At 40.0% G+C, this 123,412-nt stretch overlaps 1 protein-coding gene and 2 pseudogenes across 3 annotated transcripts; 2 read left to right on the plus strand and 1 right to left on the minus strand.

The window, feature by feature from the left end:
• Positions 1-787: 787 nt before the first annotated feature.
• On the plus strand, positions 788-1,589 carry LOC125110670 (actin-related protein 2/3 complex subunit 1A-like; annotated as a pseudogene).
• Positions 1,590-6,048: 4,459 nt separating this feature from the next.
• Positions 6,049-11,560, minus strand: LOC125110673 (uncharacterized; annotated as a pseudogene).
• Positions 11,561-21,754: 10,194 nt separating this feature from the next.
• On the plus strand, positions 21,755-116,672 carry ACP3 (acid phosphatase 3). Of its 3 annotated transcripts, none has more exons than XM_047782676.1 (11): positions 21,755-21,973; positions 34,736-34,831; positions 37,739-37,825; positions 38,281-38,433; positions 43,175-43,273; positions 46,894-46,986; positions 48,926-49,058; positions 53,477-53,559; positions 56,323-56,426; positions 61,304-61,470; positions 79,679-80,536. In XM_047782676.1, exons 1-11 carry the CDS (start codon positions 21,866-21,868, stop codon positions 79,795-79,797), a joined length of 1,242 nt encoding a protein of 413 aa, XP_047638632.1. In that variant the 5' UTR covers positions 21,755-21,865; the 3' UTR covers positions 79,798-80,536. The 3 variants fall into 3 exon arrangements, with proteins under 3 accessions (XP_047638632.1, XP_047638651.1, XP_047638641.1); XM_047782695.1 differs by lacking the exon at positions 79,679-80,536 and adding an exon at positions 60,412-60,450 and having other exon boundaries at positions 21,756-21,973; positions 61,304-61,365; XM_047782685.1 differs by lacking the exon at positions 79,679-80,536 and adding an exon at positions 116,498-116,672 and having other exon boundaries at positions 21,757-21,973.
• Positions 116,673-123,412: the final 6,740 nt, after the last annotated feature.

Consider the following 123,412-nt stretch of genomic DNA (forward strand, 5'->3'; position numbering starts at 1 on the left):
GTGGGTTATATCTATTGATACTTAATGTATTTGAAATTAACACTGAGACATTTTAAGACCATACAGGTACACATTCTACTTGCTATCAGTCAATGATGCCTTTGGAAATGTAGTCTTCAGAAAACTCCAATAGATACTCATGAATGAATGAGAGTGAAAAGGGAAATATCTTCATATTGTAATAAAAATAGTTTTGGCCCCATGGACCCTCAGACTAGAACTTAGGAATCTTCTGAAAGGCTATCAGGGACTCACTGAAAGAGCTCAGAGACCCCACCCCACACCTTAAGAACCACTAGATTATAGTAATTCTTCATCTGAACAAACTTATTTAGACAAAAATACCTCATCCTGGGTTGGGTTCAATAGATTTGATAGAAAGGGATCATGAATTAGATGAAACGTAGCAACTGTGTCCCAGTGGAATCTTTGCGAAGAGGTAAATTCGAACAACCAATTTGATGTGAATCATTGTTTTGTGGATTAAAAAACTGAATTTTTATAAAGCTGTAACATGGTCCTAAATACATTTATCAAATATCCATTTTTGATAAAACTTATCTTAAGCTAAGCTATTTTTATTTTTGCTTTTAGAATGCATCTTTTACAAAACTTATCCAGGGTCCTCCGCCTGTGCCCGCAGGAACCTGTTCGAGTCAACTGACCAAGCGTCTGAGAATTCAATGCTCCAAGCCTGTCCAGATCATCCCAACCCCAGCTTTCTGTCCTTTGAAAACACTAAGAATAATGTCCCTGCATCATTTTTTACTAGAACCAATCACTTGTCATGCCCGGAACAGGGATTGTACCCAGATTGCCCCTAGCCCCAATAATCATGAAGTCCACATATGTAAGAAGAATGGGAGCTAGTGGGTAAAAGCTCATTAACTCAAGGAGCACAACGGACACATTGCAGGTATTGACTGGGCTTCCAAGAGTGACTGCATCGTCACTTGCGGGGCAGACCGCAACACCTATGCCTGGAGTCGGAAAAGATGGTGTCTAGAAGCCAATGCGGGTGATCCTGAGAATTAACCGTGCAGCTACTTTCGTCAAGTGGTCTCCGCTGGAGAACAAATTTGCTGTGGGCAGCAGAGCATGACTCATTTGTTTGTTGCTTGGAGTCTGAAAATGGCTGGTGAGTAAGCAAGCACATTAAAAAGCCGATTTGCTCCACAGTCCTCCTCAGCTTGGATTGGCATCCCAACAATGCCTTGCTGGATGCAGGATCATGTGATTTCAAATGCAGAGTGTTTTCGGCCTACATTAAAGAAGTGGATGAAAGCCAGCCAATATACCCTGGGGCAGCAAGATGCCTTTTGGTCAGCTGATGTCAGAGTTTGGTGGCAGTGGCACTGGTGGCTGGGTACCTGGGGACAGCTTCCCTGCCAGAGGGAGCCACCTGGCCTGGATCAGCCACGACAGCACTATGCGTGCAGCTGATGCATCAAAAAGTGTGCAGATCTCAATTCTGAAAAAAAGAGCTCCTGCCTCTCCCTTCTGTTGTTCCAAGAGGAGACCTTGAAAAAGTAAGGTTGCAACTGCCAAGTGATGCTGCTTTGAAAACAGGCTGGTGGCATCAAGTCTGACAGGGCGCATAAACCTCAAGTTCTTAGTGATATAAGGACTTGTTTAAAATTACTCCCATAATATTATCTAGTATTACCTTGGATGTCTGACCCACAGCTACTCCATTCTGCCTTTTCTCTCTCATGGCCAATGCAGATGCCACTGTTAACTATTTCAGTGCTTTTCTGGATACGAGAAGATGCAAGAACTTGGGACCATAAAAATCTTTATCTGAGATCTAGTCTGAAGGCCTGTTCTGTCAGTTTTTGCCAGAGCACAGAGTGCCCTATTTCTTATTTCCACCCTGAACCTCTTTCAGGGAGTGTTGCGGTGTAGCAGTTTCAGCAGTTCAAGATTTAATCCTTGTAGAAGCAGATGGCACGTGCCAATCTCCAGTTCGCAGGGCTCCCCAGTTTTAAATTCAACCATAGTTTTTGGGAGGCATTTCATGACCATTTAGTCCTACGGTGCTGGGAATGAACATTCTCAGGTCTGGTGAAGATTTAGCTAACAGGCCATTCAATGTGCTATTACTAGACTAGGCCTTATTAACAGTAGCTAAAATTCTGTGAACCCCGTTGTCTTCCTAGTCTCTTATGATCTCTTATGATTCCTATATCTAAAGATCATTGATCTCATATGGAACTGCATATCATTTTATCAGAGACTCAGTTATCACATCATTTTATCAGAGACTCAGTTACACATTTGGCAATGGCAAGAAATAGCAATTCTATTAAAAAAGAGTTAATAAAAAATAATATACAGTATTAGTAAAGTCATAATTAGAATTTAGTTAAGAGCTTTCACCAAGGACAGCCCAGTATATCCCTGTTCAGCTGGCTTATTTTGTTCCTTATCTTTAAAGGAAATTATATAGACTTTGTCCATTCAGCCTAATTTCCTAATGTTATTAGGGCTGGTTATCCCTATGTGGCTTAATTGTTCCCACATAAGGGAGCCTTTAAATTTAAATTACTATAGCCTGAAAAATTTATATCCTTTGGCTGCAGTCTCACTTATTGCCAATTGAGCTTGAGTATCATTAGAAGAAAACATATTTATGGCCTAGGTCAGAGCAGATATTAATTGGCCAGGTGAGGGGATCCCACCTGGTAACATCAATAATAAGAGCCTTGGAGGGACGACCCACCAAGGAAAATCAGAAGTAAACAAATAAGAGGTAGGTATGGCAATCTTGGGATAGTGGTCTAATTCTGATGTTGTCTTCTTTTTGTCCAAGCATTGGCATTTTTCTTACTAGAGGCTTGTTTTAGGGTGAGTTAGAAGTCAGTAGGTCTCTCTATAGACCAGTCCAATGCAGAGGCCCTTCTTAAGTGAGAAACATAAATTTAAGAGTTAATTTTCTTCACTTTCTTTGTGTATATGGCAGTTAAGAATTCCTGATAAGAAATCTTTATCTAGGCAGGAGACAGCCCTTTAAATGATACTTTTTTCAGAATGTTTAGTCCCCTGGTTATCATGGGACATCTGGTATTTGCCTAGAGACAGATTACAACAATCAGCTTCAGAAAAAAGCTTAGAATAGTTTCTTAATAATTCAATCAAACTTTACAATAATGTAATATAGCAGCAAAGAACTATTTGGGAGTTGAGTTTTCCCTTGTAATATACACCCAGGAAGTTTGTAAAAAAAAAATAAGAAAAAGTTTAAAAACACCTGGTCAAACAGAATCGTAGATTATTTTTTAACATTACATATTCATTTAACCAAAGTAACAAAAGATTCCTTTTTTTTTCTTTTGTCTTTTGTCTTTTTACGGCTGCACCAGTGGCATATGGATGTTCCCAGGCTAGGGGTCAAATCAGAGCTGCATCTGCTGGCCTATGCCACAGCCACAGCAATGCAGGATCAGAGCCTCATCTGCAACCCATACCATAGCTCACAGCAACACCGGATCCTTAACCCACTGAGCAAGGCCAGAGATCGAACCCATATCCTCATGGATACTAATTGGTTTCATTAACAACTGAGCTATGATGGGAACTCCAAAAGTAACAAAGCCTTTCAAAAGCAAATACAAATTAAAGGCAAAAAAAGTCACGTAGTCTGTTATCAAAAGTAGCATTTTAAGAAAAACTTCTTTTAAGACACCAAATCCAAATTCAAGTTTTGCACTAGTTTACTTTTAAAATTAGCTCACTCAATTAAATTTAATTCTAAACTTAGTCCCAAACATACACAAAATTCTTTTCTCAATGTCTACTTCCCACAAACCTTCCATCACTTTCCATATCCATATTATTCTGCCCCCTATCTTTCCATTCAAAATAACAAGCTATAAGACAGACATACTATCTTTTCCCTTAATAAAATATAATTCCATTCCTCATTCTTTACCAAAAACACACATCCTTTTCTAGAGCAACCATGGACTGTCTTTTATAATTTTTAAAAACATACACTTTCTTGTAGAGAACATCTCAGGGTGGCACTGAACACATTGATTAATAGTCCTAAATGACTTTGGTTTCTCTGTTTAGAAACTGAAGTCTCAGTATCTCATTTGACTTCAATTTAACCTAGGTACATAAAGTATTTTACTTAGCGTTGATGACTCTAAAGACATGTCTATGTTAATTAGGTCAACAAATTTCAACTTAAATAGTAGATGCTAATTTAATACTGAATATTTTCCAGTTCACATGAACCTAAAATTAATTTACCTTATGTATTTCAAGACTTTATGTGAAGCACTTAATTTCCTTTAAGCCGATTAAGTAGAGCTCTTTCACGAATTAATTTTGGCAATGCCGTACATCCACAACACACATGAAGATATATACAAATAAGCAAAACAGAGACCTCATATTTCCCATTCCAAAGTTTCAGCCATGAATAAGGTACAACTGTAAAACTCATCGGTTGCAAGAGAGACTGGATTCAAATCGGGTTTCTTGCAGATGAACAAATCAAGGTCACCTGTCTAGATGGCTAAACCCCTTTTAACAAATGTTTATGACAAAGATTGAATTCCTATTTGTCCCTGAGAATTCAGCTTCCAACTTGTACCCCTTTTCCTGACATTTGTATTTCAAAAAGATGGTGAGATAAGGATTCCAGAAGACCAGGTAGAACATCTGCATCTCAAAGGCACAGGCAAATTCCTCCTGGGATGACTTTGTTCCTTTAAGACCAGAAAACATTTTCCCTCTGTACTTACAAGCCTCTTCCCTGAGACCTTAAAGGCCATGTCAAATAAGACCAGGAATGAAGTTTGTGGGCCCTGCTCTAATTATTGCAGGTTTTGTCTGTCAGGGGAAGCCTGGCTTATAAAATGGGCTGCAAGAATGGTGTGTCCTTCATTGGTATCAGGGTATGGATTAGTGTATAGATCAGACATGGGAAGGAGACATGGGCCCTGATAGTGCCTAAGACTCCATGAGCAGCTTCCCTCAGGGGGCGTGCATTGGGCTTGACAGAGGTATGTGGATGTATCTTTTAGCTTAATTTGAATGGGAGCATGATGTTGAGCTATGGAAGGGGTGGAGGTGTCCCATACCCTAGGCGAAACAGTGGAGGCTGGGAGAGGTAGCTGATCAGGTTTTGGATGAGTAAGAAGGAGGAGGAGGGAGGGATCTGTGATGGAGGTAGGAGTGAGAAGTGTAAGGGAGGCTCTAAATTTAGATAGAAAATCTCCACTGAGAATTGGGTATGGGCACCTGGGAAATATCAAGAAAGAACAGCTGAAGGATGTTCCTGATGAGGTACAATTTGGAGCAGGTGCCACTAAGGGTTTAGAGATTAGGCCATCAACTCCCTGAATAGAGACTTAAGAAGGGTGCGTGTGGCCTGTAAATTCAGGTAGTGTCAAGTAAGTGGCCCCCATGTCAATAAGAAAAGAGATCGGCTTACCTGCAACCAGCAGTTACTTGGGGCTCTGATGGAGTGTGGGAGACAAGGGGCCCAGGCACCCTCAGTCTTCTGCGGCCAGGCCAAGGAGGCTCAGCAGGTTGAGGTTCGATGATTCCAGTCTCTCCACAGGAAGGGATGTGGCCCTCCCCAGAGGGGGTTGGTCAAGGTTGTTGGGGAAATATCTCAAATCAGAAAATGAGGCACATGAACACAGGGAGATGTCGACAAAGCTCTTTGCTCTGCAGAAGGGTGCGGGTACTCAAAAAGTATGTGCCAAGAAGAAAAGACCCTTCCTATTTATCCCTATCACAGGTGATGTCCCTGTCCCCTTCCCATAGGTCAGGTCAGGGTGCACGGTCTTCTCAGTTGGCCAATTTGAAACAAATTGTTACTGGGAGAAGAGGGAAAGAGGAGGGGGTCGCAGGAGGGCGTTTCAGATGAAACAGGAGCAAAATGGAGTAACCAAGATTCCCTTTGATAGAAAAGACATTATGTTACTTTCCACAAGGTCAACCTTTTTTCTTTTTTTTTTTTTTTTTATTGAATATTCTTTTCTTCAAACTCTTTGAGCATGGTTTGGATCCCATGTTCTATTGTGTCCATCAGGAGCATATTGGCTTAGTGGGTAGGGGGGGTCTCAGTTGCTTTGATAGGGCAGTTTCTATTAATCTTTGAATAAGTCCCCTGGCACAAGAATTATACAACATGTGACTAAGACAAGGACACTAACTATAGTGGTTAGAGGGGTAAAGATTGAAGCTATTAGTCCCTTCCATTTTTTCAAACCAATTTTCTAAAAGGTCTGTGAAGGGGTCATTAATACCAGAATTCTCTGAAAGCTCATCTGCTAAACTTATTAATCCGTGTAGGGCCTTGGTGATGGTGCCGTCTGGAGCGGTGTTGTTGGGAATGAATGTACAGTGCTGGATACCAATCTTTACACAGACTCCACCCTTTTTTGCCAGCATCATGTCTAAAGCAAGTCTGTTTTCCCATGCCATTTGACGAGTTGGCCCCAGCTGTTCAGCTATTCCTTTAATGGGCTCTCTAGTATAATTAGTGAAACTTTATTGATTGTAATAGATGTAGTTTATCCAATCAACGTTTTTGTTTATGGTTGACCACCAAAAGAGAACAGATTCAAACCCAGCAGCTATTTGATTCCTTGCCCTAAATTTCTTTGGAACACCCTGTGGAACACCTATTGAGTCAATACAGACCTGGGAGGGGGGTCAAAGGACACCCCACCCTGGGATGATGTCTCATTCTCTCAGAATTGGCTGAGTTTGATATTGCAGCCTAAATGCCAGGGTGAAAGGTACGGCCAATTGCACCAACGTACAGGAGTTACTTTAACTTTCCGGAAGGATGCCCATTAGTGGACTCCCACAACACCACCAGACATCTGCCCAAGGCATTTGGAACTGGGATTTATTGTGGAGGCTTATGTAGGATGGGCTTTCACTGCACCTGGTCAGGTTGTCTAAGAAAGTCACCTTTGCTTCTTGTCATTTTAGACACAAGGAGAAGTTGATGTTTTCATTTGGCTACTGAACAGTTCTTGGGGGCTGACCCACAGAACTTTTGACCTCAGGGAATAGCAGTGACAAAGTCCAGCTGGACTTTTTTTTTTTTTGCCATTTCTTTTTGCCATTTCTTGGGCCGCTCCTGTGGCATATGGAGGTTCCCAGGCTAGGGGTCTAATCGGAGCTGTAGTTGCCAGCCTACGCCAGAGCCACAACAAAGCAGGATCCAAGCCACGTCTGCAACCTACACCACAGCTCACGGCAAAACCGGATCCTTAACCCACTGACCAAGGCCAGGGATTGAACCTGCAACCTCATGGTTTCTAGTCAGATTTGTTAACCACTGTGCCACAATGGGAACTCTTTTTTTTTTTTTTTGGACTTGTTTTTTTCAAGCTGTTTTGTTCTGGAGGAGGGCCATCACACATTCAAGACCCTGTGGGTCTGATGACCATCCCAGAGAAAAGGGAACCACTTGGGCCTCTGGTCTCCCTGTAGCACAAGCGTAACAGCTGCCTTTGTGTAGTGTGTCCACAGAATATTTTATCCATTTCAACCAGGCATTTGTGTCCCCATATCCTGTTTTTATACTCACAGTCAGCCTTCCTCCAAAGGTGAGTTTTCTGTTTCCTTCAGTTAATAGGGCAGTGGTGGCTACCAACTGTATGTACTCAGCCATCCTCTGGTGACAGGGCCCAGGAGGCAGGAAAGTAAGGCCACCAGGTGGTGACTTCCCCCATGTTTCTGTGTGAGGACCCCTAGAGCCACTCCCTGGCCCATGCTTACCAATAAATGAAAAGGTTTTTCAAAAGGATGGTAGAGCCAGAAGAGGGGCACCTGTCAGTGCTTCTCTTAAATCCCTAAATTGTTGTACCTCCTCCTGGCTCCATAGTAAGGGATCGGTGTCTTCCTCTACAAGCTTGGAAATAGTCCTTTTATATTATATCATTTTTAGTATGCATAGTCCCCTTGTTCCAGGTTTTGGGGCATCTGCTCTTTATCCAAAAATAGATTACTGAGATAAACTTTAGAAACAAGCTTAGAGTGTTCTTTTAGAAGCTCAGTTAAACTTTACAGCAATATAGCATAAGAACTATCTAGGAATTAAGTCTTAGTGATACCACAATTAAAAGAATGAGATTAACAGATTTAGCAATGGTTCATTGAAACCTATCTTTCTCTCTAAAATTACTCTCATTTTTTATCAAATATTAGCTAAACCAAGACTAATTTATTTGCCAGTTAAGTCTGGTGTCAACAACCTTGACCTGATGATTTATGTGAATAAAATTGATCATATAGGGTCTTGTTTTTTAATTGGCTTGGTTAGAACTTTATAAGGAATCTTAGACTAAGCTTTTAAAAGGCATCTCAGGGCTAGGAAAGTCATGCCAATGTTTTGTCTTAAAGATTTTCATCTTAAAGATCTAGGTGAATTCCTTCCCTTTTAAAAACCCAGATACCTTGAGGTTTTTACAGGCTACATACAAGGTTTGCTATGGGCCTTCCTAATTTATCTGATAAAGCTTCTGGGAACCTGAGAGTTTCCATTCTCTGAAGAAATCAGGCAGAGAAGAGAGAAATGTTTCAGTTCTGCTTATGAAGGTATAATTTACCAAATTGCTTGTTGGGGAGAATTTCTTTATATCTGGAAAACACAGATTAAAAGCCAGTATTATTTTAAATGGAAACTGTAAAATTACAACCATATTCACCAGTTCATACAGTCCAATGTAATAAATCCTTTTTAACTATTTATGAAATCATCAGATTCCCATTTAGAATTTTTTTTTTTAATTTCTTACCCAGTTCATCATTAAGGTCTGGAAGTCAGAAACTTGTATTTCTTTTTAAAAGTTATTTCAGTAGATCTTCTAGAAGAGGAAACATTTTTGCAAAGGTATCAGAGTAAAGCCATTAACTAACAGTGACAAAAGGCTTAAGGCACATTTTAAATCTGATTGCAATGTAAATTGACAATGAAACTTGGTAAATGTTGTGACATATAACAATTTGAAATAACTAGAAAAAAAAAGAATTATAACATAGTACCAGTACATATCCAAATTTCAGAAACTGTAAAAGTTCTGAAATATCTATATTAAAAACATCTATTCACCTGTATAATCTGAGGTTTATTACTCTTGATAATGTTCTCTATGTATTTTAACATTCCAAGTAATTCTAGTAAATTTAACATTTTTCTTTGAATGCCTCAAGGGTCCCGTGAAGCATTTTAAAGTTAGCGAAGTTAAAAGCACTTTAATTAGAATTTGATAGTGTTTATAATAAATCTTTGTTTAATTTGGTCAGATAGAATCATAGATCAGATAATACTTTTTTTCTTAAACAAAGTTACGAGATCTCAAAAGCAAATACAGGGAGTTCCCGTCATGGCGCAGTGGTTAACAAATCCGACTGGGAACCATGAGGCTGCTGGTTCGGTCCCTGCCCTTGCTCTGTGGGTCAAGGTTCCGGCAGGCATTGCCGTGAGCTGTGGTGTAGGTTGCAGACGCGGCTCGGATCCCGCCTTGCTGTGGCTCTGGCGTAGGCCAGTGGCTACAGCTCTGATTCGACCCCTAGCCTGGGAACCTCCATATGCCACGGGAGTGGCCCAAAGAAATAGCAAAAAGACCAAAAAAAAAAAAAAAAAAAGCAAACACAGCAGATCACTTAATAGAACATTATATAATCTGTTATCAAAGTAGCATTCCAAGGATATTTTGTTTTCTTAACAAAGAAAAGCCAAGTTCAAGTTTTGCACCAGCTTATTTTAAAATTAATTTACTCAATAAAACTTATTTTAAACTTGGTTCTGACAATGTATAACCCTTCTCTCAATGTCACTTCCCACAAAACTTCCAGCAGTTTCTGTATCCATTAGTTTGTCCCCTATTTTCCTTTTAAAACAACAAGCTATCAGACAGACTTACTCTTCTTTTCCCTTGATAAAATAGAATTCCATTCCTCATTCCTTCTCACATAAACATTTTGTGCCTCTTTTAGTAAGTTCTCTAATGGTTTATCTTTCCAACCCTCTATATTTAAAAAAATTCTTTTGAAATATTTGGCCAACTATGAGTTACAAAATGAAGTTTGAACATGCCCTTTCCTGAAGGGTCAGTGGAATCTATTCCACTGTATCTCGTATCTTTTAATCCAAGCTCTGAATCTTTCCAAAAATTTAGTTGGTCTCACTCCTTTACCTTGCTGTACTTCAAATGCCTTAGATATATTTGAGTCCAAGGTACAGCATCTCTAATTCCCTGAATTATGAGATTTCTCAAGTCCATCATATTCCCCCGGTGGATGGCATTGTAATTGTCCCACGGGGTCCTCATTGGGAAGTTTAGTTTCCTCCCTAACTTCCCCAGCTAGGGAGGGTGGGTTGGCTCCCACGAGGCCATGGCTGCTCTTCAAGTCATCCCCCTTTCTTCCCTGGAAAATAGATTGCTCAAAATAGACATTAATTTAGACCATGTACAGAATTGTGGTCCAAGGAACTGATCTACTTTATCGGTTACCCCCTGTGGGTCCTCCAGCAATGGCTGCAATTTCCTCTTAAAATTTCTGACCTCAGTTCTTAGCGGGTCATTTACATATCCTATTGCTCCCCCACCTAAGGGAACCTCCCATTGCAGGAAGAGTGGGAAGAGCATTTGCCGCTTTTCTTGTCCTTCCCCAGGGGTAGCAGCAGGAAAAGGAAAATTTTGAATATCCTTCTGACATTGTTTTAACTCTTGCCTAAGTCTGGAATAAGGCCCTGCCATAGCCTTTGGTTTTGTTGAGGTGGTGGGCTTTGATCCCGTGGGCCACACAGCACTCTGCGCCTCTCCCCCTCCTGCAGTCCCCTGGCAGCGACAGCGGTGGCACCTGTGGCAGGAGGGGGGCCAGGGCCATTTTGAGGATTGTAAGGTGGTGGCAGCAAGCCAAGGGGGTCCCACGGAGGGGAGGAGGTCCCATTATGTTCTTGGGTTTCCTCCTCATTTTTCTTTTGGTCCTGTGCTCTGAGGGGAAATAAAACAACCCATCCCCAGCACCAACAGAGAGCATAATCAGCTTCCTCCTGAGACCCCAGTGATTTGTCCTGGACAATCTGAATCAACAGCTGACAGACCCAAACCTCATCTGATCTGAACTTTGGCCAGAAGACGGATGGGGAGACAATAGGTGTCTGTCTCCAGATAAAACAATAATATTTAATTATTCTTCACCCCCCCCCCCTTTTTTTTGTCTTTTGTCCATGGATTGTTGCCCCAATACCTTAATCTCAGAGGGCGGTCTGGAGGAATTTGGTTCCCCCAATTCAATCCTCCAAGTGGAGGTACAGATTGGGAAGACTTACTTCCCATTTCCCAAGATTGTGTTTTGATCCTCCAATTTTACCTGAAATTGCCGGTCTCACCCAAAATCTTTTGAGGGTCGTGCTCTGATTTTATGATTTCACCCAAAATCACCTGCCGGTCCCACCTGAGACTCTTTGAGGCTTACCAACCCCCTCCCCAACCACCCACGATCTTTCTCACCTTGGTCCATGCATGAAGTTACCTGGTATCCACGGTTTCCTGTGTTGTTGAGAACCCTCCATGGGTTTGAGGTTCACAGGTGTGGACTTTCCAATTCAGGGCCACTGCAACAGGGCCATGGGATGCATCTCCTCTCCTCGAGAATCCTCACTCCAGTGGACCCCAAATCCTGAATGAGCCCCCAAATCTGTTGGGGAAACGGCTTGAATCGTCAGTGTAGGAAACTGAGACACATGAACACAGGGAGATGTCGACGAGGCTCTTCACTTCTGCAGAAGGGCACGGGTACTCAAAAAGTGTGTGCCAAGAAGAAAAGACACTCCCTATTTATCCCTAGAGCAGGTGATGATGTCCCCGTCCTCTTCCCACTTGTCAGGTCAGGGTGCACATACTTCTCGGTTGGCCAATTTGAAACAAATTGTTACTGGGAGAAGAGGGAAAGAGGAGGGGGTCGCAGGAGGGCGTTTCAGATGAAACAGGAGCAAAATGGAGTAACCAAGATTTCCTTTGATAGAAAAGACATTATGTTACTTTTCACAAGGTCAACCTTCCAGTCCTCTCTTGCTGCATTTAAAACCCAGGCCTGGAGGGGCCTTGGGGAAGTTGCCCTTGTGAGGGAGCCTATATTTTGGGGAGCCCTGAATGGCAGTTGCCAGCATTTGGTTTTAGGCTGATCTCATTTTAATTTTTGGATTTCAGTATCTTCATCCTGATTATAAAGACCTTGAAGGCAAGACTCAAAAGATCCCATCGTGGGATTTGTGGGTCATACTCCAATTTTTGCAGTTTGCCCCTTATGTCAGATGCAGATTGAGAGATGGAGTGGGTATTTAAGAAAAGACTTCCTTCTACTGAGGAAGTGTCTAAATTTGTATATTTTTGGAGAGACTCTGTTAAGCGAGAAAGAAAGAGGGCAGAGTTTTCATCTGGGCCCTGGCTAATATATTTTAGGTTTTTATGGTTAATAGCTCTGCATGCCATTTTCTAGAGTCCTGCTATGAGGCAAGTTACCATGTGACTCTGGTGTCTGTGGCCAGGGACTACCTTATAGTCCCAGTTTAGGGATATTATAAGAATGTTTCAAAACATGTTGGGAATTTTTAAAAAATTTTTATTTATTTTTTCTTTTTACAGCCATACCTGTAGCATATAGAAGTTCCCAGGCTAGGGATAAAATCAGAGCTGCAGCTGAGGCCTATACCACAGCTATGATAACACCGGATCTGAGCCACAGCTATGACCTACCCTGAAGCTTGCAGCAATGCTAGATTCTTAACCCACTGAGCAAGGCCAGAGATTGACCCTGCATCCTCATAGACACAATGTCAGGTCCTTAACCTGCTGAGCCACAAATGGGAACTCTGGGAATATTTCTTTCAAAGGAGTTAATTAATAAGGATTTGTTCATTCATTTATTCACAAACATTTAATGAGCCCCACCATGTTCCTATTGTTCTCTCCAGTGGGGTGTAGTAGTGTCTCTTCTCTTATGGAGATTAAAATTCCAATGAAGGAGATAGACAACAAACAAATAAATAAATAAATAACATAGTGTCTGGTATGAAAAGTGCTATAACAGAAATAAAACAAGATGGTATGATAGGGAATGAGAGGAAGCTGCTGGTTTAACTGGGGCATTCAAGGAAGACCCATCTAAATAAGCAAAGTGAGAGAATCAGCCCATCTGAAGGAAGATGTTAGCACAGAGATGGAGCAAAATGCATGACGTGGAAGTGTATGGCTTGTCTGAGGAACAATGAAGGAAGTGTGACTAGGATAGAGTGAGCAAGGGGAGAGTGAGTGATAGGGATGAGTTGAGGAGGAAGCAGGAGCTAGATCAAGAGGGCCTTGTAGTCCATAGAGGGATTGGGCCTTGTAGTCCATGGGGGTCTTATTCTGTCTGTAGTGGGAAGCCATTTCTGGGCATATAGCCAGAGAAAAATCATAATTTAAAAAAATACATGCACCCCAATGTTTGTTGCCACACTATTTACAATAGCCAAGATATGGAAGCAATCTAAATGTCCATCGAGAGATGAATGGATAAAGAAGATGTGGTATATATATGCAGTGGAATACCACTCAGCCATAAAAAAGAATGAAGTAATGCCCTTTGTAGAAACGTGGATGGACTTAGAGATTATCATACTAAGTGAAGTAATTCAGACAGAGAAAGACAAATACCAAAAGATATCACTTAAATGTGAAATCCGAAATGATACCAATAAATTTATAAATAAAACAGAAACAAACTCATAGATTTTGAAAACAAACTTATGGTTACCAAAGTGGGTAGGGATGGATTGGGGGTTTGTGATTGGCATATATATCTACACTTTGGTATATTAGTATATGGAACGGATGGTCAACAGGAATCTGCTGTGTAGCACAGGGAACTCTATTCAATCTTTTGCAATAACTTATATGGGCATGGTTATGTGTATATGTATAACTGAATCACTTTGCTGTATAGCAGAAATTAACATTGTAAATCAACTATAGTTTAATAAAATTTTTTTTAAAAAATAGAAGTTTCTTCTCAGATTAAAAAAAAAATGACAGTTCCATTATGACACAGTGTATTAAGGATCTGACATTGTTATTGCCACAGCTCAGATCACTGCTATGGCTCAGGTTCAATCCCTTGCCCAGGAATTTCCGTATGCCATATTTGCTGCCAAAAAAAATTATAGTGGGAAGCCAATGAAAGATTTTTTGGCTGTTTGGATTCTGAAAATTCTGAGGGCTAACTGAGGAGTTTGTAAATGAGTATAGTGTTATTCTGGGGTTTCCATGATACTGTAAGAAATTGTGGAAGCTCTTTGATACAAGACACATCAAAGGACAGTGGAGGGAGACAGAGCAGAAATTGAGGCAGGAGAAAGGAAATTTTCTGTCTTCAATACTTTAGGAAATGGCCAGGAATAGGCAAGTGAACTATGCTATAAACTGAATTATAAATTCCCACTGTGGTGCAACGGGATTGGCGACATCTCTGGAGTGCTGGAACACAGGTTCAATCCCTGGCTTGGCACAATGGGTTAAGGATCTTGCCACAGCTGTGGTGTGGATTGAAACTTCAGTTCAGGAACTCCATATGCTGTGGGGTGGCCAAAGAAAGAAAGAAAAAAATAACAGACAATTAATTTACAGATCCACATTTTATAAATCTGAGGGTACCCAATAATCAAGCAAGAAATAACACATACTTAATATTAGACATTTTAAATTTTCTTTTCTGATTTTAATAAAAGTATCTGTTCATTGTAAGATGTTTGGAAAGTAGGGGAAAGCAGAAGAAAGAAAATGAAACCACTTATAATCATATCGCCCAGAAAAAATCACCGTCAAAATATTGTGGATGTCCATTCAGCTTTTATTCAATATACATACGTACAAAATGAGATGGGATAATATTTTTCTAAGTTGTGAGTTCTTTATTTTACCTTTGAAATATAATAGAACCAACATGGTGTCAGTCTATAAGTCTATATTAAAGGTGAAACAGCGGTAGGACAAGTCAAAATGAAAACAGACCCACAGATATAGAAAACAAGTAGGTAGGTTACCAGAGGGGAAGAGGGAGTCAGGGGGTGGGGGGCAAGTTTGGTGAAGGGGATTAAGAAGTACAAACCTTAAGGTATAAAATAAATAAACCATGGGGGTCTAAGGAAGAGCATAAGGAGTATGGTCAATAATATCATAATAACTTTGCATGGGGACAGAGCATTACTAGACTCATCATAGTGATCGTTTCATAATGTATGTAAATATCAAATCCCTATAGTATGTAGTACATTTGAAACTAACATAATATTGTACATCACCTATAGCTCAATTTTAAAACAGAGAATATTAAAGGATAGGAATTAATAACCAGATGAAGAGGTACATATGGCAAGGTATGGGGAAAAGGCATAGCACTTCCATGCCTTCACCAGCCAGGCACGCCACTCTTCCCAATCTTTATGTGCTCACCAACCCAGAAACTCTCTAAACCCTGTCTTTTTAGGGTTCTATGGATGTTTCATTACATAGGCATGCTATGGAATTTCCATAGTGGCTCAGCAGAAACGAATCTGACTAGTACCCATGAGGATGCAGGTTCAATTCCTGGCTTTGCCCAGTGGGTTAAGGATTTGGTGTTGCTGTGAGCTGTGGTGTGGGTTGCAGATGTGGCTCGGATCCTGTGTTGCTGTGGCTGTGGTGTAGGCTGGCAGCTACAGCTCCAATTCAACCCTTAGTCTGGGAACCTCCATATGCCGTGGGTACGACCCTCAAAAGACAAAAAGACAAAAAAAAAAAAAAACAATACATGGGCACAATTGATTACATCACTGACATTTGAGGACTGGCTTGATTTCTAGCCCCTCCCCAGGGGTCAGGTGCTAGGACTGAAAATTCCAACTCTCTAATCACATGGTTGACTCTCCCAGCAATGAAGCACCACCTTTGGATAGGGTCCAAAAATCACCTCCCTTGATTTCAGGAAGTTTCAGGAACTGAGGAGAAGAGACCATTCATCTCACTGCTCTTATCCCTCATAAATTCCAGGTGTTTGGGGAATTGTAAGCCAGGAATTGTGGATGAAGATCAAATATATATAGGAAATATAGATTTGGACATTCAGATCACTAAATACATACTTTTCCTGTAAATTACAATATCACATGCAAGGATATGTGCCCTTTCCCACCAGCACCTGAACAACTGAGACTCCTCCTGGGTGACTTTCAGAAAGACTGGACCCATATCCCTGTTCTTCAGAGGTTCTTCTCAGGTGTGAGTCACTGTCAGCTCTGTCCTCTCAGGTTAGTCAGTCTTCAATGTGAGAAAAGCAGCTTGATGACAAGGGGAAGGTTTATAGGGGGTCTGGCCTTACACAGGTCACCACAGTCCCAGGAGTAGAAATGTCAGCTTTGTTCCATTAATAGTACTTCATTCCATTCAGTTCTCAACATCTCAGTAGAGCCCTCCAAACCTGTTTCCTTATAGAGAGAACCAAGGGAAAGCTAGATCATTTAATTTTGAAAGAAAAAAGTTCTCTCTCATTTTCCAATTCTTAAAGTCACATCTAGGAACCAGGGTAAAGACATTAAGGCACTTGTGATGGACACGTAATTTAAGGGGTGCCCCAAACCTCTATAATCCAGATAAATACTATTTTGACACAATATTTTAAAAAATAAAAATTAATGTAAAACAATCCTTTTTTTTTTTTTTTTTTTGCTTTTTAGGGCCACACCCGTGGCATATGGAGGTTCCTAGGCCAGGAGTCCAATTGGAGCTACAGTTGTCTGCCCACACCACAGCCACAGCAACATCAGATCTGAGCCATGTCTGTGACCTGCACCATAGCTCACAGCAATGCCAAATCTTTAACCCACTGAGCAAGGCTGGGATTGAACCTGTGACCTCATGGTTCCTATTTGGATTTGTTTCCACTGCACCAGGACAGGAACTCCAATCTGAGTTTTTTTAATATCAGAGGTTTAAATAAATATAGGATCAGTATGACTGATTTTTTTCCCTTTTCCCTAAGGAACATCTAATAACATCTGGCAGGGCACTGTTGCTATAATCTTATCTGAACTTACTGAACCCGAGTTTCTAGGAGTGAGCTCCAGGAATTTACATTTTATCAAGCTTTCAAGATGATTCATATGCACCTAGTTTGTGGAGTACAGGAAAGATACTCTGATGATCTCCAAACTTATACCTTACTTGACAACATTCCAATGACAGAGTCATTGGTTACATAAGAGGATATTTATCTAAATATTAGACAATAAAATAATTATTTTATGCCAAGGCCAAGAGATGTACGCACACACAAAACCACAAAATGATCAGCTGAAGGGAGGAAAACTTTTACTCTAAACACATCTTACATAAAATTTTGCCTCAAAGCAGCCAACATTTTTTTTGAAGTACAGATTATTTACAATTTTGTGCTAGTTTTAAATGTACAAAAATGGATTTGGTTATACATACATATATATCCTTTTTTAAAGATTCTTTTCTCTTATAGGTTATTACAAAATATTGAGTATATTTCCCTGTGTTATATATTTCCCTGTGTTATATATAGGTCCTTGTTGGTTGTCTATTTTGTATATAGTAGTGTGTATATGTTTATTCGAAACTTTTAATCTATCCCTTCCCTACCATTTCCCCTTTGGTAATCATAAGTTTCTTTTCATGGTCTGTGGGTCTATTTCTGTTTTGTATATTTTTTAATTTGAATTTTTTTCAAATTTGAATTTTTTCTTAGATTCCACATATAAACAATATATGTCTTCATCTGGCTTGTTTTGATTAGTTTAATAATCTCCAGGCCCATCCATGTTGCTGTAAATGGCATTATTTCATTCTTTTTTATGGCTGAGTAATATTCCATTGTATAAATATACCATGTCTTCTTTATCTATTTGTCTGTTGATGAACTTTAGGTTTCTTCCTTGTCCTAGCTATTGTAAATAGTGCTGCAATGAACATTAGGGTACATGGATATTTTTTAATTATGGTTTTCTACAGATATATGCCCAGGAGTGGGATTGCATATTCATATGGTAGTTCTATTTTTAGTTTTTTAAGGAGTCTCCATGCTGTTATCCACATTGGCTGCACCAATTTACATTCCCACCAACAGTGTAGGTTCTCTTTTCTCCATACCCTCCTCAGCATTTGTTATTTGTAGACTTTTTCTACCAGTACCATACTGTTTTGATAACTGTAGCTTTATAATATAGTCAAATCAGGGAAGCCTGATTCTTCCAGCTCTGTTTTTCTTTCTCAGGATTGCTTTGACTATTTGAGGTCTTCTGAGTTTCTATACAAATTTAAAATTTTTTGTTCTAGCTCTGTGAAAAAAACCATTGGTAATTTGACAATGTAGCTTGCCTTGGGTAGTATGGTCATTTTGAAAATGTTGATTCTGCCAATCCAAGAACATGATATACCTTTCTATCTGTTTGTGTCAACATTGATTTCTTTCATCACTCTCTTATAGTTTTTGGAGTATAGGTCTTTTGCTTCCTGAGGTAGATTTATTCCTATGTATTTTATTCTTTTAGATGTGATGGTAAGTGAGGTTATTTATTTAATTTCTCTTTCTGATTCAAAGCAGCTGACATTTTAACAAAGCTCTGATACAATCATTTGCCTTTATTTTGACATCAATCAATATTATTGTATGCCCACAAGGTCCTTTAGGCACTGATATCCAAATAATAGAATTGTGAACATGTAGCAAGTCAGAGAGTTTAAACACTGCAGTTCTACCTGGGGAATAACCGATATACCTATAACTCCAATCCAGACTCTTTCCAGCCCACTTTGTGATTTTATAGCCCTTGATCTACCAAGGATCGTGATTTTTTTCCCCTATATTTGTTCATTGTCCTGGATTCTGTGTTACACTACCCAGATCTCCCTTCATGTGCTGAAGAATTAATTCCCCCCAGTTCTTGGGAATGTGACATCACTCAGCTGTCAACTCCTTTGAGAACTACCATAGCATAAGAGACCCACTTTAACCCATGGTTACATTCCCTGCCAGGAACAGCCTGCCTCCAATGACTGGCTAATGCAGGGGTAAAGGGCTTGGCTCCCTCCCTCCAATTCAGGACACCTCCAAAAACCCATCTCAGCTTCAGAATTCATAACAGGGTCAGCTGAGGCCCTTTCCCCTCTTTCCAACTCTTTCTTTCTCCTCCCCCTACTGTTTTTGATACTGAGAACACTCCTTACTAAATTTCCTACATGAAAATCTCCACCTGGATGTTTGCCTTCTAAAGAGGCCAACCTGCCCCACTTAAGGAACTTCCAAACACTGGGTCAATTAAGTGTGGAACACTTTGCACATGATGAAAGAAGTACCACAGAGAAATAAAATGATTCAGCCAGTAAGTTCTGCTGATCATTGACAATAAAATAATTGACACCCTTCGTTGGTACATCAATAACGACATCCCACCATTTTTTCAAGTTAACTTTCAAAGCTACCTATTCATATGTTTATTCCAGAATGATTTTTTAGGTCTTTACAAAGACCTTATGAGTTTAAAGTTGAAGACACCAAAGAAGATTCTAAAATGGGAGCCATCTGAATTTAGAGGGCCTTTGAGACTCAATTTCACAATGTTCAGAATTACACTTGTGATCTTCTCTTCCCTTTATAATTTTTTTTTTAGGTCTGCACCTGAGACATATGGAAGTTCCCAGGATAGGGGTTGAATCAGAGCTGCAAGTGCCAGCCTACACCACAACCATAGCAATGCAGGATCCGAGCTGCGCCTGCAAACTACACCGCAGCTCATGGCAACACTGGATCCTTAACCCACTGAACGAGGCCAGGGATTGAACCCACATCCTCATGGATACTAGTCGGATTCATTTCCACTGAGCCATGATGGGAATTCCTTCCACTTATAATTTGATGATTCAAGTAGAAGTTAGAATGATGACTGAGTATAAGCCATCTACTTACTCCAACTTGACTTCAGCTTGAGTTGAGAGGTATTCAATTCAAGTAGCCTTTTCCAGTTCTCTCTATAAAAAGTTGTTGCTGTTGTTGTTATTCAATAAGACATTGAACTGAATCAAATATCTGGCGCATTTCAAGGCCCATTGTTCAGAGCTAAGCCTGGGAATAGTAAGCAGGTGCTGGGGCTTCCTTTCTCAGGTTGCCTGAGATCAACAGGGATCATTGTGGCAACATTGTCTCTGCCTTGGACACTTCTCAGTGTTCATCCCCTTTCCCCACACCCATCTCCACAATAACTCACCCATTAAAGTGCCAGTGGGGACTGGTGGAGAATGTGATGGTAGAGAGAGGGTCACAAGTCCCTTCAAACGTTGAACCCTAACCATACCTGAATTCTCCACGCATATTTCCCCACACCTGAGGGAGCAACAGCTCTCCCACACACCACACTCCTGGGCACCCCAAGATCACATCACAAGAGAACTCTCCCAGAAAACAAGTTGTTCCCTCTTCTGATGGGATGGGAGCATCACGACAGGCAGCTCAGCTCAAAAATTCCATTTTAGGGAGTTCCCGTCGTGGCTCAGTGGTTAACGAATCTGACTAGGAACCATGAGGTTGCAGGTTTGATCCCTGGCCCTGCTCAGTGGGTTAAGGATCCAGTGTTGCCGTGAGCTGTGGTGTAGGTCGCAGACGCAGCTCAGATCCCTTGTTGCTGTGGCTCTGGTGTAGGCTGGCGGCTACAGCTCTGATTCAACCCCTAGCCTGGGAACCTCCATATGCCAAGGGAGCGGCCCTAGAAAAGGCAAAAAGATGAAAGAAAAAAATCCCATTTTAGCCCGCATGGGGCTGACAGGTTGGAGACGGAAAGCTAAATACCTCAGTCAGGTTGTGGCTGGAGGAACAAGGGTATGACTCATCCAGACTGTAAGACTCCTGGCCAGAGCTGGTAACTAACAACATAGAGCCATGGGTTATTTTGTTATTGTTATTTTCAAACTGTGTCAGACTAATCCTATTTTTTTGTTGTCGTTGTTGTTGCCTTTTTGTCTTTTCTAGGGCCACACCTGCGGCATATGGAGGTTCCCAGGCTAGGGGTCTAATTGGAGTGATAGCTGCCAGCCTACGCCAGAGCCAAAGCAACGCCAGATCCAAGCCATGTCTGAGACCTACACCACAGCTCACGGCAATGCCGGATCCTTAACCCACTGAGCAAGGCCAGGGATCGAACCCGCAACCTCATGGTTCCCAGTCGGGTTCATTAACACTGAGCCATGATGGGAACTCCAGTCTAATCCTAATTTTAAGAAACCTCAGATGAGCCCCAAATATCTTAAAGCATGACTGATTAAAAATCCTCAAAGTAATACTGCTCTTACTTTCTTCAACTTAAAAATGCATGAGAGTTTTAGAAAAGGATGTTTGGCCTGGAGAAGAGACCCAAAATATGCCGGTATATGCAGTTCCTTCCATCTAATTCTGGATACCTTCCATATAAATCTCCCTCTAATTCTGGATTACCAAAGAGATTATCAATCACTGGCCTACAGTTTCCAAAATTGGGGTTGATCTTTTTCCCAAGCAACAGCCACATCAAACTTTGGATCATACCACATCTAAAGAAAGGATTAACTACAAAGACATGTTTTCTAATGTGCTCTGTGACCTTGAGCAATGGCTCTCCCTTTCTGGGTCTCAGTGTTTTAACTTAAATCCAGAAGTCCAGCCCAAACTACCTGGAGATTTTACTATTCAGAAGCCTTGGCTCCTCCCAGGTCCTCCTTCCCTTTCAATCCCTTGTTTAAATAGCTTCCCCTCTAATGGCTTTGTGCCCTGGAAGCAGCACCTCCAGGCTCTAGCCAGAAGCACTCTCCCCAACATGAGAGCCACAGCCCTCCGTGTGCCCAGGGCAGCTAGCCTCCTGCTTCTGTTCTCTTTCCGGCTGGACCTCGGTGTGGAACCCAAGGAGCTAAGATTTGTGACATTGGTGAGTAGACTTTTCCTCATTACTTTTCCCTTCAAACTGTTACCAGCAGGGTCTGAAAACCAAGTGTCAGGTTTCATTTTACCCCAGTGTCGTCTCTGGGAGACCAAACTCAGAAAGTGAATAAGCAAGTTTTGCAAGTTCCTTTTAACGAAGATTAAACATGTCCTGACAAAGTGTGTTTGATTATTTTTTCTTTGCCAATGTTATTTATCTATTTTACAACTGTCTTGAGTGTAGATTCATTCTGACAGCCACACAAGTCCAGGAGACGCGTCCTCTAGGGCCGTGTAGCCCCAGAAGCTAAACTGGCTTCATTCAGTTTAACGATTATTTTTCCGCAAGCGAAAAAACTGTCATTTTCTGAATTAAGTAGCTCCTTCCCTTTTTGTTTATCAGGGAACTAGAGAATCTACTTGTATATATAATATATATGTGTGTGTGTATAAAAGACTTTGAAGCATAAAAGTGAAACTAAACAGGAATTTTAGGATGATTTCCTGATACATAATTTGACTGACCATTAAAAACATGTTTTTCTGTGTGGTGAGGTAGAAGAGGGGGTGGGGCAGTTAATGCATGTTTTCAAGGAAAGAAAATATACTGTTGGCCTTGTTTTTAAAAATATGAAGAGTTTGCAAAATAAAGGGGATTTACCACTTTTTACTATCAGTCCTGGGATGAATCCCTTTATATCTCTTGGTTTCTGTCTTAGTCTTTGACTCTCTGTTTCTTTTTTTTTGCGTTTCACTCACTCTCTCTGCCTCTGACTTTCTCCTTGACTTTCACAGGCTCTCTCAATCTCTTCAGCACATTTTTTTTTTTGTATATGATGGAGCATATAAGAAGCAAATTTTCTTTCCGAAAGAATATCCAAAATTTGTTTTTATGATTTTGAGAGATCCCTTTTTACCTACACATGACGTTCTTATTTTTCTTAGCTTGCTATACTCAGAACTTTTTTCTTTCCTTTCTATAGGAAAATTTCATATCCATATGTTCATGCATATCATGATTTTTAGTTCAGTAAATCTTTAGGTCATGAGTCAGCAATGAGAGAGAGAACCAGAGCAATAGACCATTAATTTATTTACAAACGATCCACCAGCTGTCAGGCTTCTGTGTTAAAAAGAAGCAGCAGCAGCTGTATGATATTCTGGAGTTCCCGTCGTGGCTCAGTGGTTAACGAATCCGACTAGGATCCATGAGGTTGCGGGTTCGGTCCCTGCCCTTGCTCAGTGGGTTAACGATCCAGCGTTGCCGTGAGCTGTGGTGTAGGTTGCAGACGCGGCTCGGATCCCTCGTTGCTGTGGCTATGGTGTAGGCTGGCAGCTACAGCTCCGATTAGACCCCTAGCCTGGGAACCTCCATATGCCGCAGGAGCGGCCCAAAGAAATAGCAAAAAGACAAAAAAAAAAAAAAAAGCAGCAGCAGCTGTATGATATTCTGTACATTATATAGGAAAATCCATGTGAGATAGACTTTTACTTATATCTGTGGGTTCCTTGCCAACATGTGCATTAAGTGTAGGGACTCTGAAGAAATTACGCTGTGGACACTGTGAAACGCTGGTCAAGGGATCATCTTTTTTTGAGAGATTACAGTGAACTCTCAGTTAACTGCATGTGGTCCATTTTCTCCTCCATGTTAGACTACAGCCAGACTGACTTCCCTTGGCTACCAAACTGTTGTGGGTTTCTTTTCTCCCTCTCCATTCTTGGTTAATGTGCGTTCAGGGACGCCAAGTTAATTTTTCCCTAAGAAAAACCTTACAAAGTTAGCTCTCTAGGAACTGAAAATTTTAACAATTACAAGACTAATTTAACCAATTTTCCTATCTCAGCTTTCTTCCATTAATGGTAGATTAAGAACAATTTAGTACATCTTTCTTTCTTTTTGTAGGGCCACACCTGCAGCATATGGAAGTTCCCAGGCTAGGGATTGAATTGGAGCTGCAGCTGCCGGCCTACACCACAACTCACACAACGCTGGATCTTTAACCCATTGAGAGAGGCCAGGGATCGAACCCTCATCCTCATGGATAATATTCGGGTTTGTAATGTGCTGAGCCACAATGGGAATTCCCAGGACATCTTTCTTTACCCTTACAAAACTACCTCCATCTAAGGATTTAAGCCAGAGATACCACTGTCTTTTTTTCACTGATTATAGAAAATATCTGATTATAAATCTTTCAATTATATACCCAGGGAATTCTCTAGAAAATTACTAGGAGAATCAGAGTAATAGAAAGGTGCCTCTGATTAAAGTGGTAACATTAATGACAACAACCAACTTAAACGCTGTATTATGTGCCAGACACTGTCCTGAGATTTCAGTATGGATAGTGTTACATTATCCTCCCAACAAACGTATAAAATAGTTACCAGAAAACACAGGATGCCCAATTAAATTTGAATTTCAGATAAATAGCAAATAGTTTTTAGTATATGTATATCTTCCCATGCCATGTTTGGGCATCCTGCATTTTTGATTGATAAATCTGGCAACTGTTCTATAAGGTTTTTGTAAAATCCTTATTAACTTGACCGGCTCCATTTTCAGATGAAGGAATTGAGACACAAAGAGATGAAGCAATTTGTCCAGGGTCACACAGGGTTTAAACTCCAGGCTGTGTCATCCCAGAAACCTGCTCTTAATCACCAGACACATTTTGCACCTGCTATGTGATGTCTAACCCAGCACGTGGAGCCGAGGTCTTTCTTTCCGTGGAGGTTTGTGTATTGGCTTCACTCATCATCAGCTGGTGGTTTCCTTGCTTTTCTGCTGTGATCCAAGAAAAATTGATCTTCCTCAATTCTGAAAAACTATTCTTGCTGGAAAGAGCAGGAAACTGTCCTTATTCTCTCTCAAGGAACAGGATTACCAGATGCTCTTTTAAAACAGGCTCACCAGTGTGCATCCTGGGGAATGCTAAGTTTGACAAGTTGTTAACAGGTGTTGCTTGATTTTAAAAAATGGGTTTCGATAGTCAAATAAGTTTTGGGAAGAAAAATGTGGATTAAACTGTGTTTAACGTCCTCCAAAATGCAGTACTTTTCAGAGTCTTCAATATTCTGATATGTTCTGTGGCTTTCAGGGAAAGGATCTAGTAAATTGCATTTCCTAAATATTGACTACAAAATCCACCTCCTCTTTTTTTCCAGAACATCCAATAAAACACCCTCAGAGAAGAGAATTGCTATTTTTAAATTTATAGAGAGAATAATAAGTATGATGAGTCCCAACATACTCATCAACTAGCTTCAATAATTATTGCTCATGGGCAACCTTGTTTCATCCACATGCTGACATACTCCTAATGGAATTTTGCAAAGTAATCCCACATATCATTATTCCATCCATAAATAGAAAAATGCCATTTTAAAGCATTCTCTCTCCCCAAAGCTAGGGAAAAGCCATAAGTTCAGGTGATCTCAAAGAGAAAACTTCCTTCTCATTCCACTAAGTTTTACAAAGAAAAGGATGGTAAGTCACACAGTAGCTCCTCTCATTCTTTGTGGTTAACCATGTGAAATTTCTACTCAAGTCCTTGATGCAAAAGGCCTCCAAATTTTAAGCGTGTCACAGATTGGGTAACTTCCACACTGTAGTTAGGTAAATTCAAATGGTGCTGGCCATCACGCTTCCAGGGGCCACAGACCTTCAGAGTTCTTCCTCAGTCCTCCTAGGAAGGCAAAAATTTGGCAGGTTACCCCCCAAGCTGGTGGCTGGATGGTGTTGTCGATTTTCTAATGCTATGTGCTAAATGGAAGTTGAAAGCCATACCTAGGAAAACGTTGAACTTTCATTAACTCACTTTCTGGCCTCATTTATCAGATATAGAACCAAGAAGAGGTCACTTAATCCAGCTGAGTCTCAGATTCCCTAAACTCAAAGATGGAAATAATGACCATGACGATAATTTCTATTCACAGACCTGTTTAGGTTTAAATGGCGTGATATACATATGAAAGTGTGAACCATGAACCATAAGGTGTTGCTGTTCATCATCAGTCTAAAACAGAAGCTTTCCAATGTTTTGGATAAAAATCTAGGTGATCCTTAATTCTTTTTTTTTTTAATTGTGGTAAAATACACAGAGCCTAAAAGTTTCCATCCGAACCATTTTTAAGTATACAATTCAATGGCCTTAGGTGTATTCACATTTTTTGCTACCATTGAAACCATCCATCTCCAGAGTTCTCTTCATCTTGCAAAACTGAAACTTTGTTCCCATTAAATAGTAACTCCTCAGCTTCCCCTCCCCTGGCCCCCACAACCACCATTTGACTTCCTGACTCTGTGAATTTGGCTACTCCACATACTTCATGTAAGTGGAATCATACACTACTTGTCTTTTTGTGACTGGCTCATTTTACTTAACATTATGCCTTCAAGGTTCTAGATGATGCTTCATTATTTTTCAGCAAATACAACTTAGGGTGTTAGATATCATGTCAAATAGAACCTATGCTAACTTTGTTTTTTGATTTTTGTTTGTTTGTTTGTTTTATTTTTTTAAGGGCCGCACCTGCAGCACATGGAAGTTCCCAGGCTAGGGGTCAAATCAGAGCTACAGATGCCGGCCACTGCCACTGGCCACAGCCACAGCCACGGCAATGCCAGATCCGAGCCGCTTCTGCAAACTACACCACAGCTCGTGGCAACACCGGATCCTTAACCCACTGACTGAGGCCAGGGATCGAATCTGCCTCCTCATGTATACTTTTTGGGTTTGTTACCGCTGAGCCATGACAGGAACTCCCTTATGCTAACTTTGTGCTCAAGTGCCCCCTACCTGTGAACTCTAACTTATTTTCTCTTGGGAGAGACACAGGTCTGTGTGTACATGTGGCTTGAGGCCGGGAGAAGCTGGAGGGGAGAACACAGAGGGGAAAAGCAGAGCAAAGACCCGAGTTGGAGCAGAAAGCAGCAGACCTGGAAAAGAAAGGATGAGTTTCTTTCAAAAATTGTGAAAGAAGAAGAATCCTCATGGCTTGACTCTGGCTATTAAGGAAGAGCATGGGGTCAAAACGAGCCTGTTTTCTAATTTTGGTTGTTGGAAAGATGATGATGCCATGGAGATGGGGTACATGAAAGGCATCAACCATATGAACTTCCTCAAAAAGAATATGAGCTATAAACACCAACGAAATTATAATATTGTGTGCTACACAATACCATACAGCATAGTGGTTAAAGTGCAGGCTCATGAATCAGACCTCTGGGGTGTGAATACCAGCTCAACCTCTTACAAGCTGTGTAACTATGGATGAGTAGCTTAACCTTCCTTGGGTCTCAGTTTCATCATCAGTAAAGTGGGGATAAGTACTTTGTGGAGTTACTGTGAGGCTTGAGTTAATACCTAAAAGTACTCATAAGTCTATCTGGTAAATGCCTAACTTTAGGTAACTATAGTGTTATAATCACATAATCACAATTACCTCATGTTCACATAACCAGTTAATTAAAATAGCAAATTTTTAATATTTTTTTCTTTTTATTCTCCAAGGATGAAGCAGTTACATGCTTTTCTTTTTCTTTTTCTTTTTCTTTTTTGGCCTCTCCTGGGCCAGGGATCAGATCCGAACCACAGTTGTAACCTATGCCACAGCCACGGCAATGCCCGATCCTTTAACACACTGTGCTGGACTGGGGATCGAACCTGCATCCTGGCACTGCAAGGATGCCGCCTGATTATCTGACACCACAGCAGGAACTCCTGCCTTTTTTAATTTTGATAGGTTTTCTTCTCGGCTTTGAGCCCCTGAACCAACAAAAACTGGAAAAAATATATACATTTAAAATGTAATGAGTTAAACAGTTTTCACTCATTTCAACTTTGACTTAATAATCTACTGAAACACTTGTCCTTTCCTTCAGAAATCTGGCTAGATTAGGTTACTACTTGCCCTTTTCTTTGCTTCATCTTCATTGTTATGTTTGAACAGCACCTTTGAATACATGCAGAAACTTCTCAAGGCCTATAAACCTCTTTTTCACATCAATTGAAATAAGAATTACAGTTCCAGCTACTGTATTGAAAGCATCCACTAGATGCCATGTTCTTTGCATTCTGTTTTTTGAATCCCCAAAATGACCCCATAAGTCATGTAATATTGTCTTGGTATCACATGAGAGTACTGGAAACAGAGTTCCTGTTGTGGCTCAGCGGTCAACAAACCCAACTAGGATCCATGAGGATGCAAGTTCGAGGCTTCACTCAGTGAGTTAAGGACCCTCAGTGGGTTAAGGATCTGGCATTGCCGTGAGCTGCAGTGTAGGTCACGCAGCTCAGATTTTTCATTGCTGTGGCTGCAACATAGGCCAGCAGCTTTAGCTCTGATTTGACCCCTTGCCTGGGAACTTCCATATGCAGGGGGTACAGGCCCTAAAAAAACCCAAAAAAAATAGAGTAGTGGAAAGGGCTGGAACTTTCAGTGGAGTACTGAGTCCTAGGGACTTCAGAGGTAACCATCTGGGGGCACATCTCTAACTTATGGGCTGGCCGATGAAAGATGTACCAGATAAAACTCTACCCTGCAAAAAAAAAAAAAAGAAAGAAAAATCAGCTCATGCCTCAGCTGACAAACAGCATCTCCTCATCTCTCTCCCCTGTGCTGTGGCTCCCTAATTGCCAGGGTCAAGGAGTAGCACAGCCATCTGTGGGGACCTGCAGGCCTTTGAGGCACATTTGCTGGACAGACCACTGTGCACTGAGGGTTGGTGCTGGGACAAGTAGAAGGTCACCTCAGTTAGCATATGCAAAGCTCCTCCCACTTTTATGCCAATGCATCTTGCAAATTTTCAGGGTGTTGCACTCATCAGGAAAATTATATTGGGCTCAAGACATTTCAGTCAGCAGGGTTGCCACCATAGGCACTTGCTTTCAAATTGTCCTAAATCCAAAGGAAGAATTAATTATCCTCAGGGAAATAAAAGTAGGGGAGAGATGATTAGAAATTAATAGAAGTATTTCTCAAAGGAGAAAAAAATATTTCCCTCTGCTCAACGGATAGTTCTCATCTGCCCCAATATGCTGCACACTGTTTGCAACAGGAAAGGAAGTATGAGTGGGGAGCTAAGGTAAAGGCCTGGATAACATAACAATGACCAGGAAAATAATAGTGACAAATATAATAACAAATTTCACATACTGAGTACATCCTAGGTGTTCAGTAGTGTGATGATGGCTTTTCGGATATTGCATATTTAGTTCTCATGATTCTTCTGCATGGACAATAATGATTTTCTCATTTTGTAGAGAGGGAAATCAAGACATGCAGAAGTTTATCATTTCCTCAGGGTCACTCTGTGAGGTGTTGATGAAGTAGGGGTTTGAGCCCAGGTCTAAGTTACTCAAACCCAGAGTATTTCTGAGATACCAGGCAATTGTACACAGTATAAAAACTTCATCCCTCCCCTCTCCTGCAGACCTCTGTGCTCCTGGGCCCTGGATGCCCAAGGCCTGTCTGCTTTCCTCGAGGCCAGTGCATGACGTGTTCCCACCCAAGCAGTCAGCTTCCCTTCTTACCTCTGAAGTGCTATTCATTTACCCAACTCATTCATTTCTCCCTAGACTTTCACTTTTTAATTCTTTTTACCAATAGAGTTATTTCTCAGTTCCTAAAAGAAGAAAATGAAATAACTTTTATCCATGGCAAAGTTTGTGCATCAAGAGATTTTCATGACTTGGAGAACGCTTACAAAATAAATAGGGAGGGGAGTTTAATGCCACGAGCCAAGGTCCCTTTTAGGATTTCCAGAATCATCCCAAAGTTGTACCATGTGTCTTGAATTCCAAACCTGAAAGAACAATATGATGGTTTATTGGACTCTAATCTAATCCAGGGACAGACTCACTGTTTTAAAAGCAAAGGCAATATCTAATGCTGGGTATGAGGCGAAAGATAAGAGAATGAAATAAAGGAGGAAGAGGAGCAGACGGAGCACACCATGGTGATAAGCAGGGATGAAAGTTCAAAAGCCTGTGAAATGAGAAGATTGGAAAGAAAGCTGTTGTGTACCTGAAGGAGCTGAACCAAACCTGATTCATTCATGCAGCAAAACAAAGCACTATATGTGTACTTACTGTGTGCCAGGCTCTGTTGTTGATACCGCAGTACCCATGACAGCAAGGACTCTGCTTTCAGGGAGTTTCTGGGGAGAGGGGGAGCCATACATGCACACACACGCACACACACACAATTTGAAAAACAAGAAAATGCCAACGATAAAAATGCAACCATGAGATGGGAGAGAGATCAAGCAGGAGATACTTGATACTGGGTGAACAAGAAAGGCCTCTCTGCAGAGGCTGCTTTTCTCAGGACAAGCCTGAATGTAGTGGCTGAGTGAATGTGCCAGGAGATGCAGAAGCAGGACATTCCAGGCAGATGGAACATGAAAGCCCTGAGGCTAGAACACAATGTATTGGAAAGGACAGCAGAGGAATTCATGCCACACATGAGCTGGAATAAATGGTGGACTCATAGGGGCTCATTATAAAAACTCATTGTAAAAAGATATACTTTTGTATAACTTTCTGATTTTCCACACACCAAAAAAAGTTTTAATAGAATGAGGGTATATTAGAGGGTTCTAAGCAAATCAAGAGACTATGCTGTTTGATACTTTTAAAAGGAGTACTTGACTGCTACAAGGGAAGAGGGACCGGACATGGTGTCCTCAGGGCCTCCACATCCTAAGAAAGGCACCAAATCTGGTTAGTAGACTTGATGGAACAGAGTCAGTCACCAAACCATTCTTCTTTTTCAAAAAGTTACCTGTGATTTAAAAGAGTGAAGTGTATGTGATGTGGTGGAGAGAGATGTAGGCTCCCATCATGGAGCCCACGGCTTAGTCCACCTCTTTGTGCCTCAGTTTCCTTATCTGTTCAAGGCAGAAGTTGTGCCCACCTGCCCTTGCAGAGTTGTAAGAATTACAAGAGATTTCAGGGGAAGGATTATGCAATACCAGGGAAGGTGGCACAAACGTAAGGGATTGTTATTAACTTGGATGTCTTCATTTTACAATTACCAATGGTGCAAACGGTCCTACTGCTAGTAACATAGTCTTAGGTTTCAAAGGATTTGATAGAGTCTGACTGCTGGACTGAGAACAGAAGCTATATATTTGGCAGAGCCACAGTTAAGAAGATTGCCCTTCCACAGACTTAAATAATGCCTGGGTATAGTCCAAAGGCTTCAGCTGAACTGGAGAAACTCCAGAAGCTCAAGTATATGCTTCACCTTCATATGCTTCAGGGCACAAGTGCACGCGTGCGCCCATACACACACACACACTCTTTGATGTCTAGCTCAGGAGGTGGGGTGTGGTTTATTAAGTGTTTCTGTGGACCATCCCTTCTAAAGAGTTCAGGGCATGTTTTAGCCAGTACCTCAGAAACCCTGAAAGTTTACTGAAATGTAAGGGAGTATAATTATTTATGATCTATAAGGACAGAGTAGGAAACATTGCCCAAGTCTCATGGTTTTATTCCAGCTCCGCTCTTTAAAACACTCCTTTAAATGGATCACACTGGTTTCCCGCCCCCCCCCCCACACACACACCCAGGTCATGCTGTCATTTAGTTGCATAACCTTAGTTTTAGTCTTTAAATAATGTTTGGGGTTGTTTCTCACATCAAGGTTTTGGTTTCCTCTGATGCAACACAACCCCCTACTTCCTACACACCTACAACTTCCAGTGTCGGAGGGAAAAAGTAGAATTCATAAAGAAGCCCCAGATCCTAGATGGTCCACTGGTGGAATGCTAAGGGGTGTATCTGAGCAGAGAGAAGTGAGCCTCTTACACAGGTTCAGAAGCTGGTGTTGGAGATATATGGCCTGTGTTGGGGTTTTGGCTGTGCTCTTTACATGCTGTGTGACCTTGGTCAGTTTCCTTCTTTGTGAAATGGAGATAATGATAGTAACTGCTCTGTAGAATTGATGAGAAGATTAAATGTATGAGGAGCACTTAGTATAGCTTCTAGGACAAAGCAAGCCTTCAGATAGTGTTGAGGAGTTATTGTGGTTATAGGCTGGTAGGAAGTGGTATAAATTTTACTACAATGTCTCTCATCCAGCTTCTCTTTGCCCAACTCGGTGGCTCTGAACAGGAAGTGGGAGGGGTGGCCCCCAGGGGACATTTGGCAGTGTCTGGAGACCTTTTCACTGTCACCCTGGCATCTAGTGGGCAAAGGCCAGGGACACTGCTAAACGTCCTACAGCCCCCAACAGGGAATTATCCAGCCCCAGATATCAACAGTGCTAAGGCTGAGAAACACTGGAAACTAAGAAAATGTGGGGTGTATGATCTATTGAAACCACATAACCCTGCTGTATAGCACAGGGAACTATACCCAATCACCTGTGATGGAACATGACCGAAGATAATATGAGAAAAAGAATGTATATATATTTATGACTTGGTCACTTTGCTATACATCAGAAATTGACAGAACATTGTAAATCAACTATAATAAAATTTTTTTTAAATCACATAATAACTTTACTTATATCTGGGAAGGTGTTTTGCACAATTATCTGGCATCTAAAAAGTCTAACATGTTTTGACTGTGGAAAGAGAAGCACTAGTGATTCGTCTCAACAATTTCTGATCAGGACCAAGTCACCTCTAGTTTCTAGTAACTGTAGATGCTCATCAGAGAGTATGCAGCCTTCCTGCTGCCATGGGGGGACCACTCATGACAGAAATTCCTTATCTGACCAAAATAATTTAAGGTCACTACACCATTGTCCCTCTGTTTGCTGTATTCTGTTACACTGAGGTTTTAATTTCTTACCAGTTAAGAGAGTTAGTTTTCCTCAAATACTTGCAACACAACCCAGGTCTCTGAAGCCTCCCTCACCTTCCTGGAATTCCATCCCAAAGATGACAAAAGTTTCAGACTTCCTTACTCTGTCTCTGCTGAACTGTTTTACAGGATTTCAAAGGAGAAGGCTCTTGGCTTTCTCTTCAATGGAGTATCTTAACCACGTAGTGTGAGTGAAAAGTAGAGGAAATCTCAGAGAATAAAAGGTGTTATGCAGCCCTCCTCTGTATTAAAAATGGTTGCTGACATCAGTGCAGACTTCATCTTGTATTTCTTGAGGTTTTTCTTTCCTTATCTTTTGCTTATAAAATAGCTCTGGGATGTATACATATATATGACTGGGTCACTTTGCTGTAAGGAGAAATTGATGAAACAATGTAAATCAACTATAATAAAAATCTTTTTAAAAGCATTTGTTAAAGATAATAACCAATTCAAAAAAAATTTTTTAGTAAAATAGCATTGTGTTTTGTTTGTTATTCTATTCAGAGAGCATTTTAGAATCAAAGAACCAAGGTTTCAAAAGTCCACACTACTCTCCCCAAGGAGTACAATGTGCAGAGTAGCATGATGACATGCATACAAATCCAGAAGTATGTTTTTATTATTAAAGTATGGTTAAAAAATTAAAAATTTTAAAAAATAATTTAAAAAAAGGGGTTCCTGTCATGGTGCAGTGGTTAACGAATCCAACTAGGAACCATGAGGTTGCAGGTTCGATCCCTGGCCTCGCTCAGTGGGTTAAGGATCCGGTATTGCCATGAGCTGTTGTTTAGGTCGCAGATGAAGCTCGGATCCCGTGTTGCTGTGGCTCTGGTGTAGGCCAGCATCTGCAGCTCTGATTAGACCCCTAGCCTGGGAACCTCCATATGCCAAGGGAGCGGCCCTAGCAAAGGCAAAAAGACCAAAAATAAATAAATAAATAAAGTTTAGTTAAATTATAATGTTTCATCAAGTTCTGTTGTACAATAAAGTGACCCAGTCATACGTATGTTTTAAAGTGTTGAGAATTAGCTTTTCTAATCCCCCACTTGCAAGTCCTTTATCCCTCACCTCCTCAAAACTAATAAATCATTGGCTCAATGCAATCATTTGCATTGGCTCAATGCAAATTGTATGTAGCATTTAGGAATTCAGGTTATGGCTCAGCGGAAACAAGTCTGACTAGTAACCATCAGGACGCAGGTTCGATCCCTGGCCTCCCTCAGTGGGTTATGTATCTGGTGTTGTTGTAAGCTGTGGTGTGGGTTGCAGATGCGGCTTGGATCCCTCATTGGTATGGCTGTGGCGTAGGCCGGTAGCTACGGCTCCAATTGGGCCCCTAGCCTGGAAACCTGCATATGCCACAGGTGCAGCCCTAAAAAGACACAAAAAAAAATATGTAGCATTTAAGAGCCACTATTTTTGTTATATATAAAAACATTATTGATGTTATTACATAATTAACTAAGAAATACTTCGCATCAGAGCTTGTCTGCAGTGAGGTGATATTATTAACCTTTGTGTTCAGTCTTGCCCTATCTGGATATGCAAACCAGTCTCCACAGTGGGTCACCTGACTTCTAATGGCTCATCACTGTGTCACTCACATTACCTGAAACAGTAGCAGTTCACTGACAGTTTGCCTGTGTTTTGGGTAATGTGAATCACAAGAGGATGAGCCACTAGAAAACAATTCGTGAATTTAGAACAGTTCTTCTTAACCTGAAATTTACCTGCCACGGTCTTTAGAATCCTGATGTTCTGGCTGCATCTCAAACTAATGATATCAAAATCACCAGGGGTGGGATCCAGTCCTCAGAATTTTTTTAATTTCCCAGGTGAGAAGCCAAGTTTGAGAACCAGCGATGTAGAGGAAAATGTATCATGATGAGCAGAAGCAAAACACCTGAGTTGGTAACATTACTCTCTCAATCTATTTTCAGGTGTTCAGGCATGGAGACCGAAGTCCCATTGAAACCTTTCCTAAGGACCCTATTAAGGAATCCTCATGGCCACAAGGATTTGGACAACTCACTCAGGTTGGCTGGATTTTTAGCTAAAGGTTGCTGATGAGTTTCAAGGGAGACTCTGTGGGATTGTTATATGTCGAAACCTTGTAACTACTTTACTCAGATCTGGGAAAGTGTTTTGCAGAGTTACTTGGGACTGAAAATGTTTTGAGGAGTTCTCTGGTGGCCTAGCAGGTTAAGGATCCAGCATTGTTGCTGCTGCGGCTTGGGTTACCTCTGTGCATGGGTTTGATCCCTGGCCCGGGAACTTTCTGCATGCTGCAAGAAAGAAAGAAAGAGAAAGAGAAGGAAAGAAAGAAAATATGTTTTGATTATGGAATGAGAGGCATGAATGATTAGCTTCAAGAATTTCTGATCATGACCAATTTACCCCTAGTGACTAGTAACTGTTGGAAAATTGTATAGGGTTGTCTGTTTTGATCTTTTTTACTCTGTTGGCTTTATTAAAGCATAAGAATTGTTCATGGACAACAAAAAAATACATGAGTTTGAAGATGCTGAAGAGAGAAAAGAATTACTTATAAGCCAGCCCTTGAGTTTCTCAGGCTCCACTTGAGAAAGTAGAAAATAATCCTGAATCAGGCAGGATTAGGGAAATACGATTTCTTTGTAAGTGCTGATGCCGAAATTACTCCTTACCTGACCAAAGAAGGTTCCATCCCAATACAGATGGATATATTTGGATGGAAGCTTCTTTGGTCAGGTAAAGAGTTACCACTGTGGCTTAGCAATAATTAACCCAACTAGTATCCATGAGGACATGGGTTTGATCCTTGAACTTGTTCAGTGGGTTAAGGATCCAACATTGCTGTGAGCTGTGGTACAGCAGTAACTCTGATTCTGCCCTTAGCCTGGGAACTTCCATATGCCACAGGTGCAGTCCTAAGAAGACAAAAAAAAAAGGTGGTCAAGTAAGCACAGGGAGCCCTTCTTCCTAAGGAGCACAGGAGAAGGTGAGCTGAGGAACAAACACTCTGTAGGCAACGCTCCAGTGCCCCTCCCCATTCCCCTGTTAGAGTTGGGGGCTATTCTCTTTGGAGGCACAAGGTGTAAGTTCTGACCTGGCCCTGAACTTCCCAGTGCTGTAGGAGCACCAACCCCCCACCCCTCCCACCCTGCCAAAAACAAAAAACAAGAAGCAGAAACACTCAAGGCTGCTCTGTAACACCGGTGGCTCTGTAGAGACTCCTGTTCCCTTGCTGGTTCTAGTAAGACCAAAGTTTCTTCCAGACTGTGGGATCTGGATTCTTCTGGTATTCCCCTGACCAGCCACCAGGTTCTCCTAGATCTGTGTTTCTCAACCTTCCAAGTGCAAGCAAATTATTCGAGGCTCTTGTTAAAAATGCAGATTCTAATTCACTGGGTTTGACAAGGCCTGAGAGTCTGCATTTCTTGTTCTTTTTTAAAAAATAATGATTTTAATTTTTTCCGTTATAGCTGGTTTACAGTGTTCTGTCAATTTTCTACTGTACAGCATTCTGCATTTCTGACATACTCCTACGTATGCCCATGGTGCTGGTACAAGGCCACTCCTGAAGTAGCAAGTTTCTAGAAATCAAATTCCTGCCCTTGGCTGGGTCCTTCCAATCTACATATTGACGAAGTAATGATTCTCTTTGAGTTCTATGGTTCAAAGATTCTCAAATGGTCTCTGTCAAGCGCCACCACCAGGAAACTTTTCAGAAATGTAAATTCTCAGGCCCCACAAACTGAACCAGAAACTCTGAGGATGAGGTCTGGGAATCTTTGTTTTAATAAGTCCTCCAGGTGATTCTGTGCATGCTAGGGTTTGAAAACCACTGCTGTATAGTAGACAACTACTTTCTTAAAAGTTAGCTTTATGTTAGAACAACAAATTACATCCAAAGTATCTGCTTTTTCAGCTACCTGGGTCATTCAGGAAACTCACAAACCTCAAAGCACACATTTTTCTTTTCCTACCTCTTTTCCCATCTAGAAGGGTAGCCAGGAGTGGCAATTAGTGAGTGGAGCCAAGGAGAAGCCACATAGACCACATCTTCTCTGATTTCTGAAGCACTGGTGAGGCAGGCTCTGGATTAAAGAGAGACTTGAATGCCATGTTACCCAAAGGATGGCACTCTACGACATAGACCTGAATCACCCAGGGCATTTGTTAAAATGCAGATCCCAGAGCTACACCCAGGATCTGATGACCTGGAATCTGGGGGAAATGCTGAGGAATCTGCATTTCAATAAGCACTCTAGATAATTTTGCTTCTGATGCACAGTAATGCTTGAGGATCACTGAGCTAAGGCAACACTTCAAGGATTGCTTGCCACCAGAATCTTAATGTGCTTATTAAAAACAGATTCCTGAGTTCCATCCCAAACGATTCTGGTTCAGTAGGTCAAGGGTGGGGCCTATTTAATTTGATTTTTAACATACTCCCAAGTGATGTAATACCGCTGATCCACAGACCACACTTTGAGTAATAGGCTCTAGTTTTTCATGAATCAGACATAGGTGAATGGTGCAGATAATAAACCATTGCACCCAGAGGTTGAGAGTGATCTTTAGATTCATCAAGCCCAACCTCTTTTCAGATGGTTGAATTTCTTCCATATGGTCAACCAGCCCTTGATATTGCTCTACCAACAAAGATGAAGCACTCAGTGCTCACGGCACCGCAGAGATGAACCATTTACTTAGGTCCATCACCAGCCATGAACTGAGCAAGGTCTGTGTTAAGTCTGAATGATGATGAATTGAGTTTTCTCAGGGAGTCATGTCTAAAGATTACAGCTCTCTGCCTATTTTTCATTTTAAAATGTGTTGTTGTGGTGGAACTATTAAAGTACACCACTGTTCACTCTACACATGCAAAGAGGAGAGATGAGACTCATAGTTTCACAGGACTTACCTTCACTAATTTTTGCTTTGATTTGTTCCCATAGCTGGGCATGGAGCAACATTATGAACTTGGAGAATATATCAGGAAACGATATGAAAAATTCTTGAACGAGTCCTATAAACATGAACAGGTAAGTCGGGAAGCTAATGTGGGGAACTTTGAAAGAATTTAACATAATGTATTTGTAAATGTGCTCTTGCCTGTTTTCCAGGGAACTTATACAAGTCAGAGATCTTGTTTACAAAGGTACTCCTCTTTACATAAGTATTTTGTTCCTAAAAAAAGCATGAATGTGATTACGTTCAAAATGGAGACCTATGTTAAATACTCCGGGTTGGCAAGTAGATGTCACTTAATTGGTCTCTTTTGTCAATTCAGCTCTTATCCTACTAGATTGCTTTATGCCATGGCATGCTCAGAATACTCTCTTCCTTAATAGGTGTCATGATCAGGATGCTACCACAATGTCTGCTAATATTTTGATGCGGGTGTCTTGCCTTTTCTCAAGTATACTATCAACTCCACAAGGGGGGCAAAAACAACAATTCCTCTCAATTGGATTCTGCTTTGATTGTCCCACTTTAGGTTTATGTTCGAAGCACAGATGTTGACCGAACGTTGATGAGTGCAATGACAAACCTTGCAGGCCTATTTCCTCCAGAAGGCATCAGCATCTGGAACCCCAACCTACTCTGGCAGCCCATCCCAGTGCACACAGTCCCTCTTTCTGAAGATCAGGTCAGTATTCTGAGAAAACAAGATTTCATGGGGCCTGGAAGAACAAAGGCAGGCTCCTCAGGGCTTATATTACCCACTTTGTTTTGCTACTCTTTCCACTTTTGGCAATTTGTCCCTCTCCAATTTTACACACACAGACACATGGACACACACACGGACACACACACACACACACACGACTTTCAGTGTTTTGCCTTCAATTCCCAGGCTTTTTGTGCCCACACAGAGTTCTCCTCTCTCCAGAATATCCAAAGACCTCTCTACCTAGAAAATATCCCTCCCCCAATGAAAATCCCCATCCCTAGGTAGGGCAAAAAAGAAAGATTTGAGTACATAATTGGTGCCCAACACTTTATATGTGTCATCTTATTTTCCTTTCATAACAACCTCGAATGGATAATATTATTATTCTCCTTTTATAGCAAGGGAAATAAGTTCCCAGAGAAGTCAAATGAAAAAGGTGGATCCAAAGTCACACGGTTGATAGCATCACTGCTGGGATGAGAACCAGGCCGCTCTCATTCCAGAGCAATTTCTCTCCCTGTAAACTAGTGGTTCTCAAAGTTAGCTAGAGATTAGAATCACCTAGATTTTTTTTTTTAAATCCTGATGCCCAGGGCACTCCCCAGGGTAAAATAGACTCTCTGAGGATAGGACTCCATGCATCATTACTTTTCTTTTTTTTTTTAATTTTATTTTTTAATTTTTTGTTTTATTTTTTTATTTTATTTATTTTTAACTTTTTTATTATTACTCAATGAGTTTATTACATTTATAGTTGTACAATGATCATCACAGTCCAATTTTCTAGGATTTCTGTCATTACTTTTCTTAAGTCTCTCTCGATGATTCTAGTGAGCAGCCAAGTCCAAGAACCAGTACCATAAACCAAGTTGCCAAAATGAGGTTGTTTGAGAGAGACTCTCAAATTTATTTACACTGAGGCAGACTGACCAAGAACTCTTTTCATCTTTTCATAGAAATGCCTATATTTTAAATAGTAATAAATAAATGTAATCTTCCAGGTGTGGAATTCAAACTGTGTGAAGAACCCCTTCCTAATCCCCCTGTGGTCACGTTACAGTGATGACTATCTCCTCGCTTTATAGTCTTGGCAGTCCTCCAAGAAACTTGACTTAATTGCTGAATCTAGTGACTTAATTTTTTCCATGTGCTTTATAGGAATAGCTCGGTGCCATCAACCTCACTAACCTAGGTTACATAACCTAGGATAAATCTACTCCAACAAAATTTTCTTGTGTTTCCCGAAAATACAAGATGATTTCTTTATGCCTCTTTCCTTTACAGACTCAGGAGTGAATTATTATGCTTGTCAGTGTCATTAGGATTTTGTGAATTTCTTTTTTCGAAAAAAACCCAAAAATTTCACTTTTACAGTAGATAGACTGGACAGAAGCATGAAATTTAGCCAGTATTGACCAGGGTAGCTGTTTGAGCCTTAATCCTTTAAGACTGGTTAAATTACATAGTCAAGAGAATACTAGTGCTATTAGAAGAGGAAGAAACAGGGAGATGGAGGGGGAGGGAGAGAGAAATAAGCAAGATTGTCTACCTGTGGCTTCCAGCTACCTGCTCTAACATCAACCAAGAAATTTAACAAAGTCAACCAGTCAACCAAAGTTATTCCCAGAGCTCTCGTAAGTACCGCACAGAAATAGAAGAGCCATATATAATCCATGTGATGAAAGAAAGATTCGCACTGTGAAATGTGTCGACAATGATGCAAGATGGTGGGCAATGATTTCAAGAAAAGCTGCATCTGCTGGAGGAATTCAGGGAACGAGACACATATAGAGCTACCAAAGGGCAGTCATTCATGTCTTCATTGAACAAGACCTTAGAGGAGGGGTAGGAAAGGAAAGGAAGGCAGCCTAAAACTTGGCTTCGAGTCAACAGAGTGCTTTCCCTTCTGTGTCCAGAGATCATATTTGGAAAGAATGAAAATAAGACAGAGTAACTGTGTGGGGCACAGGTTAGAGAATCAAATGTAATAGCCAGAAGGACTCTTGAGACAAAGACGGCGTGATGTAGAAGGAAGGCTGAATTTAAAGTTGGGAAAACCTGAGTCTGAGAGCCACCTACCACCTCAGATCCTTGACCTTGAGTAACTTTCCTGCACCTCCATTTCCTTTTCTGTAAAATGGGAACAGTACCCACCTAACTTCTTTACAGGGGCTTTGAAAACCAAGGTAGTTAAGAAAAGGGAAAGACTTTGTAAACTACAAAATGCCAGATAGATGTTTAGGTTCAGCCTGACCCTTTCAGTATGTGGGATGAGAAAACTAAAGTCTAGAAAGGTTAGGTAATTCATTAAAACCTAGACATTTAAATGAGTAATCTGGGAGTTCTCATTGTGGCTCAGTGGGTTAAGAATCCAACTAGTACCCATGAGGATGGCGGTTTGATCCCCTGGCCGCGCTCAGTGGGTTAAGGAGCCGACATTTCCGTGAGTTGTGGTGTAGGTCATAGATGCGGCTTGGATCTGTCATTGCTGTGGCTGTGGTATAGGCTGGTAGCTGCAGCTCCAATGGGACCCCAGCCTGGGAAGCTTCATGTGCCCCAGGTGCGACCACAAGAAGAAAAAAAAGTAAAGGAACAATCCTGTGATTTTTCCCTCGACGATGTCATTTCTCCTGTGGAAAAATTGGAGAGCCAGGCATGGGAATTTAGAGGTAAAGCAGGGGACATAAAAGAAGCCTGTGTCCCTTCCTCAGTACTGTGTGGAAGTGATGAGCGATGCTTTGGGGAATTTGTCTGACAGTGGCTTGAAGGGAGCCTCTCAGGCAGGAAAGCTCCATTGGAGCTTCTGAAAATAACTGTGGAAGCCATTCAGGAATGAGGAAATGAAGGCTTAAGTTAAGACAGTAAAGATGCCAGAGGAAGGAAGGTGAGGTAAGCAAGGTGACACAGACTCAGAAATGACAGACAGGAAGCATCTTAATAAAAAAATGGTTTCTGAGTAGCTAGTAATATGCCAAGCACTGTTCTAGGCTTTGACAACGCTGCAGTGAACAACACAGACAAGATCCTGGCTGTCCCCAAGTCTATATTTTTGTAGGAAATAGATGATAAAGAAGCAGGAGTTCCCCGGTGGCCTAGGGGTTAAGTATTCAGCATCACCACTGCTGTGATATGGGTTTGATCCCTGGCCTGGGAACTTCCACATGCTATGGGTGTGGCCAAAAGAAAAAAAAGTAAATAAATACAATAAGTTCAAATGGCAATGAGTTCCTTGAAGGAAATAAAACAAGTTATTGTGATAGTGGCTGGGCAGAATCTCTAGAAGAGCTGGAGTGGGGGAGTGTCTCAGGCGGGCAACAGTCTGCAGAGAACCCCAAGCCTGTGCTTTCAGGGCACCCCAAGAAGGCCCTCAGTGCTGCTGGAGAGGAGTGAGCGAGGGGGCAGCAGGGAAAGCAGGACGGAAAGGTTCTTAGGGGACTTTGGATTACAGGTAAAATGGAAAGCCAATGAAAGTCATAAGCCAGGGGACAACATGATCTGGTTGATGGTTTTATAATATTAGCATTTACAAAAATAAAAAGGATCAGTGTATCTGCTGTGCCGAGGATGAATTGTGATGCAAACTGACCACAAAGGAAGTTCTACGGTACTTGAAACACAGATTGTGGTATCTGGACTGGGAGGGGATAGTGAAGATAAAGAAAAAGTGTTTATTTGGATACATAGTTGACTTGGGAACAATACGAGTTTGAACTGCATGGGTTCACTTACATGTAAATTTTTTTCAATAAATTCATACCGCAGTACTACATGATCCCTGGATATGGAACAATGGATGCAGACAGTGGAGTTATACTTGGATTTTCAACTGCATGGGATTTGGCAATCCTAATCTCCCCAATGTTCCAGGGTTAACTGTATTTTGAAAGCAGACATGCAAAAGTGATTAGCCTATGAAGCAGGGTAATAAATTTCATAATTGGCAAAAAGCAGAGCAATTCCAAAGAGGAAATGGTTACAGATGAAAAAGCTGAATTCAGGTCTGTACATGTCAAATTTAAGGAAGAAGAGAACTATCCAACTGGTGGTATCCACCACCAAGGCTAGAAATACAGGACTAGCTCAGAAAGTAAGAGCCACACAATAAACATGGGAGTCACCCGCCTATAGATTATAGTTGAAACTCCAAGAAAAAAATGTCAAATTTAAACTCATTTTAGGATGATTACCTTGTCCTCAGAATAGGTTTTCAAATGTATTTTTCTATATATTTAGTATGTGCCCTTATTTTAACAGTCCTCAAATTTGCAAGAACTTATTTCAGTGAATGGTTAATCAATCCCTTAAGATTCTTTCCAGAACCTCTCATTCATTTCTCTATACTCTGTGTGTGTGTGTGTGTGTGTGTGTGTGTGTGTGTGTGTGTGTGTGTGTGTGTGTGCATCTGGTGCTGTAATTGAAACAGGACCAGAAGGAAGCAAGATAACAGTTATTTCACAGGGCAAAATCAGGAGGTGTGAATATTTACCAACAACACAGTCCTATTTATCAAGTTCAGAGTTCTGGGTACATATCCTACTATTTAAGACCTGCAAATCATTTATCTATTTTTCCTCGATTTTAGAATTCCACTCAGCTCAAAAAAATTTTTGAATCTTTTATTCAGGTCACTTTATATGTAATGAGTCTTAACATATAACTGTAGCTTCTTTAGTTCTTCTGACTAATGAAAGATTTATGATTTTTCTTTGGTCCTCAGTTGCTATACCTGCCATTCAGGAACTGCCCTCGTTTTCAAGAACTTGAGAGTGAGACTTTGAAATCGGAGGAATTCCAGAAGAGGCTGCATCCTTATAAGGTTAAAAAAAAAATGTGTCATTTAGTGTGTACAGAAATAATAGGAATTCTGGAGCTATTTGAATACTATCCAACTTCTACTCCCATTAGCAATGCACTTCTTTTTCCACCACCTTAACAGCAGTGTGTGGACAACTTGGGGATATTTGCTAATCTGCACCCCCTTCAAAATCAGGAATGAGACAAGGAAGCCCATCACTATTTTAAAACATTGTACTGTATTACTTTTCTCTAATGATGAGTGAGCTTTACATGTCTTTATCTAGTTAAATGCCACTCGTACTTCCTGTTCTGTTCATATCCCTTGACCATTTTCCTTGTGGATTATTGGGGAGGTTTTTTTTTATAGTTTTAGGAGCTTTCTTTCTATAGTATAACTTTTTTGGGGGGTGGGGAATGCAAATGTCTCTCCTGCTTTTGCCACATGGTTGTAATCTATAGTTTGTATGTTTGTAGTCATATTTAGAAAAGCCTTCCCTGCTCCTAGGTTATAAAGGAAGTCTGCAATGCTCTTTTTTTTTTTTTTTTTAGGGCCGTGGCATATGGAGGTTCCCAGGCCAGGGGTCCAATAGGAGCTACAGCTGCCGGCCTATACCACTGCCACAGCAACTTGGGATCTAAGTCGAGTCTGAAACCTACACCGCAGCTCAAGGCAATGCCGGTTCCCCAACCCACTGAGCAATACCAGGGATAGAACTTACAACCTCATGGTTCCTAGTCGGATTTGTTTCTGATGTGTCAGAAAGGGAACTCCTGCAATGCTTTTTTCTAATTTACTATATAGCTTCATTTCTACGTTTACGTATTGGATCCATTTACAGTTTATGCCGGTGTTAGGTGTGAGGTATGTATCCTGCTGAAGGTTTTTAATGAAGATTACCTAATTGCTCTATCACTATTTATTGAATAGTTCATCTTTCCCCCACTAGTTTGAGCTATTATATGTAAAAATTCCCATGTATAAGCTCTATTTCTAGACTTTTTATTCCATTTAATTATTCTTTCATTTCATTAGCCAAAACTTCGGTTGAAATTATTAAGAATTATATATGAGTTGACAGAACACAGAACACTGTAAACCAGCTATGAATGAAAAAATAAAAATCATTTAAAAAAAGAATTATATATGCTTTAGTATCTAAAGGGCTGGAAATCCCTCATGCTCTACTTTTTCTGAGTTTTCATGGCTATGTTTTCATTTAACTTTTTAGTGTTTTTATTGGGGTCATAGTAAATGTAAAACTTAATTGAGGGCAAATTTACAACTTTTTTGCAAATTTGTTGAGTCTTCCTTTCTAAAAACATGATACTTTTTTCCTATTCTTATCTTCAAGAATTTTAAGGTTTTCTGCCTATAGGTCTTTGTAATTTTTGTTGTTTGTTCCAGGTTTATAATACCTGAAAATAATCATGGCTTACCTCTACTTTTCCAATATTTATACCTCTGATTTCTTTTGCCTACTTGCATTGGCCAGTACTTACAGTCCATTATTACATAGCAGTAATGGTAGTGGGCACCCTTTCTCATTCCTGATTTTAGAAGTATTTCCCTATTAAGCATTGTAGCTTTTGGACCAGATAGATATTCAAGTTAAGGAATTAGCCATCTTTCTTATTTACTTGAGTGTTTTTACCAATACTGATATTTAATTTTTTCAAAGGTCTTTTCAACATTTTTCAATATAATCAAGTTATTTTTCTCTTGGGTCCATTACTAAGATTAATTATATTCTTAGGTTTACTACTATTGAACCATCTCTACAGGTCTAGATTTAAGCCCCTTTCTTTTAATACAATACTGAATTATTTGTTAATACTTTACTTAGACATTTTGCATTCATAGTCAAAGTCACTTTGGACTGTAGTTTTCCTTTCAGGCCAGTCTTTGTCAGTATCAATATTTATAGAATTTCGGGGAGGTTTTCTTTTTTTTTTTTTATGCTCCAGAACAGTTAAAATAGCACTAGAACAACTTACTCTTGAAAAGCTTGGTAGAATTCTCCATAAAATTATCTGGCCCTGTTTTATTTTGTGTTGTTAGGGGATGCTCTTTAATAATTACCTCTATTGGAAGTTCCCATGTTGCACAGCAGGTTAAGGGTCCCTCGTTGCCACAGCTGTGGTACAGGTGCCAACTGTGGCACAGATTCAATTCCTGGCCCAAGAATTCCCACATGCTGCTGTTTTTTGGTCCAGCCAAAAAACATGTATTATTCACATTTATTTTTTGGAAATCAATTTGAGTTAATATTGGCAAATTATATTTTCCTAGAAAATGTATACATCAGACAAAGAATATCTTCCAAAGGCTTCCAAGAAATTGCTGCCAATTCCAAAAGTAATTTCATTTCCCATACATAGAAAAATCACTATGTATAAATTGTATTATTTATAATAATGTATTTTATCTTAGTAAAGATATCATTAATCATTTCCAGAAGGCAAAATAAATGGAGAGGGGACCACCAAAACTGACATTTGAATTTTAATTTCTAAACAGTTTTTTCTATAATCATGTGACATTTTTAAAAATTTACTTTTCCCAGGGATAAAAAAAAAAAAATTCACAGAGGTATTGATATGCTGATCTTCAATTAAAGTCATTTTTGTAAATATAAACATTATGATTAAGATGACTAATGATATGTACAATATATTAGAAATTTAAATGAGTTAATATCACCAATATGTTTAGGCATATATAATTTTTGAAATCTCAATTTCTTTAAAGATTCTTAGACACATGTTGAAATATTTGTTTTAAAAGAAAAATAAATTGAATATTAATTTAAAAAAATTGCTGCCAATTCATCAAGCAGATAGCTACTAATGGGTCTATTACCATGACAATCCAAGAATAATACAGAACCTAGAAAAATGTTTGTATCCGATCCAAATTGCACATTTATAGCCAGATACCAGGCCCTATTTCTGTTGTATTTCCTGGGGTGCTTTGGCCTGAGCTGAGACATGTTTCCCTTCTCATCTTTCAGCCATTTACCTGTGAGTTATCCTTCACCTATTCCCAAAATGATTTAAGGAGGTGCACTTCGGTCTGAGTCTAGGATAAACCAGGAATATGTGGCAGTAAGCCAGCAGGTGCCCACATGTTTAAAGTAATAATGAGAAATGATTGATTAGCATTTGTAAAATTCTTTGGGTTGGCATTATCATAGCCCATATAACTGGTGCATTTTCATGTGAAGAACAGCAACTCTCAAGGGGGATAATTTTCCTTCACAGGGAATCTTTTTAAAATTTTTTTATTGAAATATAGTTGATTGATGATGTGTTAATTTCAGGTGTACAGTAAACATATACATATACATGTTATTTTTTTTACGTTTCCTTCCATTTTATGTTAGTACAAGATGTTGAGCATAATTTCCTGTGCTATAAGATCCTTGTTGGTCATCTATTTTATATGTAGTAGTGTATATATTTTAATCTTTGTCAGTGTGTGGAGACGTTTTGTTGTCACAACTGAGGGATTAGGGATGATGTGGCCTCTGGTGGGAAGAGGCCAGAGATACCGCTAAATATCCTAAAATGCACGGGGCATGATGCCCAAGTTGAGAAACTCTGGTATAAAGATGTTTTCTCCCTCTGTGTGTGTTTCAGGATTTTATAGAAAACTTGCCCAAACTTACAGGATACCATGGCCAGGACCTTTTTGGAATTTGGAGTAATGTCTACGACCCTTTATTTTGTGAGGTAAAAGAAAAAATATCAAAGATTAATTTACAGTCTGATTTTATGACATATGCCTATTTTGAAACAGATGAATACATTTTCTCTTGTTTTTTTAAAACCAGTATATTATTTAGACTTCCTTTGACGTTGAAACGTAAGTCAAGACTTCTTTATTTAACTTAGATTCTGACTCTTTCTCTCCAGTATTTATGCATTCAACCCTTTAGAAAATTACAAGCAACACTGCTTTTTCTATGCCCTGTCACTTGCTTATTTTTCAGTCACTTTAGAATGCTGGACTCTTGTCATGGATTTTAATGAAAAAAGCGATATTGTCTTACAGAAAGAAGCAAAAAATATTATCTAATTTTTGGATATAGAAATAAGCAAGCCAGGAGTTCCCGTCGTGGCGCAGTGGTTAACGAATCGGACTAGGAACCATGAGGTTGCGGGTTCGATCCCTGGCCTTGCTCAGTGGGTTAAGGGTCTGGCATTGCCATGAGCTGTGGTGTAGGTCGTAGATGTGGCTTGGATCCTATGTTGCTGTGGCTCTGGCATAGGCCAGCGGCTACAGCTCCGATTAGACCCCCAGCCTGGAAACCTCCACATGCCATGGGAGCGGCCCCAGAAAAGACAAAAAAAAAAAAAAAAAAGAGAGAGAAGCAAGCCAGTCTATTATGCTGTACAATGCATATAAAATAACCTTTGTAGCTAGATAAATTACTATTTTTTCAGAGCTTCATGGTGTTTTCTCACTCACCATGCTCTACCTGCTGGCCTAAAGGAAAACTCTATAATCCTGTTTTCCCAGCCAGTTCACTGAGTCTTAGGGCAAAATTCTGACCACCCAGATGACTGCAATCCACTTCTGATTCTGAGGTCATTGTGAGTGTGGAGCTGAGGGGGGACAGCAGTTACGTTCCTGGTTCCACCTTGGTAGCAATGACTCAATTTGCTACCCTCCGTGATAGAGTTCATTGACCCAAGGACATGCGACGTTCCTAATATTTTTACTTTATCATGAGCATCTGTTGCTAGTCTTATAAAAGTCTTCAGTAAAAACAAGGGTCCACATTTTGGTTCAAGTCTTGATTTTCCTTTCTTCCTCATGATAGCTTGATCTGAGCTATTCCACAATGTGGCCGAGGTGTGGTTCCTTTTTCACCTCCCTCTCATTTCCTCTGTTGGCTGCTTCACTTTGGTCTCCTCTTTCATGAACTGTCCCTCTCAATCCTGCCTTTGAAACTGGGGGAATCCTAATCACATCTTCAGAGCAGGTAATAAACATTGGCATGAGATCTCAGTGTGTGCTGCCATATGGCTCACTCATCCCTTTAACAAGGGTTTACCAAGTACCTGCTGTGTGCAGGGTGTGGATTTTCCTTGAATCAGTGAACCAGAAGCTGATGGGAGTTTGGGGGAGACATGATTAAAAGTCCTGAAATTTAAGGCCTTTCCCAGCTCTCCTCTCAGACGCTCATTTAGCTTTTAAAGAAGCACCATCTAACCTTGTCAGCTTTTACCTTTGCTGCAAGTTAACAAAAAGATTTCCAAACTTTTCATAAAGGAATGAAGTACTTCCTTGTCCCTCCTCTGCAAACTAGGAGTCACCTCTTTGACCCGTAGTTAAGCCAAAAACTATTGACTTGGTGAGAAGGGAAAAATTCGTTTCTGTGAATTTTTCTTCTGAAAAATCAATACCATTAGCTATCACAAAGTGGAGTTTTCCTAAAAAGAAATCAAGACTGTGGCTGTGGTGTAGGCCTGCAGCTGCAGCTCCAATTTGATCCCTAGCCTGGGAACCTCCATGTGCCACAGGTGCTCCCCCCCGCCAAAAAAGGAAATAGCAGGACAAGAAAGGCTGGACCCAGTAGTTCTTGCAGGACAAGGAGGTTAAAAAGTCAACAAATAGGACAGACAGAAATAAAAATACACATTTTCTTCCTTTTTCTTTGCTCAGCGTGTTCACAATTTCACTTTACCCTCCTGGGCCACAAAGGATGCCATGACTAAATTGAAAGAAATATCAGAATTGTCTCTCCTGTCCCTCTATGGAATTCACAAGCAGAAAGAGAAATCTAGACTGCAGGGGGGTAAGTATTTTTTCAATGAGAAGAAAATATTGGATTTGTGGTTGAGTGAGCTGGGTCTGAGTCCTGGTCCCACCCTTTATCAGCTATGTGACCTTGAATTAGACATGTAACCACCCCTGCACCAGTTTCCGTTAGGCAAATTAGGGATAATAATAATACTCCCTTCTCAGGTAGTGAGCATTAAAATGAATATATGTATTCAAAAGGCTTAGCACTAATAGTACCTCGTACATAAAACATTGTCAAACATTATGTGTTATTATGATCGTTAATATTACCCACTCTGGTCCTTAGTTTTCCCGTCTGGAAAACAGAAGCTTTGGGCTAAAGCTGAATGATACTTTTCATCCTTCCCAGATCAAAGATCAAGTATACCTGAGCCCCATGAAAATCAATTGTGTCTGGTGGCCCACAAGATAAATTTTCTAAGTGGAAAGCATGGCAAAAGCGGCCTGTTTCCCTGAAAACCTTGGAGGTAGCCACTATTAAAGTTAATACAATATATTTTGCAGACTAATTATGCCTGCAGATTAACACGTATTGCATTTGACAAGTTTGAGACACAGCTTAAATTTTTCTGTTGGTGTTGAAAGGTGTTTACTTCTCAGTGATGCCTCATCTCAGCTGGATTTGGCCCTTTGTAGAATAGGACATCCAATCATAATGAAGGCAGACCCAGGCAAGAGGAGCCCAGCCCTTGCAATCAGGATAGGTGATTGGAGGAAAGAAGTCAAAATTAGGCAGGATGGGGTTAGATGCTGAGGCTCTGAGGGCAGCTCGTGGCAGGCCAAGACCCAGAGACTGTGACAGGTTTAGGTGCTGTTAATGGAGCCATTATGACTAAAGATGAGAGCGAGAGGAGGTCCATTTTGCCAGGCTGTCATCATGACAGTGAAGAAATTTTAAGTCACAGGAGATGTTTGAAGTCTTATACTCTAGATAGTTTGAGGAAAACAGTACTGTCACATCAGGACTCCAGACCATTTTCACCACGGGGTCAGACAAGGTCAGCAGAACCCAGGAGAATGCAAAGAGACAGAGCCTCCTGGGGGGTGGGCCAGATTGGGAGGATGTTCACTCCAGCCTTCGTAGCTAGAGATCGAATTCAAGTGACCAATCAGGAGAGGAGTCAATTATAGCTACAAAAGAATCTATAAAGAGTGAAGGAATCTATAATCAGAACAGCTAATGAGGTATGAAGTCAGGATGGTAATTTCATGTGAGGTAGACAAAATAGAGTAACTTTACGAACAATATGATGGAGCTGCAGCCCATGTTGCACAGCAGAGAGGTGGAGCTGATAGGAACGAGTGAGCCCTTACTCCATGCTGAGGGCGTGAGCAGCAAGACCCAAGCCCTGGGGATAGGAGCACATCCAGAGATGAGTATTAGACAGAACCTGGATATTAGGAAAAATGAGCAGGCTGGACACACACTGTGTGTAGGGACAGAGCCCCAGACCCTGCTCAGTCCTACATACTAAGTAACCAAGGACCCAGCGGGTAAAAGTTGGGCCTTGCTGGCTATGTAAGCACCAGGTCTCATTCCTGAACCAGCAGGGCCAGCAGAACGACTCAATCCCAAATCCATCAGATGGTGGAGACAAGACTCTTTATTTCCCCCAACCTTATCATGATGGACTCAGATATTCATCCCCTCACTACTCAAAATGCAGTCTATGGACCAACAATAGCAGCATCAAGCCTCTAGAAAGAAACGCAGAGTCCCAGGCCCCAGCCCAGCCCAGCTGAATCAGAATCTGCCTTTTAAGCAAATCCGTAGGTATCACATAGGCACATTAAAGTTTCATTAGCACTTCTCTAGATTGAGGAGATGGTGCAGAAAAGAGCCAGGAAAGCCAGGCAACTGTTGACAAGAATCTATCAATAAATGCAAGGGTGTGTGTCTGAATAAAAGATGGGGTTTTTCCCAACAGTTTGCTCATATTTCCTCTACTTTTATCCTTTGGCTCCCAGAGATTGCACTTTGGGGAAGTCACTTCCCCACTCTGGGTCTCAGTTCCCCCATCTGGTGAGGGCATTAAATAGATTCTAGATAGATTCAGGTGCAGAGTCCTTCCCTCAGGGGTTCTTTGAGTCTGGGACTGTAAAGGCTGGCACCTGTGTGCACACACCTGTCCTATTTCCTAGGGGAAGACCAGTGCTATTGAAAAGCCAGGAAGTTGTTTCCTTAGCAATTCATGCTCAGCCTGTTGTTCAGATCTGGTGAGGTAAGAGAGATTTGTCAACTATACGCTTGTTGAACAATGAAGCGGCAGAGAAGGCATGTGTTATCTGGGTGACAGAGTCACACAGGAACGTCAGGACTTTGATGCATCTTCTGACCTTTGCCCAAACTTCTGTTCCATCAGTTGGTTTCAGGGGTGACGTTGTTCCGTAATATCCTCCTCCCACTGCAGCCACTCCCCACCCCCACCAAGAAAATCCCTAGGCTAATTCCTAAGGCTAATTGAGGAATGTATGGGCTAGTGGTGTCTGTATTAATGAAAAAGGCTTCTTGCCGTGGACCTGAGGTTGGCAAAGCTAAAGCCTGCTGGCCACACCCAGCATTTTATTTTTCGTAAATAAAATGCTATTGAAGCTCAGGCACACTCGTGCATTTAGGTAGTATCTTTGACTCCTGCACTTCTGCTGGAGAATGGTTGTGATGAGACAGGTGGCCCACAGAGCCTAAAACATGTACTATCTGGCCCTTTACAGAATGAGTTTGTCAACCCCTGCTGTAGTCCAAGAGTGAGGGAAGTGAAGTTTGTGTCTTCAGATCAAGAGTATTTTGTCTAGAGTATGCAGCTGTAATAAATGAAACACCAGGGAACTTTGAAGCTAGCTTATGCTACAGTGGGGTCTAATAATTAAGAGCAAGGGCTTTGAAGCCAGATGTGTTGTGTTCAGAGAAGCTCAGTCCCTCTATTTACAAGCTGTGTGATCTCGGACAAGTTGCTGAACATCTCTAGCTGAGCCTGTTTCCCTCCCTTTAAAACATGGTTATTGGCATGCCAGAACCTTCAGATGACCATGACAGTTACCCCTAGTTTCTCCAGGGACCAGGTGGGCAACCATCCTGGAACCAAGAGCTGATCTAGTCCACCATCAACACTGAAGGCTGTTGCAAAGGTACCCACTGACGAGGGACAATTTGCTGACTGAAGGTGGCTCTTGTGACTCCCAGAAACTCAGCTATGGCGTTTAGTTGCATTGTGGCCTGAAGCTCAAGCTGCCGTTCTAAGGGCTCCCAGGTGGCAGCCTTCTCTGAGGCAGAGGAATGAAGACCTGTGGGAAGGGTAGCCTCCAGCTCCCTCCATTTCTAGTCAAGGAAGCTGCAGCATCCACAGAAAAAGCAGATCCCCTTCCTCCTTAGTTCATCCTTTATTGTGCTTACTGGCACACAGACCAATCCACAGTCTCTTCTTACTGTTTTATGAGCTTTTTGAGGACAAGAGCCGTGTCTGATTAACCCATCATAAATGCTCACAGTGTGCTTTGCTGAGTGGGCCACAGAGTCCAGGATTATGGTCAGTCTGTTAACATCAATACCCTGCTCATCCCAAAAGAAAACTGGCCATTTCTAAAGCCAGGAGACCACAAGTACCATGGGAGATAACCAGCAGAGACACAAGGAGTCCTCAGGGGACAGTGTGGAAGACCCTGAGTTAGCACGTCCTTAGAACAGCACCCACTCCACGAGGCACCCTCAGCTTCAGTGACTGCCCAATAGGATGGAGATTCTGGGGTGTGCATCTACCTTTTACCACCTCAAGAGCCACAAATGAAAAGGACAAAGCTTTCCTCACCTGAGGACAGATGGAGTCCAAAGCTAAAGATGCTGGCTTCCCCCCACCCCCCACCATCCCAGTACTGACACCCAGAGTAACCTGAAGCAGAGATCCACAGAAAACAGCCCATGCCCTGTGCAAACATCCAGAGAACTGCTTTCTCCCATGGCCTCTTGCAGGCCTGGCTGCCAGAGGGCTGGGCACAAAGAGGCTGTCGTTTTAGGCCTGGCCTGGGCAAGAGCACTGGCTGACAACTATCTGAAAAAAAGGCTTCTGAAATTCCTTCCAAGTTTGTCAGCCTCCTAACCTGAGTTTCAATAAAACCTGATAGATCTGAGTCCTAACAGACCTATCCAGCTCTTGTGTCCCAGCTGTGTGAGTCACTTCATGGCTCTGGGCCTCAGCTTCCTCATCTGTGAATGGGGGAGAGAAGATAGGATCCAGCAAATAATGTATGTTATTCACACTCTACTAGCAAACAGCCGATGCTCCACCAAAATGAGTTCTTGCCCTCTCTTCTCGAGAATCCTGGCAGAGAGAATCTCTGTAAGAATAAACAAAGCTTGTGAACTAAAATATAAGCCCATATTTGGTTCAGCTCTACTGTTGATCTATCTTCTTTAAGGTGTCCTGGTCAAGGACATCCTCAGTCATATGAAGAATGCGACTCAACCATCAAACCGCAGAAAGCTCATCATGTATTCTGCAGTGAGTATTTGTCTCCATTCAGCATGCATTTGTTCAAGCGGGTGAGCTCTTTCAGCAGTGTGGGGGACTCATCCTCTTCATCATTATCTCCCTGGTGCCCGGTAGATGGTGGACACCATGCTCAAGCTTTTAAAAATAAACACAGAACTCTAGCCCTCAAGGAATTTACATCTAATACTGACAAGAAAATAAGTAAGCACACAAATACCATGCAAAGCAGAATAGCAGTGTCATTCAGGCCAGTGCTTCGCTAAGTCAGAGAAAGGAAACATCACTTCTGTTCCAAACTAAAACCAGAACAGCAACAGGAGCGGAAAAGTAGGTTAGGAGGAAAGCTGAGTGTAAAAGACTTGATGGTGGGGAGTTCCCGTTGTGGTGCAGTGGAAACAAATCCAACTAGCATCATGAGGGTTTGGGATCGATCCCTGGCCTCACTCAGTGGGTCTGGAATGCAGCGTTGCGGTGTAGGTCACAGATGCGGCTCAGATCCCGCATTGCTGTGGCTGTGGCGTAGGCCGGCAGCTGTAGTTCCAATTCCACCCCTAGCCTGGGAACTTTCATGTTCTGCGGGTGCGGCCCTAAAAAATAAATAAATAAACCAAATAATAACAATAAACGACTTGATTATGAGCTAGAAGGTGGGCGGGGGGCAATAGTATGGAAGGTAAGCCCCAGATGAAGGTGATGTTTCAAGCCTCGATGACAGGAAGAAGGGTGGACCCATTAACCACATGGTCATGGGCCAGGGGAATGTACTGATTAGGCAATTGGGTTTGAAATGCCAGGGGCATCCAAGTTGGAAACTTCAGCTGGCAAAGTAGACAGAAGACGGAAAGGGAAGGAGAGCTACAGCTTGAAGCTAGAGCTACCTTTGGGTGCAAAAAGGAAAGAGAGAGAGGGAGATCTTAGAGAAGACCTCCACCTTGGAGCAGAAGCCTGGGAAAGAGACATCGTTGAGGATGAATTCTAGGGCGGTAGCAGGCACTGAAATGGCTTGTCTCAGAGTCTGGGATGAGCAGGGAAACAGGACACAGGGGGCTGACTCGGGCTCCCACTCACTTCCCCAGGACAGAGGGTTTCTCAGATGTGGTTTGGCTGGAGAAAGCCATGTTTCATTCTGCAAGAAGATGGAAGATGTAATTAAAGATACAGGAGTGTTTATTTATCATCTGCACTTCTAAATTACCATTTAGAGAAAGGGTTCATGGAGGGAAGGGCGTATAGTGCCTCTCGGAGAAAGGTAGGCCTGAAATTAGTTGATTCTTTCAGGTCTAGTTTCTAATCTGGTTTCCAGTTCTAACCTGTGTGACTTCTGGCAAGTCATCAATCTGTAATAACTTTTTTTTTCCTCTAGTAAATTGGTTCTAACCCCTTTTGAGTATGTATATACTGCCATACAGTTTAGAAAACCGAATGGTATGCCCATTTTGTACACATAGAAGTTGGGGATTTCTTAACACTAGACAGCTAATCAGTGGAAAAACTGGCCCTAAAAAGCAGTCTCCATTCCTTCCAGCCATTCTGAGAGAAAACTTTTTTTTAAAATGTCTTTTCCGGGAGTTCCCGTCGTGGCGCAGTGGTTAACAAATCCGACTAGGAACCATGAGGTTGCGGGTTCCGTCCCTGCCCTTGCTCAGTGGGTTAACGATCCGGCGTTGCCGTGAGCTGTGGTGTAGGTTGCAGACGCGGCTCGGATCCCGCGTTGCTGTGGCTCTGGCGTAGGCCGGGGGCTACAGCTCCGATTGGACCCCTAGCCTGGGAACCTCCATATGCCGCGGGAGCGGCCCAAGAAATAGCAACAACAACAACAACAACAAAAATGTCTTTTCCAGGGCCATTCCCATGGCACATGGAGATTCCCAGGCTAGGGGGTCGAATCGGAGGTGTAGCTGCCAACCTAAGCCACAGCCACAGCAACGCCGGATCATTAACCCATTGAGCAAAGTCAGGGATCAAACCTGCAACCTCATGGTTCCTAGTCAGACTCGCTAACCACTGCGCCACGACAGGAACTCCCTGAGAGAAAACTTTAACAATTATATTTAAGCTACACTCTATTTCCTTACATTTTATTCGCTCTAAACATTTGTAATCTCATATACTCTTCCACAGCTTTAAAATCACAGATGATGCTAATCTATAGACAAAGTTTAATCTAACATTAATGTGTTCCAAATTATTCTAAAATCTAATGAAAATCAATTAAATAGGCTAAAGCAGAGATAAGTTCTACTAGGGAAAGGCATGGAACCAAATCAGACTTAGTTCAGATTGACTTTCTTCCACTTTGGAGATAAATGACATAAAGAAAATTACTTAATTTCTTTGGATCTCAGTTCCTCTTGTCTTTTAAAAGACATGATGATATGTCTGTAAATCTCACTGCCCAGCACACCACAGAACAAAATTAGTCTTTTCTGGAGTTCCCACTGTGGAGCAGTGGGATCAGCATCATCTCGAGAGCCATGGGCCACATGTACCATCCCCAGCCCCACATAGTGAGTTGAGGATCCGGCGTTGATAGAGCTGAAGCTTAGGTCACAGCTGCTGCTCAAATCTGGTCCCTGGCCAGGGAACTCCATATGCCGAAGGGCAGCCAAAAAAGAAAAAAAATGTTTTTTCTCTATCTACTTCTTAAGTAATTAAGAAATTTAATTGAATCAGAAACCATCATGGTGCTCTAGAAGAGCTAAATACACACCTATTGACTGTAAATTTGAACCAGAGGTAAAAATCAAAAATGTTTGTTTCAAATCTCTGTAGCATGACACTACCGTGAGTGCCCTACAGATGGCGCTAGATGTTTACAACGGAATCCTTCCTCCCTATGCGTCCTGCCACTTAATGGAACTGTACTTCGAGAAGGGGTAAGTGTCCAAGAGGCGCTTTTCAAAATTAATAAAATTAGTTCATACTGGGCCCCAGGTTTTGTCATTATTATTGTTGTTGTTGGCCTAAGGGTCGTTTTATCTATCTGATTGGTTTGATTTGGTTTTATATTCAGAGGGAAGAATGGTAGTACACAGTACTAATCAAAGTACAATATCTTTGATTAGTCATGACTCCTTTTTTCTTACTATTCATGAAGACTTTTACTAGGAAATAACATACAGTCACAGTAGATGAAAAATTTGAGAGAAACATCCTAAGCAACAGAAATTGATTAAAAAAAAAAAAAAGATTAAGAGGGAGTTCTTTTGTGGCGCAATGGGTTAAAGATATGGTGTTGTCACTGCAGTGGCCTGAGTCACTGCTATGACACAGGTTTGCTCCCTGGCCCAGGAACTTCCACATGTCACAGGCGTGGCCAAAAAAAAATTAATTAATTAAAAGATTAAGATATTCTAAGAAGGATGCAGATGTTACATTGCTTCTTGGAAAACACAGGCTGGTAGAAGATGCCAAGAGAAAATTAGGTTTGTCGATGGTTATAAATAATGTTCTTTTGGTTAAAGACTTAATGCCAGATGACTTCCGGCATTTCACATCCACCAGGTTGGTTTCACTTTGTGATCTGGCTTAGCCTTTCTCAGTTGACCATGGCTTGGCTCAAGCCCATGACAAAGGCCAAGGTTAATGAGACCAAATGTCCTAGTTTACCCAGAACTGGAGGGGTTCCCATCACATGTGAGTGTCATTGTTAAAACCAGGAAAGTCCTGGGCAAACCAGGAAGGGCTGATCACCATAGCCAAGGTCATATCAAAAATTTGTATCTGCTATGACACTGGTTTTCTCCTTGGGAGGAAGAGACCTCATGGCATAAGAGCAAGGAAGGAGTTGAGTTAGGTCAGGGACTCCAGAGATTTGTTTCAAGTTTAGCTGGGAGGTGCATTTGCTTTCCCCTCCAGGCATTCACAATAAATAGCTACGGGAAGGACCATCTTGACTGCAGTTACTCAGGGCCCTGTACTCAGAAGAGCCTGTGCTTGGTTTAATGATGCAGTGTTGCCATCTTAAAATCCATCCTTTGTTGAACCTGGGTGCCAAGCACAATGAAACAGAACTAAAACGTGGTCTTAGCAAGCTTTGCTCTCAAACATCTAGCATCACAGTGGAGAGACAATACCCACAGCACAGAGAATATCCAAATAAAGCCAAAAATGGGGCTGAGAAGACTGTGGACATCAAGTGCTCTGTCAGGAACAAGTCCTAGGGAAGGCTGGCTGTAGGTATGGAGTTAACAAATCCAGTGAAAATTCCAGGATCACTTCTCAGAGTAGGCACTGTTTCATTGGGGCAAGAAATTACCCACTTTCCTTGGGCCTCCCTCTTCTCTGTTTTCTGCACCCCAGTAGTCCCGAGCCTGCTTTTATTTTTTTAACACTCCAGAGAAGTATCAAAAGTTAGACTTGCTTTTATTTTTTTATTTATTTTATTTTATTTTATTTTATTTTTTGCTTTTTAAGGCCACACACGTGGCATATGGAGGTTCCCAGGCTAGGGGTCGAATCAGAGCTGTAGCTGTTGGCCTACACCACAGCCACAGCAATGCCAGATCCGACCTACACCACAGCTCATGGCAATGCTGGAACCTTAACCCACTGAGTGAGGCCAGGGGATGGAACCTGCATCCTCCTGGATACTAGTCGGGTTCATTAACCACTGAGCCATGACAGGAACTCCTAGACTTGTTTTTAAATTAGGAGCAGGGAGAATCTAAGTTAACAAGTATAGGCACATGTGCACATGTGCCTGCCTACAAATTAGGTGATCCTGAGTGAAAGGTGATCCCTCTTTATCCCTATGAGAAAATAGAAAAAGAGAATTTTTAGATTTTTTTATCCATCTTAAACACATAAACTTTTAATGCCGTAGATTATATAGTTAAATATATTCTTAAAGTATTTCATTTTTGGTTAAGTACATAAACTTGAAATCATATAATATGTAAAATAATTCACTATGTTAAAAAATAGTGTTTCTTGGTGTTCCCATCGTGGCTCAGTAGAAACAAATCTGACTAGGAACCATGAGGTTGCAGATTCGATCCCTGGCCTCGCTCAGTGGGTTGAGGATCTAGTGCTGCCATGAGCTGTGGTGTAGGTCACAGATGTGGCTCGGATCTGGCATTGCTGTGGCTCTGATGTAGGCTGGCAGCTGCAGCTCTGACTATACCTCTACCCTGGGGAATCTCCATATGCCAAGGGTACTGCCCTAAAAAAAAAAAAATGCTTCTTCCCACTTTCCTATATTATGAAACGTTTTCTCCAAACTCTTTGTATGCACCTTAACTTGTGTCTTTACCACTAGAACCAATTTTGAATCCCCTAACATTTGCAGCAATATAGATGGTAACATGTCATGCTAATTGAAGTTAGACAGTGAGACATCAAAGTCATATGTTATCACTTATATGTGGAATCTAAAAAAAGGATACAATGAACTTCTTTGCAGAGTAGATACTGACTCACAGACTTTGAAAAACTTACGATTTCCAAGGGAGACAGGCTGCAGGGTTGGGGAGGCTCGGGCTGGGGGTTTGGGATGGAAATGCTACAAAATTGGGTTGTAATGATCATTGTACATCTATAAATGTAATAAAGTTCATTGAGTTAAAAACATTTTGAATCCCCTAAAACTGTTTTCCAAATATGTTAATTAATAAAAGTAATTTGGGCTGCTGTACAGATGAACCTCAAATCTCAGAGGCTTGACTCAATGGAATTTTCTTTCTCCTTCATCTAACAGTCCAGTGTAGATGTTCCTGGCCAGTAGCAAGTGACTCGCCCATGGGGTGATTCCCTCATGGTGATTTGGGGACCCAGGCTTCCATCTTTTGGAACTAAAGCTTTCAAGAGTGCTCTGCTCACCTGCAGGCAGCTGGTAGGAAGGGATGTGAGGGTGAAGAAGGCAATCTGCTAATCAGGCACCTCAGCCCATAAGGGCCATATGCTCCTTCTGCTTACATTCTACTAGCTAAAACTAGTCACTTGGTCCCTCTAAGTGTGGGGCAGTCTGGGAAGTGCACTCACTTCTCAGCCGTGAATGTATCCTATGGAAAGAGAATCGTGAATTTGGATGGACTATTAGTCATCTTTGCTTTATGAGATAAAAGATGTTATCAAACAAGTTATTTTATGTTCGTATAATATTAGAACAGTTTTTAGAAACACATAAGTGAATATTTGTGGTCACGACTCTTCTTATGGCTTTTTAAAGTGATTTTTTAAAATTTATTTTTAAAAATTTTATTGGGGTTTAGTTGACTTACAATGTTGTGTTAGTTTCAGGTGTACAGCAAAGTGAATCATTTATACACATACATATATCCATTCTTTCAGATTCTTTCCCCCTATAGGTTATTACAGAATATTGAGTAGATTCCCTGTGCTGTACAGTAGTAGGTCCTTGTTACTTATCTATTTTATAATAGATAAAATATTATTAATCCCAACCTCCTAATTTATTCCTCCATCCCACATTTCCACTAAAGTGATTTTTTAAGCCTTCTTTATTTTTTTATTACATTTTATTTTATTTTATTTTTTATTTTTATTTTCTGTCTTTTTGCCTTTTTCTAGGGCCACTCCCACGGGATATGGAGGTTCCCAGGCTAGGGGTCCAATCGGAGCTGTAGCCACTGGTCTATGCCAGAGCCACAGCAACGTGAGATCCGAGCCGCGTCTGTGACCCACACCACAGCTCATGGCAATGCCGGATCCTTAACCCACTGAGCAAGGCCAGGGATTGAAACCACAACCTCATGGTTCCTAGTCTGATTCGTTAACCACTCAGCCACAACGAGAACTCCTAAGCCTTCTTTATAACACTATCCCAAAGTTGCAATTGTGAGGTTACTACCCTAAGAAGAATCACTAAATTCCACTTGAATTTCTCTCCTACCTCTTTAGCGAATGACTGCCAGAGGCATCTCCTACTGGATTTACAAGGTTGGTTCTGGCCAGGGGTCTTTCCTTAAGCAGTATGTTGTTTTTTGAAACAAAGTAGTGAGAGAGTCCTCCTCAACGTAAGCAAATGTAAGGACTTGAATATACACCCACCAAATCTTTCTGAGGTATTATTTTAATGTCTTGGATTTCCTGTCACGGCTCCGCGGTTAACGAACCCCACTAGTACCCATGAGGATTCAGGTTCAATCCCTGGCCTTGCTCAGTGGGTTAAGGATCTGGTGTTGCTGTGGGCTGTGGATTAGGCTAGTAGCTGCAGCTCTGATTTGACCCCTAGCCTGGGAACCTCCATATGCTGCAAAAACAAAATAAAACAAAACAAAACAAAACAAAAAAACAAAGTCTTCCTCTATTTTTGAGCACATATGTTATATGTTATTCAGTTCTGTGTTTCTGGCCTGGTTAAGGAGAGAGGGTAGATACATTCATTCAGGGGGAAGACTGAAATAAATATCTAGAGAGAAAAAAGAGCAAACGAGAAGCATGAGAAGGAGAGAATAGAAGAAAGAAAACCCACCCAGCCATCTGCCCCCTAATTCTTTCTCAAAGGTTCACCAAATCACCCCCAAATATTGCCTCTTAGCTCCTTCTCCAATGAAGCAGCCCAGTCCTAGCCTTCTATATCCCTGTTCATCTAACAAACCAGCCTTCCCAGTCTGGCCCATGTGCCTCAATCCCCCTCTTCCCACAACTAAGTTGGCTACTCTCTGCTTGTTCCCATAAATTCTTCCAACTAGTCCTTCAGCTGACACCTTACAGACCAGGTGGAAAGAAATTCAGTGGCAGTTCAACAACACAGAACTAACAGAGCTCTTCCCTCTACTTCCTCCCCCAGGGAATACTTTGTAGAGATGTACTATCGGAATGAGACTTGGCATGAACCACATCCCCTCACGCTACCAGGATGCACCCTAAGCTGCCCTCTGAAGAAGTTTGCTGAGCTGGTTGCCCCTGTGATCCCCCAAGACTGGTCCGCAGAGTGTGCCACGAGCAACCATGAAGGTACCAAGGACGTTATGCATTAGGGTAATGGGTAGCTCTGCAGAGAGGGCAGAACACCCTTGCTCCGGGAAGTTGGTGCTTTGAGAGTATAACTTGGCCTCACCCCCATCTTTGAGAGAAATAGGTTTGAGGTGATAATGGTATGTTTCAGAGACCCCAACTTCAGGCAACTTCTACCTTTCCACCTGGCCCTCCCCCTACTTGCCACAAACGTCAACCTCTATCAACACAGGAGGCAGTCCTCAAGCAGAAAGCATTTACTTGGGATCAAAGAATCATAACCCAGGGCACACACATCAAACTGAAACAAAGTTAGAAATGTGAGAGTGGTTCTGAATACCTTCCAGAAAAAAAATCTTACTGGAATGTTGAAATATGGGTGTGATATCTGTTCTGATATTTGTATAAGGCTCTGATTCTGATATCTTCAGAAAACCAAAGCAAACTCACAGGTTCTGCTGAAACTACTTACAAGAAAAAATCCTGTTCAAACATTCTTTAGAATCCTGTAGATTTGCATGTGCAGATGCAACACGTCTAGAGAATAGCATCTTATGTTACCAGCATGAATAAAGATGAAATGGTGTCTAGAGATGGTTTCTATGGATGCCAGAGTCTAGAACAGAGCCTTTCTCTCGTCTAGTTGTGTTTATGCGTTTGTTGTGTTTATTTCATTAACACATCAACTGATGTGTTTATTCGTGCTATTTCTTTTCCAAGAAAATATTTGGCCTTGGGGCCATCATTTAATAATCCTTTCTCCTCCCTGCATGTAAGCCAATGTGAAACAGTGAATAAAGTCATTATTAGGAAGTTCAAAAGCATTGCTTTTGTAATGCTTTTTAAAGTGTGTGTGGGGAGTTCCCATGGTCATCGTCGTTGCTCAGTGGTTAGCGAATCCAACTAGGAACCATGAGGTTGCGGGTTCGATCCCTGGCCTCACTCAGTGAGTTAAGGATCTGGTGTTGCTGTGAGCTGTGGTGTAGGTTGCAGACGCGGCTCGGATCTGGCATTGCTGTGGCTATGGCGTAGGCTGGCAGCTACAGCTCCGATGAGACCCCTAGCTTGGGAACCTCCATATGCTGTGGGTGCGGCCCTAAAAAAATAAAAAAACAGATTAAATAAATTTTGAAAAAATAAAGTGTGTGTGTGTGTTTAATTAGCATAAAATTCCTGAAAGACAGATTTTAGGGGCCCTATTTTTTCTCATTAAAGTGTAGTCGATTTATAATGTTGTGTCAATTTCTGCTGAAAAGCAAAGTGACTCAGTCATGTATGTATAATTTTTATATTATTTTCCATCATGGTCAATCCCAGGAGACTGTATATAGTTCCCTGTGCTATGCAGTAGGAACTTATTGTCTATCCATTCTAAATGTAATAGTTTTCATTTGTTAATCCCAAATTCCCATTCCATCCCACCCCTTCCTCCCGTCCCCTCTGGCAACCGCAAATCTGTTCTCCATGTCTGTGAGTCTGTTTCTGATAGGTTTGTTTGTGCCATATTTTAGTTTTTACATGTAAGTGACATCATATGGTATTTGTCTTTCTCCTTCTGACTTACTTAGAATAATAATTTCTAGCTGCATCCATGTTGCTGCAAATACCATTATTTCATTCTTTTTTATGGCTTACTCCATTCATCTGTCGACAGGCATTTAGGTAGTTTCCATGTCTTGGCTATTGTGAATAGTGCTTGGAATATCGTGAATAGTCCATATAGGTGCATGGATCTTTTTGAATTGTAATTTTGTCCAGATATATGTCCAGGAGGGGGATTGCTGGGTCATATGGTAGTTCTATATTTAGGTTTCTGAGGAACCTCTATACTGTTTTCCATAGTGGTTGTACCAATTTACACTCCCACCAACAGTGTAGGAGAGTTCCCTTCTTTCCACATTGTCTTGAGCATTTGTTATTTGTAGACTTATTACTGTTGTCCATTCTGACTGGTTTGAGATGGTGCCTCATTATAGTTTTGATTTATATTTCTCTAATAATTAGTGATGTTTAGCATTTTTTTTGTGTGCCTGCTGGCCATCCATATGTTTTCCTTAGAGAAATGTTTATTTAGGTCTTCTGCCTGTTTTTCTTTTTCTCTTTTCTTTTTAGGGCTGCACCTATGGCATATGGAAGTTCCCAGCAGAGCTACAGCTGCTGACTTACACCACAGCCACAGCAACACCAGATCAGAGCCACATCTGCGACCTATACTGCGGCTCCCATCAAGGCCGGATCCTTAACCCACTAAGCAAGGCCAGGGACCAAACCTGCATCCTCATGGATGCTAGTCGTGTTCTTAACCCACTGAGCCACAACTGGAACTTCTCATTTTTCAATTGGTTTGTTTGGGTTTTTGTTGTTGAGTTGTGGAGGTTGTTGTAATTTTGGAGACTAAGCCCTTGTTGGTTGTATTGTTTGCAAAAATTTTCTCCCATTCCATAGGTTGTCTTTTCATTTTATTTATGGTTTCCTTTGCTGTGCAAGGCTTATAAGTTTGATTAAGTCCATGGGGGCTCTATTTTTGTTTTAGGGTTTTATTTCAATATAACAGGAGGGGAAATACTGATGTAAAGTTAAATTCCTAGCTTAAATGAATGTTCTAAGTTGAAAATGTATTTACTTTGGACTTGGCTACTTCAAATAAAGGCTAAGCTGATGGACAGCTCTGCTCCATCTATTTAAGATGGAATTGGCTGAGAAAATGACGTTGTGGAGAAGTAAAGTGATACCTACCACACAGAATAGCAAAGATTACGTGTTGTGACTCCAAGGGTTGCTATGGGAACAAGAGCTACCTGGATTTGGAAGGAGAGAGGCAGTTAAGACTGTCGGGGGAGGCTTCTTACAAGAGCTGACAACTATACCATATTAAATCAGTTTGGATGGAGGTTTCTTCTAATGGCATGGTACAAGGTGCTAAAAAGACCTTTATGAAATATGCTGGTGGCTTGAAGCTGGAAAGGAAAGGGGAATTACTTGGCAGAAGATTCAGGGTCCAAAGATATTCCCACAGGTTTCCTTCAAGGGGCCAATTTTATTTTTATTTATTTATTTATTTAATTTATCTTTTGCCTTTTTAGGGCCGCACCTATGGCATATGGAGGTTCCCAGGCTAGGGGTCAATCAGAGCTGTAGCTGCCAGCCTACACCACAGCCACAGCAATATGGGATCCGAGCCTCATCTGCGACCTACACCACAGCTCACGGCAATGCGGGATCCTTAACCCAGTGAGCAAGGCCAGGGATCGAACCTGCATCCTCATGGATGCTAGTCAGATTCGTTTCCACTGAGCCATGACAGGAACTCCCAAGGGGTCAATTTTAGTGAGACAAAATGTCATCTCCACAAGAACATGGATTTTTTTTTTTTTTTTTCCTTTTCTAGGGCCGCTCTGGCGGCATATGGAGGTTCCCAGGCTAAGGGTCTAATTGGGAACTGTAGCTGCCAGCCTATGCCAGAGCCACAGGAATGCAGGATCTGTGAGTACACCACAGCTCACAGCAACGCTGGATCCTTAACCCACTGAGCAAGGCCAGGGATCGAACCCGCAACCTCATGGTTCCTAGTCGGATTCGTTAACCACTGCGCCACGACAGGAACTCCAAGAACATGGATTTTTATTTGTTGTGTTCTCTCCTGCAGTGGTCCTCAGTACCCAGAAAAAAACTGTCTGTGTCTGACATAGATTAATGTTCAATAAATATTTGCTCATGAATAGACAAGTTAGTTGCCTTGTCTCCCTGAACCTATTCTTTCTATTCTTGTTTGTTTGTTTGTTTGTTTTAATGGCTGCAACCATGGCATATGGAAGTTCCCAGGTCAGGGATCTAATCTAAGCCACAGCTTCAGAAACACCAGATCCTTAACCTGCTGTGCCAGGCCATGGATCAAACCTTTGTCTCTGCAGCAACCTGAGTCACTACAGTCAGATTCTTAACCCACTCAACACAGTGGGAACACCTACCTTTTCTGTCTTGATTAGTAGCACTACCCAGTAACCTGGGCGTGATCAGGTTATCACTGCCTCCTTCATTCTCCACAGCCATTTGTCACCTCTTCTTATCAAATCTACTTTTTTTTGTCTTTTTTTGTGTCTTTTTCTAGCATATGTAGGTTCCCAGGCTAGGTGTCGAATCGGAGCTATAGCCTGCAGCCTACGCTAGAGCCACAGCAACGCAGGATCCGAGCCACGTCTGTGACCTACACCACAGTTCACGGCAACACCAGATCCTTAACCCACTGAGGAAGGCCAGGGATCGAACCCGCAATCCCATGGTCCCTAGTCGGATTCGTTAACCACTGAGCCACTACAGGGTCTCCTCTTATCAAATCTACTGCAGAAAGTTTGTAGAATTCTTTTCCTTTGAATACCAACACCAAACATCCTATATCCAAGTAGAGTGAATTATAATTAAGCAGCAAAATATATTAATAAAGAGGAAGCTTAGGGATTGGTGTGCTGGAGCTAGTGCATAGAGATCTCAAGACTGGAAAGTGTGTTCAGTGCCTTCACTTTGGTGGTTTGAAATTGGTCATGGAGTCATGTGTGGGTATTTTCACCACAGAAATCAGTAGATGCCACAAATTAGAGTTTGGGGGTTGTGTTTTTGGTCCAATTTACCAGCACACCACTGGTTTTAGCCCATAGAAAGTTTGTTAAAAGTCTATAACAGGAGGTGGTCTCCAACAAAGTGAATTCAGTACTCAAACTTCTTTGAGGAAAAAGGATTCAGGTTGTTCTCTAGGGTCTCAAAGAGTGATGTGAGAAGCAGCAGGTAAACATTTTAAGAAGACAGACTGTTCAGTGTTGGGGAATCCCTGGGACTAGAAGTGTCCACTGGGCTGGATGCCCACTTGCCTTGGCACAGACACTATAAAGCAGCCTGAAGTGTGGAAGTTTGTAAGAGTTGACTGACTTTAGGAGGACCACCAAACTTAGCAAATAAAATTACAGGATGCCCAGATAAATTTGATAAATAGCTCTAACTGCTGAATTTTTATCTTATTGGGAAAGAAAAGGTGAATTCAAGACATTAATGGTGTCCTGAGAAAGCCAATAGAGGAAGCAGGACAAAACTATTAACAGGACATATCCTGTGCATACAGAATTCCTGACAAACCCTACTCCTTTGGGTACTTCCATCCATAACATTCTACCTGTGCTTATGAGCAGTGTTTTTACCAAGTGCTGGTAGATCCAGTTAACTTCATTCTCATATCAATCAAATTAACCAGAGCTGCAGTTCTCTTGTGGCACAGAAGGTTAAGAATCTGGCATTGTCACTACAGTGGTTCAAATCACTGCTGTGGCTCAAGTTCAACCCTGGCCTGGGAACCTCCATATGCCGTGGGCACAGCCAAAAAAAGAAAAGAAAAAAAAAAAAAACACTAACCAGAGCCTGTGCTGGGAAATTCGTGATAGGTCCGAGTTTCATACTGTATTACCTGTAAATAATAAAATTCTTTTTTAATAAAATGGACTTCCTGTCATGGCTCAGTGGGTTAAGAATCTGACTAGTATCCATGAGGATGTGGGTTTGGTCCCTGGCCTCACTCAGTGAGTTAATGATCTCAGATTGCCATGAGCTGAGGTATAGGTCACAGATGCAGCTTGGATCCCACGTGGCTGTGGCTGTGGTGTAGGCCAGCAGCTGCAGCTCCAATTCGACCCCTAGCCTGGGAACTTCCATATGCCACAAGTGCAGCCCTGAAAAAAAAAGAAAAGAAAAGGCTTCTTTAATTCCAAAATTTACACAGTCAGACCTTCTTCACCAGCTCTCTCCTGACCCCATCTCTATCTCCAACTCCAATTTTTTTCATAGTAAAGAGATTTACTGGTAAGAAGTTCCAGTTTCCTCTCATAATATTTGTAATGCTGAGACTCTGTTGCATATAGACACGGCTGGGATTCAACCAAGAACTTTTTTAAAGGCAGGATCCATACCTTTTTCCTCCTTGAATCTTCAGCCAATAGGCAATGCCTAGAACCTGGTGCCTTCAATCAACACCTGTTAATTAAATAAATGTCCCACCCTCCATACCTAGCTTGGCTTCTTCATGGCTAAGCCCAGATATCAGAAGCCTGGATCTCAGTTGTTTAATGAATGGAAGAAAGAAGCTATGAATGAGCCTCGAATGTAACTACACTGTAGAGACTCACTCATTGACTATATAAGCATAAGTATATACCAACTCGTCTATGTCTTTGACCTCTGTTTCCTGCATGGTCACCTGGGCATTCTCCTGCTCCCCCACTGCTATTTAGAGCCTCTGTTCAAGGATATCCCTTCCAGCCCTCCTCCCTCCTCAGAGATGAAATCAAACATGAATGATGAGGACATGTTTCATGGTTCGTTAATGACACTGGGACCTTGCTTTGGTATACCCCAACTCACTCATCACCCCCACTCCTATCCTCAACCTAGGCAATTCTGGCGGTCATAATAATGGCCCTCCCCACACCCTGCCCACCTCACCTATATCCACCCTAGATCAAATCAACCACACAGCTTCTGCATTCTGATCTGCTGGTGGAGCTGAATGAAACCAGCTGTCACCATTTCAAACTATGAATGTTGCCCTTTCTATTCCGATCTTAGCTGGGTCTTTCAACCCTGCATGATAAATGTATTCATCCTTAGTGGACTCTTTCCATGTTTTCTACAGGAAGGTCTTGTTGATTTTGCCAAATTTCTAATTCCATCTTGGTTTCTTTGATTCTCATGAGATGATGTCCTGAAAAAAGCAAGATAATCCTTTGAAAACGCTTTCAAGTTCTCCTGTCACTGCCTCAAAATATCTCAGTGGATTTAACCTGCCTTTCTTGCTGACCCTCAGGAAAATATGTTCCTCCTTGAGTAACCTAATTCCTCTCCTCATGCATATGGTCCCACCTCTACAGTCTCCTTGGACTCTGATGAGTCTCCTAATTAGCTTCATTTTCTTTCTCTGCTCTGGCTCCCCTCTGCTATGAAAATGTCCAAATCTCTCATCAAGAGCACCTTCAAGTGCCTGCTCCCTCTCACCCTCTTCTATTCTAGTTTTCTCAAACTAATAGTTTATATTCTATTTCCTCATCTCCCTCTCACTCCTGAACTATTCTTTAAAATGATATTCATTCTTCCTTTATCTCTTTTTTGAAACTTTCCTTTTGAAAATCATCTGTGCCTAATTCCTCTTTTCCTTTTCCTGTCAGAAATCACTTATTCCTATTTTTCAGGGAAGAAAACTGAACCTCAGAAAATAACATGCCATGAATGGTAGGGTCAGGATTCAAACCTAACACTCTCTAACACCATGTTTCTACTACATTCTTTTCCCTTTCTAGCCACACTGTCTTGACAGAACATTGTAAATCAACTATAATAAAATTTAAAAAAAAAAAAAACACTGTCTTGTGGACTATTCCCTCAGGACAAATTCCCCAAAATAGGATTAGTGGGTCAAAGTATATTAATATTTGGTAAAGAAATATATTTATTACCTCTTATCTACTCTATATGTGCCTATGTAGCAGGCATTAAGTTTGCTGAGGAAACAGATTCAAAACCAGAAAATTTTTTCCATGTGACCTGTAGACCTTGACATGGAGGTGGGGAGGCAAGGAAGACACAGAAATAAAGAATTCAACAAGCCCAAACAATTAAGTATGGTAAATACCATAATGAAGGACACACAGGTAACTATAAAAGCACACAGCGATAGCAAGTAGCCTACGTCTAAGGGGCCAGAGAAGGCTTCGAGAAGGGGAAATGTTTAGATCAAAAACTGAGGGAAAGAAGGAGTTAACCAGGGAGTTCCCATCGTGGCGCAACAGAAACGAATCTGACTAGGAACCATGAGGTCATGGGTTCGATCCCTGGCCTCGCTCAGTGGGTTAAGGATCCAGTGTTGCTGTGAGCTATGGTGTAGGTCCCAGATTCTGCCTGGATCCCACATTGCTGTGGCTGAGGTGTAGGCTGGCATCTGTAGCTCCGATTAGACCCCTAGCCTGGGAACCTTCAGATGTGCGAGCACAGCCCCCCAAAAAAGAGAAGGATTAGCCAAGTGAGTGGAGATGAGGAGAGAAGAGAATGTTATAGACAAAGAGAGAAAATGTATAAAGGTCAGGAGGTTAAGGACAGTATGGGGCATTTTAGGAACTGGAAAAAGTGTGTCTGCTGAGAGTACAAAGATGCTGGAACGACAGGCATTAAGAGTCTCATAGGTCAAGTGGAGTAGCTCTGTCATTAAAAGGTTTTAGGCACAGGACAGAGGATGTGACTGGCCTCTGTATTTTAGACAGATCCCTTTGGTTCCAGTGGGGAATGGATGGAAGAGACGTGGCCTGAGGGCAGAAGAACAGTTGAAAGGCTGTTGAAATTAAAAAACAAACAAACAAACAAAAAACCGGTGTGAGTGAAGGAGAAAAGTAGAAATATTCAAAAGGAGAAAAGAAATAGGTGGGATAAGACTTGGGGATTAATAGCATGATGAAGAGGCTTTTAATACATATTGCCAAAATAGTTTTGCCAAAAGTCATGTCAATTTATGCTGCCTTCAGCAGCGTTCACACGTCCTCATATAGTAGAATGTTTCTTGTCAGTCATTACCAGTACTAGACCTCTTTGCAGTAAGATATAACTGATCACTCTCTTTTCTTAGACTCTAGAATACAAATCTATCAAACTCACAAAATCCTTTATAGTACAAGAGAGCATATCATTTTAAAAATAAATATGAGAGAGAAAGGAAGAGAAAGAGAGAAAATTCTTTGTTCTCAGAATTTTGTTGAGTTTCTATTGGATTTATAACTTCCACCAACCACCTAATTGATGGTGTCCCAGGGCTCTGTTCCTGGTTTCCTCATTCCACACCCATCACAAGCCACTATTACCCAGGAGTCTACCTTCTACTTCTATATTCCTTATTCCATCTATATTTAGATTTTTTTTGTCTTTTTTTTTTTTTTTTGCTATTTCTTGGGCCGCTCCCGCGTCATATGGAGGTTCCCAGGCTAGGGGTCCAATCGGAGCTGTAGCCCCCGGCCTATGCCAGAGCCACAGCAACGCGGGATCCGAGCCGCGTCTGCAACCTACACCACAGCTCACGGCAACGCCGGATCCTTAACCCACTGAGCAAGGGCAGGGACCGAACCTGCAAGCTCATGGTTCCTAGTTGGATTCGTTAACCACTGCGCCACAACGGGAACTCCTATATTTAGAATTTTAGATTTTTTTCCCAGCTGCCTACTGATCATCTCTACCAGGATAATAACCTATCTCAACCCTACATTTGAAACAAATCTTATTATCTCCTCTGCCCCAAATGGATCTGTTTGAATGTGCTTTCACTCTCAATTCACAGGCTAATCGTCATCTCATTCACCCAATCTAGAACCCATGGAGTGGCGTTGGCCACAACGTCTCCTTTACCAGTATATTTAGTCCATCACAAAGCCTGTCAATTCTACTTTAGGACTCTTGAATTCCCTCATCTGCATTCTCAGGGCCATATTTCCATTGCTGAGCCCTCAGGGTCTTGTCAAAGGCCTAGAGTATATTCTTAGGCCTAGAGTATCTTTTTTAAAAAAAAAAATTCATTGAAATACAGTTTATTTACAATGTTGTGTTAATTTCTGCTGTATAGCAAGTGATTCGGTTATACATATGTGTGTGCGTATATATATATAGATCACAGGATATTGAATATATTCCCTATACTATACAGTAGAACCTTGCTGTTCAGTTTTCCTTTTTTTAAAACACAAATTGGGCCTTGTCACTTCCATGTGTAATAATTAGTGATGATTTGCCCCATGACAAACTAGACCTTCTAAAACATGAGCCTCAACCTATATAACTAGTCTGACCTCACCACAACCTATAGTCCAGCCACATGCAACTGCTCATTCATTATTTCCCAAAGACACCCTCGTGCAAGTCATTCTGTCACATGACAAAATCTTATTTACCTCAAAGGACAGCTCAAGTCTTATCATTTTCTCAAAAGACTTTCCAGACTCTTTCTCTTCCAACTAGAATACTTTGTGTTAACTGCAACTTTCTCTCTGTTCCATTGGCATATCTTCTATACTCATATTTATTTATCACGTCATCTCATAACTATCTATCTGGTTCTCCTCTTAGATACCGATTTCCTCAAGAGCAGGGATGTTGGAACCCCAGAATCCAAAACATAGTTGACCTGGCAAATGGTGTTTGTTCACTGCAAGTCAGGAAGGAACAAAGGAAAGAAAAAGATTGGGAAAGTGTAAGACAACATGGACCCCCAAAATAATTGAAAATAAATGTCCAAATACGGAAAGTCAGCCATGGACATTAATTTTAAAGAATTGTTAGTCTCTGCCTTCTTCCCTCATTTTCATTTAATCCTTTCCTTTCTTCCTCAATTCTGTTTCATTCCCTCCAAGTTTAAATTAGTTCCATTTGCAGTGCTAATGGCACTGGTCCACCAAGATCTAATTTGATTAATATTCACCTTCTCATGATGCTAAGATGGCATCCTGACATCATGAGAATAGCACTGAACTAAGAGTTTAGAACCTATGAGTTCCAGATCATTCTTCCCACAAATATTTATTGAGCTCCTGCTATGTACCAGGTCTGTTCTAAGTGCTTGGGATATGTTTCTGAACACAAAAGACGAAAGTTCCTCCCCATGAAGCATACATTCTCTTAGATGGAAGAAATGATGAATAATAAGTAATAAACATAATAAATAAGTGCTTTGGTGGTGACGGTGACAAATACCAAGTGGTAATGGGTGTGAGGAGAGGGTGTATAAGTTGCATATTTAAATAGAAAGCCCTCATTGAAAAGATAAATTCAAGCAAGGAAGGTTGTGGAGTTACCTGGCTCAGGGATTTGTGAGAAGAGCACATAGGCAATGGTAACAACTATAGCAAAGGCAATAAGGGGGAGAGTCCCTGGCATGTTTGAGGAACAAGAAGGCCCTTGTGGCCAAAAGAGAGTTAAGTGAAGGGAAGGGTCAGAGGAAATCCAAGAGGTTACTAAGGCCAGACAACTAGGGCCTCATGAACTTTTATTATTAGGACTTCAGCTTTCATTCTGAGTGAGAGAGCTTATGTTTTAAGCAGAGGAGTGGCATGATTTGATTTGAAGCCATTTGGCTGTTGCGTTGAAAATAGATTATAGGGGAGAAAGGATAGAAGCTAGGAACAAGTCAGGAGGGAGTTGTACTGATCCCGTCAAAAGATGATGGTGGTGGGGAGTGGTTTCTCAGGGCTACCTGAGATGCTGTCTCCTGGCTTAAGTTCTAATTTCACCCCAAATAAAACTTACCACTCAAAAAAAAAAAGATGATGGTGATTCACTACTATATATAAAATAGAAAATAACAAGTACCTACTGTATAGCAGAGAGAAATCTAGTCAATATTCTCTAATCATCCAAATAGGAAAAGAATATGAGAAAGAATGGATATGTGTATATGTATAATTGATTCACTTTGCTATACACCTACAACTAACACAACATTGTAAGTCAACTATACACCAATAAATTAAAAAAAAACTTTAACTAAAAATGAGATTTAATATCCTTTTTCTCTTTTCACATTTCCTATCTAGAATTAGCCCTCTTTTTAAAATTTTATTTATTTTTTTCTGCTGTACAGCATGGGGACCAAGTTACACATACATGTATACGTAATTTTTCCTCCCGTTGTTGTGTTGCAATGTAAGTATCTAGACATAGTTCTCAGTGCTACACAGCAAGATCTCATTGCAAATCTATTCCAAGAACAATAGTTTGCATTCGTTAACCCCAAGCTCCCAATCCCTCCCACTCCCTCTCTCTCCCCCCAGGCAGCCACAAGTCTATTCTCCAAGTCCATGATTTTCTTTTCTGTGGAAAGGTTCATTTGTGCTGGATATTAGATTCCAGTTATAAGTGATATCATATGGTATTTGTCTTTCTCTTTCTGACTTACTTCACTCAGTATGAGAGTCTCTAGTTCCATCCATGTTGCTGTAAATGGCATTACTTTGTTCTTTTTTATGGCTGAGTAGTATTCCATTGTGTATATATACTACATCTTCCTAATCCAATCGTCTGTCATGGACATTTGGGTTGTTTCCATGTCTTGGCTATTGTGCATAGTGCTGCAATGAACATGCAGATGTATATGTATTTTAAGGAAAGTTTTGTCCAGATATATGCCCAAGAGTGGGACTGCTGGGTCATATGATAGTTCTATGTATAGATTTCTAAGGTACCTCCATACTATTCTCCATAGTGGCTGTACCAGCTTACATTCCCACCAACAGTGCAGGAGGGTTCCCTTTTCTCCACAACCCCTCCAGCACTTGTTATTTGTGGACTTATTAATGATGGCCATTCTGACTGGTGTGAGGTGATATCTCATGGTAGTTTTGATTTGCATTTCTCTAATAATCAGGGATGTTGAGCATTTTTTCATGTGCTTGTTGGCCATCTGTACATCTTCCTTGGAGAACAGTCTATTCAGGTCTTTTGCCCATTTTCCATTGCGTGGTTGGCTTTTTTGCTGTTGAGTTGTATAAGTTGCTTGTATATTCTAGAGATTAAGCCCTTGTCAGTTGCATCATTTGAAACTATTTTCTCCCATTCTGTAAGTTGTCTTTTTGTTTTCTTTTTGGTTTCCTTTGTTGTACAAAAGCTTGTCCATTTGATTAGGTCCCATTGATTTATTTTTGCTCTTATTTTTGTTGCTTTGGGAGACTGACCTGAGAAAATATTCATGATGTTGATGTCAGAGAGTGTTTTGCCTATGTTCTCTTCCAGAATTTTGATGGTGTCCTGTCGTATATTTAAGTCTTTCAGCCATTTTGAGTTTATTTTTGTGCATGGTGTGAGGGTGTGTTCTAGTTTCATTGCTTTGCATGCAGCTGTCCAGGTTTCCCAGCAATTATTGCTGAATAGACTTTCTTTTTCCCATTTTATGTTCTTGCCTCATTTGTTGAAGATTAATTGACCATAGGTGTCAGGGTTTATTTCCGGGTTCTCTATTCTGTTCCATTGGTCTGTATGTCTGTTTTGGTACCAGTACCACACTGTTTCGATGACTGTGGCTTTGTAATATTGCTTGACATCTGGAAGAGTTATGCTTCCTGCTTGGTTTTTGTTTCTCAGGATTGCTTTGGCAATTCTGGGTCTTTTGTGGTTCCATATAAATGTTTGGATTGTTTGTTCTAGTTCTGTGAAAAATGTCATAGATAATTTGATAGGGATTGCATCGAATCTGTAGGTTGCTTTGGGTAGTATGGCCATTTTTACAATATTAATTCTTCCAATCCAGGAACATGGAATATCTTCCCATTTCTTCACGTCTTCTTTAATTTCCCTGATGAATGTTTTATAGTTCTCAACATATAAGTCCTTTACCTCCTTGGTCAGGTGTATTCCCAGGTATTTGAATTTTTGGGGTGCAATTTTAAAATGTATTATATTTTTGTATTCCTTTTCTAATATTTCATTGCTGGTATACAGAAATGCGACTGATTTCTGAATGTTAATCTTATATCCTGCTACTTTGCTGAATCTGTTAGTCAGTTAAGTAGTTTTTGGGTTGAGTCCTTAGGGTTTTCTATGTATAGTATCATGTCATCTGCATACGGTGATAGTTTTATCTCTTCTCTTCCTATTTGGATGCCTTTTATTTATTTTGTTTGTCTAAGTGCTGTGGCTAGGACTTCCAAAACTATGTTGAAGAGCAGTGGTGAGAGTGGGCACCCCTGTCTTGTTCCAGATTTTAGTGAGAAGGCTTTCCATTTTTCTCCATTGAGTATTGTATTTGCTGTGGGTTTCTCATAAATGGCTTGGATTATGTTAAGGAATGTTCTCTCTATACCCACTTTGGTTAGAGTTTTTATCGTAAATGGATGTTGGACTTTGTCAAATGCTTTTTCTGCATTTATTGAGATGATTATGTGGTTTTTGACTTTTCTTTTGTTAATGTGGTATATGACGTTGATTGATTTGCATATGTCGAACCATCCTTATGAACCTGGGATGAATCCCACCTGGTCGTGGTGTACGATCTTTTTGATATGTTGTTGGATACAGTTGGCTAGAATTTTGTTGAGAATTTTTGCGTCTGTATTCATCAAAGATATTGGCTGATAGTTTTCTTTTTTGGTGGTGTCTTTGTCTGGTTTTGGAATTAGGGTGATGGTGGTATCATAGAATATCTTTGGGAGTGTTCCTTTTTCTTCAACCTTTTTTTTTTGTTGTTGTTGTTGTTGTTGCTATTTCTTGGGCCACTCCCGCGGCATATGGAGGTTCCCAGGCTAGGGGTGGAATCGGAGCTGTAGACCCCAGCCTACGCCAGAGCCACAGCAACGCGGGATCCGAGCCGCGTCTGCAACCTACACCACAGCTCACGGCAACGCCAGATCATTAACCCACTGAGCAAGGGCAGGGACGGAACCCGCAACCTCATGGTTCCTAGTCGGATTCGTTAACCACTGTGCCACGACGGGAACTCCTCTTCAACCTTTTGAAAAAGTTTAAGGAGGATGGGCACCAGATCCTCTTTGTATGTTTGGTATAATTCACCTGTGAAGGCATCTGGTCCCGGGCTTTTATCTGTAGGGAGTGTTTTTATGATGTATTTAGTTTCATTTCTAGTGATCAGTCTGTTCAGCTGGGCTATTTCTTCTTGATTCACTTTTGGCAGGCTGTAAGATTCTAGAAAGTTGTCCATTTCTTCCAGATTGTCAAATTTGTTGGTGTATAATTGTTCATAGTATTCTCTTATGGTTTTTTTTTTTATTTCTACAGTATTCATTGTGATTTCTCCTTTTTCATTTCTAATTTTGTTTATTTGGGTTCTTGCTCTCCTCTTCTTAGTGAGTCTAGCAAGAGGTATGTCAATTTTGTTTACCTTTTCAAAGAACCAGCTCTTGGTTTTACTGATTTTTTTCCTATTGTTTTTTGAATCTCTATTTTATTGATTTCCTCTTTGATCCTTATGATTTCCTTCCTTCTGCTGACTTTAGGGGGTTTTTTGTTCTTTTTCTAATTCATTTAGGTGGTGGGTTAAGTTGTCAATTTGAGATTTTTCTTCTTTTTTGAGGAAGGCCTGTATTGCTATGAATTTCCCTCTGAGCACTGCTTTTGTGGCATCCCATAGATTTTGAGAGGTTGTGCCTTCATTATCGTTTGTCTCAAGGTATTTTTTAATTTCCTTCTTGATTTCCTTGTTGACCCTTTGGTTTTTTTTTAGTAGCATGTTGTTTAGTCTCCATGTAGTAGTTTTTTCTCATTTCTTTTCCTGTGGTTAATTTCTAGTTTCATACCATTGTGGTCAGAGAAAATAGTTGAAATAATTTCTATGCTCCTAAATTTGTTGAGGTTAGCTTTGTGCCCCAATATGGGATCAATTCTTGAGACCGTTCCACGCATACTTGAGAAGAATGTGTGTTCTGATTTTTTGGATGTAGTGTCCGGAAGATGTCAATTAAGTCTAACTTTTTTATTGTTTCCTTTAGGATCTCTGTTGCTTTATCGGTTTTCTGTCCATTGATGTGAGTGGGGTGTTAAAGTCTCCTACTATGATTGTATTCTATTTCTCTCTTTGTCTGTTAAAAAAAAAAAAAGAGGAAGAACTAGGATAGAGGAAACCATAATCAGAGAGTAGTCACTCAAATAAGCCAGCAAACAGATCTAACCATGAAGATGTTTAAAACAAAATAAAATTTAAAAAAAAAGAGAGAGACACAAAAATCATAAAATGTGGGCAAGGGAAGTAAGGAAATAAATAGATTCTTTTTTTAATTTTTTTTAATTTATTATGTTAATTAAGTGTTTGAGCCTACAGGACTATCAGGCTAAAACACACAATAATAGAAAGGAATTAACATACTTAAAAAACAGGGCAAGCACAAATCAAAACCAAACATTGCATTCACAAAAAACGAAAAGAAAAATACTCAAGCAGAAAATAATTGGAGACCATCCAACCAAAAAAAGAAAGGAAGAGTGGAGAATCAGAATCAACTGGAAAACGAGTTTTAAAATGGCAATAAATAATCATCTATCAATTCACCTTAATGTCAATGGACTGAATGCTCCAATCAAAAGACACAGAGTGGTTGATTGGATAAAAAAGCAAAAATCTTCAATCTGCTGCCTACGAGAAACTCACCTTAGGACAAAGGACACATATAGACTGAATGTGAGGGGGTGGGAAAAAATATTTCATGCCAACGGACATGACAGGAAAGCAGGAGTTGCAATACTCATATCAGACAAAATAGACTTTAAAATGAAGGCCATAAAGAAAGACAAAGAAGGACACTATTTAATGGTTAAAGGATCTATTCAAGAAGAGGATATTACTATCATCAACATATATGCCCCAAATATAGGAGCACCCAGATACATACAAAAAACATTAACAGACATAAATTTTTTTTAAAAGATAGTGGTAGTTCAAAACAGGGTGGTGGCCAAGAAGGAGAAATCATTGGTTTCCAGATATAGTTTTTGTAGAACCAATAGGATTTCCTGACAGATTAGATATAGGATGTGAAGAGAAAGGAGGAGTCAAGGGATACTCGAAGATTTGGGGGCTGAGAATCTAGAAGTAGAAAGTTTGGGGAGAACAGATTTGGTGGGGAGGGTGATGGGGGCAAAGGGACTAGGAGCTCGGTTTTGGACTTGTAATTAAAATGCCTGCTAGATGTCCCAGGGGATATGTTGAGTGCACAGCTGAATGTATAAGCCTTGAGTTTGGGGAACATTTAAATTTGGAAGTGACTAATGAGTAGATAGTTTTTAAATCATGAGATAATAAGACCCCCATGTACTTTAACTCAAATGCAATTGTATGCTTAACCTTAGCCAATTATCTAATCTCTCCACTTCTCATTTTTTTTCACCTCTGCAATGATAAGATTAGGCTAAATGAGCAATTTTCAACTGTGTTCCATGGCGCAGTAGGGTTCTATAGACAGGGCTGCCAGGATCAGAAATATTTGTTTTCCCATTGCCTGAGCCCACAAGCAATCCTATATTTTTACAATGAAAATTAGGCACTTAGAGATGGTACAAACTGTTATTTATGATGTGTTTGTTGAGTTGGGAGAAGCAGCTCTCCAGATGAAATAATGAATAGCATCTCATAAAAAACAGTCTCATATATCTGCTTCATGACTGGTCAACTATCAAAGGGGTATGTGTAAATAAAAGTACAGGCGTTCCTGTCGTGGCTCAGTGGTTAACAAACCCCACTAGTATCCATGAGGACTCAGGTTCGATCCTTGGCCTTGCTCAGTGGGTTAAGGATCCGGCATTGCCGTGAGCTGTGGTGTAGGTTGCAGATGCAGCTCAGATCCCGTGTTGCTGTGGCTGTGGCGTAGGCCAGCAGCTACAGCTCTGATTTGACCCCTAGCCTGAGAAACTCCATATGCTGCAGGTGTGGTCCTAAAAAGACAAAAGACAAAAAAAACTACAAAATAGCAGTAGTACACCATTATCCTAAAAATGTTTATGCCGCAGTCAACATGTGCTCAGAGTTTCTTCTCTAAAGAATATTTACTGAAAATCAAATTCAAAGACTGGTTGATATTCCATTTCTTTAGACCCAATTAATAATGGTAGAACAGGGAGTTCCCACTGTAGCACAGAAGAAACAAATCTGACTAGTAACCATGAGATTGCAGGTTTGAGCCCTGACCTGTCTCAGCAGGTTAAGGATCCGGTGTTGTCGTGAGCTGCGGTGTAGGTCGCAGACACGGTTCGGATCCTGAATTGCTGTGGCTGTGGCCTAGGCTGGAGGCTACAGCTCCCATTCGACCCCTGGCCTGGGAACCTCCATATGCTGTGGGTGTGGCCCTAAAAAGCAAACAAACAAAACCCCCTCAAATTATGGTAGAACAGTTCATAATTGTAACCGTAGAAAAATACACAAAGTACGATTACAAATACTTTAGTCAATTACCCCACCCCCACCCCCACCCCCCTGCCCTGTTATACTGGAAGAACTGAGACCCGAAGATCAAAAATCATGCTGGAACTAGGTCATTTCCTGACTCAATCCAGTGCGCTTTTCACCACACCATAGCACCATAGTGATTCAATGGCTGCTTCAGAAACACGATTTAAATTTTAAATGAAGACAGAAATCAACACTGATGTGTGATCTTCATGTTTTCCTAATCCATTACTTTACAATAATGCTCTTCCTATTTTTTCACAGTTCTAAAGATCATCCTTGCCGTTGTCTTTTGCCTGGTGTCTGGTATCCTAATGGTGCTGCTGTTTACCCTCATCCGCCACGGGCCCTGCTGGCAGAGAGACTCCTATGGGAACATTTAAACAGAGGACTCAATAAGGGCAGACACACTAGGCTCCCTCCCTGGGATGCAGCATTTTTCAGTGATGCAGTATTCAATGGACAGGCTTTTGCCTTGTGGACATCACCCTGCATTTTGAGCCTGCCTAGAGCAAGGTCAAAACTCGCCATGACCCAGGGACAGCCGCCGGATTGACTTATGAACGCCCGGGGTACTTAGGTCTCCTCATTGTTGAACCCATCCTGGTGAAGGCCTCTTGTTCAGCTATAGAAGGAAGCTCTTCTGCAAAGGATAGTTGTAGTCTCTGGCACAGCTGTCCAGAGAAAAATAAGTCAAACTCCAATCAGGCTTTTGCCTTCAAAGAATCAAAAAGTTATAAGGGGTGACAGAGACATAAATTAAAGAAGGCTGGGTAATAGGAAAAATTAGACTAGAAGTAGTACTATATAGGATGATTCTTAAGAAATAGGACTCAATCAGAAGGTAGAAATAAATCTCTTCTTTAACTCTTAAGTAGGTTTAGTGCAAACACGCACACTCCTAAAAAGAAACTCCCACCCAGTGTCTGACAACTAACAGGTTTCTGTGTGTGTGTCTGGCTACTCACACACTTACATACACCTATCTACATTACAAGTGGCTTAGGAAGAGGTATTTTTCAGAAACTCTAGTATCAACTACTTTAGCTGTTGATAATGTAGCTCAGATTATTTTCCCCACTATTTGTAGGATGGGGAATAACAAGAAAGTTTATGTAGCCATGGTCCTTTTTTTTTTTTAACCTCCACTGTTAGACCTGGCTATTTTTTATAGTTTTGATTTCATTATTTCATTTTGAAAGTAAGAGATTTTTACTTTGATAAGGGCTATTCATGGTTATGATGAAATAATAATGTATTTTAATTACTACAAATAGATAAGAATTTCTCAAATGGTGAGGCTGAAAGCAAAATGCACTGAAGGATGCAGTGACTCTGCACTGGCTTTAAGCCGACAACTTGTAATAAGTTATTTTAAACTGTAAACATTGGTTTTGTAATCTAAAAATGAACAGTCTAAACTAGATGAACATAGAAGTCACTTCCAGCTCTCAAGTTCCATAAACAATTTTTTTTTTTTTATTTCATACTGTGGATCGGTTGTTGCCCAAGCAAGCACTTTCATGAATGGTACTAAGCCTGAAATTTATTCTAAAGAATTTTATTCTGTGCTGAGCCTCCATCCCTCTGGTTGGTGGGAAATTCAGTCTCATTCATTGGCAGGATTCTTCACCTCCTCACATACTACTAAAGGTCCCAGAATGTGCCTGGTGGGACAGAAACACCAGCCCCCAATCCCACTGCATCTCTTAGTCTTAAGAATATTTCCCTCACCTTGGATCCTACAACTTCTACCAATTAAAATTCAAGCACTTATCTCTATAGCTCTCTCTTTCTGCATAATTCTCACCGAGCCAAAACCATTGCTACAACTTCTACCAATTAAAATTCAAGCACTTATCTCTATAGCTCTCTCTTTCTGCATAATTCTCACCGAGCCAAAACCATTGCAAACAAAGTCTATGAAACTGTATTCTCTTGCCTGGGTAACAATGCTTCTTCCTGCCGCAATGCAAAAGGCATGTAGGCAAAGAAATGCAAAATCTGGTTACAGTATCAGAGAAAGAGAAAGAGTGGCAGTAAGAACAAAAGACAAATTACTACCACCATTAAGTAACCAGTTATATCAGTAAGGAAGTCCCAATATCTTATGCTAATAAGTGATGAAACTTTATGGAGTTCCCATCGTGGCTCAGCAGTAACAGACCCAACTAGTATCCATGAGGACGTGGGTTCAATCCCTGGCCTTGCTCAGTGAATTAACAATCCAGTGTTGCCTCGAGCTGTGGTGTAGGTTATAGATGTGGCTCGGATCTGGCATTGCTGTGGCTGTAGTGTAGGCCAGAGGCTATAGCTCCAACTTGACTCCTAGCCTGGGAACTTCCATATGACTAGGGTGTAGCCCTAAAACAAACAAACAAACAAACAAACAAAAAAAAAAACAATTTTTTTTAAGTGATGAGACTTTAAAGTAGAAGTATAAACAGAACCACAAGTGGTGGCTTTCCTCTTTCAACAAACATTGATGGGAGACCTAGTATTTGCTGATCATTGGTCTAAATGCTAACTTGTCCATCCCTGATGTGATTTATTAAAATGTTTGGCCCCCAACATCAACCTTATACAAAGCTGGTAGGCTGTAAAAGTAAAAACTTTCACTAGCCTTTTCCTCATAACATCTTTTAATACTATTAGTGGCTAAAAGGACTGCTACTTTCTATTGTTTATGAGGGATTTTTGAACATCCCCCATTCCTCTTCCTTCTGCTATCTCTTTTGATTTTTATTTAAAAAAAAAAAAACAACCCTCAGTCCCAATTAGTTGTTTCTTTTAACTTCAACAGAGCTGTTCTGTTGATAAGTACTGTAATTGTTCTTCATCCTTCATGGCAGAAAGAAAAATCACAAGTGACAAATGATCTTAGTGATGAAGCAGAGAACACAAATGTACTGTAATATTTCTCAGGAAATAAGCTAACCATCCACCTTCAACAGGAAAGTTTGCAAATTCTCTCTGTAGATAAGAGTGACTTTTTCAGATGCAACAGAGATCAGTTGACGTGGTGATAAATATTGTTTGAAAAGTAATTGCTAGGGTTGAGATAACCTCTGCTCTGAAATGTATCCCTCACCCTTGAACCAGTATAGAGGTCTTTGAGCAGGATTAGACTAATGCACTAATTCCCACATCAATGTACCAGAGAAAAAAAATATCAGCAATATATGTGCAGCAAAGTTCTAAGGAAGAGTTGTAGGTAGAGTATTCCCAGCTAGAATGGCATTGCATAAAGAAAGTATTAAGAGCATGATTATAAAAATAGTTTACGGCATTAGGAGAGCAAGCATTAGAGATAAACATTTTACTGAAGGTCATTTAACCAACAAACCTTTTTTATATTAGAACTGGCATTTCTTCTCCTTGAATTTACTCATGTCACCTATTCTCTCACCTTCCCGTTCTTTCTGTCTTGTTCTGATATTGTTTGCATTGATTCTTTCTTCATGCTAACAATGAAAGGGGGTTTCTAAGTGAAAGCCAAAGTGTTACTTTTCTCTTTCAAAACTCTGTAGAAAGCACATTTGAGCAACAATGAATGTGTGTTACATTTTGGTGCTTTAGACCAGGGTTGCCTGATAGAAATATAATGCAAGCCACAAGTGAGAGCCACATATGGGATTTTAAATTTTCTAATAGCCATATTTTAAAAAGGTAAAATAAAGAATAAAAGTAATTCTAATAATAAGAATTATTTACCATTGATTGCATCTATCACTTCATATAATTAATATTGTAAACATTGTTAATGAAATATTCTACAGTTTTTTTCATACTCAACATATGAAACCTGATGTGTATTTTACCCTTACAGTATATCTCAATTTGAATAGGCACATATCAAGTCTCAATAGCTTTACATGGCAGGTGGCTACCATACTGGATAGCTCTGCTTTGGACCATTAGATGGCAACATATTGAAGCAGAGATTTTTGTCATAATTTGTAAACCCCCCTTTTACTTCACTTTTGTGAAGAAATGAAAGTCATCTCTTTTTGCCTACATCTTACTATTTTTGCATGTGTTGCTAGATGGCTAAAAATTTTTTCTTGAAATGTTTCATTTGTAAACTTGTCTTATAGTAGCACCCCAGAATTTTTCCAAAATTATCTTAAACTAAATAAACGAGTTTATCTTCTTATTAAATGTCTTAAGAAGGAATTTGACAACACGTAGAAAATAAGTACTGCTATGTAATGGGGGAGGGGTATATTTAAAGTTTTATTAAATTTTTTATTGTGAGTAATTGTATCCAAAATAAAAATAAATGCAGATAATAAGAGTATAAAATACAAAGTAAAAGGTCTTCCCACCCACTTCCATTCATCAGAGACAATATTATCAATAATATCTGGTTTTAGTTCTACTAGCAATTGGCACAAATTTTATGAAATACTTATACCTTTGTTTTCTGAAATTTCTACACCTTTCACTGCTCTTATAACCTATGGTGTCCTCTTTCTTGCATTTTTTTCTCTTTCTTGAAGTTTTCTTAAGGATGCATGGGCTTTAAGTTCTCTGATTCATAATATAGACTCTTAGACTCTTAGGGCATAACAGTCCACTTATCTATCAGTTAGTGGGTATAAAGGATTGAAAATCCTTTCCCTCAGAATTTGAATTCAGTATTCTATTCTCTTCTAGCATGCAGGACTGCTGACAAGAAGTCTGATTTCAATAAAATTGTGCGTGGAACTTGAATTTCCTGATATTCTCCATGCTTCAACTTTTCTCTCATATTTTCCAGCTTTTTATTTTATTTCTCTACATAGGAAATTGCATTTTCCAAAACACCAACTTGATCTTCAGCAACCATTATTTGTTGTTTTTGCTTTTTCTTTTTAGACCACCACGCAGCATATGGAGTTCCCTGGGCCAGGGATCAGATCCAAGCCACAGCTGTGACCTATGTCATAGCTGCAGCAACACCAGATCCTTTAACCTACTGTGCTGGCCCGGGATCAAACCTGTGTTCTGATGCTTCATAGACACCACTGATCCAATTGTGCTACAGCAGGAACTCCCATTATTTGTTTTTTATTTCTAATAATTCTTCCCTATTCATTGATTGTTCCTTTTTCATGATGGCCTCTTCTTATTTTAGGAATGCAATCTATTCTTGAATATGTTTAAAAATGCTGCTTAGAATTTTTTTAAGTTCTCCTCTGCTCCCTAAATTATCTGTTTTCTCTGTGTTCAGTTGGTCAAATTTATTAATCTTGGACCTTCTCTTTCATGCTCTGTTTTTTTCTCAAATTCTTGTGAATCATAATCTACACGTGATTATGAGAATAAGTAGAAATAAGTAGATTTTCTTGGATTAGTGGAGATGGCTGTTGTTGGTTTACCTTTTAGTCATGCGTATGATTTCCCAACAAATGTCTTTGCTACTGTTTTAAAATTCTCTTTTGCTAATTGCAACATCATAGTCCTCTCAATAAAAGTCTTAATTGATTGTCTTTTATCCTAAGTATAGGTTATGTTTTCCTGCTTCTTTGTACATGGAGTAATTTTTGGATTGGGTCTTAAATATTGTAAATGATATGTTATAGAGGCTCTGGATTCTATTATGGTCCTCTAGAAAGTTTTGGGTATTTTTTAAGCAGTCAGTTAAATTGTCTGAATTCAAGCTGCAAGTTATCTTCCCTGCAATGAATAGCAACCTCAAATCTCAGTTCAATTCTTTTAGACTATGTTAGGCTGCTTGGTTAGTTCAAGATGTGGGGGTCAGCTACAGAGTATGAGCAGAGTTTGTACATACAGTTTGGAGTTTCCCCTCCCTGGCTTCCAATGGGAGGGGTGGGGGGTTACTTCTCACTTTTCAAAGGCTACAGATGCCCCCAAATTTGGTCTTTTGGTACTTCAAGCCAGTAAGACTATGGACTATTTCCCTGCATTTTAGCCATTCATCCTCACTCTCTGTCCCTGCATGGCATGGACTTCAGCCTGTTCTCATACTAAATGCCATAAAAATTTAACGCTGTTCTCTTTTTCCAAGGGCCACTCCCCTCTAGTATCTGCTATTTTGATTGCTCCCAACTATCTTTCCTTTTTTTTTTTTTCTTTTTGTCTTTTTAGGGCTGCACCCAAGGCATATGGAGGTTCCCAGGCTAGGGGTTGAATTGGAGCAACAGCTGCCAGCCTATGCCACAGCCACAGTAGTGAGGGATCCAAGCCGCGTCTATGACCTACATGACAGTTCACGGCAATGCAGGATCCTTAAGCCACTGAGTGAGGCCAGGGATCGAACCTGCGTCTTCATGAATACTAGTCAGATTTGTTTCCACTGCGCCACGACGGGAACTCCCCAACTATCTTTAATCAGTTGTATTTATACTTTGCCCAGAGTTTATAGTAGTTATCAGAAGTGGATGCTTTCAGGGGCTCAGTTGAAAGATACCAGGGACTCTACCCCCTCAGTGTAGATGCTGGGGATGGGTGGGCTTGGCTGAAAGAATGTGTGTGAACTGGAAATTGACACATGCCATCGCTTGCCATTTTCCTCTACCTGGACTGAATCATGAGCCACTGCAGCTACCAACCCACAATACCCGCTGAGCAGAGCTCAGGGTAGAGATCAGGAGTGAAGCACTTTGTGCTCTGGGAAAATTGGCAGAACATGCCTTCAAACAGATATTTTTAGAAGATTTTTCTTTCTTTCTTTCTTTTTCTTTCTTTCTTTTTCTTTTTCTTTTTTTTCTTTTCTTTTTAGGGCTGCACCCACGGCATATGGAGGATCCCAGACTAGGGGTCCAATCAGAGCTACACCTGCTGGCTTACACCACAGTCACAGCAACATCAGATCTCTAGCCTGGGGACTTCCACGTGCCATAGGTGTGGCTCTGAAAAGCAAAAAGAAAAAAAGAAAAGAAAGAGAAACCATACCATTTACCATCTCATCAAAAAGAATAAAATAACAAGGAATAAACCTACCTAAAGAGACAAAAGACTTTTTTTCTTCTTTTTTTAGGGCCACACCCATGGCATATTGGAGTTCCCAGGTCAAACTGGAGCTACAGCTGCCAGCCTACACCACAGCCACACCAATGCCAGATCCCAGCCCTGTCTATGACCTACACCACAGCTCAACAGAACGCAGATCCTTAACCCACTGAGCGAGACCAAAGATGGAACCCGTAACCTCACAGACCACTGTATCGAGTTCTTAACCTGCTGACCCATAATAGGAACCCCAAGCATCATTTCTAACATATTCTATTAGTAAAAACTGTAAAGGCTCACCCAGATTCAAGGGGGTTGAGAAACATTCAACCTGCTGATGAGGGAGCATCAAAGTCATATCGTGAAAGTACATGAGGGTATGGGAGATACTGTTGCCACTATCTTTGGAACATGCATCTTCCACACCTCAAAGAGCTTTTACCCTAAGTCAGGGGTTCATCAGTAAGAGTCCATGGACAAAATTCAGGAGATCTGTGAACTTAGAAGGGAAAAAAGCACATTTTTATTTTCTCCAATCTCTAAAACTTTGGCGTTTCTATCTGTTTTGAATGTAGGCACAAACAATAGGAGTTATAACAATATCTGTGATTTTGTTACCAATAGAAATCACAGAAGTTTTTACAGATCATTCAGTTTTTACAAATATCTCAAAATATCATTTATACTCATTGCTACTCTGAAATTTTAGTTGCTATAAAATCTTCCACTAGATCTTATTATGCATAGTGTTAATAAAGAAGCAGTATATTACTCGATTGCAATTTTGTTTTTTAGCATTTTGGTTAACTATATTTCCATTTAACCAGTATCCTTTATAATCTTACATATTTTATTTTTTTAATTTTTTGAATTACTCAATGAATTTATTACATTTATAGTTGTACAATGATCATCACAATCCAATTTTATAGGATTTCCATCCCACAACCCCAGCGTATTCCCCCACCCCCCAAACTGTCTCCTTTGAAAACCATAAGTTTTTCAAAGTCTGTGAGTCAGTATTGGTTCTGCAAAGAAGTTCAGTCTGTCCTTTTTTCAGATTCCACATGTCAGTGAAAGCATTTGATGTTGGTGTCTCATTGTATGGCTGACTTCACTTAGCACCTAGTTTCTAGGTGCATCCATGTTGCTAAAAATGCTGGTATTTCATTCATTTTAATGGCTAAGTAATATCCCATTATGTTTATGTACCACATCTTCTTGATTCACTCCTCTGTCAATGGACATTTAGGTTGTTTCCATGTCTAGGCTGTTGCAAATAGTGCTGCAATGAACGTTGGAGTACATGTGTCTTTGCAAGTCATGGTTTTCTCTGGATAGATGCCCAGGAGTAGGATTGCTGGATCAAATGGTAGTTCTATGTTTAGCTTTCTGAGGCATCTCCATACTGTTTTCCACAGTGGTTGCACCAATTTACATTCCACCAACAGTGTACTAGGGTTCCTTTTTCTCCACACCCTCTGCAGCACTTATTGTTTGTCGACTTTTTGATGATGGCCATTCTGGCTGGTGTAAGGTGGTACCTCATAGTGGTTTTGATTTGCATTTCTCTACTAATGAGTGATGTTGAACATCTTTTCGTGTATTTTTTGGCCATCTGTATGTCTTCTTTGGAGAACTGTCTGTTTAGATCCTCTGCCCATTTTTTGATGGGGTTGTTTGTTTTTTGGTATGGAGCTGCAGAAGGTGTTTATAGGTTTTGGAGATTAATCCCTTGTCAGTTGATTCACTTGCAAAGATTTTCTCCCATTCTGTGGGTTGTCTTTTTGTGTTGTTTAGGGTTTCCTTTGCTGTGCAGAAACTTTTAAGTTTAATTAGGTCCCATTTGTTTATTTTTGTTTTTACTGTCATTACTCTAAGAGGTGGATCTGAGAAGATGTTTCTGTCGGAGAGGGTTTGGCCTATGTTTTCCTCTAAGAGTTTTATAGTGTCTGGTCTTATATCTAGGTCTTCAATCCATTTGGAGTTTATTTTTGTGTATGGAGTTAGGGAGTATTCTAATTTTATTCTTTTACATGTGGCTGTCCAGTTTTCTCAGCACCACTTATTGAACAGGCTGTCTTTTCTCCATTGTATATTCTTGCCTCCTCTGTCGTAGATTAGTTGGCTGTAGGTGTGTGGGTTTAATTCTGGGCTTTCTGTCCTGTTCCACTGATGTCTATTTCTGTCTTTGTGCCAGTACCATATGGTTTTGATGACTGTTGCTTTGTAGTACAGTCTGAAGTCTGGGAGCCTGATTCCTCCAGCTCCATTTTTCTTTTTCAGGAGGTCTTTGGCTATTCTGGGTCTTCTGTGCTTCCAAACAAATTTTAAAATCTTTTGTTCAAGTTCTGTGAAAAATGTCCTTGGTAATTTGATAGGGATTGCATTGAACCTGTAGATTGCCTTAGGTAGTATAGTCATTTTGATAATATTGACTCTTCCAATCCAAGAGCATTGTATGTCTTTCCATCTATTTGTGTCATCTTTGATTTTTTTTCATCAGTGGCTTATAGTTTTCAAAGTACGGAGCTTTTGCCTCTTTGGGTAGGTTTACTCCTAGGTATTTTATTCTTTTGAATTCAAGGGTAAGTGGGATTGCTTCCCTAATTTCTCTTTCTGATCTTTCATTGTTAGTATATAGAAATGCTGTCGATTTCTGTGTATTAATTTTGTGTCCTGCCAAACTCATAGATGAGCTCTATAAATGAGCTCTAAAAGTTTTTGTATCCCGCAACTTTGCTAAATTCATGGATGAGCTCTAAGAATGAGCTCTAACAGTTTTCTGGTAGAGTCTTTAGGATTCTCCAGGTATAGTATCATGTCATCTGCAAAAAGTGATAGTTTTACTTCTTCCTTTCCAATCTGGATTCCTTTTATTTCTTATACTTCTCTGATTGCTGGGGCTAGGACTTCCAAAACTATGTTGAATAGTAGTGGTGAGAGCAGACATTCTTGTCTTGTTCCTGATCTCAGCGGGAATTCTTTAAGCTTTTCACCATTAGAATGATGTTAGCCATGGGTTTGTCATATATGGTCTTTATTATATTGAGGTATGTTCCCTCTATGCCCACTTTCTGAAGGGTTTGTATCAGAAATGGGTGTTGGATTTTGTCAAAGGCTTTTTCTGCATCTATTGAGAGGATCATATGGTTTTTATTCTTCAGTTTGTTGATGTGGTGTATCACACTGATTGATTTGCAGATATTGAAGAACCCTTGCATCCCTGGGATAAATCCCACTTGATCATGATGTACAATCCTTTTAATGTATTGTTGGATGCAGTTTGCTAGTATTTTGTTGAGGATATATCTTATTTTAAACATTTAAAAACATTATTCTGGAAAGACAAATACCCTACGTTGTCATTTACATGTGGAATCTAAAATATGGCACAAATGAGCCATATAGAACCTGGAAAAAAAGACTAAGGGACCTGGGTCATCCCACTGTATTGTAACAAGACATCTCTGATCTGGAACTGGTTCCTTATTCCCAACATTAAATTTAGTTCATTCTGAGCAAAACAAGTTGCATTTTTAACAAAATTCCCTAAATGTGGAGTTCTCATTGTGACTCAGCAGAAACAAATCTGAATATGACTAGCATCAATCCCTGGCCTTGCTCAGTGGGTTAAAGATCCGGCATTGCCATGAGCTGTGGTGTAGGTCACAGAGGTGGCTCAGATCTGGTGTTGCTGTGGCTGTGGCATAGACCAGTGGCTACAGTTCCAATTTGACCCCTAGCCTGGGAACCTCCATATGCCACAGGTGCAGCCCTAAAAAGACAAAAACAAAAAACAAACAAACAAAACTATAAATTCCCTAAATGCATGTGGGCAAAGAGAAGTCTGCTTTCAGGTTCATATGGACAATAGAAAATATTTTAACAAATCCAATAAATTAAAAAAAATGATACCTTGAGTAATTTACATTACTATAAGACAGGAAAATGCAACTCTAAAGTGTTTTCTTGGTTAGTTTCATCATCTTGATATAAAATGTACTAATGGAAGCTTAAAAAGAGCATGCCTTTTGTTGCTCTTTTTCTTCCCTCTTCTCTTGTTCGTTCCTCTTGTGCTTTGAAGACTATCTTTAGTGTTGTATTTGAGTCGATTTTTCCTATTTGTTTGTTTGTGTATCAAAATTGTAGATTTTTGGTTTGCAGTTGCCCTGAAGTTTTGATATAGGAGTCTATATATATATATATGAGATTGTTTTAAGTTGTTGGTCTCTTAATTGCAAGTGCATCTCCAGTGTCCTGCATTTGTACCCTCCTCTTCTCACAATTTCTGGGTTTGGTAGCATAATTGTGCATGGATGATTTCATATCTTTACTATACATATGCCTTTACTGGTGAGCTTTGTCATTTGTGGAATTTTTGTTTCCTGTTGCTGTCTTTTCTTTTCTGCCTAGAGAAGTTCCTTTAGTATTTGTTGTAAAGCTGGTTTAGTGTTGCTGAATTCGCTTAGCTTTTGCTTATCTGTGAAGGTGTTGATTTCTCCTTCAAATCTGAATGAGAGCCTTGCTGGGTAAAGTAATCTTGGTTGGAGATTTTTTCCTTTCATCACATTAAGTATATCATGCCACTCCCTGCTGGCCTGAAGTGTTTCTGCTGAAAAATCTGCCAATAACCTTATCAGGGTTCCCCTGTATGTCATTTGTTTCTTTTCCCTAGCTGCTTTCAATATTTTCTCTTTGTCTTTAATTTAGGTCAGTTTGAGTAATATGTGTCTTGGGGTGTTCCTCCCTGTGTTTATTTTATATGGTACTTGTTGGGCTTCCTGGATTTGAGTGAGTGGTTCCTTTCCCATGTTAGGGAAGTTTTCAGCTATTATCTCTTGGAATATTTTTTCTGTCCCTTTCTCTCTCTCTCTTCTCCTTCTGGTACCCCTAAAATATGGATGTTGGTGCATTTAACCTTGTCCTGAGTTCTCTGAGACTCTCTTCATTTGTTTTCAATCTTTTTTCTCTTTTCTGTTCCCCATCAGTGATTTCCACTAGTCTGTCCTCCATCTCACTTATTCATTCTCCTGCCTCTTGTATTCGGCTGTTGGCTGCTTCTAATGAATTTTTAATTTCAATTATTGTATTTTGCATCTCTTCTTCTTGCTTAAGTTTTATATCTTGTATCTCTTTGCTCAGTGTTTCCTGTAAATTATCCATCTTTGCCTCCAGTTTATTTCCAATATCTTGCATCATCTTCAGCATCAACAGTCTAAAGTCTTTTTCCTGGAGGCTGAGAATCTCCTGATCACTTAGCTGTTTTTTGGGGGGGTTTTCTTTTTCCCTTATCTGAGTTATAGTTCTCTGTCTTTTCATTTTTATAGGTTTTTGGTGTGGTGACCTTTTTACAGATAGTAGAGTTGTAGCCTCTCTTACTTCTGGTATCTGCCCCCCCTTGTGGCTGAAGTTGGTATGGGGCTTGCTGTAGGCTTCCTGATGGGAGGGACTGATGCCTGCCCACTGGTAGGTGGAGCTGATTCCTATCTCTCTGGTGGGTGGGGCTTTGTCTCTGGGTGAGATTGGAGGTGGCTCTGTGCCTGGGGGATCTTTAGGCAGCCTGTTTACTGATGGGTGGGGCTATGATCCTACCTGGATTATTGTTTGGCCTGGGGCTTCTCAGGGCTGATGGCTAGGGCCAGATTTTCCAAAAATGGCCGCCTCCAGAGGAATGCATACTGATGAATATTCACAAGAGCTTTGCCTCCAGTGCCCTTTCCCCACAACAAGCCACAGTCTCCCCTTGTTTTCCCAGGAGATCCTCTAAGAACTGCAGTCAGGTTGGATCCAGATTCCTATGGAGCCTTTGCTTTGCCCTGGGATCCAGTGCACATGAAAGTCTGTGTGCACCTTTCAAGAATAGGGTCTCCATTTCCCCGAGTCCTGTGGAGCTCTTGCATACAAGCCCCACTGGCCTTCAGTGCCAGATAAAAGGAGCATGCCTGGAGTTCCCGTCATGGCACAGTGGTTAACGAATCCGACTAGGAACCATGAGGTTGCGGGTTCCGTCCCTGCCCTTGCTCAGTGGGTTAATGATCTGGTGTTGCCGTGAGCTGTGGTGTAGGTTGCAGACACGGCTCAGATCCTGCGTTGCTGTGGCTCTGGTGTAGGCTGGTGGCTACAGCTCCGATTCGACCCCTAGCCTGGGAATCTCCATACGCCATGGGAGCAGCCCAAGAAATAGCAAAAAGACAAAAAAAAAATAATAATAAAAAGAAAGAAATCAAATTTAAAAAAAAGGAGCATGCCTTTTGAATTTTAGTAAGTGTTAGTGAAATTTAGTTAGATTGAAGTTATATTGATGGGATAAAGGTCAGTATATTCATATGTGTCCATTAAGACTGCTTTGATAAATTGCAATTACATGTTTTCATATGGTAGACCTAGTTCACAGTCCAAATTGTGTATGATACAGATGAATACCAATTCATAGATTAACAACAACCCCTTATTTTTTAAAGCATAAGGCTATAATTATTCAACTAGGTGTCTATGGAAGACTTTTTTCTTAAGTTCACTCATGGCTGTCTTTTTTGGTGGAATCAGGTAGAGAGCTCATCAAAAGAGGATTCTGATTTGGGGATGGAAGGGGGTACAGAATTTGGTTCCAACTTCCTCCCTTTATTCAAGGACTCTTTGAAGGGAAAGGACATTATTATTGAGACAGTTATTTTATTTTATTTTTTTCTTTTTATATTTTATGGCTCTTTTCCTTTTGGTGTATAGTTATATGGATTTAACGTATGTATACATCCAAGTATATACTGCTATAATCAGGATACAAACTGTTACACACCCCCAAAAAAATCCCTTGAGCTATCTCTTAATATTCACCTCCTCCTCCTACCTATAACCCTGACATCTAATCTGGTCTTCATTTTTTCAAGACAGTCATATAAATGAAATCACACAGTATATTATCTTTTAAGACTGACTTCTTGCATTCAGTATGCTTTTGAGATTCATCCAAGTTGTTCTGTGTATCAAGTGTATATCGTGTTGCTGCTAAGTGGTATACCTTAGTATAGACATACCACACTTAGATTATTTACCCACTGAAGGAAATTTGTGTTATTCCAATTGTGGGCAATTATAAACAGAGCTATGATAAACATTTGAGTACAGGCTTCTTCTTCTTCTTCTTTTTTTTTTTTTTTTTGTCGTTTTAGGGCTGTACCCACGGCATATGGAAATTCCCAGGCGAGGGTTTGAATGGGAGCTGCAGCTGCTGGCCTACACCACAGCCACAGCAATGCTGGATCCTTAACCCAGTGACCAAGGCCAGGGATCAAACCTACATTCCTCATGGATACTAGTTGGGTTCATTACTGCTGAGCCACGATGGGAACTTTCTGTGTACAGGCTTTTGTGAGGATATACATTTTCATTTGTTAAAGCGGTTACCAGAAATGGAATTTTGGAGTCATAGAGTAAGTTTATGTTTAACTTTATAAGGAACTATCAGTTTTCCAGAGTGGTGGTACCATTTTGCATTCCTCAGATAGCAACGTATATGAGTTTTTGTTTTTCCACATCCTCACCAGCACTTGGTACTCTCGGCAATTTTTATTTTAGCCACTGAGAAATGTACTGGTATTTCAATGATTATTTGCATTTCCCTAATAGCTAATGATAGTCAATGTTTTTTTCACATGCCTTTTTGCCATCCATTTTATCTCTTTGGTTGAAGTGTCGTTCCTGTCTTTTTAATTGGGTGTTTGTTTTCTTATTGTTAACTTTTGAGAGTTCTTTATATAGTCTGAATAAAAGTCTTTTGACATTATGTAACTCGTAAATATTTTATCTCAGTCCATAGCTCATATTTTCATTCTCCTGATGGTGTCCTTTGCAGAGCAAAAGTTTTTTATCGTGATGAAACTTAATTTATCACTTTATCTTATTAAGAATCATACTTTTGATGCCATGTGTGAGATTATTAAATCCAAGATCTCCTATGTTTTTTTCCTAAAAATTTTATAGTTTAACATTGTTTTATTTTTTATTTTTTTAATAATTTAAATTTTTCATTATAGTTGGTTTACAGTATTCTGGTAGTTTCTACTGAACAGCAAACTGACCCAGTCACATATATATGTACATTCTTTATCTCATATTATCTTACAAGATGTTCCATAAGTTACTAGATATAATTCCCTGTGCTATACAGCAGGATCTCATTGCTTTTTTTTTTTTTGAAATTTTATTTTTATTTAGGATCTCATTGCTTATCTATTCCAAATGCAATAGTTTACATCTGTTAACCCCATACTCCCAGTCCATCCCACTCCCTTCCCTTCCCCTTGGCAACCACAAGTCTGTTCACTAAATCTAAATTTTGTATTTAGGTCTATGATATACTTTGAATTAATTTCTGTGTATATTTGAAGTTTAGGTAAAGTTTTTTTTTTAATTTATAGATAAACAATTGTTCCAACACCAATTGTTGAAAAGAATATTCATAATACATTGAGTTGATTTTATACCTTTGTCAAAATTATAAATTGGCCACATATGTGTGAGTCTAATTCTGGACTCCCAATTCTGTCCCATTGATCTGTGTCTATCCCTTCAACAATATCATACTGTCTTTATCCCTGTACCTTTATATGAGTATTTAAATCAGGTATTATGATATGTTAAAACATAGTTGTCAGAAAAATGTACAAATGTGACCTTCCTACAGATATAAAAATGAACACATGTCAAATTCACTAAGCAGATGTTATAAATCAATCAAAAGGAAGGTCAAAAGAGTACACACATGTGGAGTAAAGGAATATTGAATGAATTACAAATGGAAATAAAATTGGCTTTTCCATGGGGTGTGAGAGAAGACATCTGAAGCTCCACCAGATGAAGCAGAATGTCTGTCTTACAGAGGTGTAAAACACCTCCCTTAGTATGAAAATCTGATAAAGCAGAAAGATATGTTAAAGACAATGTATAGTTTTCCATTGAAGTACATATTTTTTTCTACAGTTTGCCCCAAGTTTATTATTCCCTTTAAAAACTTGTTTTACCTATAGGTTTGTTTTGTTTGTTTGTTTGTTTATTGCTTTTTCATATAAATGTTAAGAATCAGTTTTTCTACATCTACCAAAAATTTTTCTTGTGTTTGGATTGGTATTGCACTAAATCTATAGTTAACTTTGGGAAGAACTTACATCTTTGGTTTGAGTCTCTCAATCCACGAATACAGCATATTTTCCCAGTATTTGGGCCTTCTTTCATTTGTTTTTAGCTTTGTAGTTTTCAGCATGCAGATCCTCTATGTGTTTTGTTAGATTGAAACCAAAGCATTTAATCTTTTGAGCTATCGTAAATTATATTTCTAAAATATTTTACCTTCTAGTTTACATTGCTAACGTACAAAAATATGATTAATTTTTGAGTGGTGGTGACCTTGTATGTTGCAACGCTGATAAAAATATTTATTAGTTCCAGGAGTTCTTCTGTGAATTTCTTGACTTTTTCCATGTAGACAATTATCTGAGAACAGGATAACTAACAAAATAATTGTTTCTTTATTTCAACCTGTATGTGTTCTTTGGCTAAAATTTCCAATACCAGGTTGAATAAAAGTGGTAAAAGAACATCTGTGACTTATTCCTGAACTTAAGAGGAAAGTATTTTATCATTAAGTACATTAACTGTGGATTTTTTTTAAAATAGATCTTCTTCAGCAAATTGAGGAAATTATCTTATATTCTTAGTTTGCTGGGAGTTTTTATATAGAATGGTTGCTGGATTCTGTCAAATGCCTCTCTGCATTAATAAGTGCATAAAGTTTTTCTTCTTTAGATTATTAACATGGTAGATTACACTGAGTGGTTTCTGAATAATGAATTAGCCTTCATCCTGGGATAAACTCCACTAAGTGTGGTATACTATTCTGTTTACATTTTCCTCAATCCAATTCAGTTTTTGTTGAACATCATTTTATCCATGTTCATAGAAATGATCTGTAGTTATCTTATAATGCTTTTGCTTGCTTTTGGCATCAGAGTAACTCTGGTCTCATAAAATGAATTAGATGTGTTCCTTCTCCTATTTCATGGAAGTTACTTGGTAGAATTGGTTCTATTTCTCCTTTAAACATTCCTAGAATTCATCTGTGGAACAATCTGGGCTAGAAATTTTCCTTTTGAAAAGTTTTTAACTACAAATTTAATTTATTTGATATTTATAGGACAATTCAAGTTACATATTTCATCATGGTTGAGTAGTTTATGATTTCTAAGGAATTTGTCCATTTCACCTAAAGTATTGAACTTACGTGCATAAAATTTTTCTTATTATTTCCTTACATTATCATTTTAATGTCTACTGAAGTTCTAAGGATCTTTCCTCTCTCAGTCTAATAATGGTAACTTCATCTTCCTATTTTCTTTGTCAGTCTTGATAGAAGTTAATCAATGTTATTGACTTCAAACAAGCTTCGAGTTTGATTTTCTCTAATAATTTTTTGCCTTCAATCTTTTTTTTTTTTTTGGCAGGGGGCGGCGGGGGCGGGGGGGGGGTCGTACCTGTGACATATGGAAGTTCCCAGGCTAGGGGTTAAATCAAAGTTCCAGCTGCTGGCCCACACCACAACACATGGTAATGCCAGATCCCTGAGCCACTGAGTGAGGCCAGGGATTGAACCTGCATCCTAATGGATACTAGTTGGATTTGTTTTGGCTGCACCACAACAGGAACTTCCTTGTTTTCTATTCTTGTCGTATTTTTCCTTCCTACATTGCTTTGGATTTAGTTTGCTTCCTACATTGCTTTGGATTTAGTTTGCTCTTCTTTTTCTAAGGTAAATGCAAGTAATTGATTTGATCGTTTTCTTCTTTTCTAATATAGCATTTTCATGCTATAAAATTTCCTCTAAGCACTACGTTACCTGCATTCCACAAACTCTGATGTTATATTCATTTTCATTTCATTCAAAATATTTCATAATTTATCCTGAGACTTCCTTTTTGGACCATGGATTAATCAGAAGTGAGTTGATTAACTTCAAGTGCTTAGATATTTTTCTGATATATTTCCTGTATTGATTTCTAGTTTAATTCCATTATGTTCTGAAAATATACATTGTATATACTGTTTTTTATTTTTATTTATTTATTTATTTTTCTTATGGTTGATTTACAATGTTCTGTCAATTTCTGCTGCACAGAGTGACACAGCCATACATGCATATACATTCTTTTTTTTTTTCACTTATCCTCCATCATGTTCCATCACAAGTGATCATATATAGTTTCCTGTGCTATACTACTTTGTATATTTTGAATTTTTTAAAATTTGTTGAGGTTTGTTTTGTGACTTTGGGTATGGTCTCTCTTGGTAAATGTTCCATGTGAACTAAAAAGAACATGTTTCTGCTATTGTTATGTGAAGTGTTTTTCTTACACATGTCAAGTTCAATTGGCTGATAGCATTGTTCAGTTATTCTATATTCTTGGGTTTTTAAAAAATCTATTATCTCTGCTACTGAGAAAGGAGTGTTGACATCTCCAATATTAACTGTGGATATATATTCTTCTTTCAGTTCTGTCAGCTTTTGCTTCATATATTTTGAAGCTCTATTGTTGCATAGACAGAATTGCATGAGTTCTTGGTGAATTAACTCTTTTTAACCCTAGTAATTTTATTTTATCTCAAGTCAGCCAGATCACATATTAATATAGCCATTTCAGCTCTCCTTTGACTAGTGTCTGCATGGTGTATTGCTTCCTTCCTTTAACTTTTAATGTATTATATCATTATATTGGAACCAAGTTTCTTATAGATGGAATAAATTTAGGTCACTTTTTTACTTTTTAGGGCCACATCCTGGCATATGGAGATTCTCAGACTAGGGGTTGAATCAGAGCTGTAGCTGCTGGCCTATGCCACAGCCACAGCAATGCAGGATCTGAGCCATGTCTTTGACCTACACCACAGCTCATGGCAATGCTAGATCCTTAACCCACTGAGCAAAGCTAGGGATTGAACCTGTGTCCTCATGGATGCTAGTTAGATTCGTTAACTGCTGAGTCACGATGGGAACTCCAAATTTAGGTCATTTTTTAATACAGTCGGACAACTATTTTAAAATGAGTATTCAGATCATTGTATTAATGCCATTGTTGATATGTTTGGGTTTAGACTGATAGTATGCCAAATCCTGGTGTTCTTCCCCAATCTGCATGTTGATATTTACTTTCCAGCGTCTTCAAGTAGTTGTTCCATGCATTCTGTCCAGTTTTGTAGTTATACTCAGTGAGAAAGAAGGGATGAAATACGCTTACTCCATCTTGACTGTAGATGGGACTCAGGGAATAAATATTTTTAGATCTCCTCTGAATCTGGGGATCAGAATCCAAGTTTCTGACTGTCATGTTAAAGTTCCTATCAGATCACAGAGTCTCAAATGTGCCCTGAATCCAACATACGTGTTTTCTTTCAGGAATTAAAAAAATATATATATCCTTGAATGCTCCCAGGATTGGCTACTCATAAAACTCTTCCCATTTTGCTGCTGCAGCCTCAGAAGTTCCCCCAGAGTTCAGAGATGCTTGGGGTGAGCATCCAAAATGATGATGACTTTTCTAAGACCAAACCAAACAATCTCTAAGCTAGGAGATGGCTTATGTCACAAAATAATTATATCTATTAATTTTTAAACAAATATCATGGTTTGGGTCCTATTCTAAGTATTGGGGAATTAGCAATGAACAAGAAAATGGCCTTTACTTCTGTGGGGGGGGGGCAGCAAGGGAAGAATGGCAGTAGACACATTGACAAATAAATGCATCAAATAATTTCGGTTAATGATAGTGCTATGAAAAAAATAAGAACAGGGTAATGGTCTAGAGAGTGATGGGAGTGTGAAAAGGAGCTGAGTGGCTATTTCCCCCAGATGGTTGAGTTGAGAACTGAATGTTGATAAGGAGAGAACCTAAGGAAGATGTGGAGGATAGAATTTTCCAAGAGATAAAAAATGAAATTGCAAAGGCTTGGTCTACCTTTTTCTACATTCTCTTTTGCATATCTGACCACAGAATTTAAACATAGGTGAGGACGAGTTTTATTTTTTTCCCGCAGCAACTAGAAACGTCATTGAACTTCTAACTATTACTTATTACTATGAAATAAGCTACCCCAGAATTTGATTGATATAATCCATTCCCTTAATTATATTTAAGGCCACACCTGCAGCATATGGAGGTTCCCAGGCTAGGTGTCCAATTGGAGCTACAGCTGCCGGCCTATGCCACAGCCGCAGCAACGCAGGATCCGAGCTGTGTCTGGGACCTACACCACAGCTCATGGCAATGCCGGATCCTTAACCTACTGAGCGAGGTCAGGGATCAAACCCACATCCTCATGGATCCTAGTTGGGTTTATTAATATCTGAGCCACAATGGGAACACCCAATAAAATTTTTTGAAAGCCCCAGTTCTAACCCACTATTAAAGGATTAGAGATGGTAAAATTTTACCTAGATCCGATGTCTAGAATGAAGGAGGCAGTTCATTGAATTGTAGATTGGAAAAAAATCCAGATTTGCAGCCTCATCCATTCATAAGAAACAACAAAACATATAATTTCCATTTTGAATTGCGTATTTTTAAAACCATGAAAGCAAGCATGCAAAGACCACTTATAGACAGTAGATGGCATACTATATCTACAAACTAGTGGTTGACTCTGCAACCTCCTTGAAAAAGGAAATAGATCCCAGCTTCTAGTGTCACAATGATTAGACCATTCTAATGGTATATATACAAGTACTGAAACAGCTGGATGTTTCTGTATTCTGAGACCACTGAAGTTACTTCCTCACAGTAACTGGATATTTAAGAGTCTTTGGGCCCTGAGAAATATCTTAGTGACTAAAACATCCCAGACTCAGTACTATAGTATCTAAGCTACCACATGCACATCTTACTTACAGACACTGACACTTGTCTTCAATTAGGTAGGGTCTTTGAGAGTCTTAGCACCTCTAGGTTGAAAGACAATAGATAGGGTTCCTAAGCAGTTGGAAGAAAAGGCAATAAAAGCATTAAAAATGGCACTTTTGGAGTTCCCATTGTGGCGCAGCAGAAACGAATCTGACCAGGAACCATGAGGTTGCGGGTTTGATCCCTGGCCTCGCTCAGTGGGTTAAGGATCCAATGTTGCCATGAGCTGTGGTGTAGGTCGCAGACGAGGCTTGGATCTGGCGTTGCTGTGGCTCTGGTGTAGGCCAATGACTGCAGCTCCAATTGGACCCCTAGCCCGGGAAAATCCATATGCCATGGGTGCAGCCCTAAGAAGGACAAAAGACCCAAAAATAAATAAATAAATAAATAAAAATAGCACTTTTACAAAAGGCATGATTTTGTTGACATCAGTCATCTGCTAATCTAGAGATTTTGTTTGATTTGGTCTTAGAAGTCATCATCATTTTGGATGCTCACCCCAAGCATCTCTGAACTGTGGGGGAACTTCTGAGGCTGGAGCAGCAAATTGTGAAGAGCTCTACGAGGAGCCCATCCTGAGAAAGCTTGAGAATATTTTTTTTAATTGCTGAAGGAAAAATCTTATTTAAGTATGTTGGATTCAGGACACATTTGAGTCTCTGTGATCTGACAGGAACCTTAACGTGACAATCGGACACTTGGAATCTGTTCCCCAGATTCAGAGGAATTCTAAAAATAATTATTCCCTGAGTCCCCCTTATAGGCAAGATGGAGTAAGCATATTTCATCCCTTCTTTCTCACTGAGTATAACTACAAAACCTGGACAGAAGCACAGAAGATCTTTTTTTTAATTTTGTTTTTTAGGGCCTCACTCATGACATATGGAGGTTCCCAGGCTAGGGATCAAATCAGAGAGAGCTACAGCTGCAGGCCTATGGCACAGCCACAGCAACTCGGGATCCGAACCATGTCTGCGACCTACACTGCAGCTCACGGAAACACCAGCTTCTTAACCCACTGAGCGGTGCCAGGGATCGAGTCCTCACCCTCATGGTTCCTAGTCGGATTCATTTCTGCTGTGCCACACCAGGAACTCCGAACTACTTCTTGAAGACTCTGGAAAGTAAATGTCAACAGGTAGATTGGGGAAGAACACAGGATTTGGTATACCATCAGTCTAAACCCAACATATCAACAATAACATTAATGTAAACGATCTAAGTACTAATTTTAAAACAGGAACTGTCAGAATGGACCAAAAAAAAATGACTTAAATTTATGCCATCTACAAGAAACTTGGTCAAATATAATGATATATATACATTAAAAGAATGAAAAAATATACATAATCCCAATAAGAGAGTGAATATATGTCGCATATCAAGCATTGTCTGTGCCCTTGTTCATCAAATATTTGGTACTAGACTTGGGAGTTCCTGTCATGGCTCAGTGGTAATGAGGATGTGGGTTTGATCCCTGGCCTCACTCAGTGGGTTAAGGAGCTGGTGTTGCCCGTGAGCTGTGGTGTAAGTCACAGATGGCGGCTCAGATCCCTCATTGCTGTAGCTATGGTGTAGGCCAGCAACTGCAGTTCCAATTCAACCCCTAGCCTGGGAACTTTCACATGCCATGGGTGCAGCCCTAAAAAATTAAAAAAAAAAATTTTTAAAGAAAAGAAAATATACTAGACCTATGACATTATGTTGAATTCTTCTAGGTACTAACTTTAAGAGCCATACTTATGTTATGTTAGTCAGGGGACTAGATGAGAGTAGCTGGATCAGAGTGGGATAGGCAGAAGGGCAAACAAACAAAAAACCTACAACCCAATATTTGAGATAGCTGCTGATCCATAAAGGCAATTTCTACTCATTAACAAAGATTACCAGGAAAAGGAAAATAGAAATAAAATGGAAAGAACAAACCAGTTGAATAAAGGATTGGGTTGTACACTCATATTTACTTTTTTTTTTACACTCTCTTTTTAAATAGGCATGTCTAGCGCTCCCTTGTAGCTCAGCAAGTTAAGGAGACTCAGGTCACTGCTGTGGTGAGTGTTTGATCCCTGGCCTGGAAACTTCTGCATGCTGCCAGTGCAGCCTAAATAAATAAATATATATGTTTAACAAAACTAAAGTAGAATATACATTTATCAGACCACCATTGTCATCTAGAAAATAGTATTTACAATTAGGAAGGAAGTTAAGACAAAATTATGAAGTCTAACTGATGGGGGAACATTATGCACATTTTCTATTCTGTATTGATTAAACAGATACTTTCCTTTAATGTGAGGGTTTTGTTTTAGGTTGTGGAATTTTTGTTTGTTTGTTTGAACATTTCTATGCTTCCCATCCTGATCCAGGTACCATTATCTGGTGCACTGACTTATGCATGTGTCTTTTAAGATTATGAGTTTGGAGTTCCCATCGTGGCTCAGTGGTTAACCAACCTGACTAGGAACTATGAGGTTGCAAGTTCAATCCCTGGCATTGCTTAGTGGGTTAAGGATCCAGCGTTGCTGTGGCTGTGGCATTGCTATGGCTGTGGTGTAGGCCAGCAGCTGTAGCTCCGATTTGAACACTAGCCTGGGAACCTCCATAAGCCACGGGTGCGGCCCTACAAAGACAAAAGACAAAAAATAATAATAATAAGATTATGCGTTAGTATCTAAAAAGTACAGACCATAAAATTGTCTTAACCTTAGTAAGTTTTCATTAATACTTGATAAATGATTGCACACATAAATATGATATGTGTTTTATGTGAGATAAATGTTTGTTCCCCTAAGATTTGTAGATTCCATCAGCATTAAGTAGGATATTCTGACAATCTTAGAATAATAATAGAAAATACTTTCAGGGGAGTTTCCGTCGTGGCGCAGTGGTTAACGAATCCGACTAGGAACCATGAGGTTGCGGGTTCAGTCCCTGCCCTTGCTCAGTGGGTTAAAGATCTGGCGTTGCCGTGAGCTGTGGTGTAGGTTGCAGACGCGGCTCGGATCCCGAGTTGCTGTGGCTCTGGCGTAGGCCGGCGGCTACAGCTCCGATTCGTCCCCTAGCCTGGGAACCTCCATATGCCGCGGGAGCGGCCCAAAGAAATAGCAAAAAGACAAAAATAAAATAAAGTAAAATAAAAATACAGTTTAAAAAAAAAAAGAAAAGAAAAGAAAATACTTTCAGAGTACTTACTATGTGCGATACACAGTTCTAAGGATTTCCTAAATATTAACTGCTTTGTAGTCTCAACAAAAGTGAAAAGAATATTACTACTAGCCCCATTTTTCAGATGAGAAAACTGAGGCACAGAAAGGTTTAAAAACTTGCATAAACTCAGCTTTCCTAAAGAGCTAGTAATTAATAGAAATGAGATTCACATCCATGTAATGGATGACTTTTAAACTGCTACCATATTGTGGTCTGGTAATTCTCAAAGTTGAATGTCCATCAAAATCACCCAAAGGCTTGTTACATGGTGTTGTTGGGCCCCACCCACAGAAACTCTAATTCAGTAGGTAAGATCCTAGAATCTGCCTTGCTAATATATTCCCAAGTGATACTTGATTTGATCTGAGGGACATCCTTTGAAAAACATTGCTAAGTATATTTCAGAAGGAAATAAAATGCACCTGTGGACATCTCTCTTTCATCCACTCTGGCTGAAGAAATTCCTGATTTTGACTGAATGTTACTCAAATTTTTGATACAAACTGTGAGAGTCCAGTGGATTTGGGTAAACTAAAGAATAATTCAGGAGTTCCCATCGTGGTGCAGTGGTTAACAAATCCAACTAGGAACCATGAGGTTTCGGGTTCAATCCCTGGCCTCACTCATTGGGTTAAGGATCCGGCGTTGCAGTGAGTTGTGGTGCAGGTTGCAGACGTGGCTCGGATCCCGAGTTGCTGTGGTCCTGGCATAGGCTGGCGGCTACAGCTCTGATTCGACCCCTGGCCTGGGAACCTCCATATGCCGCAGGAGCAGCCCTAGAAAAGGCAAAAAGACAAAAAGACAAAAAAAAAAAAAGAAGAATTCAGTATTCTTGCTCCCCACCCTTGAACTTACAAAGTAATTTCTTTTCAATCCTAGATTCTAGCATTTACCCCTAATGAAATGATACCTTTGGGACTTTGGGTCGATTTCTCCCTCCTTAGCCAATTTTACCTAATGTAAACAGCAACTAGAAAATGACAGTATTCTGAAAAAATATTTCTTAGTTTTTCTTCAAATTTTTAAAAATTTGAAAATATAAAAAAGAACAATGAAATTAAGAAACATTTCTTATAATACCACCACCAAGTGTTAACTGATTTTGATGTATTTGCTTTGTCATTTTCCCATTCACGTCTTTTTTTTAAAAAAGTCAAGCTTTGAGGGAGTTCCCTTCGTGGCTCAGCAGTTAACAAACCTGACTAGTATCCATGAGGACAAGGGTTCGATCCCTGGCCTCAGTGGGTTAAGGATTTGGCATTGCCATGAGTTGTGGTGTAGGTCACAGATGTGGTTTAGATCCTGCATTGTTGTGGCTGTAGCATAGGCCAGCAGCTGTAGCTCTAATTTGACCCCTATCCTGGGAACCTCCATATGCTGAGGGTGCAGCTCTTACCAAAAAAAAAAAAAAAAAAAAAAAGACCAACCCCCCCGCTCAAGCTTTGGGATATTCTTATTAAAAAATCTCAACAAACAGCATTTGAAAAGACTCTCTGATATGGATGAACTAACAGGAGCAGTCCCATGCTGGTCTGAGATCTCTTTATGAATTGCTTTCTTCAGAGTATATCTGAGCAAAGAGGTACATTCCCAGAGATGCTCTTCTAACCCCCACCACAAAAGCCCAAGCTGCTATAATGTGACTTTATGAATTTGCTTCTTATTAAAAGAGGAAAAATTAGGCTGATTATATCTAGTTATGCTTTTAGCCACTAAGAATTTCTCCCATTTTCTTTTTTTTTTTTTTCTTTTTCATTTTAGGGCCACATCTACGACATATGGAAGTTCCCAGTCTAGGGGTCAAATTGAAGCTGCAGTTTCCAGCTTACACCACAGCCACATTGCTTATGGCATTGCCGGATCTTTAACCCACGGAGCAAGGCCAGGGATCAAACCCATATCCTCATGGGTACTAGTCAGTTTTGTTACCACTGAGTCACAACAGGAACTCCCAATTTCTCCCATTTTCATTGCTCATATTATAAGTCACTAAGCTCTAATCAAAAAGTGGAAAGTGAAACAAGGAACATTTTATGGATGCATGAGGGTTCCTTCCTATTATGACCTGTCTAATACCTGGGTTATTTTATTAATTAAGCATCTGAACCATAGTTTTGTATTACCTAACTAAGCTACCTATAGTAGATTAACTTGATAGGCAAATTTCCATCTCATTTCAAAGTAACAAGTAGAAAATATGAATTATCCTGACATGCTGATTAAGAGTCATACTCTTCAAAGCTTTTTCATAGTTCTTGGTATAGCTAATGAAAATTACTTTCTTGCTGTCGAAACTTGGACAGTCTCTCTAATTTCAGTTTCCTCATCTGTAAAATGGTGATGACAGCATTATCTATTTCACAGAATTTGCTGAAGATTGAATGAGTTGATATATGCCAAGCACTTAATAAACTACTCAGCACTTGGTAAATCCTCGATAAATAGAAACTAGTATCTGTTATTAGCAATAAGGACTATATAGGAGTTCCCGTCGTGGCACAGTGGTTGATGAATCCGACTAGGAACCATGAGGTTGTGGGTTCAATCCCTGGCCTTGCTCAGTGGGTTAAGGATCCGGCATAGCCATGAGCTGTGGTGTAGGTCCCAGATGCAGCTCGGATCCCGGGTTGCTGTGGCACTGGTACAGGCCGATGGCTACAGCTTTGATTAGACCCCTAGCCTGGGGACCTCCATATGCCGTGGGAAGTATCTCTAGAAAAGGCAAAAAGACAAAAACAAACACAACAAAACAACAACAAAAAAACCAATAAAGATTATATGATATAATTCCTAACTTATTTTTAGACAGTTTCTGAGAAGCAATGTTAGGGCTTATAATCATGTAATGGTTTGGAGTTCCCATTGTGGCTCAGCAGTAACAAACCCAACTAGTGTCCATGAGGGCTCGGGTTTGATCCCTGGCCTCCATCAGTGGGTTAAGGATCCAGCCTTAAAGTGAGCTTCGGTGTAGGTCACCGATGCAGCTCAGATCCTGCATTGCTGCGGCTGTGGCATAGGCCTGCAGCTACAGCTCTGATTTGACCCCTAGCTTGGGAACTTCCATATGCCATTGGTGAGACCCTTAAAAGACAAAAAAAAAAATCATGTAATGGTTAGGTGATGTGTAAAAACAGATGTAGTGGCTACTTCAGTGGTGAAGTGTAATAGGATACTTAAGTGGAAGTGCTGTAGTGAGCTGTGAATTAAATGTGCACAAAGAGTGATTCCTGCTGTGGTGCAGTGGGTTAAGAACCCAACTGCAGCAACTCAAATCGCTAGCCCTGTGCAGTGAGTTAAAGGATCTAGGGTTGCTGCAGCTGCTGTGTAAGTCACAGGTGCAGCCCAGATTCAGTCCGTAGCCCAGGAACTTCCATATGCTGCGAGTATGGCCATCAAACAAAATTGCCCAAGGAAATGTGTTTTGTTAAGGACATGCAGCATAATAGGCTACTTCCCTTTTTTAGAGTATTGTCTCTAATCCTGGGTTCCACACCTTAAAAATGCCCAGAATAACAGAGATGTTACAAAGACGTAATATATAATAATTTATGTGCAGTATGTATAAATTATATTATATGTAAATAATACATAAAATTATTATACGCAAATAATAAAGTTGATTTTTAAAATAAGCTCTGGCGCTTGACAATACAAATGAGCAATTCCACATGTAGATATCTACCCAAGAAAAATGAAAAGATAACAAACCAAGATTTTGTACATCAGTGTTCATAACAGCATTATGAACCCAAATCTGGAAACTGTCTAAATGTGCATGAAGCAGTAAAAGGACAAAGAAATTGTGGTGCATCTATACAATGGAATACCATTAGCAGATGATCAAGGGATACAGCCAGTGATTCCAACTACAAGATAGCCTGGAGACCTAGGATAAAGCATGACTGGGGGCTGTAATCATTAAAGGGATAGGATACTTAGATCACAGGATTGAAACTTAAAGGAATTAACACCAGAATTGAAAATCTTTTTATAGGAAATCTTTTCAGACATTGCCCATGTGTTTAGGTACTTTACTTTTGCTACATGTTTGGCATATGTAATATATATTAAAATATCATACATGTTAAACTTAGCGCATATACATAGTACGAAATAAAATAACATAGGAATACTCTAAACAATAAAAAGCCTACAATTTACTGCAAAATGAGAAAGAACTGTACAAAATTCAATAATAAAAATGTCAAGAGATATTCTTTTTTTTTTCTTTTTTTTTTGTCTTTTGTCTTTTTAGAGCTGTACCTGCGGCATATGGAGGTTCCCAGGCTAGGGGTCTAATCGGAGCTGTTGCTGCTGGCCTACGCCACAGCCACAGTAGTGACAGATTCAAGTTGCCTGTGCAACCTACATCACAGTTCATGGCAACGCTGGATCCTTGACCCACTGAGCAAGGCCAGGAATCGAACTTTCATCCCCATGTATACTAGTCAGGTTCATTAACCACTGAGCCACGACAGGAACTCCTAAATCATGCAACATTTGATGCCTTCTAGTTCTCATTCTTGTAACATCCTAGAATGGCTGGGATTTTTTTGAAAAAGACATAAAGAATAATTTAAATGCTATTGGCTTTTAAAGATCATCTTTTTTAGGGACTGGAGTTTGGCTTCACTGGTACCTCAGTGAAACAAATTATAGTTTCATTAGCAGTACTAGTAGTTTCAGCAGCATTTACTGAGTTCTTACTATGTTCTAGGTACTTTTCCATACACTTAAATGTGCATGGACATCTTCACAATAACTGTATAAAACATATATTCCTTTTATTCATTTTAACATGAGGAGCCTGAGGCATGGAGAGATTGGCTAACTTGCCTAACTCTTTCTCTCCTTCTCTTGAATGAAGTGTGGATTGTGACTGTGTTCTTCACTCATCAAGGACAAGGAACAGCTAGTACCATTATTATCATCAAAGTCCTAGTCTGATTTCAGCAGGACCCCTGCCAGGATGAATTCCACTTGAAACACCTGACTCATCTTACCTTAGACAGTGAGCAGTGGGAAGTGAACATATGTGAAATGTATTAGCCTTTTAAAGAAATAGGCAAAGAAAAATACATTCTGTGATTGTGTGATTCCAAAACACTTAAGACATACAAGGTTTTACAACCTCAATACAGGTGGATATTACTACTTACCTACCTGGTAATCTCTACAAGAAAAATCCTTTTCCTCTTTGAATCTCATGCATTTTAGGAAAGCTATTTCACTTTTAATAAGTCTAAAGGAAGGAGTTCCCTGGTGGTCTAGTGGCATTGTCACTGCTGTGGCTTGGGTTCAGTCCCGGGCCTGGAAACTTCTGCATGCCACAGACCAAAAAAAAAAAAAAAAAATCAGAGTCTATAGGAACTTCCAATTGAAGAGAAATTGCAGCAGAAATTCCTAAGAGAGGGCATGGAGACAACAGAATCAATAAGGAGCCACTGAAGAACAGAAAAACACCGTAAAGAAAGCAATGATAGCTCCCACTGACAAGTAATAAGAAAAAAAATCTGTCCAAAACAAACTGTTTCATACATAGCTCTCTACTCTTAATAAGGGCAGAGATGGCTCAGAACAGACATAATTCACAAATTTAAAAACATCGTAATGCAGAGATTGTGTGTTTCTTAGGTGGGAGAGTATGGAAGCATTTTACCCAACAAGCACATTGACAACCTCCTTAATCTCTAGAGCAAATCTCTTGCCCAGAACATTGGAAGTTTACCAGAGATGGTACAAAAGCAGGAGGAGACTTCTGCCCTTTGATTTTAAACTCAAACGCCCTCTCCTATAGAAAACGGGGCTTGTGAAATGCGCAGCGTTGATACGCTACAGCAAAACATAAGGGAGAAAACGGCAGACTATATTGTGAGAGGGCCCTGTGACTGAATTACTCACCGAAGGCCTTTTCTCAGCACTGTCAGCCCTGCACTGGAAGCCAGACACTATGGCAGCAGGAAGGTTACAAAGCAGTAACCATCTTTCCTCTCTAAATGGTCTGCTTATGAAGAAAGTAATTACATAGAGCAGATAACATGAAACAGTGGGAAGAGAAGAGAGTCTGGAGCAGAGCAGAGTCACAAGTGGAGAGCTGGGAAGAAGACATTTAGTTGATTTATTTATTTTTATAGATTTTTTTGTAAGTCTCTTTTCAGTGATAGACCACGTTCTTGGTCTTAAGACTTCATGATGCCAGAAAAGGGTGGAAAAGGAAGAAAATGCCTCCCCCTTTTTTGGAATAGAAATAGAAATGTCAGCAAAAGGTATTGGTTTGTTTTCTTTGTTTTCTATCAGCAAAGCCAGTGTGCTGCTATTGTTAGCTGGCCGACAGAAATGAAATCAAGGCTTTCACTGAACAGCCTTCTATTCTTCGGCCAAATGCTGAATCAACAGCCCAGCTTCTGCAACAGCTTGCTTTAATGATCCTAGACAGTTTCTGTTTGCATCACATACTGGGTCACAGAGAGGAAAGCGGGGGGGACAGAAAGCAGCATGGGAGGGAAGTGAAATGAACAATTTGAAGGCTCTTTGGGCTGGTAGCAAATCAGTTCACTGGAGAGGCAGGACTGGATTTATTTATTAGCTTCCCCACCACATATGTTTTGCAGTTATTTCATATGTTATGGTAAAAAATGTTCTGTTAAATCTCCATCTTTCTCATTCAACAGAGTGCCTTCAACTTTTCTCAATAAATCCTTTTATGACCTTCATGACTTCTTTGTGAATTTTGATCAATTGATTCTTAAAACTAAAGTGACTCTACCAAATAAGTACTAAGTTTTCAGGGTTTTGTTTTTTTTTTTTTTTAACTTAGTGCCAAACCTGCAGTATACAGAAGTTCCCAGGCTAGGGGCTGAATCAAAGCTGCAGCTGCCTGTCTATACTACAGCCACAGCAACGAAAGACCTGAGCCGTGTCTGCAACCTACACCACAGCTCACAGCAACAGCGGATCCTTTAACCCACTGAACAGGCCAGGGATGGAACCCACATCCTCATGGATGCTAGTTGGGCTCCTAACCCACTGAGCCACAATGAGAACTCCCAAGCAAACACAAAGTTTTGATCCAAAATCAGATAAGCAGGACCCAATCCAGAGGTTTGTCAGGGTCTGGAGATGGTTCACTCTGGCCCCTCAAATGGCAGAATAGAAGTTCAGCCCTAAAGTCCAAATTGCTAGAGGCTTGAGTAGGTCCCCAAAGCTACAAGTTAACAAGGATGACTTGTTTTTTTGGTTTTTTAAATTTTTATTTGTTGCTTTTTAGGGCCACACCTGCAGCATATGAAAGTTCCCAGGCTAGGGGTCAAATCAGAACTACAGTTGCCGTCCTATGCCACAGCCACAGCAATGCCAGATCTGAGCCGTGTCTGTGACCTACACTGCAGCTCACAGCAGGGCCAAGGATCGAACCTGTGTCCTCATGGATACTAGTCAGGTTCGTTACCGCTGAGCCACAATGGGAGCTCCAAGAAGGATGACTTGTAATAACAATTACTGTATTCTGAGCTAGAGGGAGTCAGGCTTTCTTTGGGGACATTCAATTCACCACTCCTCCCATCTGGTTTGTGGCACTGAATTTGCCATCTTCCAGGAAACTTGCGGTGGAAGAGATGTTCAAGACCACAATTATGAAGGGATAGCAGCAAGGAATGGTTAGTTGCCCTTTTCTCCTAAACCACCCTAATAATTTTAAGTTGCATAATCGAAATGCCTCATGTCAATAAGGACCCTTTTTTTTTTTTGTCTTTTTGTCTTTTAGAGCCACACCCGTGGCACATGGAGGTTCCCAGGCTAGGGGTCCAATAAGAGCTACAGCTGCCTGCCTACACCACAGCCACAGCAACACAGGATCTAAGCCACATCTTTGACCCACACCACAGCTCTTGGTGACGCCAGATCCTTAGCCCACTGAGCAAGGCCAGGGATCGAACCTGCGTCCTCATGGATGCTAGTCGGGTTCGTTAACCACTGAGCCACGAGGGAAACTCCTCAATGAGGACTCTCAATAAGCAACATTAATCAGGTTGTTTTTGTGATAAATATTGGCTAAGTAGTGGGCTATGTAGGAATTCTCTTTAACTCTGTTGATAACTAAATGCCTATTTAGTCATTTTTAATGTAAAAATCCCCTTGAATGAAGTTGGAGTGGTAAAAAGTGAAGCAAAAAGAAAAAAATTAAAGCTAGAGAGAGAGAGTTCAATTAATGGTGTCTGGAGATAAAACCGCCTATCTTTGATGGTAGGTCATCACCAACATTAACTGCTTTTGTGGTAGGGTGTCCATCTATATTCCCTTCTTAAAATATTGGGAGATGGTTCCCAAGGTTGAGCTAGTTTTTCCTCTTTTCCCAAGGCACCTTTTACCAGATGGAAGAACAAGTGAAAGTGAGGACAAGTTAAGGAATGAAACTGAGGGAAACAAAGGGAAGAGCCAACAGTTTGGTCTACATGCGGAAGTTCCCAGGCCAGGGATCAAACCCACACCATAGCTGTAACAAGAGCCACAGCAGTGACAATGCCAGATCTTTAACCCACTGAGCCACAGGTATCTTAGGACCTGATTTCTTAAACTACCTGATACCACGTAGACTTGAATGCTGAGTGCAAATCAAATGAGACAAATTAACTCAAACAAGAAAATATAGCCATTTTACTTTAAAAAAAAAAAGAAAAATATGAAAATGCCCTCTTTAGTCCTCTGACTTCAACCCTTTGCAGCTTAATTTCAGTTGATTTTGGGTTATTTTGCAGTTTCACTTCCCTCTTGTATTTATTCGATTTCGTTAGAAACAGACTATTTACTTTCTATTTCTATTACTCCTAAGTTAGGCTAAAAATGGGCTGTGACAGAGGAAAACTGCAGATGAGGATAAATCACTTTTGCTGTTATTTGAAATTACAGAAACTTGATATTTTTAAAAAGATAATTTATCTAGGAGTTCCCGTCGAGGCTCAGTGGTTAACAAACTCAACTAGAAACCATGAGGTTGTGAGTTCTATCCCTGGCCTTGCTCAGTGGGTTGAGGATCCGGTGTTGCCGTGAGCTGTGGTGTAGGTCGCAGACGTGGCTTGGATCCCATGTTGCTGTGTCTCTGGCATAGGCCAGCGGCTATAGTTCCGATTAGAGCCCTAAAAGGCCATGTGTGGGTGCAGCCCTAAAAGGACAAAAGACAAAAAAAAAAGAGAGAGAGAGATAATTTATCTAAAGGTCATTTTTTAATTTTTTATTTATTTTTATTTTTATTTTTTGCTTTTTAGGGCCACACCTTTGGCATACGGAGGCTTCCAGGCTAGGGGTGGATTTGAAGCTATAGCTGCCGGCCTACACCACAGCCACAGCAATGCAGGATCCGAGCCACATCTGCAACCTACACTACACCAGATCCCAGACCCATCGAGCCAGGCCAGGGATTGAACCCGCATCCTCATGGATACTAGTCGGATTTGTTTCTGCTGCACCATGACAGGAACTCCTAAAGGTCAAATTTTAATTAAAAACACAGGCAGTTTTATAAAATTGATGTTGATAAAAGTTGTAGGCCTTCTATATTATTTTGAGAAAAGGTACTATCAACAAAGTGTGAAAGAGTTGCACTATTTGTTTTTCCTTCACTTAAAAATCCCTAATATAAAATTTTCAAGTAACTTCTGAATCATCAAGGAAAGAGATGGTCATGGCTAGTAGAGCTTGATTATTAAAGGACGTTTAAGTAGCTTAGAGCATGAACTTTTAAAGCTCTAAACTAAAGAGCAAGAAACTTTTAAAGGCTTTGCAACTGATGAAAAAACATTGGGAAAGCTAAATTAACTTCTCTAAAGGAAAATTGCAAAGTAATAAACACTTATTTCCACAGAGGAACTTGCGCTCCTTGTCTGTAAAATAGGGATAATAATAGAATATTATTTTACAGGATTGTGATGAAAATTAGGAATGATGCATTAAACTCCTTAGGACAGTACACAGAGTATGTAAAGTAACTACTCAATAAATGATAGGCACAAGGTAGGATGATATATGACTTATGGTATCTCTTTAAAAACTGGCCCAAAATTAACCAGAATTTGGAATTAGCTAGAATATCTCTTCCTTGGTCTTTTGAGATAGTATAGAAAACCTTAATAACAAATTAATAACTTTTGGGGGAAGGTGCTAAGAATAGTGATTTACCACATTTTGCTTGTTTTAAGGAGCCATCGTCTATTCGAATGTCTTACTATTATTGTTATTTATCAGGGCCATTTTTATAGAACCTGGGTTTATTCATGTTTTAGAACCAGTTTGGTTGCTGACAGAGATTTACATTCATGAATAAAACTGATATTATTTTAATATTTGTTCTGAAAAAAATCTCAAATTGTTTGACATGTAGAAATATAGAAAAAAAGATCTTTCTAATGGTCACATCAATACTGACATGCAGACACTTAGGTTAATGAAATCAATGCTGACATGCAGATACATAGGTTAATGAAATCCACATCAGAGAAAATACATGTCTTCTAAGATTATATAGAAAAAAAGGATAAGAAAGACATTAAGTTTAATGATCTGGTGACTTTTTAAAGACTTCTTTAAGCTATCCATATGATTTGTTAAGGATTCTATTATCAGACCATAAATAATACAACTAATCATACAGATGAGACTATATGTCAGAAATTCCTAAATGTAGAAATGTTGATAAAACTCAGAAAAAAAACTTAACTATTAAACTTTTGAATAACTACTACTATATATATTTTCTCTCTGTGGAAATAAGTGTTCCTTACTTTGCAATTTTCCGAAAATCACCTGCGAGCCCTTTAGGCATCTTTTCCTCCACCTGCTGATAGTAATAATAATTGTTACGCAGTTTGTGTTCTGGTCATGGCAGAAAATCTTAAATTTCTTAAGAATGCAGAAGAAAATCTAATTTGTCTATTCTCTTTCCTCAAGGTGTACCATTTCACCTATAAATAAGTCACTGATTACTCTTGGAAGATCCTGGGCTTTGGAACCAGGCAGATGTGGGTTCCAATTCAAATCCTAACACTTACATAACTGGGAGATTTCAGGCAGGTCCCATAAACTCTCTGACCCTTGAGTTTCCCCATCTGTACAAACCAGGTAACAGCATGCTGTAACACAGAGCAGGGCTTATGGTAAACTCTTGATGCACAGGAATGCCCTTCCTGTAACTCTTCTTAATTTCTCATGAAGAGAGATTGAGTTTAACTACTATTTTCCACATAGTTATATAAAGCATCTATTCCATGAATATGTATATACAGATTAAGAAAAAAAAATCTCTCAAACTCAGAACTGAATTTAGCTCATTAGAGAGGTCCTCAATTCTACACCCATAGAAGAAATCAAGGACATGCAACAAAATTCTGATTTTTCCCTATGTCTTTTTATTTTGATTTTTAAAAAATAAAACATGGACTAGCAAATCCTTTGCAAGTTTTTTATTTTGGGGATCTTTGCTTTGCTGGTGACCTACATAATTGCTTAAACTGCCCACTGTGTAGTCCAGCACTGCCCCAAATGTTGCATTATTTGCTTCTAGAATTAAGGAGAAAGAGAATAAAAACTGCATAAGGGAAACTACATAAGGAAGAGAGGAAGTTAACACTTTTGGAATATGAGTGATGCTTACTAAACGGCCTAAAAAAGTTAGTTTCCTTTTGCCCTTTTTTCAGGGTTTTTAAATAGTATTAATTACTCCCTATTAAGAAAAATGAAGACTTGGCACATTTAGATCATTTCCCTCTCCCTTATCCCATTTTTGAAAGTTTATGAGTTTTACTCATCTATCATGTACATTTATAATACTAAATAACATTGATACAGCATTAGGTAGCATTTTTTGACTGTTACTTTATTCTCAAAACAACTGTAGTAGATATGTATATTACCTTCATCTCATTGACAAGGAATTAAGTTCAAAGGTTAAGCAGCTACTAAGTGGTACAATTGGGATTCAAACATTTACAAGGTGGAGTAAAGATAAAAGAAAAAATACAAGTTCCCAAGTAAACGAATACATTGTCAGAAGTGAATACAACTAGAAAAAATTGGCACCTTACTTGCTGTAACTAAACCACTGTTTCTTCCTAGTATAGTATACTGCTTTTGACTCTAAAAAGGCAAATCTGCAATAGACCTAAAGTAGCTAATGTTTTTTGAAATTGAGTGGCTGCCATGAGGAGTACATTGAGTTACTTCTGCATTAGTGAGTTTTTTTTTTAATTGTCTTTTAGTAGATACCTTTTATTTTGCTTTACTTTGATTTACTGTTTATTTTTTGTAAAATCCACAGTATGGATTTGAGAACCAGTAACTTCATAAGCTAACTAGCTGAGCCTGAAATCCTACTCCCAATATTAGTTTTATTTTCCCTCACACTAAGTAGATGGCTGCCTAGCATTTATTGCTGCTTACAAAAAAAAAAGTCATTTTTTTCTCAACAAAATTAAATTTCACATGAAACAGCAGTCATATCTTTACATGCTCAAGGTCAGCAAGAATTTAATTGTTATTAAGTTTTATGTTCTTAAATTGAACATAATATGAATAAGTTAATATCCAATATCAATAGATAAGCATCATTTCCTTCTAGTTCTGATGAACTTTGACAAAATTAATGGGAAGTAAAACTTTCTGTTGCACCAATTTAACTTTAGAAAATGTATGCTCACCTTGACTTAGGTGGGATTGAGCCACTGGCATTCAAAAAACTTCATGGTCAAATCTTGGCTCCTTATTTCTAAACTATTATGTTGTACAGACAAAAACTGCATGCATTTAGGTCTTTTTACATTGTTAACATTCATGTATGACTTTAGCAAGCTGACTTTCTGTGTTCTCTTGTAAGAAACAAAGACACAGAGATGCTTTTTTTGGGGTGAAATATTTTATGATTTTTCATGAGCATTCAGATATGGTTGTCAAGAATGAATACAAACTGCGCTCTTTTTTTGAATTATAGGTAGTTTCAATGTCCCTCTATTTTGTCATGGTGATTCCAAGGAAACTCAAGCACAAGGATAAGACACATCCATTGGAGACTCTGAGATTAACTACATATAGTGAGGAAACCAAGTTATTGAATGGCTCCACATAAGTTACATTAACACTCACTACTGTCTCCCAAGGTAAGTATCAATATCCTTGGTTTACAGATAAGGGAACCAAGGCTCAAAGAGGTATTGACCTGAAACAAATAGACTGCCAGTTATTTCTCCAGCAAAGATGGGCTTATTTGGGCTCAGGAGAGAATTGCAATTCTGGTCTGCAACCATGGTGAGCCATGTGCAAGCCCCTCACATAGCTAGGGAAGGAGAATGTTTTTATAGAGGGAAAAAAGGATTTGTATACTATAGTAAATTATACATCCATGGCTTTTTATTGGCTGAGTCCTTGCCAGGGAAAATGAGGGTAGAAGAGCTCCCCTCTGGTCTCCCAACTCTATTTAGCTGAGGTTTCTGTTTATTAATCTTTTGAAATTTTCTTTCTTTTTTTTTTTTTTGTCTTTTTAGGGCCACACCTGTGGCATGTAGAGGTTCCCAGGCTAGGGGTTGAATCAGAGCTACAGCTGCTGGCCTATGCCATAGCCACAGCAATGTCGGATCCTTAACCCACTGATCGAGATCAGGGATCAAACCTGCGTCCTCATGGTTACTAGTGAGATTTGTTTCAGTTGAGCTACGATGGGAATTCCTGTTTATTAATCTTTTACAAGGGTTAAGGGGCTTACCTCAGTTCTTTTTACCAACTTATATCCCCTTCAAGTGCTGATGACTAAAAATGTCTGAATGTAGTAATTTCACAGTGGATTGGAAATCTTGTTCACTTCAAAAGTGTCTATAGAAAAAACAGTAAGGCTCTAGATTTTTCTCAAATCTGGTAATACTGCAAGTGTTTGGATTAACTAGTAAGAATATTTGAATTGGAAAAATCCTCATGTTGAAAATGAGCATGACTCTGAGAGGCCCTCCTGGATACAAAAGCCATGTCCTCTCTTTCTTGTTTGTAGAAAAAGGCTTTGGTCTCCAAGGTCTTCCCTGAGTTCCAAAGAGCAGACTCAAGCAGTTACTAATTACAGAAGTGAAGGAAGGCAAAAACAAAGAAAAACAGTCAAATAAGAAAAGTAATAATACCTTAAACAATAGATTAACAATAAAACAGAGTCCTAGTTCCCCCTTAAGAAATATCCATAACAATCTGATGCATATCTTTGAGTTGTTCTGCAGAAACTAAGACTGCTGCCACACACAAGTGGAGGATGGTGACTGCAAGCTGACAAAAGCCTGTAGACCCCAGACTGGCTAGAACCAGAATTTGAATGATTAAGATCCCTGAAACATCACCCTGTTACCTCACCACCAACCAACCAGAAGAAAGTCATGCACCATACAGTCCTCCCACAAAATTTTGCCTTTAAAAACATTTCTTTGAAAGCCATTAGGAAATGTGTGTCTTTCGAGCCTTAGTTGCTTATTCACTTTGCTTGGCACTCTGCAATAAAGCCTGCACCTTCACCACAACCCAGAGTCAGTAGGTTGGCTTTGCTGCACTGCTGGGGAGCAGACCCAAGTTAAATTTGGTAACAATTTATTGCCAAAAGAGCAGTTGAGGTGAATTTCAATAAGAGAGAAGGACACAGAAGGGCCTTTTCCTTAATCAGTTAATATTTCAATAATGGCTTCAAATGTTAAGCCATAGAATAGGTATTTCATTTTCCCTCTTCATCCAACACTGCTAATATAGCTAGAACTAAATAATTTCCTGTAATTAATTGGAGGTACTGGGGAGGAAGAAACATTCCTCTACCCTTATAGATTCTTCTGGCTGGTCTAAAAATTAAATTGACATGAGACAAATTAAGCAGAAGAAAATCAAATATGTGCGTATAGGAGAGACCTAGGAGAACTAAGCAACTGCCAAAATGGCCAAAGTATAATCCTCAGCTAAGGACAAAAGGAAGTTGAGAATGGGGAGAATCAGTTACAAGAAGTCGAGGAAAAGAACAATGAACAAGGGTGATGCTCTTATAGGTTTAATTCATTGCCTACCCAATAAATAAGAGTTTCTAGAGAAACTCTTGGTCGTCCTCTTATTCCAGGGTCAGAGAGCGAGATGCCTTTACAAATGTAATGTTTCTTACAAAAGTGCAAGTCCTATTTGGTTTTAAGAACACTTCTGATGTCTTCTGTTTTTCAGAAAATAACCAGCTTTCAACAATTAATATGCCCCAAAGACATATTTTAGGGTGGCAATTCTGCTCACCTACAAAAGCATGTTTATGTTAATATAAAATATCATAAATTCAAAATCCTTTATATATGAACATAATTACACTTTAAAAAATGACATTTTGGGGAATTCCCATTGGGGCTCAGTGGGTTATGAACCCAGCTAGTATCCATGAGGATGCGGGTTTGATCCCCAGCCTTGATCAGTAGGTTAAGGATCTGGCAGTGCCGTGAGCTATAGTGTAGGTCGCAGATGTGGCTCGGATCCTGCATTGCTGTGGCTGTGGTGTAGGCAGGACGCTCCAGCTCTGGATTGCCCCCTGGCGTGGGAACTTCCATGTGCTGCAGGTGCAGCCCTAAAAAAAAAGACATTTTCATTCACAATCATGGGGTAGGATTCAGAGGACAAGGTGAAACTGAAACACCCCTCTCCAACCCAGCCTAAACCCAAATTGGGACTTGAACCCATGGTTTTGTTTTGCTTGTTTGTTTTTTTAATAAGAATCACTCACGTGGTGTCTGGACTTACTGAGGCTCAGGTTCTTTCTGTGACAGAAGGAATTCAGTGAGAGACAAAGTGGTAGACATAGATTTATTAAGATAGGATGCTTGTAAGGGATACAAGTGGGCAGGCAAGAAGGCTCTGCCCCAAGGATTAGGTGGGCTATACCTCTATAATCCAAGGAAAGTGGAGAATTAGTAAAGACTGCCTTATTCCTCATTCTTCGAGTATACATCAGACTTTCATCATTAGCTCCTACTTTGTATTCATTAAGAGAGTATTTGACCCTATGAAGTCAAACTGGACCGTCATGGCGCTTATTCAAATTAGCAGAAGGTTGGTAACATACGCTAAAATGTGTTCAGTCATTGCATGTCATCTTTCCCTTATAATTCCTGTTCTTGGTCCTAAGGATCATTATCTTGCTGAACTTGAATGCAGATCTCATTTTGTCTTTCACTTAATGACCTGAGGTATATCTTGTGCTTTTATTTATGGCTTTATAGTTAAGCAAGCCTGCTTTGTTCCATGAAATTCTGATGCCTTTCTTGAGTGTGGTCTCCCAAAGTTCCCTAGGTTTTCCTCTCTATGATTCCCTAATGTGACTTCTACAACTACCTGTGTAACTATCCTACTCTATCCCTATCAAAAGGAAGCCAGAGGGAACTATATCCCATCAGTTGTGATAGAACATGATAGATTATGAGAAAAAGAACATATATGTATGTATGTATATGAGTCACTTTGCTGTACACCAGAAATTGACAGAACATTGTAAATCAACTATAATAAAAATTTTTTTAAAAAGGGAAGCCAGGCTATGATTTACTTTTTAATAATTGTGGAAACTATACACATGCAGATACATATGTTTGTGTGTCAAGTAATCCTCATGTCACAATTTGCCAAATGTTGTCAATAATTGCAAGGCTATACAATGTATTAGTAAGGTATAGAGGAAGACAAAAAACCATAATATATGTGGTGAGATAAATCTTGAGAAAAACTACAGGAGACAAATAACAACCATAAAAGAATTTAAATGAAATTCAATAGAAAATGATTCTGTGGGAGCTTCAAGCTTGCCAGCTCAACTGGAAAGTATTTTCTAACAGTATGTGTTTGCACAAGACCTTCTAAGCAGCACTGTCCAAGAGAAATTTAATAGGAGTCACGCATAAAATTTTACATATTCTATTAGCTACATTAAAAAAAAAGAAAAAAAAAAAAGGAGTTCCCGTCGTGGCGCAGTGGTTAACGAATCCGACTAGGAACCATGAGGTTGCGGGTTCCGTCCCTGCCCTTGCTCAGTGGGTTAACGATCCGGCGTTGCCGCGAGCTGTGGTGTAGGTTGCAGACTCGGCTCGGATCCCGCGTTGCTGTGGCTCTGGCGTAGGCCAGTGTCTACATCTCCGATTGGACCCCTAGCCTGGGAACCTCCATATGCCACGGGAGCAGCCCAAAGAAAGAAATAGAAAAAAAAAAAAAAAGAAAGAAACATGAGTTCCTGTCGTGGCACAGCAGAAACGAATCCGACTAGGAATCATGAGGTTGTGGGTCCAATCCCTGGCCTCACTCAGTGGGTTAAGGATCCAGCATTGCTGTGGGCTATGGTGTAGGCTGCAGGTTCGGCTCAGATCCTGTGTTGCTGTGCCTGTGATGTAGGCTGGCAGCTGTAGCTCTGACTGGACCCCTAGTCCGGGAAACTCCGTATGCTGTAGGTGTGGCCCTAAAAAGCAAAAATGAAACAAAACAAAACAAACAAATGAAGTTAATTTTAATAATGTCTTTTATTTAACTGAACACATGTTTAAAATATTATTTCAACAGGTAATCAATAGAAAAATTTTAATGCAATAGTTTTCTTTTTTTTCATTAAATCCAGTGTTCAGTAGTGGGGGGTAGTGGCTATTATATTGGAAACTATTCAAATCTTGTTGAATAATGTAGATAGAGTTCTTGGGGTTTCATTTAGGATCTGGGCTTTCATATAACAGGCCAATTTAACAGCAATATGGAGCTCAATAAGTAGGTGTTTGTCTCACGTCTAAATCTTAAATCTCTTCTGCCTTGTATACTAACTTATGCCACTGGTAAAAGCTATTGATAGTTAAAAAGCTGTGAAATGTTGTAAGTACATATCACATAATTTATAAATTTGATATGTGTGTATTATGAAAGCACCAGAAAAGCTAATGCAAACTTGGATTCTGAATAAGGAGATGAGAAGAAGAAATTTGAGGGACATGCCTTGTATTTCTCACTCTTTTTAAAAAGGGGTGGGGTGACTTCATTTAACAGAATAAAGAGCCAAGTCCTCCTATCCTTCCTGACTCTTCAGTTCTAATGTTTTAAGGATACTAACCTGTGCAAATCAATTAAGAGGAACTAGGGGGCTTGTGAAAAGGCTTGAAACCACGTCCTATGAGCAACAACAATGGAAAGATCAGAGGCTGTGGCGGGAGTGGTTAAGCAGAGAGATAAGCAGAGGAGGGGAGAGATAGGAGGATAGGCTATACTGGACATTTTTTTTTTTTTTTTGGCCACACCCATGGCGTGTAGAAATTCCCTTGTGCCAGAGATGGAACCCGCACAGCAGTTGCACCTTGCGCCATAGCTGCAGCAACACCGGATCCTTAAATGCTGTGCCATGCGGCAACTTCCATGTATTGGCAAATATTTAAAAGGGATGTCATAGAAGAGGAAAAGGCAAAGAAAAAACAAACAAACAAAAACTACTCATGAAAGAGAGGGCAAGTTGGCAGAATACAGAGAAAGTGGTTTCTTTGAGTTAGTCTTCCTAACTCCAAGTATGGAATTTAATTGTCCCAAATTATATGTTTTAAATTTTACTCGAGTATAGTTGACTTACAATGTATTAGTTTCAGGTGTGCAGCAAAGCGAATCAGATATACTTATACATATATCCATTCTTTTTTCCCATATTGGTTATTCCAAACTACTGCGTAGATTTCCTGTGCTATACAGTAGGTCATTGTGTCCCGAATACTGAACAGTGAGGTAATGTGGAGATTTAATAGTTCACTGGCCCTGATATTACAAGTCCTGCAACTAAATCTCAGCCCTGCCTTTAGAAGTTAGGTCAGATTGGACAAGTGACCTAACTTGTCCTTAGACTCTCTGAGTTCATTTCCACTATAAAATAAAAATAATTCACCCCAAACTTACTTCTGGGATTATTGGAAGTAATCTGTTTACATGGGATAAGCCAAGAAGGCCCCTAACTCAGTCCTCCTATTTCATTTTCTTTCTTCTTCCTTTTCTACTTTATTTTGGGTCCTGTTGTAACATGAGCAGGAACTTATGAGGACATGCTGGGACAGACCCCTGTCTTCTCATCTCCTCCACCTGTCTCTTGTTTGTAAAGAAATCTTTGGTTGTTTAGGCCTTTCAGAGTTCCAAACAATAAATTTAACCAGAGAAGTGAGAAAACACAGACACAAAGGAAAACAAACCATCAAGACTAAATAATGATAGTGTATCCATTAAACAAAGTCAAGGACCTTTAGTTCCTCCTCAAGGGCTATGGATGATCTTCTGAGCCATATCCTTTGAGCTTTTTTGTGGATACTGAAACCCCCACCAGGTGGAAGAAGTTAATTATAGGTTGCCCACAGGCACACAGACCCAAATCAATTAGAACCAGAAGGTTGATGATGTCCATTCCTGGTTACCTCACCACCAACCAATCAGAAGAATGTCCCTGAGCAGCAAACCTCTCCATCACCCTGTCTTTAAAAACCTTTCCCTGAAAGCCATAGGGGATCTTGGGTCTTTTGAGCATAAGTTGCCTGCACTGCTTGTTCCATGTCTGCAATAAATGCTGCACTTTTTTTTTTTTTTTTTTTAAACCACAACCTGGTGTCAGTATTTTGGCTCTACTGCACAGTGTAAGTGGATCCAACTTTGGTTCAGTAACAGTCTTCCCACACCCAGCTATTCGTGGTACTACTAGCTTATCTCACTGCTGCAGTACAGGAAAGCCTAATGGAAAGATAAATTCAGTCCTTTTCTACTCCAAGGTAGGCAGAAGAGTCAACAGTTGAGTCAGAAAGCAAAATCTGTAAGAGGCACTGTCTACATTTTTCATCCAGCAAGTGCCATCTCTAAAAAACGACTGAAAGGA

This window comes from Phacochoerus africanus, chromosome 1 (genome assembly GCF_016906955.1).
Source record: "Phacochoerus africanus isolate WHEZ1 chromosome 1, ROS_Pafr_v1, whole genome shotgun sequence".
Classification (NCBI taxonomy): domain Eukaryota; kingdom Metazoa; phylum Chordata; class Mammalia; order Artiodactyla; family Suidae; genus Phacochoerus; species Phacochoerus africanus.

Coding starts and splice junctions, on each gene's coding strand:
- ACP3 (XM_047782676.1), top strand. CDS start 21,866: ATGAGAGCCACAGCCCTCCGTGTGCCCAGGGCAGCTAGCCTCCTGCTT. Junction 34,832..37,738: donor GATTTGGACAACTCACTCAG/GTTGGCTGGATT, acceptor TTGTTCCCATAG/CTGGGCATGGAGCAACATTA. Junction 49,059..53,476: donor GAAATCTAGACTGCAGGGGG/GTAAGTATTTTT, acceptor ATCTTCTTTAAG/GTGTCCTGGTCAAGGACATC.